This window comes from Dermacentor silvarum, chromosome 1, assembly GCF_013339745.2.
Source record: "Dermacentor silvarum isolate Dsil-2018 chromosome 1, BIME_Dsil_1.4, whole genome shotgun sequence".
In the NCBI taxonomy this organism is placed as follows: domain Eukaryota; kingdom Metazoa; phylum Arthropoda; class Arachnida; order Ixodida; family Ixodidae; genus Dermacentor; species Dermacentor silvarum.
Window position 1 is genome coordinate 404,007,940 of NC_051154.1, and position 144,179 is coordinate 404,152,118.

At 48.4% G+C, this 144,179-nt stretch overlaps 2 protein-coding genes across 2 annotated transcripts; both read left to right on the forward strand.

The window, feature by feature from the left end:
- The first annotated feature begins 4,430 nt into the window (after positions 1-4,430).
- Positions 4,431-9,696, forward strand: LOC125942518 (uncharacterized). The gene is given in 11 exon segments (XM_049660711.1): positions 4,431-4,621; positions 4,689-4,745; positions 4,804-4,887; positions 6,056-6,115; positions 6,351-6,410; positions 6,646-6,705; positions 6,941-7,000; positions 7,233-7,292; positions 7,386-7,445; positions 8,733-9,237; positions 9,240-9,696. Coding segments are annotated over 11 exon segments (1,446 nt in total). The 5' UTR covers positions 4,431-4,441; the 3' UTR covers positions 9,500-9,696.
- Positions 9,697-33,723: 24,027 nt separating this feature from the next.
- Positions 33,724-80,965, forward strand: LOC119437564 (protein obstructor-E). Its single transcript, XM_037704570.2, has 4 exons — positions 33,724-33,997; positions 72,131-72,340; positions 73,511-73,898; positions 79,764-80,965. The coding sequence occupies exons 1-4, from the start codon at positions 33,946-33,948 to the stop codon at positions 79,867-79,869; spliced, it is 756 nt and encodes a 251-aa protein (XP_037560498.1). The 5' UTR covers positions 33,724-33,945; the 3' UTR covers positions 79,870-80,965.
- Positions 80,966-144,179: the final 63,214 nt, after the last annotated feature.

Below are 144,179 nucleotides of genomic sequence, written 5' to 3' on the forward strand. Positions count from 1 at the left end.
TTTAGCTAATAGCATATTATGAAATATAGAGTCAAATGCCTTAGAGAGGTCAATCAACAGAGCTCCGGCAAAACAACAGGAGTCAACTGCCTGTATAATATAATCGGTAAAGGAGAGTAGTGCGAAATCTGTTGAATAGCCTGCACGAAAACCAAATTGTTGAGTGGATAAAATACAAAACTTAGTTAGATATTTAGACAATCGTTTTTCAATACACTTCTGTATGATTTTACTGTACGATGAAAGAATGGCAATAGGTCGGTAGTTACCAATAGAAGTTCTATCGCCTTTTTTAAAGACTGGAATTATCTTGGCCTTTGTAAGCTGCGATGGGAAGATGCTAGTTTTAAACATAAGGTTAATGATATAGGCTAATGGAGTCGAGATCACGTGAGAGATGCATTTCAGGTAAATAGGCTGAATGTTATCGAGACCAGCACTTGTTATTTTCATGTGATTAATTATTTCCACCACCTCATCTGGGCCTGTTGGAAAGAGGTAAAATGACTGAAGACATTCCCTAATTGTTGGCTGGTAATCATGAGGCAAGAGAGAAGTGTTAGCACAGAAGTACTTGTTGAAGGCGTTCGCAATGTCGTCTGCATTGCTAAGAACACCCTCTGATGAATGTAATTAAGTTATAGCTGGCTGACTTAATGATCTGTTTAGAAATGAATTAATGGTTTTCCATTGATTTTTTCTGTTATTACCAGCATTATGTATCCTGTTCGTATAATAATTTCTTTTAGCTTCTTCAAGGACTTTGTTAAGTAGGTTGCAGTACTTTTTATATCGCGATCGCAGGGCAGCATTGAAAGGCCGTTTGTTTAGCTTTTTATATGAATTGTCTTTCCTTCGCAAGCTCTTCAATAAGCCAGCTGTGAGCCATGGGTTGTGAGGGGCCGGAAAGTTCTTGCGACATTTGACAAAGCTGGTAGAATCGTCTAAGCAATTTTTGACGGCAGATGAAAAAGAATTAAAAGCAGCTTCAGGATCACTAAGCATCTCTAAAAAAGACCATTCTATGGCTTCTACACGCCTGACGAAATTTGTTTTATCAAATCTATTTTTTTGAAAAGAACTTAGCTGATTAGGTATGGCACATTCAAATCGGCAAAATACAAGGTAGTGGTCAGTTAAGCTAGCTTCGAGTACACCACAATCGTTTGAAGGAATGCAGTTTAATAAAATGTGATCGGTTAAAGAACCGGATGCACCAAGTACAGATCTAGTAGGAACCGAGATTAGAGATTCGTAACCAAATCCTAGAAAGCACGCAGTGTAATCAGAGTATGCTGAGCTGCTGACATCGAAATAGATGCTTATGTAACCTAGGATGACGACATTTTTATTTTCAAGTGATAACTTGTTGAAAATGGATTAAAGTGATGAACAGAAATCGGGAACAGAGTATGACGGTATAAGCAGGCTATGATTGTGTTATTACCGCTCGATGGCAAAGATGGGTTAGCAATTTCAATCCATACGGACTCGGTATTCTCAACGGAAAGGCTGAGATCATATCTTCTTTGATATGGAATTGATGCAGATACGACTATAGCTGCACCACCAAAACTACCAGACAATCAATGACAATACTGGGGAACGTATGATGGGAAACAGAACATATTCTTGTCGTGAGGCGATAGACATGTTTCAGTGACGCAAATGAAAGAAAATTTCAAGTGGTATGACGACAAAAATGCATGTATGCTATCGAAATTTTTAAAGACTACGTGCAATAAAGTGAACAACAGGCAAATATCGATCGCAGCAAAACTGCTGAAGTTGATCTGCGGGGAAATACACTGTGAAGAACCGGTAAAAGAGAAAGAAAAAGTCCCCAGCGGCTGCGGAGCACCTGACCAAGGCGGCGGGCAGACCTGCGATGCGGCAGAGGGTGCTAAGAATGGCTGGATCCGGACAGGCCGCCACTGGAAACTGAACCTGGTAACGTTCAACACGCGCACCCTGTCGAGTGAGGCTAGCTTTGCAGGGCTATTTCGGGAATTATCAGGCATTGCCTGGGATATTATTGGCCTTGGCGAGGTTAAAAGAACTGATGAGGCTTATACAGTGCTGACTAACTGCCACGTGCTCTGCTACAGAGGTCTGCCAGATAAGAGATAATTCCGAGGATTTCTAGTCCATAAGGACATAGCGATCAACATTGATGAATTTTCAGCGTTATGAGAGAGTATCAGTCGTCGTAATATGGCTTAGTAGGAGGTATAGAATGAAGGTAGTACAAGCCTACGTCCCAACCTCCAGTCACGATGATGAAGAAATATAATATTTTTACGAAGATGTTGAATTAGCAATGAAGAAGGTGCAAACTCAGACAACTGTAGTAATGGGCGACTTCAATGCAAAAGTGGGGAAAAAGCATGATGGTGAGGAAGCAGTTGGCAACTACGGCATCGATTCTAGGAACACTAGAGGAGAGATGTTGGTAGAATTCGCGGGAAGGAATAGGCTCCGAAATGAATACTTCTTTAAGAAGCGCAGCAAGAGGAAGTGGACCTGGAAAAGCGCTAATGAAGAAACAAGGAATGGAATAGATTTCATACCCTCTGCCGATCCCAGCATAGTGCAGGATGAAGAAGTGTTAGGTAAGGTAAAGTGCAGTGACCATAGGTTAGTGAGGTCTAGGATTTCTCTCAGCAATAAGATAGAACGAATAAAATTAGTCATGAAGAAACAGGCTAACATAGACGCAGTAAGGGTAAGAGCAGTCCAATTCAGGCTGGTGCTCGCAAACAAATATGCAGCTTTAGAGCACGAAGATGAAGAGAACATAGAGGTAATGAATGAAACCGTAACTAGGCAAGACGTACGCACTGAAAGATAAGCAGGGTAATATCAACAGCAATTTCGGTGACTTAGTAAAAGCAGCGGAAGAATTTTATACTTACCTGTACAGTACCCAGAGCAGCCAAGCTCCTTTTATTCGAAGTGGTGATGAACACGATACAGAGGCTCCTTCTATAACTAGCGATGAAGTTAGAAGGGCCTTGCAAGACATGTCCAGGGGAAAAGCTGCTGGAGAAGATGAAATAACAGACGATTTAATCAAAGATGGAGCAGATATCATGCTTGAAAAGCTTCCGGCCCTTTATACGGAATGCCTAACGACTTCAAGTGTACCAGAGAGCTGGAAGAACGCCAACATTATACTAATCCATAAGAGGGGAGACGTTAAAGAATTGAAGAATTATAGACCCATTAGCTTGCTTTCAGTAATAAATTACTTGTTCTGACTTAGTGACTGATTTCTTGTTGACGTTATGTTCTAGAGTATTCGCCTTTTCTTTTAAAAATATAATTGTACACTGTTTGACGTTAACTCAAATATTTTTCTAACTGTGTAATAATTATGCGAGTATTCACAACATGTTTTAATTGCATTTGAAGTTCCATGTATAATTGTTTAATGATCTACGCAACTCTTGTACTAACAATGTCCGAGAGGCTTCATTGCATTATACATATTGTACCCAGTTGTTGCTCCACTTTTTTTCTTTCTTCCTCCTGTCGCAACTGTCAATGTGTCAAATGGGTTCCAGAGCCTTGTTAAGCGGTCGTGTAGAGTGCTTTTTCTCTCAAACCCCCAGTTTGTACTGCACACTGTATTGCAAACTGAAATAAAGCTTTGATTGATTGATGATTGATGATATAAAATATTGACCAAGATAATTTACAATAGAATCAGTGCAACACTGGACTACAGTCAACCAAGAGAACAGGCTGGCTCCAGGAAGGTACGAGAGAGACATTCAGCCTGACGCAGACGACGAAGAAGAAGGCTCTCTCTGGTGGTGGTGGCTGTGCACCATCTTGGCTACTGTGTCTCTCACATACTGTAAATACAGTGTAAATAGCCCCGCCTTGTGTCGTTTTACGTAACATCTTTGCGGTGGAGGTGCTGGGTTGATCACGGAGCTCCGCAACGGCCGCCTCATCACGCTTGCGACCATGTCAGTCGGTGCAGGCATATCGTCTTCGCTCCCTGCCCCTCCCGTGGCTCCCACCTACATCGTTCTGCCTCCTGCTCGTGATCCTGGCGTATTTTCCGGCCAGGGTGGGGTTGACGTCGACAAATGACTCAACCTGTACGAAAGGATCAGTGCTGGCTATAGACGTTTTCACGAGGGCGCTTCCGACGGTCTGGCGTGGAGAGTATGTGTCAGTGTTGCCTGTTCGGTCTGGACTGTGCGCTTGCCTTGCGCTTGCATTGCGGAGTGGTAGCTTTCCTTCGATGTTTCCGTTTATTTTTGTCACGAATGACTTACGCTCGTAAATAATGGCATATACTCATGAAAAGTCTACAGGCCAGCACTGTGCAGTTTATGGGTGCACAAACAACCATCGGAAAAGAGCGATTTTGGGGACTATAGTGTGTCCACAACACAGCACTCCGCGACAGCATTGCCGATGTGGTATGTTCACGCTGCACCGGTTTCCTGCATCACCTGATTTGCGGCGTCAATGGATAGCTGCTGTGAACCGGAAAGATTTTACAGTGTCCTCGTGGTCGCGAGTTTGCTCACGACATTTCGTTGGCGGAAGAAAGACTGACGAGAACGCTGTGCCCGCGCTGCATTTGGGCTACGACAGAAAAGTGAGTTCCCGTTCTTTCTTTGAAAAGCGCACTTGATCATTTTGCTCAGCCTTCTCATTATCTCTAGGTGGTTTTGGGATGGCGTCGTCTGGTGAGGCACGAATACATCCCGCCAGCTAAGAAGGTACTCAAGCGCGACATTGCAGTGGTCGTTGTAATGACTTTTTCTACTTGCTTTTCAGGCGAAGTGCATGCCCAGCGACGAGAGCACAAGAACTTCTGACGATCGGCCCTTAGATTCTGGCTTCGAAGCCTGCGCACATAAGGTCAATATGGAGCCAACGTTTTCGGTACTTCAAAATATTGGACCCAGAAAAGTTGGTGTGTTAGCTGCAGATTGCGCAATCGTTCATTTACGGCGCGATGAAAGCCAGCCGAAAAACGAAAATCACAAGGAACAGGACGCTGTCCAGTGCTAGTTAGCAGCTTTTGCATCAATAGTTTCAATGAAGCAACACCCTGTCTCCTGTCGGCATACGCAAGCAGGAACTAGTGTTTTGTACAGTGGGAATGTCCAAGGAAATAATACATGACAGCTTTCATAAAAGCCTGCAGAATAGCAGATGAGATAACTTTCTCACCTCAATAAAAAATAATGAGTAAATTATTTTACCGTACTCCAAGAGGGCCATATCTTGAGGCTAAGGATTTCAAATTAGAATGCCAAATATTTCCAACCACTTTGTGGCAGAAGCAGGGACCCATCCAAGGCTTTATCAAAGTGAGCACTGGCATAACCTGACTCTTCACAAATGCTGTGAGGAAAGAAGTTTCTGAATACATTGGTGCTTGAAAAAATTGGCTATTGTTATTGTCACTTATGTGCTAACAATAATCTGGATGATAGAAGGCTAACAAATACTCGTGTGCATGTATTTACTTTGTTTCAAAATATTTTGTGAAGTGCTAGCAGGCAGCTTAGCTTCAACTTCCCCTGAACGGTGATAATCTAATTCCTGATCATTAGCAGTCTATGCATGGGAGCAAGCAGCGTAAGCGCAAAAGGCAACTAAAGAAAAGACATACAGTGCAGTTGTCAAGAGACAATTGAGTATGTTGGTTTTGTGCCATGGAATAAAAAGGCCACGAAAACAAAAAAGACTGCCACCACACAGTGCTGCGTGGCAGCTGGCTTTCTTTTTGGTTATGTGCTTTTGTGCTGCTTGTATGGTGTACACATTTGTGTCGGTTGTCTTGCGGTCTAGCACTGCTTTTTTAACATTGCAAGTCAACCAGCCCAAACGTGCAGGGAAGCATGTTTTTTAGGCATGTGGGAAAAGCACACTGATGTTTGATAGTTTGAAAGTTAAATGTAGTTTTGCCTCCGACAAAAGTGATGCCTACGATAGAGTGTAGAGCATTTTGAAAGCTGACCTTACAATTAATGAAGCTATACAGTATGGCGAGCTGATTGACGTGATATTTTTCATGCAGGAGCCATCTGAGGGAGCACAGGCAGACAGCGAATGCTTTGAGGACACAGACGCTTCCACTGTGAGTAGCCACAAAGCTTTCTATCTTCCAATGCTACAGGGGTCTGTACCACTGGTGCACACCATATCTGCTTGCTGACGAGAGCATGCTATGGCTTTTTTATTCTCAGTGACAGCAGTTTTGCCTATGATAAAAGTGATGCCTACCAAAGAGTAGAGCATTTTAAAAACACACCTCAGAATTAATGAAGCTGTAGCATGCCGAGCTGATTGACAACGTGATATTTTCCATGCAGGAGCCATCTGAGGGAGCACAAGCAGACAGCGAATGCTTTGAGGACACAGACGCTTCTACTGTGAGTAGCCACAAAGCTTTTTATCTTCTAATGCTACGGGGGTCTGTACCACTGGTGCACACCATATCTGCTTGCTGACGAGAGCATGCTATGGCTTTTTTATTCTCAGTGACAGCAGTTTTGCCTATGATAAAAGTGATGCCTACCAAAGAGTAGAGCATTTTGAAAACATACCTCAGAATTAATGAAGCTGTAGCATGCCGAGCTGATTGACAACGTGATATTTTTCATGCAGGAGCCATCTGAGGGAGCACAAGCAGACAGCGAATGTTTTGAGGACACAGACGCTTCTACTGTGAGTAGCCATAAAGCTTTTTATCTTCTAATGCTACAGGGGTCTGTACCACTGGTGCACACCATATCTGCTTGCTGACGAGAGCATGCTATGGCTTTTTTATTCTCAGTGACAGCAGTTTTGCCTATGATAAAAGTGATGCCTACCAAAGAGTAGAGCATTTTAAAAACACACCTCAGAATTAATGAAGCTGTAGCATGCCGAGCTGATTGACAACGTGATAATTTCCATGCAGGAGCCATCTGAGGGAGCACAAGCAGACAGCGAATGGTTTGAGGACACAGACGCTTCTACTGTGAGTAGCCACAAACCTTTTTATCTTCTAATGCTACAGGGGTCTGTACCACTGGTGCACACTATATCTTGCTGACGAGAGCATGCTATGGCTTTTTTATTCTCAGTGACAGCAGTTTTGCCTATGATAAAAGTGATGCCTACCAAAGAGCAGAGCATTTTGAAAACACACCTCAGAATTAATGAAGCTGTCGCATGCCGAGCTGATTGATAACGTGATATTTTTTATGCAGGAGCCATCTGAGGGAGCACCAGCAGACAGTGAACGCTTTGAGGACACACAAACTTCCATTGTAAGTAACCAGAGTATTTTGTCGACTCATATAACTGTAATATATGAAGCCCTGCTACCTCAGCTGGTTGGTTATATGGTGTATTTTACACAGGTGCTACCCGAGGGAGCACAAGAAGACTGTCAGCAGTTTCAAGATGCACACTTTTCCACAGTAAGTGTCATCAAAGCATTTTATTTGTTTTGCATTGGCTTCAGAGACCACTTTCACGGGTGAACACCTGTAACAGCTGTTACCAGCTGACATGACTAAAATGATAGCACGCTATGGGTTTCTTACTATCAGTGACAGCCCTCTTGCCTTTGATAGAAGTTGTGCCTGTCATAGAGTGTGAAACGTTTTGAGAACACTCCAGATTCCAGCTAGAGTTTGAATGAATAAATGCTTTGCAAGAGAGCACAAGTTAGACCATAAAATTACACACATCACTATTAGCAGCAGCATAACTGTGTCCACTGCAGGACAACGGCTTGAGTCGACCTCTAATTAACCTACCCTGTGCCAGCTGTGGTCACCTTATCTCCGCTAATTTTTTTGTCATCTGCCTATCTGTCTCTTTGCTACCCCTGTTACACTTGTATTCTCTTGGAATCCACTCCATTACATTGAAAGACCAGCGGTTACCTCTGATTTCCATTACTTGCTCTGTCCACACTCATTTCTTATTCTTGATTGCTGCTAGGATATCTTTAACTCATTTTTGTTCTCCTACTCACTGTATTTGAGGACACAGACGCTTCTACTGTGAGTAGCCACAAAGCTTTTTATCTTCTAATGCTACGGGGGTCTGTACCACTGGTGCACACCTACTCACTGTATTTTCTTGTCTCTTAATGCTATGCCTGTCATTTTCCATTCCATAGCTCACTGCTCTGTCCTCAATATAATTTCAAGCCTAAGTTTCTGCCCCACAGGGTGAGTATTGGCGAGATGCAATTATTACATACTTTCCTCGTGACAGATAGTGGTAGCCTACTAGGCATTCGTGCGTCAACTTTTATATTACAGTGTGAATAATACAGGTAGCCATCTGGCATGTTAGGGTAACTAAGAGCATTGCAAGGTATTTTTTATCTTAATCACAATTGCAAGCCATTACGCTGCGAGCACATAAGAGAGAGGACTACAAGGCACGCTGCCGGTATTAGTGAAGCCCAGAATGTGTGCAGTTACCACTGATTAAATGCCCATAATGTAATGCCTAAGTTGATGAAGTACAGCGTTTACTCACATTATGCAAACAATTCACCACTATGCACACTGGTTTCTGGCTGTAGGACATTTTGAGAAAAGTCACATTGCACAGTGAATAAACTTACTCGGCAGGTGTTTTTTGTGCTCATAGTCTCAAGGACACCTGTTTCCGAGCTAAGTGTAGACAGCAGTCCCTGTATTAAGGAATAGCTTAAGTGCAATAACTACAACAATTCCCGTCAACAGGTCTCGACAAAAGACAAGTCAACACAGTGGGAGCAAATTGGCCACAATGACCACACCTATTCCCAATCTGGGCTGCAATACAGTTTAGGAAAGCAGCAAGGCTTGTCATCAAGCTTGACAAAAGAAGACTGTGAATTCTATACAGGAATCTCAAAACCCGTCTTTGACAGCTTAGTCAAAGCTGTAAAAATTGAAAGCAGCAAGAAATTCCTAAGACTCTCAGTCGAGGACCAACTGCTACTGATCTTAATGAGAATGCGTCTTGGCCTGCTTTACGGACACTTGTCAAGAATATTTGGAATTTCCGTTTCATACGTGCACAAGCTGTTCATGCACACCCTGTCTGTGTTGCAGAAGGTTATGAAGACAGTTGTGGTGTGGCTGCCACGATCACTAATCAGAAATAGCATGCCAGAATCTTTTGCTGAGAATGGTTATGAGAAAACAACCTGCATCAAAGACTGCTCCGAGGTCTTCCTTCAGCGGCCTAAGAAGCTGCTTGCTAGAGTCAAACCTACAGCAGCTATAAAGCGCACAATACAGTGAAGTTCCTTACTGCCATTGCACCGAATGGCTATGTGATGTTTGTGTCTCGTGCATATGGTGGAAGAGCTTCGGACCAATATATAATGGGTCACTGTGGCGTGGAAGACTTCCTAGGCTCAGGTGATGAAGTGATGGCCGACCGAGGTTTTGTGCTGAGCCAATATCTTGACGTTCAAGGCGTCAAACTCAATGTGCCTTCTTTCGCAAGAGGTAAGCGTTAAACTTACCTCTCTTGTTTTCCAAACTTCACTAATCTGTTTGTTTTACCTGCTGTTTCTTTACAGGTAAATCCCAGCTCAGTGAAAGTGAAGTAACTCAAACAAGGAGAATTGCGTCTGTGCGCATACACGTTGAAAGGACCATAAACAGAATGAAGACATTTAGAATATTCAAGCAAGCCCTGCCAATACGATCAAAGAAAATCAAAAGTGACATGATATTTGTCTGTGCTGGCCTCTGCAATTTACAAGGCCCTTTAATTGCCAGATGTGTCGAAGGAAGGGATGAGTAGGCACTCAACCATGCAGTTCATCACAGTATCATTCTAGAAATAAATTTTATTGCACTGTGTGTTACATGGTTAGACATTTATTTACACAAATTGGGCTGGCATGCACTTTTCCAGTGCTGCAAAGTTCAATGCTGCTAGCAATCACAGTTCACATAGTTTCATATACTCCTTACAAATGAAAGTTTGCCTTGTGCATGCTGCTTTTCCATTTCCGGCAACAGCTCGCAGAAGTAAAACTTTTGTAGTCTTGGCACTTGAGCAACTACAAAAGAGCTTTCAAAGGGCACCGTTACTAGTGCATCACTTTTTACACTCCAAACGTAAAAGTAGCATAGCTTGCGGCCAGTACAATACATCTGGAATTGCACTTGGCCATAATACCCGTTAGGGCCATTCTCTGGCAGTATGTATTTATCTCCGACTTCCTTCACATCATACTTCCCTGCCCTTATTAGGTCTACTGCATCCATTACATATGGGCATTTCACTTCTAGGAGTGCGTCAGCTGCCTGCAAAACACCATCAGGTGAAGCAGACAGCCAAGGCATTGTCACATGTACAACTGTGCCACACCGTGTCACATTTAGCCCAGTTTTTTTTTAAACTGCTCACGCGCAACAGGCTCGTATTTATGGCCGTGTTTTGTAGCAGCATTCCCTGAAAATCTAGGTGACAACATGGCTACCACTGCAGCTTTACATGAAGTTGTGCTCTTTTTAGGCACTCTTTTAACATTTGATGCCGTTAGCCTCAAGCAGCGAGCAACTTTCCAAAGCGGGCTGTCCTGCTCTCTTGTGTTTTCCTCGAGGCATGCAGCAGCTCTTGGTGAAATATCTATAAACTTTGTGTAGAAACTGTTGCACCGGTCACAGCTCGTGGACAGTGTACTGATGTCGTCATGGGCACAGTGCTGCAAGTCATCATGGTCAGCTATTGGTGCAGCCAGGCGGGGTACTGCTGTACATCGTCTATACATCGCGAAGATGGCACAACGCGCTCAGTTACGCCCGCCTATATGGTGCGACGCAATCATTTAATTCTTCTCCACTACCTCGCGCTATCCGTCTCTGGAACAGCTTACCAGACAACATTGCTTCACTTAGAGACCATGACGCTTTTTGTGTTCAGTTGAACAAACATTTTTCCACGCACTGCGCTTAGTATTCTTAACGGCTCATAATATCCTTAATTTAGCTATTGCAAGGGTACTTTTCAAACTGATGGCGTCTGTCTTTTCATACCACTGTCGCACATTCTTTTTTTTTGTTTTTGACTACAAAATGTATAATGACGCAATTGTATGGTGACTGTGTTATATTGTGTATTGTGACTGTAATTCGTATTACTCCTGCACGAATAGTTTGCACGTAGTTATCTGTTAATATTCTACTGCCCTGTAATTTGTACTCTGTGAAAATCTTCATATAAAATGTATTGAATGGCACTGTATGCCCCCCCTCACCCTATGCCTCTTACGGGGCCTGTGAGGTATTATCAAATAAATAAATAAATAAATGTTGTGTGCAACAGTGTTCCTGGAAGTGAATGTAAGAAAGCATGTCAGTGGAGAGACTGTAGTGCAACTTATTGAATATGTAAAGCTAACAACGTCGCTATCACTGCAGCTCACAGCTTTAGAATAAATATGGCCTTTAGGAACTAAGAAGCTGATTTTAGCATCCAGCGTCATCACCAAATGTAAAGCTAGAGGGAAAATACTGCACTCCAACGAAAGATTCATTAAAGAACTGATGTTTCGATGCCAATTCGACACGTTCTTTAGGGTGGACAGGTTTTGGAGGCAAGTCTGCCGCAATGTTTACATTTCAAATGTAAAGCTGTCACTTTCAGAATACTGTCATTGATGTTTCACAGCAAAACATGCATTAATGGTGTTTTTAGCCAGTTAATCCAGTTACATCAAGAAGTCAAGCTATTTTTTTACTTTCTTAAGCTCTCACTTGTGGTTCTGTAATCACTGGTGGAGTTTCATAGGTGCTTCGAAGCATACCACGCCATTAACCAGAATGGATACCAGTCGAGGTCGGCAGAAAACCAGATGGGATGATGAAGTTAGGAAATTTGCAGGCGCAAGTTGGAATACGCTAGCGCAAGACAGGGGTAATTGGAGATCGCAGGCAGAGGCCTTTGTCCTGCAGTGGACATAAAATATAGGCTGATGATGATGATGAACTTGTTAAACAGCACGGCTCTGATTGCAACTGCCTCAAGGGGCGTTTGCAGCTGTAAATGCTGGCAGGCGACACCCTTATCTACTATTATAGCCACACCACCAGATGAGGTGAGGGCATCATTGCGGTCTCTGCGGTAAATGGCATACTGTCGGAGAAGGTTAGTGTGTGAAGGATTGAGGTGCGTCTCCTGAACACACAGCACCTTTGGATTTAGCTTATGGAAGAGTTCCTTAATGTCATCAAGATTGTGTAATAAACCTCTCACATTCCAATGTATGATCTGCGTAGCCATATTGCAAGTGTTTGTGCTGTGTGTCAAGGGAGATAAATTATCTCACGAGACCTTTTCAGGCCCCGTGATACGGGATTTTTCTTTTCTCCCGGCGCGCTTCGTGGAGGAGTAGAGCTGCTTGCATCCATCGCCTCGTCAGAGGCGCTGGATGATGCCCGTGGAGCGGGCATACTCAGGGGTTTTTGGGGCCGGTCTGCACGAGCAGTGGCCCTGGGACCGGCAGGCCTTGAGGTCTTCTGGCCCTGCGTGGTAGGTGGCGGAAGAGCCCTGGCTGCTCCTGCCAGGGGGGCTGGCAGGAGCAGCCATCACACTCTGTGTGACTCGGGCGGCCGCCGCAGGATGTGACGCTGCCCCCCGGCGCGCCACATCGGTGTAGGAAGGACTAGACTGATTGTGGGCAGAAAAACGCTTGCGTGCCTATGGAAAGGAAGTGTTTAGTTTGACTTTGAGTTCTATTATTTGCTTTTCTTTCTTCCATGATGGGCACGATCGCGAATAGGCGGGGTGGTCTCCGTCACAGTTGGCACAATGGGTTGTGGAGGTGCAGTTGTTTGAGACATGTTCTTTAGATGCACATTTTGCACAGGTAGTGCGCCCTCGGCAGCTTTGAGACCCATTCCCAAAACGCTGACACTTGAAGCATCGACGCGGATTGCGAATGTACGGCCGTACGCGTAGTTTACAATATCCGGTCTCTATTGAATCAGGGAGGTCACTTGTTCCAAAGGTAATTAGTACATGCTTGGTTGGAATTTTCTTGTCATCACGCCTTAACTTAATTCGTTGCACTTTTACCACGTTCTGGTCTTGCCATCCATCCAATAGCTCGCTTTCACTGAGTTCAAGGAGGTCGTCATCAGAAATGACACCGCGGACAGTGTTCATTGATCTGTGGGGGCCCACAGAGACAGGGATGTCCCCAAACGCAACAAGTTTTGACAGTTTGTTGTATTGAAGCTTGTCACGTACTTCCAGAAGAAGGTCGCCGCTTCCCATTTTAGTCACTTTGTAACCAGTGCCGATTGCCTCTGTCAGACTTTTTGCAACAACGAATGGTGATATCGTACGGACTTTCTTAGCTTCATTTTGACTATGTATCACGTGGTACTTGGGTAAGATTTCTTTCGGTTTCATAAAAAAGTTGAAACTTTCATCGGTGCGCCCCCTCTTCAGGGAGCGATCAAGTAACGGGGGAAAAAGCATTTGCCATATAAAAAATGGTAAATTCGGCAGCGATGGTAGCCACCCACCACCAATCCCAAGAAGGGGACGCTACAAGGATGGAATACTTGCAGACGCCAGCCATGCATCGCCGCTATAACCTAATATACAATACCCAAGTTGGATAAGTACAGCAGGTTAACCCTTGCCGTCCCGAAATTCGGAAGTGAGAAGTGACTAGAAGACAGGAAAGATGGAAAAGTGAGAGAGAAAGATGAAAGATTGAAGAGGGGGACAGGAAAAGGCGACTGCCGATTTCCTCCAGGTGGGTCAGTCTGGAGGTGCCGTCTATGTGAAGCAGAGGCCGAAGAGGTGTGTTGCTGCCGCCGGGGGGCCTTAAAGGTCCAAACACCCGGCATCGGCTCAACCCCCAGGATCCCCCTTTCCCCAGACAGGGCTAAGCCGCGCACGGGTACGAGTAGGAGGGTCCAACCCCCGTGTGCTCGGGTCCGTGGTGTCGCAACCCACCAAACGCCGGCTTGCGCAGACGCCCCTGCGGGCCTTATTCCTCTGGACCCGCTCGACGATCCTGCACCTCTCCCGTCTCCTTCCGCAATCCTGCGGAATGGAGAAAGCCCGACGATCAGCCCATCTGCTTCTCCTGTCATCAGGCCGGGCACATTGCTCGTTATTGCCGTCGCCGTTGGACCTACGCATCTCGCCAGACCTCCATGCACCCTACTCCGTTTAGACGTTCAGCCGCTGGTTCCCCTACTTACTACTCGTTGTCCTTCCACGAGCCTCTTCCCTCTGAGGCCACTGCTCCTGTTCGCCGCTTCTCCCTCTCGCCGTTGCCGCAACGCCGCCAATCCCGCTCCCCGCAGCCTCGCCGCTTTCCCTCACCGTCCTTCTCTGGACAATCGCCGCAGAAAAACTTGATAGTGCAGCTTATGGAGGTGAAGCTGCAATGCCATCGTCCCCTGCACTGGCGCACACTTGTCTATGATGAGCGCCCCAAGTGATCAAGTGATCAAGGTGCTGTTCAAGTTATCGAGCACCGCCCGTGTCAGCATTGCCGGTCGTCACATTGTTGTCCTTTTTGCCATCCTTGCCCACTGCACCCATGACCTTATTCTTGGCCTTGACTTTCTTTCGGCACACTCGGCCTTAATTGATTGTTCTTCTAAAACACTCTGCCTCGATCTTCCTCTTGTATCAGATGCCTGCAACACGCCTGTCAGCCGCTTAAGCCCCGCCGCTTTTGTTCGCCTACCGCCTCGAGCCGCCACGTACGTGTGTTTGTCATCGACCCCACCCGTTCCTGACGGCGACTATATTGTCTCTCCGATTACAGACGTACGCCTGACGCGCAATGTTACTGTGCCACATACCGTTGCCACATTAGCTGATAACTCTGTGTTCCTCCCGCTACTAAACTTTGGTCTGACCCCCCAAGTGTTGCCCCACAAGATGTCGCTTGCCCACCTCACCGCTATCACAGACCATGACGTCGAGGTTGTAGCCATAACTGCACCTGAAGAAGCTGAAGTTTCCCCGTCACCAAGTTCTGACGACAGCATTTTTCGCAATTTGATTGGATCAGACCTTTCGCTTGACCAGGTCAACGCTCTCTGCCGGGTTTTGGCCTCATACAGCGACATTTTCGACACTCGTGATCGACCCCTGGGCCAGACTAAGATTGTCGCCCGCCGAATCAACACTGGCGACTCTTTGCGCATTAGCCGTCGACTTTATCGTGCGTCCGCATCACAGCGCGAAGCGATTCAAAAAAATGTGGTTGATCCCTCTTATATAGGAATCGGTATAGAACACGAAAGTGAAACGTGTCTTCACAGAAGTAGTGTAATGTTTATTGCACATTGATATATAATGTCTATTGGTGTTTTGTGGCTAAAGCGCCCTTAGGCGTTGATGCACCCACGCTGACGCCTGGTGGCACGTCTCCTCCATCACGACTACCAACGTCGATGACCATGAGCAACCGTCGTGCATATGGAAGCTGCACTACGCTGCACACGCTAGCACAACGCGAAAGACGAAGCACGTAACTGACACACTAATACAACGCGCAAGACAAAGCACGTAATTGAATCGTCACCGAGTCAAATCAGCGCGTACAGCGCGTCGTAATTGCAGCCTCCGCGATCAACTTCAGAAACATTTTCAGAGCTAATTGCGGAGGCCACGCTCCGCTGTGCTGAGTACGGTGAACGCCACCTAGGTGGCGTTGGTAGTGCTTCTTGATGCCAGCGTCCCTTCGAATGCTGGCATCGAGGCGTCGTAGTGCTGAGACCACCGAAGCGTTCACTGTCGGTGCGCGTTAGTGTCATAATGCAGTACTTCTCTTTTCTGCTTGTAGGCGGCGGCACCGCCCCGAGCAAGAGCGCGGGTACACGGAGGAGTGTTAGATATATAAGGCGCGTCTGTGTAGCTCTCTGCAAATGCGTTTGTGGCGCAATGGGTTAAACGCTCGGCGATCTATCGTCGCGGACCGAGAGGTCGTGGGTTCGATTTCCAAATTTTGCATGTTTGTGGAACTTTTTCTTCTGGTTTCTTTCTTTGTATTATGTTCTATGGCGTATTTCCGTGACGGAAATACGTCAGTGAAGTCTTGGTGGACCCCGGCATAAAACACTTTCGTGTTAAAAGAAGTGGCTAAAATGCTTGCGAAGGACATCATCGAACCATCATCTAGTCCTTGGGCCTCTCCCGTCGTATTAGTAAAGAAGAAACACGGTTCCTCGTTTTTCTGCATTGATTATCGGCACCTCAACAAAATCACCAAGAAGGACGTGCACCCTCTTCCACGTATTGACGACGCCCTCGACTGCCTCCATGGTGCCACATTCTTTTCAACCCTGGACCTTCGATCTGACTACTGGCAAATCGCTCTGGACGACCTGAATCGCGAGAAGACCACCTTCGTGACCCCTGACGGCATTTACAAATTCAAAGTCATGCCTTTCGGCCTCTGCAACGCACCAGCCACCTTTGAGAGAATGATGGACGCACTGCTTCAAGGATTTGAATGGTCGACGTGTTTATGTTACCTGGACGACGTGATAATTTTCTCCCCCACTTTCGCAACACACGTTGAGGGGCTTTCGACCATTCAAGCAATTTTCCGACGAGCTGGCCTCCAGCTAAATTCCTCGAAGTGCCACTTCGCTCTTCGTCAAATTACTGTGCTGGGCCACCTCGTTGACGCTTCTGGTGTCCGACCAGACCCAGCGAAGGTACGCGCTGTCACGAACTTCCCCCTTCCACGGTCTGTCCATGACGTTCGTAGTTTCGTGGGGCTGTGTTCATACTTTCGCCGTTTCGTGAAAAACTGCGGCGCTCGCACGTCCACTCACCGACCTTCTCAAACAAGACGTCCCGTCCCGTTTTGTGGGGGTTCTCTACAAGCTGACGCCTTCTCTGAGCTCGCCGCAGGGGAGTCTGCACAAGCAGGCGTTTGGTGTGTTGCGACACCACGGACCCGAGCACACGAGGGTCGGACCCTCCCGCGTCTAACCGTGCGCGGCTTAGCCGTGTCCGGGGAAAAGAGGATCCTGGGGGTTGAGCCAATGCTGAGTGCTTGGACCTTTATGGGCCCTCGGCGGAGGCAACACATCCCTTTGGCCTCGGCATCACGTAGACGGCACCCCCGGACTGACCCACCCGGGGGAAATCGGTAGTTGCCTTTTCCTGTCCTCCTCTTCAATCTTCGTCTTTTTTCTTACTTTCAATCTTTCCTGTCTCCTTCTCACTTCTTATATTCTGATTTCCCAGGCAGCTAGGGTTAACCTTGTGTGAGATAGCCAACCTTGGTTATATCATATTTGGTTATAGTGGTTGTGTGCAGCTGGCGTTGGCAGGTCTTGTTCATAACAACCCTGTCGCATCCCCTTGTTGGGCTCCGCGGTGGGCGGCTGGCACTGCTGCCGAAATCAATTTAATTTGTATGGCATCCTCATACCCCAAACTGCCTGATCGCCCTCTCATAAAAAGAGGGCGCACCGATGAATCATTGAACTTCTTCGCAAAGACCACCGAAATTTTCCCACGTTTCCACGTGATTTACTGTGAAAGCACTGAAAAGAAAGCGACAAACATTTCACCCTTCTTGGTTTCAAAATGTCTCACGGAGGCCATTGGAATTGGCTACAAAGCCACCAAGATGGCAAGTGGTGACCTTCTGATTGAAGTAAAAGACAAAATGCAGTATGAGAAACTTACAAACCTGGTGGCTTTTGGCGATAAAACCATATCTGTGACTGCACACCGAACAATGAACACCGTCAAGGGTGTGGTTTCAGACGGCGACCTCATGGATTTGACTGATGAAGAACTCCTGAATGGATGGAAAGAAGAAAACGTTATAAATGTACAACGCATAAAAATCAGGCGTGACAACAAAGAACTACCAACCAAACACATAGTACTTACTTTTGGCTCTAGCACACTCTTGGATGCAATAGAAACAGGCTACCTTAAACTGCGTGTAAGACCTTACATTCCAAATCCACGACGCTGATACAAGTGTCAGAGGTTTGGCTATGCCTCTCAAACCTGCCGAGGACGACAAACTTGTGCGAAATGCGCTACAAAAGATCACTCTGCTGAAGAATGTACTGCTGAGGCCCATTGCGCGAACTGCGATGGCGACCACCCTGCATATTCCAGATCTTGCGCAGCGCGGAAGAAAGAGAAAGAGATAATTACAATCAAAGTCAAAGAGAATATCAGTTTCCGGGAAGCCCGACAGCGTTTGTCACCTTCACTTTCAATGAAAACTTCTTTTGCCGAAGTGGTGCAACAGGGGGCAGCATCACGACAGACCCCGGCGGTCGCCCAAAGCACGCGCAGCGTACTGAGGCGGCTGCCACCCGCCCCCATGGTGGGAGCAGCTAAGGCTGCCCTGCCCTTCTCGAAATCGGCCACACCAGAGGCTTCCACAAGCGCTGGCAGCAGCCATCGCAGCTCAGAGGCTAAGGAGGACCCATCGGCTTCCGGGCTGGTGAGGCCACAGGCTTCGTCCCTCGAGGCGAAGGCTACACGACGTACACATCGCTCGTTAGAGCGAGTGTCCAGCGCTTCGCAAGAGGCTATGGACACTACTCCAAGCAAGGTGGTGCAGCCATCACCTAAAGAGCGGCCAAATTCTTTGGACCGCTCTAGAAAAGACAAAACCAAAATTACAGGGCCGCAAACGGCTCTGTAATCTAAGGCAACACTTCCTTTTTGTACACACAGCACCAATTTACTTTCATTATGGATACACAAATCATTCAATGGAACGTCAGAGGCCTTATTAGGAACCTCGACGATGTCCAAGAACTTCTTTACCAACACAATCCAAAAGTGCTGTGTGTACAGGAAACGCACTTAAAATCGAAACATACAAATTTTCTCCGACAGTATGTTACGTTTCGTAAAGATCGCGATGATGCTCTCGCATCATCAGGCGGTGTTGCCATTGTAATTCACAAAAGCATAGCATGTCAACGTTTGCAGCTACAAACGCCCCTTGAAGCAGTGGCAGTTCGACTTGTCCTTCTGAACAAACTCATCACCATTTGCTCGCTTTACATACCCCCACATTACCACTTACACAAACATGAATTTCAGTCCTTTATAGACGAATTGCCAGAACCTTATCTTGTTCTTGGCGATTTCAATGCACACAGCAGTCTGTGGGGAGACTCTCGTATCGATGCGCGAGGCCGTCTTGTTGAACAATTTCTTTTTTCCTCTGGTGCGTGTATCCTGAATAAGGAACCTACATTTTACTGTATCGCAAATAGAACCTTTTCTTCTATTGATCCTAGCATAGCTTCCCCGTCTCTATTTTCAGAACTTGAATGGGAAGTTATAAAAACCCTTACGGGAGCGACCATTTCCCTGTACTGCTGAGAGCAACAAGACAATACGAGTCTCCACCACATGCCCCCCGGTGGAAGGTCGATGCAGCGGTCTGGGATAAATTCCAAACTCTTACCAGTAAACTCTCGTGGGCTGACATTTCATCGCTCGGAATTGATGGTGCCGTCGAGTATTTTACTAAATTCATAATTGATGCAGCCTCTAAGTGTATTCCCCAAACAAGTGGACTTTCTAGCAAACGTCGTGTTCCGTGGTGCAATGAACAATGCCGGAATGCACGTAGGCAGCAGAACAAAGCATGGAGGCAGCTTCGCGATTATCCTACTGCTGAAAACCTTGTAAATTTCAAGAAAATCAAGTCCCAAGGTAGGAGAACACGCAGACAAGCCAGGAGAGACAGCTGGAAAACATTTTTATCAAGTATCAACTCGTACACGGATGAGGCCAAGGTCTGGAGCAGGGTCAATAGAGTAAGAGGACGACAAACACATCCACCTCCCCTGGTACACACGCAGGGAGACAGCCTTGAGGACCAAGCGAACCATCTGGGTGCACATTTTGAACATGTGTCCAGTTCCTCACACTATTCACCAGCATTTATAAGATATAAATCAGCAATAGAAAAACAAAAAAATAGACCGAAAGAGCACTGGGAACGAGCCATATAACCTACCTTTCTCCCTAGCAGAGCTGCATGCATCACTCACCTGTTGCAAGCAATCTGCCCCAGGCCCTGACCGTATACTATATGACATGTTGAAAAACCTACCCTCTGAAACGAAGAAAACCCTTCTCTGTCTCTATAATTCTATATGGACCTCCGGCGAGATCCCCTCTGCCTGCAAAGAGGCCATAGTGATCCCCATCCTTAAGCAGGGCAAGGATCCATCGTCCGTATCGAGTTACAGGCCCATAGCTCTAACAAGCTGCCTCTGCAAAGTCTTCGAGAAGATGATCAACCGCCGTCTGATACATTTCCTAGAATCAAACAAGCTGCTTGACCCATACCAGTGCGGTTTTCGCGAGGGTCGATCCACCACTGACCATCTGATACGTATTGAGGCACAGATACGTGAAGCTTTTGTTCACAAACAATTCTTTTTATCTGTGTTCCTAGACATGGAAAAGGCCTACGACACTACATGGCGGTCTGGTATATTGAGAGACCTTTCCCACTTTGGTATACGTGGTAATATGTTCAATGTCATTGAAAGTTACCTGCTGAATCGCACATTCCGTGTTCGGGTTGGGAGCGCTTTATCACGGCCTTTTGTGCAGGAAACTGGAGTCCCACAGGGTGGGGTGCTCAGTGTCACTCTCTTCATTATAAAAATGAATTCCTTGCGTCTATACATCCCACGCAACATGTTTTATTCAACGTATGTCGATGATGTACAGATTGGATTTAAATCATGCAACCTTGCAATCTGTGAGAGGCAGGTTCAGCTTGGTCTGAACAGGGTGGCTAAATGGGCAGACGAGAATGGGTTCTGCCTAAATCCACAAAAGAGCACCTGCGTCCTTTTTTCTCGAAAGAGAGGACTGTACCCTGACCCCGACATTGACCTGCAAGGACAGAGTCTACCTGTAAAAACGGAACACAAATTCTTAGGCATAATTCTTGACACAAAGCTAACATTTATACCACACCTAAAACATCTAAAAAACAAATGCATGAAAACAATGAATATTTTAAAAGTGTTGTCACGCACTACATGGGGTAGTGACAAAAAGTGTCTGTTAAACTTGTATAAAAGCCTCATACGAACACGCCTAGACTACGGGGCCATAATTTATCAGTCAGCCACCCCAACCGCGTTGAAGATGCTGGACCCCGTCCACCATCTAGGTATTCGCTTGTCTATAGGTGCCTTTAGGACAAGCCCTGTAGAAAGCCTTTACGTGGAATCCAATGAGTGGTCACTCCACTTGCAGAGGACCTACACAGCTTTTATTTATTTCCTTAGAGTGAATGCAAACAGTGAACATCCCTCATATTCCAACGTAAATGATTTGTCCAGCTCCCACCTCTTTCATAACCGACCTGCAGTAAGACAGCCCTTCTCTTTGCGTGTGAGAAGTCTGGCTGAGGAAATGGATGTCCCACTCTTTGAACATCGTCTAATGACACCCACTATAGAGCTCTCACCGTGGCAGTGGCAGATTGTAGACTGATTTGTCTTTTTTACATGTTACGAAGCACGCCCCGGTTACACACATTCGAATGCACTTCCTTGAACTGCAGCATAAATACTCCTGTCCGGAATTCTACACCGATGCATCAAAGTCTCATGCTGGCGTCTCTTATGCAGCGGTTGGTCCATCATTTTCAGATGCCGACGCCCTGCACCCCCTAACGAGCATTTTCACAGCAGAGGCTTATGCAATACTGTCGGCTCTTAAATACATCAAAGAATCGAAAATACCAAAAGCAATCATCTACACAGACTCGCTGAGCGTAGTAAAAGCCTTAAAATCTCTTAAGAGGCACAAAAATCCTCTAATAGTATCGCTTTATTCATTCATATGCAGTATTTATGCGTCTGGGCAGCATGTTGTGGTGTGCTGGGTGCCAGGACACCGAGACATCGAGGGAAATGTACTGGCAGACCAGCTTGCCACATCCATCAAGGCAAAAGCTGGCAACACATCTATGCTCGTCCCTGTTCTCGATATGAAGCCATATCTACGCAAGAGACTTCGAGTCCACTGGCAACGTTTGTGGGACGGCCAGACTCATAACAAGCTTCATTTAATTAAGCCCTGTTTAGGGAACTGGCCATCGACCACGAAATCTAGAAGAAATGATGTCCTATTCTGTAGGCTCAGAATAGGACACACTTACGGAACACATAATTACCTTTTGTCTGGAGGCGAACCCCCGACCTGTACTAGATGTGGGGATGCACTTACTGTACTTCACATCCTAGTACAGTGTCCAATAATAGAACCTGAAAGAAAAAAGCACTTTGTTCAAGCCTATAAAGAGAATATACCCCTTCATCCAGCGATGTTTTTACATAACGACCCGATATTTCAGAACGATTCAGTTTTAGCCCTTTTAAACGACATCGACATTTTGCAAGTTCTTCGCCCGAGAGATTCGTAGCGGCATCCTCTTTCAGAGGATGCTGCTGCGACCGCATATTTGAAATGCACTCTCCTCCAGGCCCTTGCTCCTAAGGGTCTCTGTGAGGCAGTAGTGCCTTGTATCGCTTACAACTTTTTATGCTATATTCATTGTGCCCCTATCACGTCATTGTCATGATTTTATTAATTTTGTCTGTTTTACGCACCTTTAGTGCGCAGGATTTTAGGCCCCTTTACAGCCACCCTACACCTACCCACTTTCATTGATCATACCATTGCTCACTCAGTACAATACGTCTTGGCGCTCTTTGGCCATAGCTGGCCCTTGCGCCACAAAACAACATATATCATCATCATCCTTCTCTGAGCTCATCGCCGCCCTAACGACTCCACCTATTCTTGCCCAGTTTGACCCTGCTGCTCCCACGGAAGTACGCACAGACGCTAGTAGTCACCGCATCCGTGCAGTTTTAGCCCAAAACCAACGAGGCATTGATCATGTTATTGCGTACGCCAGTCGTCCCCTATCGAAATCTGAACGCAATTAGTCTATTACGGAACGGGAATGTTTTGCCCTTGTCTGGGCGGTTTCGAAATTCCGTCCTTCATTGTATGGCCGCCCTTTCCGTGTTGTCACTGATCATCACGCTCTCTGTTGGCTTTCTTCACTGAAGGACCCTACGGGACGACTTGGTCGTTGGGCGCTGCGCCTTCAGGAGTACTCTTACTCCGTTACCTACAAGTTTGGCCGCCTCCATCTGGACGCGGACAGCTTGTCCCGCTACTCTGTTGACCAACCAGACGAATCAGACATCGAACCTAACCCCTGCGTTATGTCTATGTCTCTCTCACTTTCTCCAGATTGGTGACGAACAACGTCGTGATGCTTCTTTGCAATCGCTCATTGACCGGCTGGAATCCGCACCTAAGGATGCCTCACTGCGCATGTTCACCCTCGTGAATGGCACCCTTTACCGCGTAACATCCAATCAGATGGCCCTGAGCTGCTTCTCGTTGTGCCTAAACATCTGCGTTCAACGGCCCTGCATGAGCTTCACGACGAACCAACTGCTGGTCACCTTGGCGTATCAAGCACGTGCGACCGTGTCCGGCGCCGCTTCTTTTGGCGCGGTCTCGCCCGGTTATGTGACCTCCTGCGACAAATGCCAACGTGGGAAACGTCCTGCCGCACCCTCGGCTGGACTGCTTCAGCCGCTCTCCATCCCGACCGAACCATTCTTCCGTGTTGGTTTAGGCCTTGTCATTCCTTTTCCTGAGTCACGATCAGGCAACAAGTGGGTCGCCGTTGCTATCGATTATGCGACCAGGTATGCAATCACTCGAGCGCTCCCCACCAGCACTGCTACTGACGTTGCCGATTTCTTGCTCGACCATGTTATTCTACACCATGGCGCCCCTAGCCAATTGCCCACAGATCGAGGCCGCGCATTTTTATCCCGAGTAATCTACTATCTTTTGAGCTCCTCCTCAACGCAGCACAAGTTGACCACTGCCTACCATCCCCAAACAAATTGCCTCACCGAGCGACTAAATCGCACCCTCACAGACATGCTCTCAATGTAAGTTTCATCTGACCACCTTGACTGGGACCTGGCGCTACCTCACGTGACCTTCGCCTACAATTCATCGCGTCACGATACCGCCGGTTATTCACCCTTTTATATGCTCTTTGGCCGTGAACCGACGTTACCAATGGACACCCTTCTTCCGGCTGCTGCCGCGCCGCGAAGCGAATATGCACGTGATGCCATCGTTCGTGCCGATAACGCGCGTCAGATCGCCCGCTCTAAGCTGTTGGCCTCGCAAGCATCCCAGAAGCGCCTCTATGGCAGCCGGCATCACGACGTTCGCTTCTCGCCGGGTGCCTTAGTTCTTCTGTGGTGTCCATTCCGTCGTGTTGGCTTGTCTGAAAAGTTCTTATCTCGGCGCCTTCCGAATCGTCCGCCAGGTCGCGGACGTCACCTACGAGATTGTTCCCGTCTCTCTGACTTTACCGCCTGCGATCGCTCCCAGTGACTTAGTTAATCTCAGCAGACTGAAATCCTACCGCCCTCATTCTAACGACAACGTGTGAAGTGCGCTGAGATGGCGCTTCCACCGCCAGGGGTAATGCTACGAGTGAGGCATTCAGCTTGAGGCAGACGACGAAGAAGACGGCTCTCTCTGGTGCTGGTGGCTGTCCACCATCTTGGCTACTGTGTCTCTCACATACTGCAAATACAGTGTAAATAGTCCCGCCTTGTGTCGTTTTACGTAAGAATATTCTACGATGGATCATATCCATGTCATCAATCAGGTAATCGAGAAATCTGCGGAGTACAATCAACCTCTATATATGTTTTTCATAGATTATGAAGAGCCGCTTGATTCAGTAGAGATACCTGCCGTCATAGAGGCATTGCGTAATCAAGGAGTACAGGAGGCATACGTGAATATCTTAGCAAATATCTACAAAGATACCACAGCTACCTTGGTGCTCTACAAGAAAAGTAGAAAGTTACCTATCAAGAAAGGGGTCAGGCAAGGAGACACAAGCTCTCCAATGCTCTTCACTGCATGCTTAGAAGTATTCAAGCTATTAGACTGCGAAGGCTTAGGAGTGAGGATCAACGGCGAATATCTCAGCAACCATCGCTTTGCAAATGACATTGTCCTGTTCAGCAACACTGTAGATGAATTAAAACAAATGATTGATGACCTTACCCGAGAAATTGTAAGAGTGGGGTAGAAGATTAATATGCAGAAGACAAAGATAATATTGAATAGCCTGGCAAGGGAACAAGAATTAAGGATCGCCAGTCAGCCTCTAGAGTCTGTAAAGGAGCATGTTTAACTAGGTCTATTACTCACAGGGGACACTGTTAATGAGAAGGAAATTTACAGAAGGATAAAATTTCGTTGGAGTGCATACGGCAGCCATTACAAAATCCTGAATGGGAGCTTATCACTGTCGTTGAAAAGAAAACTGTGCAATCATTGCATTCTATCGGTGCTGACATATGGCGCCGAAGCTTGGAGGGTAACAACGAAGCTCTAGAACAAATTAAGAACCGCACAAACAGCGATGGCACGAAAATTGTTAGGTCTCACGTTAAGAGACAGGAAGAGAGCGATGTGGATCAGAGAGCAGACGGGGATAGCCGATGCTCTAGTTGACATTAAGAGGAAGAAGTGGAGCAGGGCAGGCCATGTAATACGTAGGATGGATAAGCAGTGCATCATTGGAGTTACAGAATGGATACCAAGAGGAAGGAAGCGCAGTCGAGGACTGCAGAAAACTATGCGGGGTGATGAAGTTAGGAAATTTGCAGGTGCAAGTTGGAATCAGCTAGCGCAAGATTGGAGTAACTGGAGATCGCAGGGAGAGGCTTTCGGCCTGCAGTGGACATAAATATAGGCTGTTGCTGATGAATTACTTTATGGCCCATATTGCAACCTACGAATTGTAACCGGTGAGTTTGCACGACGTATCCACATGAAGTGAACCACCAGGATGACACTAGTTCCGAGATATTATTTCCCGAAGTGTGGGACGAAATACATGAGCGTTCCAGTTACTTTTGTGCTTAAATTATGGAAGCGCGCTTTGTTAAAAAATTAACTCGAACTACGGTGCATTTTAGAGAGCAGCTCTTAGGCGCCTGTTCCTGGGGCGAGCGTCGGCATTCTTCCTCGTAACCGAGCGGACGAGCACAGCGAAGGATGAAAGCGAACGCGGAGCGCAGCGGGAGATCAAAGACGGCGATAACGAAGCGAGCGCGAGGAGGAAGGCGGAGGAGGAAGGCGCCACGGAACCATGAGGCGGAAAGCGGATATGGCGAAAGGTGTGAGGCGACGATGGTTACGAGATGGCGCCAGGGTCGTCTACATGGAAATGAAGCGCTGCATGAGCGGAGGTCTGTCTGCGGTGGCTACTATGAATCGCGCCCACTCATCACCCCCGCACTGCCTTTCACTATCTCCCGATTAGCGAGGCAGTCGCGCCACACTTCGCTCCGTTCGCAACGTGCCGCACGAGACAGATTGTCCACGCCAGCCAATATACCGCCAAATGAAAATGCCTATAGAGCTGCGCGCAAATTTCGCATTAGGCAGTATCCTAATCGTCGGTGAATTTTTAATGGAGACTTTGAGGGTGCATATCTGCAAATTGGTGTCATTACTGCAATTCATTGCAAGTGAACGTGCCTTGCAAGCTCACGGGCTACATTTCCAAAATTGCAATATGTGCCGTAAAGTAATTGATTAAAACGTAATTATTGAATTTTTGTAATAAGTTGAATATGTGTTTTGATTTCTCGTGCAAGTTCTATCTGACTTTAAATAACCTAGCTCAAGGGCTAGAATTGTGTTGTCTGCTACAGGCAATTCTTAAAAATTCCGGAAAGCTTAAAAATGATCGCCCTCTATCTAGATGTTGTCCCAACCATCATGCACCAAGATTTAAAAATATGCAAATGCGATGTTACTCGACAGCACCAAGATAAGGTTGTTTGCAGTCGCTTGAAAATATTCAGATTATTTGTTTGCATTCCGCCTAATTAGATAATTAGGCGGAATGTAGTATTTTTCCGAGCGTGACAGAATTCCGCGAAAAGACACATAGTGCCTCGAGCGGCCAGTCACGCCGCAATTTTGCGCGCATTCGCGGTCTTCTTCCACGCTCAGAAAAAACTTTTATGCACCACGTATTGAGCAACAGAAACCTGTATCGGACGTTTTTCATGTTGCTCTACAATTTTACCATTGACACTTTTAATATAATAGAATATTTGAGAAGTTAACTGATTAAGACTTATGTAACTAGGCGGAATGAAAGAAATAATTTGAGTATGTCCAAGCGACGGCAAACAACATTACCTTAGTTCTGTATAGCTACATATCATTTGCATATTTTAAAATCTCGGCGCATGATAGTTGGGACACCTTGTATATGCCTAATTACAGTGATGTAATGAAGTCATGTCTGCTGAGCAGAAATCCTAATATTGAAATCCCGTTCAAGATATTCGCCCCCATAGGCACAAATCATGCATTGTCGTTATTCTTAACTTCAGTGCGAACGGCTTGATGCAAGCCTTCGGAAAAGTGCTAATAGTTACGCCGATGTATTTTCTAGCTCATTTTATGGGCGTATATGTTCAAAAGGGTGCTAGTCACGATTTCTGCTAAGTAAGCATGATTGACTACTCCAGGCTTCAATGTCACCACTTTAAAGGCGCCCTCAAGTACATAATTAAATAGGTAATTACTGAATATCTCCTTTAGAAACTCAAACGTTGAGATTTGTCATTCAGATAAGCTTTTGTATTGTGGAGTCTTCCAAAAATGCACCTTGAAAGGTAAAACAGTGCTGTCCCAGGCGAATTTCTTAAGTGAACACTGCGTTTCAAAATTCGTTAAGAATTACGCACTTTCGGAAGGAGTCCACTGTCGTCCGCTCAGGTGCCGCGCCGCCCGCCCATGTAAGAACAAAACTCGGGCCACACTGCTTACGGGCGTCGTAGCGGTTGATTCTCGCTAATTTCGATTAGTATTGAACACTCAGCTAGCTTCCAAACACGCGAAACATAAGGCAAAACCACACTTATGCTACACCTGCCGCGCATCACGAGCAATGGCGGTCACCTTCTAAGAGGGACGCGCGCTCACCTCCCGCCGCTCCTGGCTAGACATGCTTTGCATTGAGCTATTGATGGCTTTTCAAAATTGCGCAATGTGGATTTGCCTACCATCCGTGCCGGGCAATGGGTGTTCGGACCAGGTAGCAAGGCCAAAATAATGAAGCCCTGTCGTGCAGTACAGCTGCGTGTGGCAGCGTACGCTCCGTAACATAATTTCCTCGGCCGCCGTGGGGTGGCGCGACGAGCCCGCTCGGCGTAGGCGATACACCGCCACCGGTGCTTCCTCGCTCCTTCAGAACTGAGGACGTTGAGAAACAATTATGTGAGCTCATACTACGTATTTCTGGAAAATTATTTCTCGTACCAAGGGCTTTTATTGCGATAAATGTTATACTGTGAGGCGTCGACCGATGCGATGCCTTTATTTCCGAGCAGACGCCCGAGACAGAGTCGAAGCACCACACGAGCCAAATGATGATGATGAGTTGTATGTACAAATGACGACGACGATATGCACAAATAGCGCTCACACAAGGTGATGAGTCGTATGTACAGATGACGACGACGGTATGCCCAAATAGCGCTCACAATGTGGGCACTACAGGCGCATTTTCGACGTTGTCTTCGCCGTCGGCGTTGCTGTTATGTTCCGTATGAAGTCCGGGAGCGATAACACCGTCGCAGCGTCGTATGCTGTACTTGCGATTGAAATCGTGCAATGGGAGCCGACGATCGCGGGTCAATCTCGCACGCGACAGGTAGGAAAGCAGGTAGGAAGCGCGCCGTCTTCAGTCGCGCGCGAGACACCTGGGGGAGGGGTGGGACCGGTGCGGGGCGTTCTACCCCGGCGGCTGCTGCGTACGGCGCGGCTGAGTGGGCGCCATATCTTGAGAGCGATCTTTGATGTGGACAAATTGCGCCGATTACTGGTAGCGTCGTATGCGCGTTTTAGTTCGACGTTTCCGGCGCGCGGGTGAGCGTCGCTTGCCGGAAGTCACGCTACGCCGTCTGCGCTGCCCCAGCTGAAAGGCCATCCCCTCTATTCTCCGACGAGCGTGCGGTCAGCCGCTTTCTTCGAAGCATGCGCAGAACGATCCCCAACCCACGCGCTGCTTTAAACCGCTGTTTGGCATCGTCGGCGAAGCGGCGTGGGCGATTTTCTTAAAGCGATATCGCTAGGCGACACGAAAAAGCATCTGGCCGTCGCCTGTCCACAGAAAACTATCATCATCAGCATTGGTTCGAGCGTCGTCGTCGTCTTCCGCAGCTGGCTTGTTGGCGCCCCTCAAGGCTGAGTGCTTGTGCTCGGCCCGCGCTCGTGCCACTGCTCCGGCCGTTCGTCGTCGTCGTCTTCTTCCACAGCTGGCTGCCTGGCCACACATCATTCCAGCGTAGAATTTCACTTCGCTTCTGCCGTCGTATTACAATGGGGAGGCCGTGTTTACGGGGGCCATGAGCCATTGCGGGAACTATGAGCCATTGCTTAAGGGTGTATGAGCCATTCATTGTGTTACGTGAAGGACAGATTTAATTTTGAAGCAGTTTAACTTTGAAGAATCGCTAGCGGGAATTCCGGGCGAATGCTGCTAACCGCGCCGCTACTTGCTGCTTTCTGGGGTTTTACGTGCCAAAAGCAGTTCTGATTATGAGGCACGCCGTAGTGGAGGGCTCCGGATTAACTTTGACCACCTGGAGTTCTTTAACGTGCATTACAACGCAAGCACACGGGCGTTTTTGCGTTTCGCCTCCATCGAAATGCGGCCGCCGCGGCCGGGATTCGATCCCGCGATCTCGTGTCAGCAGCGCAACGCCGCTAACCACGCCGCCGAGCAAACTCGAGATATCGAACGCAAGAGACAACGGCGGACTGCAGGTATACTGTCAGTGACGTCGTTCTCTCCGTCGCAGCCGAACGTGTGTGCAAGCTCATAATTGTCAAATACTTTAATGAACCGTCGGGATTAACCCAGTGATAAACACCGGGGCCGCACGTTTCAGCTTCGCTGGCTAACCGTCTGCACGGAGTGCTTGGGCGGTGATTTTTTTTCTTCGTGCAATGCATTGTGGGTCGGCACAGTGGCTGCGACCAGCGCGTGGATGAAGTAAGAGCTACCTCGACGTCAGGCCCGTCGGGGCGCAGTGGCCACGTGCGATTACGTTGGCTGCGCCAATGCGTCGAACTATAGACGTTGTTGTCGCCAACGTGGCGTAGCGTGTGCGCGTGCTCACGCAACGTCGGACTATATCTGTACCTTAGTTCGCGTTGAAGCGAAAGGTAGCACGAATGTTAATTCCGTCGCTGCTGCCGTCCCGCTTCCTCACCCCAGCGTTTTGACAGCGACTCTCCGCGGTCATCGAGTGAGGTACGTTCATGTTAACTTATGCGCGTGTGACACCGTGCTTGTTCATTGAGTTAGTGTGCCTATTTTTACATTCATACGTCCGATAAAACTAATATCCTAACTTCGTATAGCTCTCTACTAATTTGCTATCGGAATCGATGCTTCGCCTTTCAGGAAAAACTGCGCCTTTGAAAGAAAGGCGGTCCAGGGCCCCTTTTAGTTAGGGCGTTAAAAAATTGTTACCTGTGCGAGATAACATTAGAAAGGAACGGGTGCGATTTGAGGGCCCACAGCGTGCAGGCGCACGGAACCGGATACATCATATCTGCTCGTGAATGCGCTAGAACTGTAGTTCTACTTCAAGCGGGAAGTTGACATCTTCCTTCAATTGACTTGAAAACAAAAACAGCCGGCGAGGGAAGGTTTAGGTGCTGCCCTCATCCTCCGTGCTGCTGGGTACGACGCACTTAAAGCGTTAAATTATGAACGCCGTAAAATACAGAATGACTGCCACATGTTGGACCTGGCTTACGAATAAGTGACCAATGAAGAAAGCAAGTGCAGGTGGTCAAAAGATTCAAGAACTTGTCTGTGAACTGAAGAAGAAGGCTTTGCAGTGTGACGGCTCGGCTAGTTGCATTGTCGGATATCACGGTGCGCATAGCGGCGGCAATTACGCCTTGGAGTTTGTTTTAATGTGATTAGCTTGCAGTTTGTGCCGTGTTTCTAGCCTCTTTACTCCGGCGGTCTTTTAATAAAAAGAAACACTCGAAAAACTTTGCTACTTGCCTGTATCGAACCACGGCACAGCAGCCGGATGCTGCATCCGCTCAGCAAGAATCGCGGGCTGTGCAACGAAGGATTAATTTCCATGGTTAGTACGCACCAGCACGCCGGCGGTGCAATCTCGCGGGGGGACGTCGCGCGCATGCCACTAGATGGATCAGCTTTTCCAGAGGAAAGCACGAGAGACGAGTCTGGCTGCAGTGCATGGCTCGTACATGATGCCTTTCGGCGGTGCGTCTTTCATTTCTTGGCCTTTACAAGCACCACGCGATAAACAAACAATGGGGATACGTTACCAAGTGCCATTTAAGAACACGCGCCCGCCCGCGCACCACCACTTGAATGCCAATCGCATTAATGACGTCAAACATCCACTTTTAAACATCCAACACTTTGATTGTTATTTCTTCATTTTGTCGTCATTTGTATTTTGTAAATTTAGATTTTACGCCTATCATGACCAGAACGTGCCTTTTCAAATAAAACTTCCCCGAATGCTTCTTTCCCTTTTTTTTGCCACGGTACTGTCTCCTAACGCGTAAAGAAAAAAATATTACATCACAGAACTTGTATTCCGCTGCTTAGGTTCGCATGTATGCAGTGTTAAGTTACCGAAATACTAGGAATGTGGGAGAAAATAAAGCATATTCCGAGATAATTTGAGAAATTTCGGTCGCTCTGGAAGAAAAAGGAGTGAAGGACATTGTGTCATTTTCTTCCTTGCGATGGTCTTTGTTATATTCAAAGCATATTATCTCGTGCAGCTGTCTGATACATTCTTCTATATGCCATCACTATAATCATCACGGATGATAGACTACTAAATGTTACCAGTGAAAGCTAAATGACCTGAACCGGCAAAGTATGAGGGTTGGTTTGAAGTATAATATGCAGAAAAGAAGGGTAATGATGCCTTACAAGGGAGCACCAGTCCGTGATTGGTTCTAGGTTTCTTGAAGTTGTCATTGAGTACATGTATCTAGGTTGAGTAATAAAAGGTGCCTGCATCTTCGGGCAGCAATGTCTAAACGAATAAAAATTGGATAGAAAGCCCATGGCAAGCAATTCATCGTAAACGGCACCATATCGGCATTTTTGTAATGCAAACAAAATAACATATTGATTACATTCAGTCACCTCAAAACTATAAGGCTAAAACATAGAAGATGACAATGGAAAGTGCGATAAAACGACTATGACGCAACAAGCTACGCAAAGGAATGTGATTAGCGTAACGCGCCGAGATATAAAAGTCGCAGCATGTTGACGAGAAAGCACGTAAATGTAGCTGATATGCTGGCTGAGTTTGAGAGGAACATGTGGAATAGAGAAAATAACGTAGCGCATTAACCGCACAATCAGTGATTTATTAGAACAGTAGAATCGACGCCAATTGAAGTCAAACACAGGGGCACATGGAAAACGGGCGTATTGAAAAAGAGGCAATTTCCAAGCAGATGTTGGAGTAGTTGGATTTCGTCTAGATTGTTCAGGCGCACGATGCAGCTCCGCCCTTCCATGCGCACTTAATCAGGATCGCTCGCTGACGGAGCACGCATCATTCCGGATGACGCATAATAAGTGTGCGTTCACGAGTTGGCAACGCTCACTAACGGGATATCGTAACCGGTCGCGGCCGAAAACTCTCCCAAGTGAAAAGCCAGTTTCCCGTTTAGCGATGAGGCGCGTGTCTCCGACGCGCAAGCCACGAATAGCGAGCCCGGCCGAGTGGCGAAGCACAGGAAAGCCGACTGCCGTGCGGATTCCCGGTTACGCACGAGAAACTGGCACTGTCGCCTTTCCCAATAACAGTGCGCGGCAAATTGACATGCGCTACACAATCTGTCGTTCTTGGAAGTACAGGTAAAGGCCTCTGGCGCTCGTCCATACGCAACTCGTGAGGCTGCAGCAGCCACAAAGTCACTGCCACGGTGGCATCGCAAGTAGCGAGAGCTTAACTTTCGTATGACTGCGAGCAGGTACTCGAGGAAACATGTCAGTGACGGCAAGTGCCTCACCTGCTCTCCTCCCGATACTCCTGAGCCAACAAACACATATGACGCCCTGCAACGGGCACGTTCCGGTGAGAACCAAATTGGCCAAACATAGGAGATTTCGGAATTATCATAGATGGCGCGGTCATCTTGAGGTGCCTCATTTGTGTAACCATCAAGTCCTCCGTCATTGGTTTGGTTACTCCCGTTATCGCCGTGCACTGGTCGGTCGAAAGCGAGTGGAAAACGAAATCGGCTATCATTCCCCCAGCATGCCATTCGTGCTGAAAGCGAACAAGCGCAGAGCCCTGCTGGAGACGGAAGGCGTGTGTTCCGAGCTGTACGGGCGTCTCACTTCGTGATGCGTCACCGTCGCGGCGCGTTCAGACACCAGCGCTAAGCACCCCACGCGCCTGTTCCGGGCTAGCGCATCCCTCGCTGCGCGTGTCCCCAAGGTGGCATTTGAAGAAGCGTGCGTGTTCCGTTGCCCAAAGGCCGTAGGCGTCCGCCGACGCGCTATCGTGCTGCCTGATCGCAGCCCAAACGCTGGCTGCTGCTTTCGGCGGCCGCGACTCCGCCGGTGGTTTGGCATTCCTGGGGAGCGGGAAAAACGAGCGTGTGGGGGCGAACGTGACCGGCCCCTCGAGGCGGCGCTGTCCTGGTTTTGAGGCTAAGTCGGAAAGTGAACCGGTATGAAAAGGCGGCCAACGGCGCGGCGCCCGGTACACTTACGCTCAGACGCCCGGTGCCACTCGACCTGCCATGCCGATGCTCTTGCTGCTCTGCGCTCTGCTCGCCGCCTGTGCGCCCTACGGTGAGTGGCCGCCGCCGCCGCCGCCGTGCTGGCCCGCATGCCCACACACCCGGTGTCTCTAGCAAATGTTCACAGCGGACACTTTCTCGAGATTGGTCAGCGCTTGTTTTGTGTGGTTGCCACATCCGCGTGATGTTGCCTCTTGCGATACTGATCGGGTGGTGACATAATCTGGCGGTGCACCGACAAGTGGCTCTGGATACGCGTTCTTTTATGCTAGAAATGGCGGCTGTGCAGACATCGCGATGAATACCCATTCCGCGTGTAGTATGTGTGCGGTCTGACTTCGGGGATTCTCCAACTACCCGGTCCGTGGATGTTGTTTTTGCGAGCTGCCTTTTCAATTAAATTTTCAATTTCCCAATCGTAACTATGAGGAGGTCGTCGGTCTATGTGTCATTGAAATATTTCATAATATAAGAATCAGGCCAGTGGCATGGGCTAAACATTTGTGACGACGGTTTGATAGCAATGAGTTTTTACCTGTGCAAATTCCTGATAGCGGGTTAATTTCAACACTAAAAGGCAAGGAAACCAATACACGGTTCTGAGCCCTTCGCCTTCATTGAGGAACGCGCAGAGATGTGCTACCCAGTGATGATGAAAGTACCCGTGGGCAAAAAAAAAAGAAAAAAAAAGAAGCTCCTTTAGTAATTTAAGCCATTTGCCTAGTTGTGCCCGTGTGCTGGCTTTAATTCAAGCACTTGAACAGAACCTACCAAAAGCAAGTGTACGTTTACCCGCGCTACGCTTGTGATGCACTCTGTGAATCCATTGCACTTTAGTAGAGTGGTTGTGCACTGATGGCGGATGGCAAGCCAGGCGTCTCTGAGAAAGACAGGACTCTTACAGGAGACGCCTGGCAGCCTGCTTTACAGGCTAACCTCACTTTGCGCAACTATGTATTGCGTACGTGGTCATTCTATATACTTTACATATTTTGACGTGCTATAAAGAATGTTTTATTCGTGTGTAGTGTCGAGCATATTATTTCTGTGCGAGTACCACACAATGTAACTTCTAGGCGGGGTTATGTAGATTTCAATTAAAAGCCATTCTCTTCCGCGCTTCGGTAGTAGTCCGAACAGCTACCCGCCTATGCTATCATAGCCAGGATTGGCCGGGCGGGGGCGGTGGAAGATAAAGAAAGGAATAGTTTTAATTCTGAAATGAGCCAGGTTGACTGTGCTTCGCAATGACGGTGCATGTATCAGCTAACTCATAAGCACGAATGATACAGTCGCTTAGTACTGCTCAGATACAGGCGTAAGACAGCGGATCTCGATGAAGCTTTGCAAGATGTTCTGGAACGTACTCACTGTCTGTATGTTCAATGAGCTTTAGCGTTGGCGCTTGTGAAGTCATGGCTTGAGCAGTAGATCCGCTGGAAAGATTTTGTTCTGAACACAAAATACTTGTATTTCACTTCATGGATGAAGATCCTAAAAGTTCTACGGAGCACGTCAAAGCATACTTTCGCTCGACATGGGCAAAGGGTAGCTTTTTTCTGTATTATGAAGAAATTAGTTAAAAGGAGGGCCCAATGATCTAACCTGCTCTATCAAAAAGCAAATATTTCATACGTTGCTATCTAGAGCCTTTTGGCAAAACGGATCTTTTCTCACATTTCAAGCTTACAACTGCGAGATCCAACGTATCATAGTACAAATACTGATCAGTGGATAATCCCACTCTCTCGAACTAACTACGGCGTACAAATTCTCCGCAATTATTTGCCTAGTATTCTAAATCATTACCTGAAATCGGAAATTGATATTGCAAACATCAGTTTCACACAACTAGCCATGCCCTTTGCGAAACAAAACAAGTGACACGAGTGACATGTATCCTATTGCTTACATTTCCTATATTCTAATATATCTCGCCCATAACGTTTCTTTATGAGCTTACCGCATGTGTTCGTGGTTATGAATATTTTTTGTTTGATGTTACCTCATTGTATAGCGTGTTCCAGAAGAGCGTTTACCTGTTTTGTTATTTTTATTATTGGCGACATTGTTGCTGTGTTGCTGTGGCTGCTCACCCTTATCATCATCTAATCCCACCTGGATCCTTATGATCTTGGGTGGCCTCGTGACGTTAAACACGCTGACATTTCTCTGGAGCTGAACGCTCTGTTATCACTGCGGGTCATTCCATTTCAGTGCCCATTTCCGTAGAACACTACACATGCTTTAGCTTTGGTGACATGAAGAAGAAGCACCCTATAAGCACAAGAACCTTCGCAGCAAACTGTGCTGTTCACATGTACCCAAGCCTGTATGTCAGTCATTGTCTGCAGATGCGCTCCAGCTGATAACGGCTCACCAAATCTGAACCGGCGGCTAACGGATTTTCTCTTCGCTGCCACTCTCAGCTTTTGCAATGTCTCGCCTATTCCTTCTTAAACCGCTATATGCAAAAAAGCGCATTATGCACTCGGCTCTTGTATGCATAAATCTCCTACTTCAGGTCATTTCCTCTCGGAAGCGCCAAGAGCTAGCGCTCAAATCAACTTCGCTCCCACCCATGACAGCCGGCCATTACACGCGCTCTCGGCCATGTTGGAGCAATAGAGCCAACACCTTCACGCCAAGTGCCGACTGGAGATACCTCACTGCCCACACTTAAAGGGCGCTCCATTTGCAAGCACGACCCACATTGTAGCAGCATAGAAGCCCAAGGGGCCCGTATTGAGCCGTCGCTGCAGCTCTGGACCCTGAGAGAATGACGCATTACACACAACTCACACCTATAGCTGCCGCAACCAGCACAGCAGCCATGTGTGAGATTACACGAGGTCGTGCGCTGACTTCACCACTTCGTCCTTGTCTGAGAATGTACCCGCAGCCATTCGCGTGTTAGCGAAAATGTGTGAGATTACACGAGGTCGGGCGCTGACTTCACCACTTCGTCCTTGTCTGTAAATTCCCTCTCTACATGTCCTTGTCCGTTACTCATTGACCGTGGAAGACATCAATTTCGACGTGTCCGGTTCTCAGTTACGCGAAAACTCTCGAATGTGGTACTAATAACGAAAGAGGATGCTCGAGAATATCACCTCTAAACAAAGCTTACCTTTGCTACCCGCCGCGGTGGCTTAGCGGCAGTGGTGTTGCGCTGCTAAACACGAGGTCGTGGGATCAAATCCCGGCAGCTGCGGCCGCATTTCGATGGGGGCGAAATGCAAGAACGCCCGTAGCCCCTCACATTGCGGGCACGGTAAAGATCCCATGGTGGTCAAAATTAATCTAGCATCCCTCACTGCGGCGTGCCTCAGAATCAAGTTGTGCTTTAAGCACCTAGAACCCCAGAATTCCTTCAGCTTACCTTTGCTCTGCAACGTATGCCACCGTGACGGATGATCGTTGCCTGCCTTACCGAGCTGCGCCGATTTGTCGTAGCCGCTCATCAAAGCTTCGTTGCGTAGAACGGTTATGCGCATGCGCGTGCACCGGAGCAGATACGTCATCACACAGTAATCACATCATCCAGTAACGTGAATGATGTAGTTTGGGCAAGAGCGCTCGGTATGACCATGCACTGGCATTGCAATAATACAGAAACTAACACAGGTTTGAGCACTCATAATGCGTTTTAACAAAGCATTGCTCTATGTAGAATACAACGAGGTGCGTTAGATCTGCCACATTTTTTAAAGACAAGCTTATCTTTGCAAACCTCGCCGGGTTTTCGTGACCGTGGGTGCTGCATGGCTGTTTTTAGTTGAATAGGCCAACCAATCACAGCAGAAGACGCGCGCGACATCGCCGCTGGGTTCCTTGCACCGCCACAACGTGGCGCTCACCTCCGCTCACCCGCGGCGGTGGCATTGCATTAGCCTCTCTACAATGCCTTGATAAAGCCTACCGTGTCACTTTGTGCGGACATTCAATGAATACATACTTGGGTTTCGTTTCTTTATGCACTCACACAAAGCTTCGCTGTAGATATATTGCAACTCGTTGGATGTGTTCCATTGTTTTTCTCTGTAGAAACGTTCTTGCTCTTCTCCATTTGCACCCAGCACACAGGTTCATGGACTAACAAAATAACCGAGATTATCGCGTTTGCTCAAACATAACCCCTTCCCTGAACCATTGCTTTGGAATTGGACAAGCATGATCAGCCGATGGTTCCCAGTTAATTATCTCGTTTCACATTTCTTCCCGTGAGTTTCATTCACTGACCTTTAGTGGCCAATCTTGCGTTTGGTTTATCTTCTTTCACAATTTCCTCACAACCTTACCGGAATAATTGCCAACCAAGTTGTGTTTAAGCGAACGTAATAAAGCAGCCGTAGCGCTCATTCCGGAAAATTTTGCCGCACGCAATAGCATCGTTTGGAGCCTTCTTTCCCTATATATTTGAGCTACTTAGTATGCATGTCAAGAATTATGCTTGAAGCCTACGAAAACTTCACTAATTCAATACAACCGTACTTGAATCTGGTACAGTGAATCGCTAAATTCTATTAAATTTGCTATTACATCCACGCTGGACTAATAGAGTCATTTGCATATTAGGGCTCAAAGGCAACAGCGTGGAGCTTTTCTTTTAGAAAGAAGAATGGTCAAGTTCTTCCGGAAGAACCAAACAAGCGGCCAACCAGCATTTGTTTCCTTTATCCAGGGTGTGCATCTTCATTACTGAAGAGGGAAAGGAAAAAAAATGCGCCACACGTGCTACAAAATACGGTTCACTCAAGGTCAATCCGCGTCTTTCATGTCAAAACATAAACCTGATCGAACGGCGCTGTATGAACTTCAGCCAACGCTTGCACAAATTTATCTGACTGGTTGTTGCATCATCAGCCCATTTATGCGTTATATCGAAGCAGCCGAGACAGCTTTCTCCTCAAAAAGCGTCTGCGATGACTTCAGTGCATTTTATAGGGACATATTCGCGGGAAGCACAGCTATTGTGACGTCACAAAGCTGTTAAAACTATTTAAATTAAATTGTGGGTTTTTACGTCCCAAAACCACGATCTCATTATGAGGAACGCCGCAGTGGGGGCTCCGGAAATTTGGACCACCTGGGGTTCTTTAACGTGCACCTAAATCTAAGTACACGGCTGTATTCGCATTTCGCCCCCATCTAAATGCGGCCGCCGTGGCCGGGATTCGATCCCTCGACCTCGTGCTCAGCAGCCCAACACCATAGCCACTGAGCAACCACGGCGGGTTGTTAAAACTAGTAAATGAGTTATGGTATTGCGAAGCAGACCATATATGCGGAAGAACGATTTCCGAATTCCCGAAAGGTGGCTTAGGTTCCCTAGTCCCGTCAGAAATTATTTATTCCGTTTTGTATTCCGTAGCTACTTGATTTGCGTCATTTCTGTAATATTCATAAAGTTTCCTACAGATAAAACTATTTCTACATTCCTAAGTGATCGCACTTGAAAGTCCCGCCATATGCATACTGTTCTTTAAAAATATATGTTCACTCAATTTGAACATAAATGCTATCTGCTTGCTTAATACAGTTCTTTATTTGCCCTCCTCATAGATGGCTCCTCAAATCTGATAACTTTGACAACTGACAACTGTTAACAAGACTCCTAACATATGCGCCTACTAACAGATACCTCTAGTTGTAGGTTTTGTCAGCTGTTTGCACAACAGAAATGGCTTCGTGCAGAGGCAAACCTCTAGGATAAAATTCATTGTGTTTAGGTGCGAGAAGTTTAAAGGCCAGCATGTAAACGCGCCACTGCCGCGTTTTTTAGGAAGAGGCAGATTTTGAATATCTTCCACCTGACGCTGTTTATTCTAAGCAACATGTTAGTGGCGGTAGTAGTTATGTCATTTGGATCGGTTGTTGTTTTCAAGGTTCTCTGCTGAAATGCCAAACTAATTAGGCCTCTACGTTTTTCATGCCTGAAGTGGCGCCTTAATTAAAAAAAAGACGGAGTGATTAGAGCTAGTTGACAAGGTGCAATCATACGAAGACCTACTGAGTGGCGAGAGGGCATCAGCAAAATGAAAAAATGGATGAAATTTGTGAAAACTTACCGTATTTTATTGCAGCTTAGGAAAGACGGAGCAGCATCATATACTAATTCTCGAGCGCTAAGGGACATTAGGCCAGCCAGACCAGGAACTGGCCATCCCTTGTTCTGTAATTGTCCACTATAAGCCGCTGAACCAGGATGTCGCTATGCAGGGTTTATTGGAGATGACTGGTAGAGCTTTATGCTGCAGTTCAAATAATGTGGGCTTATGATCGTGGATGGTTGTGGTGTATGTAGCATGCGGCGTTAGACCTTGACAGGCTCATTTTTGCGTTATATCTGCTCGTATTAATTAGAAATGCCCAAAAAACCCTAGAGTGGAAGCCAAGCTCAGTCATTCGAAAAAAATGCACCCAGAACAAATTACAGCTACTGACCATTTTAGCTTTAAACGAGCAGAATGCGAACACAGCATAAATTAAGTTCATGGACATCTCTACAAAGAAAATTCAATAACATGCCTATGATAGGCAACTTATTCTTTACATGTAAGGTACATTGTATTCTAGACATGGGTAACACTGTGGGCAGTATTTTTTGGACTTTTCTAAAGCGTTTGACAAGGTATGCCACACGCTTTTATTACAGAAGCTCTTTCTACCTTATATTGAATCAAACCTCTTATAATGAGTCGAGTGTTTTTGAGTAATCGCGCACACTTCATTAGTGCTAAAGGTTACTCCCCGCTCAATGAGGGTCAATGCTCAGGGTTCAATGCTAGGTCTGCTTTTATTTTTCGTAAAAGTTAGCGAATACCTTCCAGCAATGTTTAATAACATTCACCTGTTTGCTGATTCTGTAATTTTAGGAAAGTAAACAATTATCAAGAATGAACCACCTACATACCTCTCTCACTACTATTTCTAGCAGGTGTAAAGTGTAGCTAATGGAACTAAACGTCTGCCACCTATAATTCTTCACCCATATATCGGTTCAATAAACGTACGTTACAATGCGACAGTTATTATAAATACCTTAGTGTTCATATTAGAAGTACTTTGACTTGGGCTTTGCGCACTGAATATGCGATTACAGTGACAGTAAGACTCTTGCTTACTTGCGCCATATTCTTTCTTCTGCACCTTTCAATTTAAAATTGTCGCTTTATGACATACTAAGCCAGAATATGCGCCAGCAGTGTGCGACTCGTGTCAGGACTCGTTGCAAATATCCATGTTCGCTTCATCTTTTTTAGCTATAATCAAACTACGAGCCTAACAATTAACTGTGTAAACTAATCTCGTTTTACGATAGTTAGCATATCACTGGATAATATCAAGTTTAGCTTTTTTTCATTATTTGCATCATCACCCTGTCAAACGTGAGGGATTAATTCCACGAACTTGGTATATGGCCGATCGCACTGACCATCGTCATAAGGTAGGCATCGAATCATGTCATACCAAAAATTATCTCTGCGCATCACAAGAGCTGAACAACCTTGTCGCAGTAGTTGTTGCTATTAATGATAACCCCACTTTACACAATGTACTGCTCACATTCTATAGCTAACATCTATTTTATAACCCTTGCATTTCTTCTTAGTTAGTAGCTTTTTTTATTTGGTACATACAATAATGGGGATTATTGTCCTCGAAACACTGTAGCTAACATTGCATAAGTAGCATCTACTTTAGCACTGTCACTTATGGCACTATTAAATTGTTATTGTTCTTTAGTAATCACTCCCGTCATTAAAGACTGTGGCCCTGAGACTACCATAAATAAAATATGAATAAATAAGTGAGTCACCTGACCGCATGGACAGCAATACGTGGTCATGAGCAGATGTGAAATTTATTCCTTGGATGATAGCCACCAGAAGTCATAAACGGCGGCTCCATGAACTAAAGAAAAAGCGGTTTATTACGCCATACAATAAAAAGTGTTTATTGCTTTTTGGGGGCATTCGAAGCTAGTGCGGCAATATTATCAACGGACAAAGCACTGTTGAAGATCATAATTGCAATCTTCTTCGATATTTATTGGGGCTGATTATAAATTATTTCATATTAAGAGTTGTTCTGCTCTAGCAATTGTGAGGGCGCTTCGCCATCTCTTAATGCGCCCGCTCGTTGCTCACCGTTTAGCTACATGAAATTTTAAAGTGCAGGGCGCAGCTTACAAAGCGCTTTATACAAGAGCGAGCACCGCCGCCTCCCCATCTATCGCCTTGAGTGACGAAGACGAAACTATTATTTATGAGAGCTACACAAGGAGCTCGCCACGTTCTCACCGAAAACGGGTCCCTGCTTATCCCATACAGCATTTACGAATTCGTGTTTTTGCTCTTTTAAATGGTGAATAGCAAATACCATTGCTGGTTCCACGCCCCTGGCCTGCGTTCTCATTATTTCTTCTCGCACAATGTTGCCCGCAAGAAGCAACGCAAAATTATCCACTGGTGTCTCCCAAGCTAACCAGCCAATAGTAAAACGCTTAGCGCTAATTACTGGCACCCCTAATTGTTTAAGGTGCAAGCGGACGCAATTTAAAAAAAGCGGCAGTTTTTTTATATGGTTACATCCGACGAAACGCCGCAGTCTTGCAGAGTGAATGAATGATTGCAGACCAAGGAAATGGCCGCACGACAACTGTTGTACGGTGAACGTGCACTTGTGCGTCCGTGATGCCGCCCTTAGTGTCTCTCAGCGATACCTGTGCTCGAACTGTGACACTACAGAAAGAAATGCGAACTACCATAGGCACCAACCGCTGCCTTCATCACCATATTAGGCATTGGAAAGAACGCTTTCATAGGACATGACGTGTCGGCGGTGCGGTATTCGAAATTATTCGAAAAAAAGAACTCAGCGCGTCTGGCCCTGCAGTGACCAGTCGAATCGAAAGGCGACACCGTTTTTCCTTTCGACGTTCGATTCTTTCGAATATTCGCACACGTCTACACTGACGATGCTCGGTGATGAAGCCCCGTGGCGATCGAGCGGGGCCCATCCAGGCCAGATAGTCAGTCGGCCACGTGGTGAGCGGCGAAATGAGACTAGTCTGCCTTGTGACAGTGGACGGCCTGCCCGGGGGGCGATCCGCTTTCTTTATTTTACTGGACGCTTTCTTTTCGCTCTTCTCGGGCGAGGTTGCCTGGGCGGCCGAGCGTGGATGGTTCAGCCTCACCTGCGAAGACGGCTGCGTGTCTTGTGAGCGCTCGGTTCGGGTGACCTGTGTTATGTGCGCATGCTTTTCAAGGACGGCTGCCATTTACAGAGTTGCGGCGCACTTTTTCAGACACGTAGACACGGTCTGGCCGAAATTTCAGTGCAATGTTGGAGAGTAACCACCACGATGTTTGCTCAACTATCGAGCAGCTGCTAGTTGAAAATGTTACTGTCTTTGCCTCTCTGATAATCACCTTACTTGGGCCAATTTTCAGTAGCCGCAACTCCCAATAGCGCAGTTCATAGGGTCGATCTATACGGAGGCTTTTCGTGCTTTCATGGCTTAGTGACGCAAAGTTAGTAATTTATTTATTAATTTATATATGCGGAGTATAATTCCCTTGATGTTAGAAATTATAGCAGTCGTAGACAACAATGTACAACCAATAACCAGACGTTTTTCTACGAGGGAATACGAGGCAAAATTCATCTGTATGACGCCTGACTAGGCCTCCCAACCAAACATAACACACTGCGCCGCAGACAGTTTACTCTCCAATTTGAAACATTTGAAACCAAACATAGGGATCAGGTAGTGTAACGAAGGTGCAGCAAGCCAAAGCGGTATCTGAAACTTTTATTTCGTCATAGGAGAAACATAGCGCGCATCACCGCCGTAGTAGTCAAACCCCAAACTGGCCTTTCATTGATCTGGCCGTACAGCCCATCCATCGTTAAACTGCGGTAGTATGTGCTTTGTCAGAGTGCGACGAGATATTTATTACGCCGCCTTAAGAACTGCTTCGAATGTACTTACGGATCATCAGTATGCCGCGAGATCTCCTTTGAATGGTACAGCGCAGCCGATAGAGCACTGCACGGGCCGATTTTTTCAGCCCGGGCCCGGCCCGGGCCCGGAAATAATCTACGTTACCCGCCCGGCCCGCACCCCTTTACCTTAGGCCCCAGCCCGGCCCGAGCCCGACTCGAAACCGGCCCGAACCCGGCCCGAGACCGAAAAATAATGTTTTTCAGAGTTGAGACGCCCGAGAATAACTCGCTGCACGTTACATGCACACCACCAGAAAGCCCGAGCCTGCCCGGGCCCGCGTCAAAATATCCGAGCCCGGCCCGGGCCCGGGTCAAAAAGCACACGCCGTGCCCGAGCCCGGCCCGAGCCCGTGAAAAAACTGTTCAACCCGGCCCGGCCCGTGGGCCGGGCCGGGCCGGGCCCGGGCTTTCGGGTAAGCCCGAGCCCGTGCAGTGCTCTAGCAGTCGAATGCCTGTATATAGTGTCGGGACACGAGAGGCTAGTAGTGGCGCTCACTACATCGCAGCTTGTCTTTTATAACGCCCTATGCAAACTGTGCGCTTCTGTGATGCATTACTCAAATCACAACTTTCTGCTAGAAACCTTATAATGTACGTGGTATATGTACTGAAAAAAGGAAAGCTGCAAAATGCATATTTAGATAAGTAGCCTAATGGGCTGAACAGGCCGTGAAGTTCATAGCCACGGTGTCAATCAGTCAGTGACAACAGCGGTGGAAGCAGTCAGAAATACAAAGTCGCATATCGCCGCATGCCCATAACTTCCGTTGGCCGTTCTCTCAGCACCGACTTGGGCTCCTCATGATTAATAACGATGCTAGTCCGGATTCTGCGCACTGGGAGGAAACTCTCTCTGCGCCCTGCAGTTTTGTATGCTGGTGCGTGCCCATTAGCGGCCGCCTATCGTATTAGGCGAGCACCTCGGCGAGTCCCTGCTACGAGACGAGGCACAACCGGTTAAGATCCCGGAAAACCGGAAAGTGTACCCTGGTGTTGATTTTTTATTTCCTTCAATTTATTCTCGCTATTATCTCTCCTAAGAGCTAGCCGTGGAGCAAGATACATCAACTCCGTGTACGGGCTACAGATTCAGGGAAAGAGTTGCTTCGCCCAATGTGGCGTTTTGTTAGTCGCGAATGCAATTGTTTAAGAATTGAAAAAGTGAAACCCGTGCGAGTTTTTCGATAGGATAAACTGGTACCTTAATACGAGGGGGCGTATTCGATTCTAGTGCCGAGTATTGATCTGGTTTCTTCAGTCGATGAGGACCCTCAGCTGCGTATATGCATTTGTCTACGCCACCCATGTGGTGTATTGTCGAACGAAAAAGGAACCTTGCAGGTTATGCAAGGGGGTACCTGTGTTTTAGTAATTAGTTGTGGAGTGTTCATCCTATTTTCCAGAATTTTTCAGAAAGCTAAAGCACGCAGGTTCTAACCTTCAGGCCCTCGTTATGTTAGGATCGCTAACACGTGTCGGTCCGATGATACTCGCACAGCAAAACGAAGCGATTTGCGAGAAGCAGTGCCATCCCGCTCGACAAGGTGGGCACTTGGGAAGCACAAATTGTTCTGTGGTTGCCATGAATGGCAACTAACTTGCAGCATTGCAAAGGAGAAAGCTGCGCATGGGCGCGGACACCGCGAGACCAGAGCGCTACCGGCGGGAGGAGCGAAACGACAGTGTGTAAGCTCAGTCGTCGGCGTCGCTGCGTTTAGTCCCACGAAGTACTGTACGTGTTTTATTGCAATAGCAATTTTATGGGAACATAGGGCGCATTTCGGTTTGGACGCTAACAACATTGATGGACTGGAATACGAACGGCTGGAGAAAAGGTGACACCGCCAAGCCTCGCCAGCCTCGTGTCAACGCCGTGAGGAGGAAACCAGTTCTTTGCCGCCGTTCTCATCGAGAAGGTGGAGAGTTGCTTTCTCCGACTGGCGGCATTCACGTCGAGGTCAGCGCCGCGTCCTGTCCGAGCACGCTAGCCGCTCCACTTGCGGCGTCGGCAAGCGCGGACCCACACCGAGGCGCGAGCCGAAACAGCCTCGCGACGGCGGCCGCTCCGAGCTGGGTCAGTAGTTCGCGCACCCACTTGGACATGCGATTCTCTGGACAGGCTGGGCCGAGGCTGCATTCAGAGCAGAAGGGGGCAACTACTTGGCGCCCTCTGGAAGCGACAAGAGCGCAAGTGTGGTGAGACTCCTGCGACTTCCCAGGAATCGCTACACACGCTCTCTGTAAGGCAATGATTGATACAGTGTTAAAAGTCGGTCGCAGAGAAGTACTTTCTCAAGGCATCACTTTATTAACGGTGTATGAGAGGCACCTGTTTTCGCACCTTTTATAGGACACGATATCGTGTCTAAAGCGGTAGCCGCCAGTGTGGTGTCGGTTTTGCCAGGTTGATAACGAATGATGGATTGAGTAGCCTACATGGGCTAGCAAAAACATCGTCCTTCTGTCTTCAAACAACATTGCAACTTTGCAAAGTGACCATTTTAACAAAACACTGCGTTACAAATTGCAATCATTATGCATGTGGGCGGAGACTCATGGCCGCGCTATCACACTATGAGGGGGGCGCTCGGAAATTTAGAAAGATAAGCGCCGTAAACAACGTCACATGAACGACTGAAGCCATTAGCACGAATAGGAGAGAAATCCACGTACTAACCATGTCTTCCTATGTAGCGGAGTGATCGCAGCGCCCTCTTTACTGATTTTTGTAGGCAACTCTATGGTCAGATGCAAGCAAACTGTTGTAAGTAAAGCCGTAGCGGACTAACTGGGGATTGTACTGACAAGTTTAATGCGTTAAGCAACTTGTGTTTTCTGGACTTGTGCGGCTGATGACAGCTAACAGAGGTACCGGTAGAGTTATTAGCGTGAGCTCAGTGAAACCACGAATGCAATCGACAAGTCGGTTCTAACAAGCACCTATTGCTAATGCAAGGAAGGATAATTGTTTAATGGCAGCACAGCGCATCAGAAGCCTTCCGGCGAAAGGGCTTGCCAGTACGAATTGTTATATGGCACATGTGTGAGTCCAATATAGCTATTAGTTGTTCACATGCGCACCGAACAGTTCGCTAACAGGACGGCTAAAGTCGACCAAGAGATCGTTACAGAGACCATTGAGAAAATAAAGTTTAAAAATGCACACACGGACCAATGTGCCCAGGAAGCCAACCATGCTTGAAGTATACGGATGATCGAACGGCTGTGGTCTGACCACTCGTTGAGACGCTCCTGCACGACCTTGGCTGATTCTCGCAGGCGCCTTGTTTAACGAAGCCTTCGCTCGGGCCTAGCGGCGCATGCACGTACAAGCGCATTTGCTTCGCTTAAGCACCATGCACATTTGGGCATAGAGCTGACGGCGCCCTGCCTGACCAAGCCTTGGGAACGCCCCGCTAACAAAAGGAACTGCCGCAACACAGTGCGTTTGCCTTGACGCCACTGCAGTTGTGAGGCGAGCCTTCTGTCATCGTGGGAACCCGCACAGCTGCTGGTGTTGCTGCAGTTGAGGCAAACATTCAACAGCCAGAAATTCACTTTCAAGGAGACCCGTACAGATTACTTTTTCAGGTAAAAAATAGGGGTGTGCGAATAGATACCAATTTGAATACGAGTCAACTAGCCCCAGAAGCGAATCGAATATCAAAGACTTTTCCAATAGTTTTTAAATACTGAACAGCAGTTTCCCCACCTATTAATACAGTGCTGACATAGTAGTCTTTAAAAAGTTAGCACCATTATGTCATCAAATGTGACGTCTGGAAGCCTTGCTCATTAAAAGCACAAATGCGACATTGGGAATGTATATATATATATATATATATATATATATATATATATACAGTGAAGTAGACGCGCGTATGAAGCGGTTAATTGACGTTTACAATACAGAATACAATGCATGACGTCAGTACAGTTTATATACATGTGCATATCAACCGAATGATGATATGTTTACATGAGAAACGATAAAAATGGGCGAGCAAAATGCATGTCAATCGTTCAAAGGACAGCTGATACGAGTATACACAGATGGCGTTTGCAAACATGAAAGGAACTGCCGCAACACAGTGCGTTTGCCTTGACGGCACTGCAGTTGTGAGGCCTCTTGGGCGAGCCTTCTGTCATCGTAGCAGTATTCCCTTTATCATTGAGAGACCATAAGTTCATCGCGTCTATACAAGTTGTGCGAACCAGATGAAAGTGTTTTTTTTTTCATATCGAAAATAATCTGGTAAACCAGCCGACAAGATAAACAATTGTTTCTCGTCACCAGAATGTATTTCTCTTTTTTTGCGCCAAGTAGTTATAACTACGAAATTGATCAAGTTGTTGGTTTTTTCACGCTTTGCGTCGTGGACGGGACGCCGTAGCAGAGGACATTTAAGCCACTAGGATCGAGCCAACTGCGTGGCGCTTTCAATTCTGGCCATGACAGAAGCGAAGAGACAACACTTCCGTTGTGCGCCGAGATACGGTTTTTCCGTCGTCCAGATAAAATGGCGTTGGCCGAGACGTGGTGCACTGCGGCGTGCCCGATTGTCGTATTGCTCTGCACATGCTGTCTACGGGATTCGGTTATTAACAAAATGAGCTGAAATAAAATGAAGAAGTGCGCCATTGAGGAAAGGTGAACTCGGTAAAAGCGGGCGAATGGAGTCCTCGTCAGCCGGGCGTGTTTTGCATGTCTGGCTTACTAACGGATGGCGCTGCGTACTAGGTGCATCTGCTGCTGTGCACCAGGATTCGAATGCTTCTTACCCATGTCCAGAAAGTTCTAGTTCTTCTGGTGGCACTGAGGTCCTTTAACTTTCTTTTTCAGGGATTATGGGGGTTCTTCTACAAGTCGTGTGCGAGTTTATGAACTTATGGAGGCGTCAAGAGCTTGTAAATACGGTTCGCAATAATCGAGAAGCAGCAGACAGACACCGACTTCTGGAGGGGGTTTTTTTTTTCGTTTTCATTTAATGGCGCAAAGGAAGCTTGAGAGCCATGGCTTTGATGCTCTTCGATTTTATGAGGCGGCATGGGATCGACTAGGAGGAATACCTGTGCCGACATTGGTTCCACCACTTCGTGCTTTGCAGCTATCGCACACGCCGATACGGGTCTACGCTCCATAGGAATTCAAGGCGCATCTATACATCCGCGAAAGATGGAGGCCCCGCGCTTAACCATTTTTATGAATAAATGGATTTACCTCCACGTAAAACTGCACACTGTTTATCAGGTCCCATTCGCATTAATCGTCAAAACGGCGCAGTAGCTTGCGAGATACGTACCCAAGTGCCGACACGAGCTTCGAGAGAGAGGTTTCTTTTTCGTGCTATGCTTTCGTGAGCCTCAAAAAACAGCTAAAATTTTTATGCACCATATTGCGCACGGGTGCTTGGATAGTCGTGTGCAGCGCCTTTAATTTCGGCAGTGTGCCCCATGTCGGTGGTGTCTCTTGCGTGGTACAGATGGATCGTTGCTAAGCTTTGCGCCGTCTGGGCCGTGATTTGTTGCGCGAGGCCCACTTGAGCGGCGGCCCAATCGAACGCCAATGGACGCGACTCTGTTCGAGCGGATCCCTGGCAAGTTTCGGCTCGCCCGCCGAGCGGCAAGCGCAGCTACACACCCGGACGGTGCACGTAACTACGCGCTGGTTGCGCTCCAGGCCGGGCGAAAGCGTCGCCGTCGGTGGTGGCCCAGTTCGAGTGGTGACCTCTCCCCCGTGACCCCGAACAGGGTGCCTCCGGGTGCGATGGTGCTGGGCCTGCGTCTATTTATGGACTCACCGGCGAGGCCGAATCTCCCCACTGAGCCGAGTGCGTTATGCTCGGGTAGCCTCGGCACGCGCGCGTAGCCACAGGTGGACTAGAGGGGACGGGCGAGCGGCGGCGCGCCATTTATGGGCAGGTCTATAGACTAAGGGACAGCTTCGGCGCGAGCTTATCGAAGTGAAGGGACAGAGGATGTTCGTTTAGTTATTAGCGTTACGCGCGAGTATATTTCAAGGCCTGGCGAGTTTTGTTTCTAGCAAGGACACGTAAGCGGGCCGCACTAGAAAGACGGTCGTTGCACTATTGAACGTCTCTCGCTCGCTCGCTCACATCTGCTCCAAAGTGAAACAATGGCGCAGTGTCATCATCGCTTAAGCGAAAGATTGCTTCGCGCCTGAGACTTTTTGACCGTCAAGACGTACAGTGCCACCGCAGGCGAAAGCTCACTGAAGTGTCACATTCCATAGATCACGTTGTCTAAATTGTGTGCGCGGCGCAATATTCTACCGAACCGAATGCTCATATTGGGATCCCTAAGCTAAATGCAGATAGAAAACGGTGAGTCAGATCGGTGAAAATGTTTCGGTTATTTTCAGCTCAAGTTATATCTGAAGAAGTGGAATTAAACTCTTCACGATCTGAGAACAACCAGACCCGAGCTTATTAAAAAGTTCCAACTGAACTCATGTCACGATTTATGTTGACGTGATTGCGATTAGCATTGAACTAATGTGCAGATATTTCCGCCGCAGAGACGCGTTATGTATGATGCGTGCATGCAGCACAGTGTGCGAGTTAGTTTGCCGAGCCGTAGTTTGATGTAATACATATTTGTTGGGTGTTGGATGGCTTCATGGGGTTTGACTTCACAATGCAACACAGGCTATGACACGCGCCATAGTCTAGGGCTCCAGTATGATTTTAACATCATCACCAAGGTGCATTTAAACACCAGGGCTTTTGAGATGCCATTGAAATACGGGAATCGCACTCGTAACCTCACAACGCCGCTGGTATTTTGACGCGAGCTACTTGGTAAAGAATAAGGCAAAGAACCGCTAATATCATCGTCAATTATAGTGAGGAATGCATTATTTTGGAAAATACCTCAGACCAAAATCACAATATCCAATTCAGACCAAATAACCGTCTAGTTCGGTAAAGAACGCCTCGTGGAACACGGCAGTCTGCTCGTGGTTAGACCGTATTTGGCGCAGACTGGTGTTTTCGGGAACGCCCCCTCTCAGTGATTGAATTTTGGAGGGAATAGTATGTATACTGCGGACGACTAAATACACGCGCTAAAGCGTGCTGGCACTACAGGGAAGATGGATCGCAGTGCACTCTTCGGTAACTTGTAGCACGCAAACAAGGAAAGGTGGTGGATATTTTTCAACCTGACAGCTTTCACGACGGTGACGCGTCGCATATATGGCTGTCGAACCCGATACGAACACCGTGGCGCGCCGCGAGCACTTGGGCTTCAAAACCGCGGCGGTATCTGGCCTGTGGTTGTGCCTAGCCCTTCCGCTTTCTGTGCGCTTTCCTTGATGCTTCACTGCTCGGCGATATGAAGTGTCGCGCTCCGTACCCGGTGCACCGATTGCGATCACCTGATTTGTTTTCTCGCCTTTATTCACGGACGCGCACGTGTGTGCCATGTAAGCTCGCATTGTTGCTGTCTTCCTCGCAGGCACTGCTGTTTATAGAGTGGCGCCATGGCCCGTTGAGGCTGCTTGGTGCTGTTCAAGGGAATCACACTGTCAAATAATTGACGCCCTCTTTCACTTGTAAGGGTGCACATTATTTTACGGTGACAAAGATCCACACACGGCAAGAGCTACTTATTAGCAGGAAGGAATACTAATTGAATGAAGTGAAGGCGCTCGTAGAAAAGCAAAAACAAACAGCTAATTTCGACGTTTCGGCCAGGGTCCGGCCTTAATCAAGAGTGTATATGTACATCTTGAAAGAAGTGTTCGGCTATACCCGAAGAAATAAACGTGAAAGAAATGTTCACACGTTCAACAACACCAAAAATCAATTATTTTACTAACGTTTCGGCTGGTGGGCAAAGCCAGTTATATGTCTTTCGTGAATATATATATATATATATATATATATATATATATATATATAATCATATCATAAGAAGCCAACAAATCGGGCCCCTCGGTTCCCTTTCTTCTGGTTCATATATATATATATATATATATATATATATATATATATATATATATACATACAGGGTTTCCCAGCTATCACGCAGCATGATTTGAAAAAAGAGGAGCGGCGTTACGCCATGCAAACCAAGTGCGTATTGTTTCCAGTGCAGTGGAGTAGCCGCCGGTAAGTTTTTTCGTTACTGAGATTTAATTAGGTAATTGAATTAATTATCTAACTCGTGAAGTACTGTCCTAATTATCAAAGTGTCAATGAGAACATTGTAGGGCAACATGAAAAACTCCCGATACAGCTTTCTGTGGCTCAATACGTCCTACATAAAATCGTTTTTCCGAGCATAAAAGAAGCCCACGAATACACGCAAAGTGCCTCGAGCGGCCAATCGCGCGGCAATTCTGCGTCTAAACTTATTCGTCCAAAAACGGCCTCTTGGCGCCTCCAGAGCGTCGTAGCGAGTCGCAAAAGGTACCAAAATGCCGGTCACCAAGAGGCAGAAGCGACAATTAGTCGCAGTATAGCTAAAATCAACTCTATGCTTGAATTTAGCACCAATATAGACGAACATTAACCTCGTTGCCCGATAGAGTGCATAACGTCCGGGGTGGGTCCACCTGGCCTCTTTGTCAAAAAAGAAAGGCATGTCAACCAACGTTGACGCACATGCGAGTAAAATTAGGGAGAGAAAAAAGCCCATAGTAAAACTCGACATTAAAAAAAAAAGAAATGAGAGGATCCGCAAGAAAAATGAAACCTCTGACAACGAAACGAAGAAAATAATGCAGACCATGGGAAAATATTGTGAAATTATGCAAAGTTGCATGAACTTCACTGCCCGGTATTTCAGTACATATAGACACGATATCCCACACTCTTTTTATCTTCTACATTCAATCACTTCCGGGTTTGCGCGGGTGCGCTTTACAACGCCCAAAGGTGAACCCAGGTACGGCCGCTCTTTGACTGCTTTTCCGCGACACCAATCTAACATCGTTATGTCCGAGTTACTTACTCTCTCTTGACGGTTATTATTTATGAGCAAGGAAGTAACTCTTTTTATACTCGTCAAAATCTCAACCCATTTCGAGTAAAAATAACCTCGTTAATATTATATCTATGAGTATCGGGTAGGTAGCGTCTGAAATCAACAAGGGCGTTTCCCAATGTTCCCGTCTAGTTTCGTATCACTCTATCAGGACTGTAGACCCAATCCGTCCAGTAGCGTTACGTCCTCAAGTGTGGGGGGCAATAAATGATTAGCCCACGCGCCTACCGACATCCAGACGCGGCACGTGATAATGCCTCCTTATTTATCTGATGTTGTCGGGTGACTCCGGTTTGGCACGTGGGAATGAGACCATAGGCTGATCGGGGAAAGAATTACTTCTGCCGGAGGGCTTTCGCCTTTCTTATATTTCTCTCGGTAGTAGTGCACGTGGCCCGCGTCTCTTGTCATTTCACACTATTTTCGAAAGAAAACTAAGGAGTTGTTCGCAGGCTAAAAGTGTGGAACAGCTTGACTTCGCCGCTCGAAGATTGGTCGGTGTCACAAACGTCGTATTTTATTTCACTTGTGCAGCAGATAGTACGCACAAACATGGTTGCCTGCAGAAATGCTGAAACGTAATTAAACAAACAGTTAGACTAACAGCGCGAACGTAAAACTTGGACACCTGAAGGCCCAAAACAGGGCGCTCTTTTTCAACTCAAGATTGTAGCGAAGCTTTTCGTTTTCATTATAACGTTTCACAAGGAGACCTCATTACACTTGTTAAAGGTCGGCCAAATATCTTCAGAAGACGTGCGCGTTAATTCTAACACAGGGAGAATGCTGCTTAGCCTGCTTGAAACCTGCTTAAGCAAACAAGTAATACTAGCATTCTCCAATAATTGTTCACACTAAGTCCCACTGTTCACATATGTCCCCATGGTAAAATAAAATAACTAATAATAATAAATAATATATAAAATATACAACATATAAATGGAAAGCGCATATGACATTTAAGTGCGATTTTTATAGGAACACATGGACACTTCTAGCACGTCCAGGGAAAACACGGGGAATGCGGGAGATGAAATTTCAGCATGAGCAAAACGATAAGAACGTAAAAGCAGGTTCTAGCGCGTGTAACACTTGTAAACCATGAGGTCAAAACATTTCGGTTCATAAGCAGTAATGACCCGTCGCAGCAGGAGTAGGTGATCTTTCCACATTTTCTGTTGATACGCGGATGACAAAGGGTGTCTATCAGATTGTTGCCTCGTGTATCTTCTAAGCTGAAAACGTCCCTGTGACAGGGCCCACTCAACACTGTCTCAACCCTGTGCGGCCACTTGTTGGCTGCTTCAGCGCTAGCTATTCCCACAACACGTTTTTACGCAAGGTGCAGGCAATAATTGGAATGACGTAGCAGCCGTGATGTTTCTGAAGGTTTCACATTCCCAGCGTCCACCTAGGGTCTAGACAGAGTGGATTCTATCTACTTAGGAGACTCGATGACAGTCGTAGCGAATCAAATTCTTAATTGTGTTTAACTGTAATTCTATATCAAGGGTGATGCGTGAACTGTTTTGGCAATAATCTTATAGGCACTTTCCAGAATTATTGCGTCCTAAAATTGCGGACAAAACTTCTGTTCTTTTTAATAATTACACCTTTGTGTACGACACCTTTGGTCGGCACGTAACGTGCCTCCAGCACTTGTACCAAGCACTCTTGTGTAGTTGTCAAAATATCGCCTACCCTTATTAATGGAGATATGAGGAGGAATGGCTTGTCAGTAAGTTGATTACTATTACAACGGAATGTCGACAAATAGAAATCGCTTAAACGGAACTGCCGCTCAAACAGAACACTGTCCTCATGGTTGGTTGGCTTTGTATTCACGCAATGCTAAAAAAAGCATTCGTTAAGCGGTATCAACTTTTTTGCGACATCCAGATAAACGGAATTATGAACACCAACGAAACTAAACAGGTCATTTGAGCCGCATCGTGAAATTCATCAGCAACATTGCGCTACGCAACGGTTCTACGATTTTTTTTTCGTTTCTTTGTGTTTCGTTTTTCTTTTTCGTCGACCGTGGTTGATTGTTTGTGCTGAAGTCCTGCTCTAAGTTGGCAGCCTCCACGTGTCTCTGGTCGGGGAACTTCCAGAGCGTTTCCGATGGCGGCACCGAAACGCCCGCACAATTAGCTGACGCTAGCGACCAAGTCGAAAGCCATAAATGAATTACAAAGTGGTGACATAGCGAAAGCTGCGAAGTATGGCGAGCAGCCTCACCACGATCCTTCAAGAAAAGAAAAAGCTGCAGGACGCTTCTCCAGTTCTGCGCCGCATGGGAGGAGACAGCGATAGGCGAACTATAAAATTTATTTCTTCTATGCAATAAAGTAGCTGCCTCTGCGAACAGAACACTGTGTTCCCTTCAGCTTTGTCTGTCAGTAAATGTAAGTCCTCATAAGCGGAACCAAGTTTCCTGGGTCCTTGAGGTTCCGTTTAAAGAAAGGCCACTGTTTTTACTTACACTAACTCATATCCAGTGCTGTTGTTTGTCATTCAGCCATACAAATCTTGGCACAAGCCCACTCGATAAAAGTGAAAAGCAAGCCGGCGAAGTGAGGACCGGGAATGCTTTCCACGCATGTGGGCACACTTCAGGGACAGCCTCCCGACTCAAATCGCCAGATCCGACAGAGAAACATATAATAGACACGTTTCCGCGAAAACTAGTACTTGTTATCGCAGCAGTTGCGCCAGGGCTATTACGTTTCCCGGAGCGCTCATTACTGACGATGTGGGGGGAGAGCACACCCAAGGACTTCTATATGCGAGCCCATGAAAAGCGTCCATGGGCACCACCGCACATAGTACAAAGCAACACCGGCCGCCGCGAACTTCGCCGAGGCAAATAAATGCTGAGATTTGACATGCTAAAACATCCATCTGATTATGAGGCACGCCGTTGTGGAGAATCCGCAATAACTCTGACCACCTGGGGTTCTTCAAGCAACGGTACGGTGTTCTTGCCTTTCGCCGCTAACAAAATGCGGCCGCCGCGACCCGGATTCGATCCCGCGACATCGCGCTTAGCTGGTGAACGCCATAGCCTCTAAGACACAACAGCGCGTGCACCGAGGCGATGGATGCCTCGCCTAATGGCCTTTGTGGTTTTGTCGCTGCAGCCACTGCCAAGGAATGTTCAAGAACATCTCAGCAGGCGGGAGAAGAAAGACTAAATCAGGGACTATACGGAACAGAAGGGGCTTGTCAGTGGTGATTGCGCACACTTGACGCAAGCAATGATAAAAAAAGAAAGAAACAAAGCGCAGTGACGTCACGGCAGGAACAGAAAGAAAGGGTTTCGACTCCAGCCATGTGCCCGTAGCAGACGTAGAAAACAAAAAAAGAGAATTGTCATTTTTGTGCAGTTTTCCTAATCTTGTTCACCAAACAGAGAAATTCAATGGCTCAAAAGCTGTGGAAAACATTTCTTTTCCACGAGTGCGCAGGCATTTGTAAGTCGTTTTTCGGAAGTACATGAAACGCAAAAAAAAAAAAATAGAGGACAGAAAAACGACAGCACGAAAGCCAGAGCACGAGCCTCATCTCTTCGTTCTTTGTGCTGTGTTGAAACCCGCAATGAACATAGTCATGCTAGTGCGCCAGGACAGCGAACTTAATGAGAGGATAGCGGATGTGAGCTGCTGCGCTGATGTTTTGAATATAAAGAGGCCGTAGTGACGCTTGACAAGGAATTTCTTCATGAACAGCGATAGAAAGAAGGTGGAGGGGGTGGTGGGTGAGCAACGATGCACATTTAGTAATCAGGGTCCTGTGTGCTTACGTTTGGTCACCAAAAGTATCAGTGTCTTCTTCGCTCAACTACGGCATTTCAGAGATGTGCAGCGTCGTTTTATGCGTGGCCAAGCGATGCCTTAAGTACAATGGTCCGAACAAATCGTTTATCTTACCCAGACCACTTGTAGGCGATGTTTCATTTCCACCCTTGTTAAGATGGTTTGAAGAAGTGTCGTTTAAACTCTAGACAGAATTGGACCTGCTCCACAGGTAAGCATGAGGTAGCGTGCGTAATCTGGCAGCACAATGCGCGCTCTAAATTAGAAGCACGCTTTCTGAATCGATCAAGAAAACTCTGAAACCTCCTGTAGTCGGTTCACGCACGATGAAACGACAAGTACGCTGCCTAAACAACTGGGCAGCGGGGGAATGAAGAACTGGGGCATTCCAGGTGTTTGCAGTGCGAGCGGAATTAAAACGGGACCCACATTTGTGGCCTGACGGTGGCAGTGGGCTCGCAGTGCTAGCAACACCCACTGCTCGAGCCTGGAGTTGGGAACGGAATAGCCGCCGTGGATTTTTTGTCTTGACTAAGGCTCTCGTGAATTCAGAAGCTATGAGAGCTGACATAGAGATTGGGATGCTTCACCTTGATGTTTGACCAGTCCTATGCTCCCTTTGCAGCCTGTTCGCAGCGTTCTTTACCGCGATCAGAGCCACACCCTCATTTTACCGCCTGCACCTAAGCGAAAAAAATGTCATTGACGCTGTTCGCTATGTCCAACACTTGTATTTCGAGGGGAGAAGCGATGCCCTACACTGTTCCTTTCTCCCATTCACCGAGACCACTAAAGGGGCTGGTTTGTTTTTGCGCACGCGCTGCCCCTGAGAGGTCCACGGTGCCCTAGAATTCTGATCGTTGTCCACTGCGGCGTAATAAGCAGCCACAACGGAGGCTCACCAGTGGCCTGTCCACACATTCGTGGTTTAGTGCCACGCATGCCGGGCGACGCACAGCAGTTACTGTCTCTGTTGAAGAATTGCAATTATAGGCGTACGTAGCTATGCGATATCCATTCGGCAGCGCATGCCCATACTGTGAAGAAAACTCTCGCATTAAATGAGCCTCCTGTTGTCGAATATTGGTGCTTCTTTAGAGTCACTACCACGCTCTCGACAAATACGGTGCGAACTCCACGCTGCTCTTTAAGTCTACGAAGCGGCGCTACAGACTCCGCTAATGATAGACTCGTACTTGATCATGCGTTCCGTCATCAAGTGACGTGTATGCACCCATAGTATATTTTGGCTTTGGTTTAATTTTACTTGGTTTGTTTCAAAATATCTCTGCAGAAATAAATGCACCCTACTGGTCAGGATAACGTCAAAAAGCAGTATTTAGCAGCTTGACTTGCCCCCCCGGCCATCGTATTTGCTTCATTCATCAAGGCAAAGCTTTTTATTCGAAACGGTTCCGTAAAAATATCCAGCTCCACTCCATCGTGTAGCAGCAAAAACTACTAGACTGCAACACGCCACAACCGATCGTGGTACCTCGCGTTTAGCCGCTGCCATCCCTGTTTTTCGACAAGTTCGTTAGCAACGTGCGCAACATCTTCGTATGCAAACGGGAAGTGGTCGCTTAGTGCAGCGGTCTCGCGAATGCTATACATAGCTAAGCCGACGCCATCGCGTAACAGCGGCTTCACATCAACTGTAACAGGTTCACGGCCCTCCGAGGGCGGTAACAAGGGCGTAGCCTCGGGAGACTCGAGCGAGACCACCATTCCCCGCTGAACCCAAACAACTCTCCTTGAACTGCGTGCAAACACACAGATGGCATATATGGGGGCGCCACTAACTACCACATTGTAGAGTGGCGACCTCTACAGAGATGATCTTGGACGTTACGCAAAGAGAGGGTGAAATGTGTACAGCCATCCTATACGGTGTAATGATGGCACAGTGTCCTTAGCGCCAAACAAGAACACAAGTGAAAAGGAGAGACTGCACTACTTGTTTCTGTGAAATTTCCATAAATAGGTGAATGAAAAACATCACCCAAATCCCTCATGTACATGCATCATATGTGTCAACTGGAACAACTTATTTCTCTAGTTTTTCATACCAACTAGGCCAAATGTTTTGTACTTTTTCGTGCAGTGATGCTATCTCACTGGCAGAAGCATTCGTCGGTTAAAGTTGCGGGCGAGCGATGATAATGACTTGATTTACCATCTTCAAAGTTGTCACAATAAGTCAAGCTTCGGACTTTTCTTCCTTCCTTGCATGCTTTTTTATAGAAATGCAGTCACATTCGTAAAGTACGCACAATCTGCTCTTTCTTCTACGAACATAGCTTTTCTCGCGGTTTCTCCGAAGTAGCGTTTGCTTTCTACGAATATAGGTCCACAATCGCCCTTTTCCATGCGTACGCTCGATCAAATAAATTGTGACGTCGTCGTAAGTGTCAGCACAATAGAGAGACTTGAGACGTATGCATCTCATTCATCACGGCCGCACACTGCCGCGCTGTGTCGACATAATGCCATAGTATCATATATGATCGTGAGAACAAAGGCGCTGCATTTGTGTTGTGCATTTTGTGACCTGGATGAATTTCTGCGTCGAGCCTATATGCAGCCCTTCCATATAGTAGCTGCGACAGGTACTCTGGGGTCATACACGGGTCCAGCCCGTGCTGGAAAGGCATGCGGTTCGAGTGGACTAGCGCTTTCACACTATCGGTCCATCCGAACACTTGCCTTTTAAATCGCATGATATATATATCTTGTGCGCAAGAATCTGTTGTATTTTCTTATTTCGGACAGCAGACGCAAGTTGCTGTAAACATGTTCAATTGCGGCACCGTTTAAAATATATGCAATTGAATACTTGGCCTCCACTAATTGCCAAAGTATGGCGTTTGGTGTGCGCGTTCTCTAGGCAACTAGCAAATGATCGGGAAACTGAAACCACGGGCTCCCGAGCTCTGCGCGAGTCGGCGCAGCAGCAACCGTGAGGTCGCTGTTGCGGTAATGGCGACTTCTCGAAAGCCATCCAAGAACATTCGTCGCAGAAAACGCTGGGAGCCGTTATGTGCCCCCCCACTCCACCGATAGTGTCCCGGATCGCTCTCTCACCGGAACTCGGCCGAAAGTGGTGCCGAGCCGAATCACTCGCCAGGAATTCCGGTACAACGGCGGCGCCACTTGTTCTCGCGCCGAACAAGACGAGGACCGCGCAAAATGCGGCTTCCCGATCGGAGCCAACAAGCAGGCCACGAGTATCTCAACGCCAGCACCAGTTTTCGCTTTTCTTTTTTTCTTCTCTCGTCCCTCGCTGCCCTCCCCCTGAGGGCAAAGCTAAGCGACGCAGCGGGAGAGGGTGGTGAGTTACCGGCGGTAGCTCGACGCGGGCGCGCAGGACCGGTCGTCAGCGACGTCGGTGACGGCGCGCGCGACACGGTCGTGCCGGCACCGCCGGCTGCGGGTCACACCGTGAGTCTCGTGTGCGAGAGACCGGTGGCCGACATTTTATTTCTTCGGTCTCCTACCCTGGGTGATGAATTATTCAGGGCAGCTAAGCCGGCGCGTGCCGGCACTCGAGGCGGAAGAAGCGCGCTGCGTGTCCACACGTGCCCGAGAGGAAACTGCATCCTGAGGATGTCGTGTTACAGCATCCCGCATTAATCGAGAATGCAGTGTTTTTCCTCTCGATGAGCAGCTTGCGAGTGCACCTCGCATCTACGTCGCGCGCGCTCTTGAGCACAGTCTGCATTTACATCGCGCTTTATGTAGAGGCAAAACCTGTGCTCTTTGACACTTCCGTGAGGAGACCAGCAAACGTGGCACTGTCATACAATTCACGCTTGTAAACACCTGTTCGCGGTAGTTAGCATCGGAAATGTGCAGTGAGTCGCGTATTCTTGAAAACCATTTGCGCGAGAAGCTGAGCGAAGTGCAGAAGCTTTTGAGAGACTGTACAGGAAATCCTCAAGCATCGCACTGGGCCGGTGTATTTGACGACGGTCGTGTGCACTTCGAACATCGCCCGCAAAGTTGTCGGGCCGTCCTCTTTGTGTACGCCTTGTAACTGTTTGCGATATAACCGCAGTCAGGCGAAGCTGTTTTCGGTTTTGTGACAGGCGCAGTTGTATACAGGTTACCACGTCGCCGCTTCCACAATTGCGCGCTTCTGTGCGTTTCTATACTCTTACCGTATATAAATGCAGTGATACTGAGGTTATAGTGACACATATAAAAAGTCTGGGGAATGAAAAACAAAAAAAAAAGAAGCGGTACTTTAGCTGCACTAAACACTCGCCAAATGCTGTCAGGTATGCTTCCTTAGTACCAGTAGCGCCTGCGATGCCTCTTGATTCCACTAGTTAGTGCTTTACCAGAAGAAATAGAAAAACAATATTAAAACAGCAGTGTTACATTAAAGAGAAGTGCATTAGGTAACAAATACATTCGACGGGGAACGAATACGGAGAAGTGCACGTGAGCCGGTTCATCGTAATTTGTTGCACGATGATGAAGTGGCCGTGTTACAATTACTGAAACGCGTGTATAATCGCACACACTCGGGCTCATTGTGGCAAACTTTCTATTGTATAAGAGGGGGTCCGTACGAGTGGACGCATGCAGTCTTGAAGGGTTATCGTTCACTCTTTATTGGCGGTCATTCCATGGCTGCTACGTGATGCGGGGATCGCGATAACGCTCGCATAGCAGCGAGATGTGAATAGCAACCGGTTGTGTGTTGAAGAGCAGAAGCCGACCGCGCACATGGTGAGTGCTGCCATGGAACTGGTATCGTGATACTGCCGGAAGAAAAAAAAATGGTAATAAAGAAAGAAAGGAAGGCGCAAGAACAAAAAAAGAGAGAGAGAAGAGGTTCTCCCAATAACATCACACAAAGCTGCAATGCCGAGGATGCCACATCCTGTACAATGCGTGGCACACACGTGGCGAGTGTTAACGCGTGCTGCAGCGGGAGCGAAAGCACTGAAATTAGACAGCGCGCAAAAGAAGGCTCCTCACATCGCCGAATGCGTACATGGCCGCGGCTATGGACACTCCGGCGTGGCGTAGCCTCGCGTGAGCTATTTCTGCAAAGCGATGTCATAGAAGGGCAGCAGGGAATAAAGCGCTGCTCCCGGAAATGGCCTCGCGCGGAAGCTTGCCTGCGCCCATGACAGCGCGCGGAGTATCTTTGAAAGGGAGACGCAAGCAAAACAAAAAAACGCAAGGCCTTGTTTGACGTGTAGCGCGTGACCATCGCTTCTGTGAGAACTGTTCGCCTCCCACGGGGACTGTTTTCTTGCGGGACCGACCCGTCTGACCGGGACGGGATGGCAGCTTCTCCGCTGCGGCCACCCGTGGTTGCCGGATGAATAGGCGATGCCACAACAGCCGGCATTTCCGCAAAACCAGCCGCCGCTAAAGCAATTCGCTGCTTGACGATAAGCATTACAAAATAACAGCCAAACATCGTTTACTACGGTTTGAGCGAGGGTGGCAATGTGGGGTGTTGGTAAATCTCATCAAACTGGTATAAAGCAACACGAATATGCAAGCACAAGAGGGAACGATGCCAGTAAAACGCTAACATTTTCAAAAATCCGGAATGGCCCAGTTAACAGCATATGCAGCTATTTTGAGCTGCATATGGTGGGTTCGTTACACTGGTCAATAATTGATACGTGTCTTCTGCTTCGCACTATTCGGGCTGAAAGCTTCTCGAGAGTCATTTGCGTAATTTGTTTTGCGATAGTTTTCTAGTAATTATTTAATGGAGATTAACGTCGCAAAGTTATATATAACGTCGCGCTGCGAGCGAGGCCGTGATGGGGACACCTACTTTTATTTTGACCGCGTGTTTGTTAGCGCCTGAATTCAACGGGACACAATAAACCTGCATTACTAAATTGCGTTTCTGTGACCACGAAACTTAACGTGAATCTCGGCAAACCAGAAGCCAGCTCGCGGATACATCGCAGTCCGATTGTCTGTCATTCATGTTCTAATCATGTTCAAGGGGCTAAACCAGAAAGGAGACGTCACTTTCCAGAGCTGTACAGAAATCAAATACCTCCGCACCCGTCCTTCTTTCTCGGCAACTACCGGATTTTTTCGCTAAAAAAAGTTTTTAGCGAGTGTCGGCTTCCTGCGTTCAATTTCGTATTTCCTTCGATCTGCGCCTTCTCTCACTCACGAGGCTGAGCTTTTTTATCTCACATGTCAGGCGCTCCATGCCCTGACAAGGACTGTTGCTGAGGCTGTGTGACCTTATAAAGGTCATATGCTTTGCCCATAATCATTAAATATAATCATTACTCAATTAATTTTAGGCCCTATACACCACTGTTTCTTATCCTTCTCTTTTACTGCTTACTAACCTGAGTCGACCACCAACCCTGTGTTTGGTGCTGTTTGGCCACAGTTGCCCTTGCGCCATAAAAATCTACAACTAACTAACTGCGATGTGGCGGCAAAGGCCTGGAATGGAAACTATACGGCCAGGTAGGAGGACCCCTGTGGTGAACCGCGACGACTGAATTACTTTAAGACAGATAATTTTTTGTCGTTGTTTGGACATATGAATCTGCTGAAAGACTGCTTCGGTGGGACGATGTCAGAGGAATAATTCATTTCAAATGTGATGATTGGTATGGACTAAAACAAACTATGGACGTGGGCTACAGCCCAGATAAGGTTGCCTAGAATGCATGAGAGCACAATTTCAATTTTAAGACAGTGAATAGTCGTAATTTAGTTACCAAAATGTGCTATCAAAACTGCATTTCAATCACTAACGAGGTATTCATAGATACTGCAATTTGGGCTATAAGTATAATTATAAACGCAAACGTATGCGACATCTATTGGTGCACACAAAATAAAGACACAAGAGCAGCTTGCGCTTGTTGGTAGATAACCTCGGAGCAATAGCGCAAACATGAGACAAGGACAGAGGCGGAAAGCGCTTGTGTTGTCTTGCGTCCTCTGTCCCTGTCTCAAGCTTGCGCAATTGCTCCGCCGGAAATAAAGACAATCGTATATATTTGTTGCAGAATGCCAGCACACGCACCACTAAGTCATTCGAGCAGCACGAAATGCTTAGAAGGGCGTGGACAGATGTGGTTGCGGTGGGAGGGATGTGGAAGGCGCCCGGCCCGATTGAAGCCCGCGAGGACAAATGCCTTCCTTGGGGACACAAGGCTTTTGTAGAGGGGCGGCGTGATGTGATAGGCGTGGCTGCCCGCGGGAAAAAGGAAATTAGAAGAACAAGCGCTCGTTTTTGGTTCTCGCTAAGTAGGGCGCTATAACGTAAAGCCAAACTATTTCTATTTTTCTAATCAGCCCTCCACGACTGGTAAAACATTTTTCGCCCCACCTACACTTCGCCTGTTTGTTAGGCCTCATTCACACAGCCGTCAAGCGCTCCGTCACGTCACCGTCACGGCATCCGTTTTCGTCAGGGGAGAGGGTTTCCGAGTCGTTTTCCCCTCAAAAACGGCTCGCCGGCGACGCAGAGCGGTGCTCTACGCTTCCGTCGCCAGCACGGTGACGGAAACCTCTCGGAAACCCTCTCCCCTGACGAAAACGGATGCCGTGACGGTGACGTGACGGAGCGTTTGACGGCTGTGTGAGGCCTTACGCGGCGACATGAAAACCGCGAAAACGCCCCATCTGATATTATTTGTACACGCTGATTATGCATGATGATACTAAACAAAAGTAGTTATTTCCAATTTTACAACTTTTTTTGCCATTAGCCCTCCACTGTTGGTCAAAAGGTTTCGGGCTGCGCCCACTTCGCTTGTCTGTCAAGCGACGTGAAACAACTGCGAAAACTCACCACGTCAAAGTGGCGTGTAGATATATATATGCATTATTACGGTGATCAAAACTGTAACAGCCGGAGACAGCCCCGCTCCGAAGTGAATAGAATATGTCTGCCTACCAATCACTCGGACTCTAGCTACTCAGAGCTGCCAGGGAGCATTATTTTATTTGCGTTTCATAAACATTTTTGCGTGGCAGTATACCGTTGTCGAGCCCTTTCGGCACGTTTCGCTCTGCCAACACTTCTTCGTTGAGGATTCGTTTTGGCGGCATTTTTACCCTCGTGTTGCACGCCGCCGCCATTTTGGACCAGCTTCCGCAAGCTAAGCAAGGGGAATCGGGTCAATCGCAGACACCGGCACCGCCCTCCTCATCCGGTTGTCTACTTTCGCTGCGCCACCTCGGCCCCACCGAAGCGCGCTGCACTCTTGCGTGTACCTCGCTTCTTGTAGGCCAATTCGATAATAAAACCTGTCACCATAGGCATTGCTATTCGTTTTGGAAGCATACAAAAGTGACCTCCTATAAACGAGGTGAGCGTTTGATTGGTTGCTTCAAACAACGCTCCGGGTAACCGCCCGATGCTTGCGTCGGCGGTTGCGTAAATTTGACGTCAGGAGAATGGAAGAGATACACATTGGAATACTGTAGCATTATATGACCCTTATTTACGGCTGTACGAGCTTTCTCCACCTTGGTGGACGTGACATTTTTCGATGACGGAGTTCTTGTTATGCGTACGATCAACTTAGAAAGCGTGAGTGGGTGAGGCATCGCTTGCTCGAGCGTAACTCCTTCTGAGAAGCAGAGCGGACTCCACATTGGTTCCGGTAGCTCAGTGCGCTGCCCAGCTGCATCTCGATGGGGGCGAAATGAAACAACGATCGATACTTCTGATTTGACCTCCTTCACTTCGGTCAGCATGGGGAGTCGCTTGCTAAAAGCGCATATAAAAGCGCCTTGCTTTAGTATCGTTGTGCAGAGAAAATAAGGCTATTAGTCGATAGTGCATATGTCGCGTGAGAAGACGTCGCTGTGGTTCTGCCAGGCATGCTGCAATCGGAGATAAATGTAGCCTTTTTTTTCTACGTTCAGAGAGGCATGGCTCGGCAATACGCTTGTTGATCAGAGAGGGAGTGGTCGCGATTGAGAGCTAATCCTGCCCTAGTTGGTATAATACATCGAACTCAATCCTGTGCTCATCAGGAGTTACTATAGGCTTACAAGTGTGCAAGTTGTTGCAGAAAATGTACGGTTGCTTCACTATAGCGCCCCTGCGTTCGACATGTAGAGTCAACAAATGTCGTCAACTGACTCGAGCGGCAGGACAAAAGGAAGCGAGTTCGCACCCATCACCTTTGTCAATGGCGGGCCCACTATGAATAGGGGGCAAACACGATTACCATTTCAAAGTTAGAACGTGGGACCCCCACTAACTACATCGTAAGTTGAGCATGTAAGCTTTGCATTGTGTGAATGCTCATCACTTTTATATTTGGTAGCGTCATTTGTGGACCCTAGTGCCCGTACATCTAGAGCAGCAAGCGCAATATGATTGACGTACCCCTGTGTGGCTACTTCACTGATATAGGTTAACCGATTTTTCGGTGAACGTCAAAGAAGACCAGCTGTTGAAAATTAATCCGGAGCACTCCCTACGGCGTCCGTCATAATCCACGCAGTAGATCGTCAAACAGCGCAATTCAAATTCTATATTGCCACGTTACTCTGGAATCACTAAGATGCACATTTTAATCCAGAGCTGTGTTTGTGGCCGGCAGCACTCTTAAATCGGCTTGGAACAGTCGCGTGTGCGGGCAGTGGCCAGCACACGTGTCAGGCTTGTCGGGCTGATATCGAAAGAGGCCGGTCGAAGTAAGCCGTCGCACCGGAGCTGCGTATGTTAAATAGTGGAGCGATCAGCCCGGAAAACTGCGGCGATTCAATCCCGCGGAGGAAACTAGGACAGATTGAAAACGAGTGTCTTACCCCTGAATATGCTCGTTTTAGCATCAACGGCGCCAGTAATTACACGCACTGGGAAATTCTTTGTCGCGTGCAACCTGAGATTGCCTTGTTTGCATCTTCAGCACCACGCGCGGTAAATGCTTCTGTTTTCTTGCTGTCTCCGTTTGAACGCTTTCTTGCTGGCGACGCCGGTTTTATTCGAAAGAGAACGCTCGTTTCCCCAAATTCTTGTGGACGATCTCATTGGTTGGCGTGATTCGCTAGGCACATGTCCACAGCCACAACATGGTACTCAAGCTGTCAGATTACATAGCGACTCTGGCACTCTGTGCCAAAGGAAAACAGTGGTATGTGTGGCGTGCAAGCGTGATCGTGAAGTAGTACAACTCGCACACGACTCAAAGTTTAGCCGGAGCGTGGCTAGCGCCTTGGCATGCAGGATATAGCCCACCTTTAACAGTCTCATTCTCACATTTTGGGCTTTAACGTCCTGCCCAGTGGTCTATAAGAAACGCCGTAGGGGAGGGCAATAGATTATTATTTACCACCTTCTTCAACGCGCACCCAATACAGAGCACGCTTTTATACGGCTCCGTCTACCGTTTAGTTCTTTTTTTTTCTTCATGTGGCCATGTGAATCAGTACTGATTTTTGTTTCCTTAGCCGATATATGGAGTATCAGGAAGCGCGTGCTTTCAACTTCTCTACCTGATGACCCAGCTAAATAGAAATGCGGCCACCGTGGCCGGGTTTGGACCCGCGCTTAGCAACGCCGCGCCTTAGCTATTACGACACCACGGTGGGTGCCAACATATGAAACGTGCTCACTGGTGCGAAAAAAACGCACGACTCGTAGTTGAACGTGCGTCTTGAATTCGCCTCAAGATGGGCGTGTTTCGCAACCCGGGAGCAGAGAAGCATATCCACGGTTCGATGCGCGCAGTTCCTTCACCCCGACTGCGCGTCATATACCGAACTGGCGAAGGCGGAAATGTATCGCCGAGGGAAACGTTTCCTATCTCAGGTAATGTACACAACGCCGCCGGTGCCTATTGCGCACGGCTTCCAGTGCGTCGGCTTGTGTCAGCAGGCGATTTGTCACACATATAGTTAGAATGAAGTTGTGTTCACGCTACGCTGCCTTCTGCATTTGGTAGCCGCCAATGCATTAGGTGCCCAATGGCGAAACGTGAATACGCTCCGCCCTACATTGTCTGGCGTAAGAAAAAACAGCGCGATTTACCGCCCTCTAGTGGCACGCTTTATACGCGCCAAAGTATTGTAACGAAACTAACAAGACGAGAATAAAGAACGTTTAGTTGCAATATAATTGGAAATGATGCGCCGTTTCCGAGAAAGTTAATCGGCGATGTCTGAAGAGTAAGTAAAGCTTCGAAGCGCCTAGCTGCACACGAAGTGACACAGGAGCAGTCGTGCATATAACGCGGATTGATTAGCATATTGTTCCTGAGAGGAAAACTGGAACGGAATTCACTAAGATGCGCCGTTCGTACGCAATTTCTTAGCCACAGAATTCTTACGCTTAGATAAGGGTGCAACTGAAGTGGCAGCACACTCACCTTATGGCGTCGCATTAGAGAAAGAAGGAAGCAAAGCTCGGATTAAACGACAAGAAAATAAAGAAGCGCTGTGAACACGATCGCACATCTTGCGTCTGTAGTTGAGGCTATATTCTCACGACAAATCGCTGCACACCCCTTTTCCACACCTTCATTTTCCGGGCACCTGCTACAGCGCCGACAAGCTCACCCGTTCACCGCACCACCGTTTAAAATATGACATTTGAACTGTCACGCATTGTTAGCAAATGTTTGCGATCGACAGTACTGATGGACACATGATGAAATATTTGACGCAGAAAGAGACGCTCAGGCGGAGATATTGCAGGCCCGCCTGTAGCAACATCGCCACCACCCTACCATATTACAAAGCCACTAAATATGTATTTCCGTTCTAATTGGGGAAATGCAAAAAAAAGAAATCTGCGCAATAAATATTTCATATGGCGACGTCCATCGTGAAGTTATGTGATCTCGCTGCACAGGGTTGCCAGTGCAGTTCGAATGCTGCCAATAGGCTTATTATTTGCTCCCTCGGCAGCCGATAGCGCTAAATGTGCTGCTCAACGATATCATCGAGCACCAACCGATGACGAAACACGCGCATCGTCCGCATAGGACCTCTGTCGAGAGAACGGAGACCTATGCAAGCACGCATGAAGGACAAGGCAGAACGAAGCCGTGGCTACCGACGCGACAAAATAATAGGGAGTTTTAGTATAGCGGCAAACGCCTACGTTAGCGTGCGACGCAACGCTAACGCAAAGAAAGTCTGCACTGCGCGGTACAAGGTAGTGTTTTAGTATAGCGGAAAGGAGCTAAACGCTAACGCAAATACACTCGGGCGCCATCTCGAGGCGGATACCGCAAACATGAGCAAACCCTCTCGTTAAGCCTACTCCGCCGCAAATCGAGAACGTATATCGAAAACAGCGCCCATTTGTCACCTGTACGCCGCTGTCGAAGTATCATCCCACAAATCTAAAGCAAACACGAGCATTAGTGGGGAACGAATGAGCCGAACAGGGCAGGTCAATGACTCGATAGATCCGAAGTGGACGGCTCTCGCTTCAACAGGCGCCGCCATCGTGCCCTACGGACGGAATATTTGCGTGCGTTAGCGTTGAACGCTATATTCGTGAAATAGCGTACGTACGTAAAAGTTCTGGCTACGTTTACATTCTGCGCATTCGCAGTTTGCAGCACGCAGCGCTAACGCTAAGGCTAAATCCTTGCGTTTGCTGTTTGCCGCTATACTAAAACTCCCTAATGACAGAAAACTTCGATACGTAACATCTGTATGTGCAAGTTTCGCTGCCTGCCAGATTTTGACCTTGTATCAGCCTGCTTTCCTTTTCCTTGCTCATCCTCAGCTAATAAAACACGATGATGCCTCGCACCAAGTCAAGAGTTTTGAAGGTTCCCGTGGCCACATTCCGACTAAGGCACGATGTACACTGCACTTTTGGAGCCCGGTAATAAAAAGTTGGTGACGTCAGCGCTTTGAGCCTCTAACTGCGGTGTCTGTCAAAGCACAAGCGGCTCCTCATGGACGTTAAGGCTAATCAGTCAACATCACCACAATGATCAGCGCCAGCGTTTCCAGCTTAAGTTTACCAGCTTCATAAGAACACACATTCAAGTGCTCTTCAGAATAATGCGCTGCACCACATGCAAATCCCATAACAGTTCAACATTCAAGCTGGTTTCGGATGAAATCGGTTCAAGTCGTTGATGTTGCTACACTGACGCACTTTGTTCAGAGCCGTAACTGCACATATATTACGAGGCCACGGTGGGGGGTTATGGTATCCAAGCGACGGCAGACGCGGTTCTGTAAACATGCGAATGCGGCCTCGCAGTACAAAGTGAACTGCGGCTCAAGAGCTTCAGTGCGCTCAAATTCCAGACATTTTTTTATATTGCAAAACGTCATCAGCATATTTTAATGCCCACTGCAGGACGAAGGCCTGTCCCAGCGACCTTCAGTTACCCGTGACCTGCCATAACTGATTCCAAATTATGCATAAAAGTTTCCTTGTTTCATCATCGCGCCTAACCTTGTGCCGTCCTCGACAGCGCTTCTTTCCCCCAAGCACGCACTCTGCATTCCTAATGAGCCACCGATTTTCTGCCCTATGAATTACGTGACCTGCTCAGCTCCAATTTTCCCTCCTAATGTGTACTACCGCTTACCCTGTTTGCCTTCTGATCCACACCGTTCTATTCCGGTCTCTTAACGTTACGCGTAACATATTCAGATCCATCGCTTGTTTCGGCGTTTTTTTTTTTTGGGGGGGGGGGGGGGACACACACAACACTTCTGTCTGCTACTACCGAATAGAGTGTCAAGACGAGTATTGAAAGTGGCGCTATTGCAGGCATAGAGAGACACAGTCTATCAGACGTTAAGAAGTTCACAGTGGGGCAATAATGTTTCTGCCTTCCACAGAAGCGCACGCCCAATACAACTATGCACTTAGTCTGCTCAATGGACTACCTAAGAGATATGTCAAATAAGAGCGTGTCACAAATATGAAAGTAGGCGCCATCCTCAGCTACCAGTTGTGGCCTTTGGCCAATGCCCGCAAAAGCAAGTTGTAACGCTTACCCGCGTCAGCTCGAGCGGCGCAGATTGAAATAATTTGCTCGTAAAATTGCTACCCCCTGTCGTATAAATTCCTTCTTACGTCGGCAGCTTCGACGGCTGTTTAAATTTTGTGAATCGATTTGCGCTTACTGTTGGTGCAAGTACTAAAGTAAGCACCTTTGTTACCAGTACACACAAGCCTTTTTTTTTCGACTACAGCACTCGTCTTTGCTCCGGCGGGCATCACAAGCTTGATGATCTTACGAATGGTTTTAACTTTGTGAATACGCTTTTCTCGTATGTTTTTCTTACGCCAAATTTCGTTCGTAAGTTCGCTTTGTGCATTCCGCCCCTGTTGTGTAATTAGACCTCTCACAACCAGAAAGGTCATGCTCATTGAAATACACTGAAGAATGAACGCGAACGCGAAATACATTGAAGCATGGCGAATCAGGCGGGAAAGTTGAAGCATGGTTGCGATTGCTTATAGCTGTTGCAGTTGAGTAAGGGAAGAGGTAATTCTGAAATATTGTAACCCTGTGAAAGACTATTTCTGACCCGGCCAGAAGTCTGAGGCAGTTCAAATATTAGGCTCTGCTGCGAAAAAAAAAACCGACGAAATAGCAAACGGGTGATTGTGCCAAGAGGGTCAGGACGCTCAGTTGTGTGTACGCACATTTTCTCGGGAAAAATATTTGCTTATGCCACACCTCCCCCCCCCCCTCCAGGACGCGCCAGCGACGCCCCAAAGTGGCAAGCATTTTCTCTTTTGTAATTGATCAAATAATAATTTGAATGCAGTGATAAGATGGCACAGTTAACATATTTTCGGGTGTGTTTCATCAAATGGTGAATACGTTGCTGTCTTCAGTGTTCTCGTGGTTTATCAGAGCAAGTAATCAGATCTGCTGCTTTAAAGCTAATTACCGGGAGAGCTTGCGTGATATCGGCATAAAAATATGACTTGGGTTTGTTGATTTGCATGAATATCGTGTGATCGAGACTGCAAAACAAAGCGGCACCATCCCAATTTCTTCCAACGTCAATTGAACGTACACAGGAAGAAGAACAAACAAACTTTAGGACAGCCTCTGTGGCTACCACAAGTGGCGGCCTTGCAATGTATAAAAAATGACTTATGGAGTAAGGCAAACTTCTAAAATGAGCAGAAAAATATCATTGCAGCAGCATCGTTAAGAAATTTGTGTTGCCACTTTTTCGTACAAGAGGGAGTTGTATATCAAGTCAAAACAACTTGTGCTGTTTAAGAGAGATTGCATCTGACGCTGGGAACCGCAGCTGACGCGTAAATATACCGCCACATTATAGAATGCGTGCACACGTGATTATGTTACTTGAGTGTTGCATTCAATGGGCTTTATATGCCGCGTATATCTTCTGCGCAGTGGCCGGCCAGAAATCTGATGACTTCCAGTGCCCGGACCAGTTCGGCTTCTACCCGCACCACAAGAGCTGCGACAAGTATTACGCCTGCAGTAACGGCACCGCGTCCCTCAAGACGTGCGGCAACGGGCTCGTGTTCGACGACGTCGACCCACTGAGGGAGAACTGCGCCTACCCATTCTCCGTCAACTGCGGCGAGCGGACGGACCTCGGTAAGAGTTCCTACTTGTTACACGACAAAAGGAAGTGGCCTTATTCTTACTGGTCATCTTCAGTATTAAACATGTTGGGTGCTCAAGAGACACCGCATAGAACAGGACAGACAACAACGGAGTACTTCAAGAATTTGTCTGCCTTCAATAATTTAAGCGCTCAGTTGTCTGTTTCTAACCCGCCGCGGTGGCTTAGTCAGCTAAGGCGTTGCGCTGCTGAGCACGAGATCGCGGGATCCCGGCCGCGGCGGCCGCATTTCGATGGAGGCTAAATGCAAAAACGCCTGTGTGCTTGCGTTGTAGTGCACGTTAAAGAACCACAGGTGGTCAAAATTAATCCGGAGCCCTCCACTACGGCGTGCCTCATAATCAAAACTGGTTTTGGCACGTAAAACCCCAGAAAGAAGAAGAGTTGTCTGTTTCTCTGTGATGCTTCTTCAGCGCCCAGCATGTACAATTCTTGTCTCAGGGTACGGCTCCCAGGTATTGCACAGTTATTGTTGTACATCTGCTACAAGCTTCATTGCCTAGAGGCGAGCACAATTTTTTTTTACTACATAATACACTGAATTTACTCCGGTTATTTGCGACAACCTTGCGATGGAAATAAGGTTATTTACTATTCTTCACCGGTGAAAAGTATACACCAGGAATCTCAAGGGCACACAGTGGCCACAAACTTATTCTGCAAAATTAATATTTACATTTAGTCATATGTGGCCCGAACCTAATTGCCCATCTATTTTCACTGATTCAAGAAAGGAGCCTTGTACCTAACATTCTACCCTTGTACAAAAAGATAGCACCATGCCAATCATACTAAAACAGTCTGAGACCCAACCTAAACATACCAATGAAGAGTGATACGCTATTCAAAACCGTGCCACGCGCTTTGTATCTGTTAAGTACTCATTAATCGATAGCAAGTAAATATTACTGAAAGAAAACGGCTTTTTATGTAAACCGAGCTTTCAGCACAGTGCGAACATTTTGCCTCGTATATATAAAATGTGGCTTTTTTAAGTGGTGTAGTCTTCGTCAAAAATGCGTACCTGCAGTCATCTACTTCGGTTGCAAAACGACGCGGTGAACCTTTAGAAATAACCGACAACGCTCAGTGGCTAAAACTGTTGACGATGTTTTTGCAATGCAAACAACGTTTGTGCGCAGAGCCACCGATCAGCACGCCCAACTGCCCACGCCTGTACGGCATCTTCCCGGACAGCCACAACTGCCGCGTGTTCTTCTCCTGCTGGAACGGCGAGAGCTCGCGCTACGAGTGCCCGCCGGGGCTGGCCTACGACAACGACCAGCGCGTGTGCGTGTGGGCCGACTTGGTGGACCGCTGCGACCAGCGCGAGGTTGCCGAAGGCTTCGTCTGCCCCGACCCAGCCGAAGTGGACCAGCCGGGCGTGTTCACTCGCCACGCGCACCCGACCGACTGCCGCAAGTTCTACGTGTGCATCGAGGGACAGGCGAGACCGTACGGGTGCAGCCTTGGCACCGTCTTCAACGTCGACTCGCTCCAGTGCGACGACCCCGAGAATGTCCAGGGATGGTGAGTGGGTCACCACGGGGGCGATTACCACCGCGGTAATGAACGGGCGAGGAGTACAGACATTTGCTAGTGCTCAATCATGTCATCCATTGGTCTTGCTGTACAGAAGCTCCGAAATAATACCGCGCTTTGCTTTCAACTCGTACAGGGATTTCTCAAAATCGATAGAAATCTACAACTGCTTGTGCACTGCAGATATATGAGAAACCGTCGCCTGCTTCGATTTAGGCACAGATTAAGGAGCGCCCTGGGATCAAAGCGAATCCTCTTGCGACTGCGTCTCTCGTGTAGTGCTACTTTGGGACCCCACCTAACACTGTTTATATCGTTATTACTATCCCGTGGTGCCACATATTTGAATATTTAGCACACATCATATCTGTGTAAACATGCTCTAAAATGCTGGACATATGTATTTGTCGCGGGAACTCTTTCGTTGAAGGCGTGCCGAAAGCGAGGCTGGACCGATTTCATGCTTCAAACATAGCCGATACGTAGCAGGGACCACAAGACAATGTCCACATACTGTTTTCTGAGGCTAAAAATCGGCAACTATATGGAGTGTGTGCGTGCGTATTTCTTTATTACTGCGAACGGTATTTTTTATAAGCCGGCAACGTTTCCTCAAATCACGTCACTGCAGGTGAATTATCTGCCCAGCAGGCATCAACATAAATATGTGCAATAGTCAATCTCAACACATTGATACACTTTATGGGTTTATGCTTGACGGCACATGTTTACATTGGAAAGTTGAAAAGTAAACAACAGTCAAGTTCCGTGTCCTCACATTTGAAAATGTAGAACTGTATGGTTGGCTTCAAATTATTCGCCCAATTTACCTGATTACGTACGCGGCACCGCGAAGAGTGGCTCATTGCGCAACCCACCTGTGAGGCAGAAATGTGCCGTAAAATAAAGCTTCGCCATAGTGGGTTATAAAGTGGTCTGGCCCGCCGCTGCTGCTGAAGTTTCCAAAGGCCAGTTTCGCAAAGCATGAGTCAGATTCAGCTCACTGGGAAAAGTGAGACAGCAGCTTCATTTTACGCCTCTCTTGTACCTCACCCATTTGTTGGAAGGATTGCCTTGACTCGGCTGTACCGCATTCGTAATCAAGTAACTTTAACGAATATTTTGGTGCCAACAATGTTCCTCGAAACATTCTTCGAGAAAGCGCATAAAAATTCCAAACTAGTTCTATCGTTCAGTATGCAACATAAGCATAAGCGTGTCCTGTTGGTTACTACATTCCGACCCTGAACATTGAGGCGTGTGCGGATGATATAAAGTCGAACTCGCCGCGAAGCCTTCGCTCGCATGCCTCCACGAGCCCACCATCATGCTGGATTAGCGAAAGGCCGCTTATGCGAGCAGATCGCGTCTGGGTGAAACCGGCTTGAAATGCGACCCGACATGTGCGTTCAGAAAAAAACTATGTTGGAAGAAGATCACGATGCTCGGCGTGTACGCGAGCGTCGAGAGCGTGGCCTTGTCGATTGAGCCCATCGTTTACGCAACGAGCGCCACTTCAGAAAAAAAAAAGGGCGGCAAAGAAGCAGCGATCGAGGGGAGAAAGCCAGGCGGAAGGCTCAGCGGCGGGGATCGGGTGGCTAATCTGTGGCACGCGCTGCAACACGGCGAATACATTTCTTGGGCGTGTTCCTGGAAAGGCGGCTTCTCTCGCTCCGTCGGGTTGGTCTCGTGCCAACGGCCACTGCCTCGGGCAGTCTATCGTGCGGCGTATACAAGAGACCGTTCCGAACCCGTTAGGCAGTTACGTCATGCTAGACACGCCGTAAGCTGCTAGGAACGAACAGCACTTGTCTGGCGGGTTGTTCCCCGTTTAGCTTTCGCTCTTTTTTCTGTCTCGCTTTTCTCGGTCACGTGGATGGCTTAATAGACGGGAAAGTGGGGACGTGGCGGCAACGCCGTAGGGTACCGGTTAGCTTCTTGTTGGCGATGCCGTTCAGGTGGCTGCGTTTTCAATGCCTACAAGAAAAAGATGCGCTCGCTTGCAGACATCTACTGCCCCATTTTTATGCGCGTAAATCAGGGACTCGTAAACGTTGCTTTGCTTCTAGCTGTCTGCTTGCACGCTGACTATTGTGCTTGCTGAGAGTACAAAGCACTAAACTTGGAAAGGGGCTGAGTATGTGTGCTCAATGTCTAGTTAATTTCAAGTTAATGAGAACATCGGCAAATCTACTCTAGCGAGTTTGTTGGCACAGGCCTGCAGTGTCTAATATCAATATTCAATGGCTTCAAAAAAGAAGGTAAGCTAAACTTCGGCATGTAATGCGACCTCACCGATACGTCCCAGGTCTGTTTACTGCTGATAAGAAAAGGCGTGACCAGTTCGTGATTAATTAGGGGTTTTGTAGGGGTCACGCACCGTTAATATGTTTCCTAGTGAGGGCACCTATTTAGCAGTTTACTGTTTCCTTTGGTCAGCCTCTTTCTGTGCTATATATTTTCATCTTGTGTCCTGCAAGATACATGGCCATGATATAGATATTTATCACTTGATACTTAAGCGGTGACCAACTCTATGAACACTTTTGCAGTTATGTCTCGGGCTATGCATGATGCACTTATTTAACTCCAACAAATTGGAGCGTCAGTTTGCAAGTCACACTTGAGGCAATAAGATAGCGAGAGAGAACAAAGGAAGAATGTTACACCTTTCAATGTGATGGCAGTGTCTCTCATTCATCTCACCGGAACTTCAATTCATCTTTCACATTCCTTGACGTCTGCCACATCCCGAAGTTGTGTTTGACAAACTGTACTTCTCCACACCAACGAGGAACTGCCATTCACAGCTGCACCTTATATCAGAATACCTCGAATTGGCTATTCCGAACCGCCTGCCTCGTGCAGTGTTGAACGCTTTGTAAGTAAATGCACAATATCTTCCTTTAGCTTGCAGATTTCATCGCCTGTCTCAGCTTTGTTCAGCCTTTAGGCTGACTTTCTACAACAGGTGAAAATTACCTCCATGCGAAATGGCAATGAAATGCAACATCGTCATCAACTGTAAAGTAATACGAAGATGTAAGGGAATCCTACCACGAGTTTCTCCGAAACAATGCTTCACAGTTAAAAAACAATTTTGTCCCGGCCGAAGATTCAAACGTGGGACCAACGTCTTTGCCGCGCCATCCCTACACGAATGGAGCTAACGAGGAGGCTAGCGCACCGCTAAATTACTTTTAATTACTCAATTTAGGGCACATCTTGCAACAGCCAAATCGAAGAGCAGTACTGGATAGAGTAGGACCACCTTCGAGAGATCCGCTCTTTAAATGTGCTGTGAAATGCAGCGAAATTGCAAATGTCAATGTGTATTGTCAAGCTAATAATAAAGACAATTCGTACATCTTTTTAATTATTAACTTTGGCATGGCAGTTTTGGATGTTTTGGATAAGTGGATGTAATCTTCACCTCTTCATGTAATCCACATGAACGCAGCAAGTTGGCCGATCTGATGCATGTGATCTTATGGCTATATATGTTCGAACTTATTACAGAACGGCATAAACACAGTGGTTATCGTTATAACGCAGAAGCATGGAACGAGCAACCCGTATACATTCTTTTTTATTTCAGCAGTTCTTCCAAATGCCTATCCAGCCTTGTCTAAGTTTTCAAGTGTATAGCTGATTGAGAAATATGGGCGAGTTGTAATTACTTTCTTGGGGCGAGCAGAGTGAAATAATGACGTCAATAGAATGCAAGTGAGACGGGCACAGCGCTGACTATGAACTGATGTTTTTTTTTTTTTTTACTGAAATCACACAAATATATATGTACATAATAATCACGTGGCAGAAAAAAAAGCACAAAAAGCAAAATGGAAAGGAAAAAGCAAGAGTCACGAAAACACCACTCAATCTCGATAATATATCTCTAAGAACTGCAACTCGAAGATGATCTAACGACACTCGTTCCACCGGAAACGTTGATAAACAATTCTTCAATCTCCTATCCCGCCTTCTCTCTGTACGTAGAACGCGCTCTTTTATCGGAAAAGATAGGGGCGCAGCCGCATTCTTTACAATGCAAAGATAGGTTAGAACACGGCTGGTTCATAGAGGTGCTTTATGATCCATTAATCTATTATTCAAACAGCGCCCGGTCTGTCCAACGAAGCATTTGCCGCATGATAGGGGAACGTCATCAATGACGCCTGTCTCACATGACACCATTCTTTCCCCGTGCTGGAGAGCGTGCTCACGCCGGCATTTAACATTACCCTCGACCCTTCTGTTCAGGACAGCTTCGCCAGATTGTGGTTTCCCGCAAAAAAAATATGACATTGAAACCATATTTTGCTCCCACTTTCTTAAGACGATGCGACGCAGCGTGCAGATGCGGAACGCTATAAAACGCCATTTTTTTACAATTTCGCACACACAAGAAGCGAATTTCTTCCGCTGTTACCCTTTGTAGAAGCCTTTAGCTCAGAAAGGCCAAGCTGTTCGTACGCTACCGCGATTGCTTAAGTCGCTCTAGTTGCCTGGTGAAGCTTTCCTTGATCCGGTGAGGGCACGGCTTCCTCAAGGCGGCATTCAGACTGGAGACCGCAGCAGCATTTTGTTCTCACAAAAGTCAGGAGTATCTATAGGTTCAAGGGTTGCACCGGTACATATCGAGATTTATTTGAGTGATCTGACCCGAGAACTTGAAACCGCCTTAGATGGTATTTGTCAAAACATTTAGGTAAGCTGATGACTATTTTTTATTCGTCGACGCTGATAGGTGTGGTAATTTCACTCCAAACATTCTAAAATATTTGAAGCAGGAAGGTTCAGGCCTGAAGCTCACGTTCGAGGTTCCGGGAAGGTTGCCCGCCTGCTGTGCGCTCCTCTATGACACGCGGCTACTCTCCCGGAACGGCTGCGTTCAGGAGCTCCCAAAAGACAGTACAGAGGTTTATTCTACTAGCGTCGCCTCCTCAGCAGCTAACTTCCATTTATTTCTTTAAACACCAGACTATCTACTGTGCCAAGTATTACATTGAACGGTAGACAATATAAAATGTGATCTTTCTGCAAATTTTTACTATAGAATGGAGCAGCGATCAGCGTAAAAAAATTTTTTTTACGATCTTAAGCAAGAAGCGCATCATCCCTATAATGTGGTACCCAATAGTTTTCTCATGTCAGATCAATGACTTTACAATAGCGAACTGTCAATCAATTCATGGTGTGTGTCATATACCAGTAGCACTAAAGCAATTATTTATGGCTCCCCTTATTGACTTCGCATATGTACGAAATTAACAGCATCCGCTCTTACAAACAACGTCAAGCAAAATATAAAAATGTTGGTTAAAATCTTCATCAAATTATGAGGCACACCCACAACGAGGATGATTTCAGAACAGCTTATACATTCTGGTTCAACGGTACATCTTCAAAATGGACTCGTCAGCAAAACGGCGAGTACTTCGTTGTCTGTCGTTATATCGGTTATAAAATCCAAAACAGAGATTGCCACAATTATCAGGCAGCGGGTTTAGTTTCACAAGCTTAAAAGCGGCATGTTTGTTTCATTAAGAGATTACAACGACATCTAGCAAGCGCCGCTTTGGTGAAATTTCGGCAAGTAAAGCTAGGATAAACGAAGTTCAAACCTTCATAGTGCGCTTGCGCACAATGATATTACGCAATCAAACAAAATAATGTACCAGCCAACTTTCACGGTTTCCTTTGGCTCGAGTTGTAGTACGGGTTGTAATGCGCAGTAGGCCTTGCATATTAATGAGTGCCTACCGCCGTGCGTGTTTTATTTTTCGTTCTGCATTCTTATCCTTCTTCTGGTAGTCATGGCTGACATAGTTTCATATCTTTCATGCGCAGTGAAAACTACTACGGCGACCTGGACGTGAAGACCCTGAAGAAGGCCCAGACGCACAAGAAGGGCAGCCGCCAATCGTCGTCGTCCGACGAGGCCTCGTCTTCGTAGTAAACGCATCTTCATCTCCGTCGGCGACACCACGAGTGTCTGCTGTGTGTACACAACGCGCCCACCCAGCTGCCGTGCCGTCCGCATTCTGCGCTAGAGGGCGTGCCTGCTGCTCCTCCCTTCGGGAATCCGATGGTCCCCCCCCCCCCACCCCCTCCGTCATGCACACACCAGGGCTCTCTGTTCCCGTCTACGCGAGCGTTTAGTCCAAGTAGCACGCTGACCCGTAATCACAAGTTATCGCTTCATTCGCGATATTTTCGCCAAGTCCTGTCGATGGCAGACGCCACACCGTAGCCTGGCGCAAGAAATCACCACAGTTTGTCGAGTGCCCAGGAGAGCCTGCTCGTTACATATGCGCAAGCATAAATTTGCTTTAGATGTTTGCACTCAACTGCGAATAAGGTGATAACTATGCCTGGCGTGTGGGTAAATGCTCCTCGTGATGTGCAGATGGCTTTATTGCGAGGAGCTTTGATGTGATTATTTTCTCAAGTACATAGAAACTCTCTAGCCATATAGAAATTTGTAGTGCGTAGCGAAATGCGATTACTGTAGAAATGTAGAAATGCTTAGTGACTAGGGAACACATGTGCGGGCCGCGAAGAGATAAGGAGATGAAGCGCGCATATCTTGTGTTTTTGTGGGGGTGGTGAGCACCTTTTGCTGTCCTCTAATGCCTGCACTGGAGGAGCTCCGGTCACGTCCCCTTTCTCAAAGTGCAATCACAGACGATGTCCTATTCAAATAAGAAAAAAAAGTAAAGCAAATGTGCCCAGAGGGCATCATGATTACTAGCCGAAGTATTGCAATACCGAGCGCACATGGACGCTCGATTTCGGCTGTATCTCACTCCCCTTTCCCCTTTCCTCAATAAAAAAATGTCTCCACACAACGACAATTGTTTATGCCCTGCTTTATTTTTTTATTTCTTTGATTGCTTTGATATCAGCGTTTGTGGTCCCAAATGCCCGATACCGCCTCTCGAGACCCACTGTTCATGACGTTCGAGGCGCGCACGCAGTAAGCGGCCAAGGACGATGTTAACACAAGTATGTGTACCAACCCAATGCCGCCTTCTACAGAAGTCATTTCATACCGACAAAATTACAAATGCGTAACTAGAAGTGTAAAACAGTGAGTCTGTCATGACAATAACGGCAATTTCACGTACGGAACGTTTCGACAACACACGTTTAAATTCTTAAAAAAAAGTGATTACCGAAGCTTCTGCGTATACGCTGTGGCGAAGCTTCTAGCTACGCTTCTCCAGACGAGGTGATTGACCGTTACCGTAAAGTAATGTAATAAGGTACGTTGGTTTAACACTTCCTTTAATGATTTGAAGAATGCATCTGGCAGTTTATAAATCGCAAATTCGAATAACTTGCCAAAAATAAACACAGGAAATTTATAAAATCGTGGGTGCTACTTTAAGTCGTTCACCACGTGGCGCAGAGCGCTCAATATTTTACTGCAAAGCCATTTATGGCCAGCAGGTATCTCATCATCATCATCAGCCCATATTTATGTCCACTGCAGGACGAAGGCCTCTCCCTGTGATCTCCAATGCAAAAATAAAGGCTTACTATGGACGCGTTAGGCGGCGTATCTTACCACAACCCAGCAGCACCTCCAACAGATGTCACGTTGTAGTGACGGTGAATCATGACGCAGTACCTAAACTGGGAGCAGTGTAATGGTATAACCGTGTAGTCTTTTCGGAGGGCTCTGGCAGGACCAAAAAAGTCAACCGCAACAAGCGTTACTGCTAGCATATAGGGACTCTACTGATGATAAGGAAGCATGTTCATCACTTTCGTACATGTTTGTAATGTCGCTTTAAAGCAGTTTTTCTACACCTTAGAAAGACGCACAGAGCGCTCTCAAACGGACACCTGAGTATGCCATATTTCTTGGCCAAATTTGCGCCCAGAAAAACAAAGTGACGCTGAAAGAACGACAATAGCGCAAGTACAGACGTCGGTCGCCGAAATCGGTCAAGTGTACAATCGGTCATAGCGTACATACCCGAGTACGCGTGTTCGTTTCAGAATGCACAGCTACCCTCATTTTATTGCCAATTATATGGACACTCGAGGCGCATCTTTGCTGTCGTCGTCGCCGCCGGCGTCACCGTGATGTTCCGTACAAAGTCCGAGGGCGATAACAGCGGCGAGCGATTGAAAGCGTGTGAGGGGAGCCGACAATTGCGGCTTAATCTCGTGCGCGCAAGGGGGGAAAGCGGCGAGGAACTGCACTGTCTTCCGTCGCGCGCGACGCACCGGGGGGAGGCCGTTCTACTCCGCCGGCTGCTGTGTACAAACGGAGGAGTAGAATTTGCGGATTGTGCAGCCACAATCGCACGCCGTACCTTAAGCGATCAGTGATGTGGAGAAGGTGCGCTGTCGGGCGGGCCTCATCTTCAAAGCGATCTGCGATTCGGCTAAAGTACGCCGAGTGCTGGTAGAATCGTATGCGCTGAACGGCAGAACGCAGGTGCTGTGCTGCCTAACTGCTGCTGCTGCTGCGCGTCCTCACTCCAGCATTTTGACAGCGAGTTTCTGCGGTCATCGGGTGAGATGTGCTCATGTTTACCTGTGCGCGCGTGCCACCGTGCTTGTTAATTTAATAAGCCAATGCTTGCAAGTTCATACGGCGATGAAACTAATATCCTTACTTCGTATTGCTGTCTACTAATTTGATATCGCAATCCACGCTTCTCCTTTGCGAAACTGCGCCTTCTTTAACTATATTACGCCAGCATCGACTGTACACAATGTCAGCGCCTTTCAACGGCGATAATCTGCCAGACCGGCAGAAGTACGCGTAGGCATACACACCACTCTCTAATGCAAGCGTCGCATGCTACACTGTGTTCGTCGGGTCGATACATTCCTTACCAAAACAGACATTTCGGGACTTTCGGGGAGTTCCTTCGGGAAGTCCGGGAATTTCGGGTATTTCGCAGAATTTTGGGAAGTCCCTTGCCAGCGCAAGGGACGGGTGGCGATGGATGAGACTGCTGGTCGGCGTCCGGCATGGTAGAGGGTAGCGTTCGAGAACGCAATTCCAGGATGGTAGAGTGACACGTTACCCCGTACGGCTCCACCACTCACAAAGGACATTTATTGAGGTTCATGGCGACAGCCGGTTGCAGGATGCACCGAGGACAGTCCCACAGCTCGAGCCTCTGCTGCACGCTTGATAAAGTCGATGCTGCTGACTCTGCGCCGACGTTCGTTATCTTCCTTACACTATATGTGACGACGCTAGCAATGGAGAGTGCACTGTTCTCTGGGGAGTTATGCTGCCAGTCTCGCAGATTATGGCCGTCGTAAGGCACTGCTCATTAAGTGACTGGTTGACGCTCGCGGTAAATAGTTAAAAATGTGGGTGGCTATACATCGCGTACGCAATCTGCTCTGACCAGATTCCTTCGCTATACAATGGAGGATAACATACAGGAAAGTTTCAATACACGTACATGCGTCTTGGCCAAGCGATAACATTGACACTGTTCTTTTAGGGTGTCAAAAACGCTCACCGGAACAAGATGAACAATGTGCGCGTGTCATTATAAAAACAGCAATGCATGCATGCGAGGTTCGGACTCGGACGAAGGGAACGTCCAATTTGGTGTGCCTCCTATCCAAGACAAGACAAAAACATTAAAAAGACTTGAAAATAGGGGCCCCTCGCTAAGCCTGTCTGCTTATGGAGACGGTTTAGGATTGGAGTTTCTCAGTCGTTCTCAATAAAGACCATAAGATTTGTTTCTGAAATAACCAGTTTAAAATTATCTTCATGCAGGTGCTTAACAGTAAACGTCGGACTGTCTGCACTCAAAGCTTACCATGTTGATTTCAATGCTCCAGTGTTTTGTGACGGTAAATTAGTTGAAGTGAGACAGACTAATGACAGACTCAAAAACGGACTGAAAAAATGGCACGCGCGTCATTATTTAATCTTTAATTCTGCACGAAAAACCTGCACCGCACCTCTAGAGTGTTCTAGAGCGCTTCCAAACGGTTTTAGATGCTGGGGTCCGAGGCGGAGGTGGTTGAACTGTGTAGAGTGCGAACTGTGCGCAGGAGCGGCACCGATTTGTTGCGAAAGGTATGGCGTCATCAGGCGGCGGAGTGGAGAAAGCCGGCCTAAATTTAACTGGGGAGGGCTGTTTCAAAGTGAGCCAAATCCATCACAAATGAAATTGAGAAAACTGCAATATTTCTAGGTTAATATTTCGTACCTTGTAACCTTTACATGAACTTAATAGACCTAATAAGCGGCTAATTGCCAATGGCAAATATTTCTTATGGGCTCATTCGCAGCAACAAAATCAGTAACTGGAACTTGTACAATAAGTGTACCTTACGCAGTTTTGGACCAATTTGCACCAAATCGCGAATTCCTCTCTTTTTGAGGTTCCGCAATGAATGGCTCCACCTTGAATGACAATCTTTATCTGAGGCGGCATGAGTTCAATAAATTTTTCGCTTTCGTTTCGCCTTTGTCGTGTCTGGGCTTGAAAAGTCTTCTAACATTACCATGGCTATCCCACAAGTTTTACAAGCCATTCACCTTTTGAATCACGGGTTCTTTCGGCGGTAACGCACCTGCAGCTTGTTTTTTTTTTCTGATGTTATAAACGAATACTAGGGCTTATTTTTGGTTGTGCCGGCATAAAAAATATGAGACGGATAATGGCAAATCTTCTCTCTGTGTGGTCTTCAAAATCCTATCTGAAAGAAGGAATGTTAAAAGGAGCATGGCGAGACAGACAGAAACGCGGAAAGTACCGGTACGTCAGTGACACTGACAGCGTTAAATAAAGGCCACCACTTTGATAAACCATTCTGTTTATAAAAATTTGATCTGAAGCTTCCCAATGACTTCTCTGGCACAAACTTGTACTTCAACGTTTTCTGTGTGGTACCTCTTGGACAGAGGTTCTTCTTGGTGGACGTCCACTCGCGTACAAAATGCACTGGGTCACGCAGCAACGTGCACCGAGGAATGCCAGAGCAGCCAAGCACACTTATGCACGGTAAGTGACGGCTACATGCGTGGCTTTGTGTCGTCTGCTATATTACGTCACCGTGGCGCACAGTTCAAATTTGATTTTAGATGCTCACGGCAGGCCTCTATTTCCGATGTTGGCACCTATGACGCGCCAAACGCGGTTGTCCTCAGCGAGCTGCAGTGCGCTCAGCCAGTTACGGTGTTCCAACGTTACTAGACTAGCTTCAGTTATAGAACTCTCCGCCCGTGCGCGTACAGCCGCTGTCGCCACACCTTGGACAGCCGCCAGATGGCGGCGCCGTTCCATCGCGCTCCACTGCAGACGCCTCGCCGCAGCCTTAAGCTCGTGCGGACGGGCAGCTTGCGCGTGCTTCACGCTCGATGGCGTTCTCCCTATAGTCCGAATTAGTGATACCATGCGAAATCGGTATCTACATACAGCGATAACATATATCGGGCTAGTTGGTTCATACTGAAAGAAGGGTAAACTGCACGATAGGAAGAAACGCACACGACGAAGCGCAGAAACTGCGTTTTTAAGTGTCGTGTGTTTCTTTCTGCTGCCTAAACCTTTCACGCAGTTTACTTTTCCCATACAGCAGCTTGGCACGTTTTCTCGCTGCTTTTACTTGCTTAACACCTTGGTCTGGGGCAGTTATACGCCAGGCTAGCGAGACCAAATGTGTTATCCGCAAAAATAACTGCAAACTTTCTTCTAAACCAATGAATGCTTTAATAAAGAAAAGGAAGCAAAAAAAAACAACTGTATGCCCCTATATATAGCTAAGACGTAAACTTCCAGAAGGGACATAATCTAGGCAAATGATTTGGGACTGCGTGGAAACCAACTCCACCTACAGTAGCTTGGAGCGTTTCATCGCTGTCTTTACTTCAAGACTAGATCCCTACCGCTGCTCCAGGAACCTTGCCTACGAATGCATTTTTATGCAAGGTATGCGTGTATGCATGCGCGTGACTAAATAAAAATTAGCGTAGGTTGCACCGAAATTTATTGATTAATGATCCATTATTGATTACCTATTGATTGTCTATCGCAAGGTATTGGCCATGTATTTGAGCTAGACTAAGCACTACCAAGTCATCTCTACCATTTCCTGGAATTTATTGTTATTGAGAGATTATCAATTAGCTATTGATTGGCTATCGCCAAGCGATGCGAGGCGCAGCTGTGCGCAGTGACGTCATCGCTAGACGAACTTTTGCAAACACTACGTGGGGAAGCAAAGAGCTTAAACAGTTCCGCTGTTAAAAGTTTAATGATGCGTGCACTCAGTTCCTGAAAGCGCAAGGGCCACCCAACACGACTCAGCGTATTGTCTGACACCTCTTCTAAGATGCCCCAGAACAGGCCACGAATTATCTCTTTTCGTTTGCGCTCTTTCCCCCGGTTGGTTCGACTGATACGAGGGAAGGTTCGTGAACACTTTCGGCACCGCACCCTCGGCAAGTGTCCACTTGTCTCGTGGCACCTCAACCGTCAGTCCATTGATAATATTGACACGTATACATGTTTATCTTTCACCGGTGGCCGCTTTCCACCGGCTAACAAATGTTAAACGTTATCGCTCGGCGCAGGACACGCCTGTATCGGAAGTTTCTAGAACGTTATCGATGCTTCTTTCCGTTGCCTGTTTTCACCAACGCTTATGTTATCTGATTGTATGACCGACGCGAATTGTCTAGAACTTTCTGGAAGACACGCGGGCATCAGGGATTAATCTGGAACCTTCGATGACTCAGGTATAAAAGCCGACGCGCTTCGCCGCTGATCAGATTTTCGACGATCGCCGACTGTGTTCGCCGCTATCGTTGTGCTTTGAGTGTACCTTGCTTTTGTTGGCACAGGTTCGCCCAATAAACAACCAGTTTCGTCGTACACAGTTTTACGACTGTTTTCTTCAGCGTCACTACTACGTGACATCTGGTGGAGGTGCTTTTGTGTCCATGCAGCGGACGCCCCCACAAAGCCGCGACCCAAGCCCGAAACCGGAGGACGAGACCAACGTCGCCAAGGACCAGCGAGCTAGCCGTAGGCAGCAAGGACTTTTGCCAGAATACGGACTTCTTCCCGAGAAGACCACAGCGATCAAGGCCAAGTCAACGACCACAATGGCAGCCCCAGCGTCCCCCATCCTGCTGCAGCAACCTCGGGAGCCACCGACCTTCCGTGGATTGTCAGCTGAAGACCCTGAAACATGGCTGGAGACGTACGAGAGGACCGCGACATTCAACAAATGGAGCGACGATGACAAGCTGCGCCATGTCTATTTTTCGTTGGATGACGCTGCTCGGACATGGTTTGAGAACAGAGAGACCACCCTGGTGACTTGGGACCTATTTCGCGAGAACTTCGTGAGGACCTTCACGAGTGTCGTACGAAAAGAAAGGGCTGAAGTTCTCCTGGAAACCAGAGTTAAATTGCCGAACGAGAGCATCGCGATATTCACGGAGGAGATGACTCGCCTCTTCCGCCACGCCGACCCTGACATGTCTGAAGAAAAGAAAGTTAGGTTCTTGATGCGGGGTGTCAAGGAGCATCTATTCACCGGATTGATGCGCAACCCGCCCAAGACTGTGGCAGAATTTGTTTCGGAGGCGACAACGATCGAGAAGACGCTTGAAATGCGAGCCAGGCAACAAACCGCCGTGCGCTGACAAACTACGCCGAAGCTCAAGCTCTAGGCGCCGACGACCTGCACGAGGCGATCAGAGCGGTTGTACGGGAAGAACTACAGAAATTATTCCCAAGATCGCAGCCTCAGGTGGCTTCAATCGCTGACATAGTTAAAGAAGAGGTTCAGCGATCACTGGAAGTGCCAGAAGTTCCGGCATCGCCTCAACCACAGCCGCAAGCGATGACCCTACGCCGCCGTCGCCCGTCGTGAAGGCCCCCCTCCGCGCTCGCGCCAGGGCCCCGTAACGCCGCAGTTCCGTCGTCCACCGCCGCCGCCACCAGCACGCCCGCCCGTCGCCCAGCGCAGCTACCAGCGGAAGACGTACATTTGGCGCGCCCCCGACCACCGCCCGCTCTGCTATCACTGCGGGGAAGCCGGCCATGTCTACCGCCGATGCCCATACCGCGAGATGGGCCTACGAGGGTTCGCCGTCAACGCGCCACGTCCACAGCTTGGCGAGCGACCATGTGACATCGCCGACTACCTTGCCGGAGCCCAGTGGCAACAACGACGACCCTCACGCTCGCCGTCACCAGGCCGCTACATCTCGCCGCATCGCCGCCTGTATGCCGGCCCAACCCGGGGCCGATCTCCCAGCCGATACCCGGGAAACTAAAAGCAGCAACCGATGGAGGTGCGGTTGCTGTACGACGCAATGCCGAAGATCCTCCGCCGCCGACGACGACGACGATTCACGAATCATCACGACGAGATATCAGCACGCCGCCTAGCAACAGCCTTGACAACACATCGCCGCCGAACGAAGACCTTCCGACGCGACGTAGCAGCAGCAGAGCAAGCCGACGCAGCCGTGATCCGACGCCACGAATTAACCGCAACGCCAGACGCCGGTCTACCGATCTAGACGTGCTCATCGATGGTCATAACGTCACCGCTCTCGTCGACACTGGCGCCGACTATTCAGTTTTCAGTGGCGCGTTTGCCGCCATGTTAAAGAAGGTGAAGACGGCCTGGCAAGGACCCGATATACGGACAGCGGGAGGTCACCTAATAACGCCGGCTGGAATCTGCACAGCGCGAGTCACGGTAAACAACCGCATTTTCCCGGCGAGCTTCGTAATCCTGCCGCACTGCTCCAGGGACTTCATCCTAGGCATGGACTTTCTAAACCAACATGGTGCAGTCATCGACTTAAGGTCAAAGTCGATAACGCTTTCAACACACAAAGCGATACCGCCGGATACAAGCATCAGTTACCATGCCTTGAATGTGCTTGAAGAACAAGTCACCGTTCCGCCTCGCTCAAGCGTAATGATTTCCGTCGGTACCGAAGTGTCTGCAGACATGGAGGGCGTCATCGAGGGCGATCATCACTTACTGCTCGACCGTGAAATTTGCGTCGCTAGAGGCATAGGTGAACTACGCGAAGGGAAAGCAAGAGTGATGCTCACGAACTTCAGCCCCGAATACAAGCACATTAACAAAGGCACCACGGTCGCCTACATCGACGAAACAGTACAAGCCAGCAGTGCTTTCGCCTTCACGGATTCCAGTGCACCTTCAACGACGACTGTAGTACCTGAACCAACTTTCGACGTCAATCAGAACCTTCCCAATCATAAGAAAGAACAGCTAAAAGCTCTGCTCCTCCAATACAAGAACTGCTTCTCGTCGTCGTCAAAAGTCCGACAAACCCCTGTCGCCAAGCACCGCATTATAACCGACGAATATGTCCGCCCACTCCGTCAGAGCCCGTACCGAGTTTCGGCGCGCGAACGCGAGGCCATAAGGCAACAAGTTGACGAAATGCTACGCGACGACATCATCCAGCCGTCCAAGAGTCCGTGGGCGTCCCCCGTGGTGTTAGTGAAGAAGAAGGATGGAACCCTACGTTTCTGCGTCGATTATCGTCGCCTCAACAAGATCACGAAGAAGGACGTATACCCCCTCCCACGGATTGACGACGCCTTGGATCGACTCTACAACGCAAAGTATTTTTCGTCGATGGACCTCAAAACCGGCTACTGGCAAATCGAAGTCGACGAGAGGGACCGGGAGAAGACTGCATTTATAACACCAGACGGACTGTTGGAGTTCAAGGTCATGCCGTTTGGTCTTTGCTCGGCACCTGCGACTTTCCAACGCGTCATGGATACAGTACTGGCAGGCTTGAAGTGGCAGACTTGCCTCGTCTTTTTGGACGACGTCGTTGTGTTTGCCTCAAGCTTCGAAGAACACATGCGGCGCCTTGAAACAGTTCTTCAAGCAATCAAAACCTCCGGACTCACGTTAAAGCCCGAAAAGTGCCGCTTCGCATATGAGGAGCTCTTGTTTTTGGGCCACGTCATCAACAAGTGTGGAGTGCGCCCCGACCCTCAGAAAACTGCGGCCATCTCCAACTTTCCTCCGCCCGCTGACAAGAAGGCAGTGCGTACATTTCTTGGACTGTGCGCCTATTACAGGCGCTTCGTCAAGAATGTTTCAGGGATCGCTGAGCCACTGACGTATCTCACGAAGGCCGACGTCGAGTTCAAGTGGGAGACGCCGCAAGTCGAAGCATTCGAAGAACTGAAGCGACGCCTGCAATCGCCGCCAATACTTGCGCATTTCGACGAAAACGCCGATACGGAAGTCCACACCGACGCAAGCAGCGTAGGACTCGGAGCCGTGCTTGTGCAGAGCACTGACGGACTAGAAAGGGTTGTAAGTTACGCTAGCCGGTCGCTATCGAAGGCAGAAGCAAATTATTCCGCAACAGAAAAGGAGTGTCTCGCCATCATCTGGGCTACATCAAAATTTCGCCCCTACCTCTATGGCAGGCCCTTTAAAGTTGTGAGCGACCACCACGCCTTGTGTTGGCTAGGTAACTTGAAGGATCCTTCAGGTCGCCTCGCACGCTGGAGCCTGAGACTTCAAGCATTCGACATCACTGTCTTTACAAGTCCGAGCGAAAGCACTCTGACGCCGATTGTTTGTCTCGCGCCCCCGTCGAACCGCCGCCACAAGACGACCAGGATGACGACACTTTCTTGGGACCCATCAGTGCCGACGAATTCGCCGAACAACAGCGAGCCGACCCGGAACTAAGGAGCCTTGTAGACTACCTGGAAGGCAAGACCGTCATTGTGCCGAAGGTGTTCAGGCGAGGATTGGCGTCGTTTTTCTTGCAAAACGACATTCTCCTAAAGAAGAACTTCTCGCCTCTCCGAGCCAACTACCTCCTTGTGGTACCCTCAGCATTGCGTCCAGAGGTTCTGCAAGCTCTCCATGACGACCCAACGGCTGGACATCTCGGTTTTTCACGCACTCTCGCGAGGATACAAGAAAAATACTACTGGCCTCGCCTCTCTGCCGACGTCGCCCATTACGTAAGGACATGCCGAGACTGTCAGCGACGCAAAACACCGCCGACAAGGCCAGCCGGACTTCTACAGCCGATCGAGCCACCTCGCCGACCGTTCCAGCAGATCGGGATGGACTTACTGGGGCCTTTTCCGACGTCGACGTCCGGGAATAAATGGATCGTCGTCGCTACGGACTACCTCACCCGCTACGCCGAAACAAAAGCCTTGCCCAAAGGCAGTGCCGCCGAGGTAGCCCGATTCTTCGTTGAGAACATCCTCCTGCGTCACGGCCCCAGAAGTCCTCATCACCGACAGAGGCACGGCCTTTACGGCAGAACTAACTCAAGCCATCCTGCGGTACAGCCAGACAAGCCATCGCCGCACCACCGCCTACCACCCGCAGACGAATGGCCTCACCGAGCGCCTAAATAAGACCATCGCCGACATGCTGGCAATGTACGTCGACGTCGAACACAAGACGTGGGATGCCATCCTTTCGTACGTGACCTTCGCATACAACACGGCCGTGCAAGAAACGACGCACATGGCGCCGTTCAACCTGGTCTACGGAAGGAACGCGGCAACGACGCTTGACGCCATGCTACCAGACGTCGCTGACGAAGAAAATGTCGACGTTGCCACTTATTTGCAGCGTGCCGAAGAAGGTCGACAGCTCGCCCGCCTGCGTATCAAGAACCAGCAGAGGACCGCCAGCCGACACTACAATCTTCGACGACGCTACGTTGAGTACCAGCCCGGCGACCGTGTTTGGGTCTGGACTCCGATTCGCCGACGAGGACTTAGCGAGAAACTGTTGCGTCGCTATTTCGGACCATATAAGATAATCCGACGTATTGGCGCACTAGACTATGAGGTCGTGCCAGACGGCATTTCGCAATCACAGCGGCGCCGGGCACGACCTGAAGTCATCCATGTGGTGCGTCTTAAACCTTTCTACGCCCGCTGACGACGACCTTAGGTACTTCGTGACTTTGTTATTGTTTTTTTTTTTTGTTTATTACGCATGGTTTTGTTTTCGCTTTCGTGTTTGTAGCATCGGGACGATGCTTTTTAAGGGGAGGGTATTGACACGTATACATGTTTATCTTTCACCGGTGGCCGCTTTCCACCGGCTAACAAATGTTAAACGTTATCGCTCGGCGCAGGACACGCCTGTATCGGAAGTTTCTAGAACGTTATCGATGCTTCTTTCCGTTGCCTGTTTTCAACAACGCTTATGTTATCTGATTGTATGACCGACGCGAATTGTCTAGAACTTTCTGGAAGACACGCGGGCATCAGGGATTAATCTGGAACCTTCGATGACTCAGGTATAAAAGCCGACGCGCTTCGCCGTTGATCAGATTTTCGACGATCGCCGACTGTGTTCGCCGCTGTCGTTGTGCTTTGAGTGTACCTTGCTTTTGTGGGCACAGGTTCGCCCAATAAACAACCAGTTTCGTCGTACAGTTTTACGACTGTTTTCTTCAGCGTCACTACTACGTGACAATATGCACAAACACTTTAAGATGTCCTGCTCATGAAAGTGCAAATCACACATCATGGATTTCGCAGCGAGTTCCCGGTCGGCACGAGGAATCACTCTGTTCAACGCCGAGCGAAGTGTCGCATTGCTGGGAGCACACAAGAAGTGGCGCGCCGAGCTGTCGAGATCGTTCGATAGCCGCTTGTTGCAGTAAGGAACGCAGCACGTCGGCATCGTCAAGTAATATCCTTAACAAACGCGGCGAAGGCTGCAGTTTCGCGGATGGCATGCTTCCTGAAATCCGCCGTCAACAACCAACCACAGAATACACCAACGCTGCACCGCGTGTTTTGTCCTGCCAGTTGGCGTAGCCAGCTAGTGGGGAAGTGAAGCTGGGTGCGATGGTAGCGCCATTAAGACGCTGACGGGTGGCGGTGCTGCGCAACGCCGCCGAGTTTTACAACTCACGCTAGTCTAGTAACGTTGCGATGTCCCGATGTCGGACGAGGAGGACTTCGAGTAGAGTGTACTAGACAATGGCCGAGTGGGCCGAATGGCGCTCTCCCGCTGAGGCGCCGCGTGTAGAAAAATTGGGCGACGGCGCTACGAGCGAACTGGATTGCGGCGGAGACACGCACCGCGGCATATTCAACGTACTTTCGCTGAGGGCGCCGAGGCCGATTGCGCATAGTACGCTCTTAAAATAGGGCTTTATTTCAACTGCAAAACTATGTCTGCACAATTTTGCCAAAGATATATATTTGAGGCACGGATTACACAATGCGATGTCTTCAATTCTGTGGCGCTATAACGTAAAATGATTCCAATTTCTGCAATCAGCCTCCACGATTGGTCAAAATATTTTCGGACCACTCCCAACTTCGCCTGTCTGTCACGCAACGTCACGAAAACCGCGATAGCTCCCTATCTGATATAACGTGTACACACTGATTATGCATGATTAAACCGCACAAAAGAAAAATAATCATTCCTGATTCAACGCCTTTTCACCATTAGCCCTCTGCTATTGGTCAAATGTTTTCTGGCTACGCCCACTTCGCCTGTCTGTCACGCGACCTCACAAATCCGCGAAAACTCACCACGTCAAAGTGACGTGTACGCGAAAAAAAATGCAATAATATGCCGAACAAAACTGAAAAATTTTCTGAATAGCCACAGACTGCCTCGTTCCGAAAGGAATAGAAAATGGCTGCCCGCCGATTGCTCAGGCCCTCGCTACTCGCACCTGCCGGTGAGCATGTATTTATTTGCGCATGATAAACCTTTTGCGTGGCAGTAAAACGTTATCGAGCCCTTTCGGCATGCATACGACATCGCTCAGCCAACTCTTCCTTGCTAAGGATCCGTTTTAGCGGCATTATTATCCTTCCGGTGCACGCCGCCGCGATTTTCGACCAGCCACCTCAAGCTAAGTAAGGCGAAGCGGACCAATCGGAGAAGCCGGCACCATCCTCTTCACGCGGTTATCAATTTTCACTGTGCTGGCTCGGCCCCATCGAAACCCTCTCCACTAGAACGTGCTCCTCGCCTCATGTGCGCCAATTAGATAAGAAAAACCGCTGAGTGTAGATAATGTTATTGGTTTTGAAAGCGAACAAAGGTGACCTCCTATAAACGAGGAGAGTGTTTGATGGGTTGTTCAGACAACGCTGCGGGTCACCGCCCGGTGCTTGCGTCGCTGGTTACGTAAATTTGACGTCAGGAGCTTGGAATCAAAATAGCTTCGCATCATTTTACGCTATAGCGCCCCTGCTGTCGTTGTCTAGCGCGTCGTCTGCTAGCGAGCGTGCGTTCGCTACTCGGACACTGGCGGACGCCCAGTTTTTCTCGCAGAACATCTGTGCAGTACATTTTTTTATGTTTTAGTTGCTTTGGTGCACCCATGACTCTTGACGTCCGGTACCAAATGTAGTTTTAGCCAAGTGAACTGATGTTTTTACCAATGTCTTCTAAAAGTAACTGGTATCTCTGCAACATGAAGCTACGTCAGAAAATTTTATTATTGATATCGTGTCATTTTACGCGCGCTTCTTGGTGGATATTGAACATGGACAATGATCGAAGAAAACAATATTAGAGTGAAGTAAACTAGGTTTATTAACTGCGTGGCGCGAAGAATGGCGAATGTATCTCCAGGCAATTAAATCAGAGGGAACATAGTCTTATATATTCACGATATATGTGTTAGGAAAAAATAAGAAATATGCTATATGCACTAATGGAAAAAGTGAGAACTCCCGACCGGAATAAGTGCACGTGCTTGCAGTAACAAACACACTTATTAGTGAATACTGCACATAAAACTCTCATTTGCAGAAATAATATCCATAGCAGGCAAACCCATCCTATATATATATATATATATATATATATATATATATTACGCAAGTGTTATTGATATACTCTACGACGCCGAATAGTCGTTTCGTTCGAATGTAACGCATAACAGCACCATTGAAGTCTGAAAGGTGAGTGACCGATGCAAGTGAGGACTGTTATTCCGAATGATTGTGCTAAGGGGAGTCGTGGCTGTTGCGCAGAGGCGCAGTTCCTGAGAGAATTAACGCACGGGTGTTAATAAGTCCTGCTTAACAAGTTCCTAGCTGTCATTCAATATAAACGCCCCCGTTTGGGGGCAGCCTGTAAATCTGCTAACTTGATTCAGGCAAGGAAAACTTTTTTTGACAGTCTCACCATGTTTGCAACCCATTAAAACTGGGTGCCCGTGTGGTACCACACGTATCTTCAATGAACGCAACAGATCTACACATATCTCTACGTGTATGTGAGGTATGCCATTCCTTTAATTGTTTCATTATGGTCGTTATGATAGTGCAGCGGATAACTGAAAGCAGCCGTTTATAATAAATAAGCTGCTGAGTTGAGCGGTCATACATTTGGGAACGGCATTACATTTAGGTATGAAATATAGGATAAGCGTAACATGTTTTTCTCGAAAATCAGACTCGAGAATAATTTACAACTATTTTGTTGTAAAATATCCGAAGAACGCAGCCACATGCTTTTCTCTCTCTTTTTTAATTTAAATAAGTTATTGGATCTAAGTGGCAAAACCACGATATGATTATCAGGTTCAGCTTTCACCACCTGGGTTTCTTTATGACGCACCTAAATAGAAGTACACAATTGTTTTTCCATTTCGCTCCCGTCGCATTCCGCGACCTGGATTGAACCCGCGAGTTCCATGGAGTTTAGCAGCCGAACGCCGTAACCACTGTATAGCCACTAATTAGGCTACCGCGCGAGCTTTCTTTCCTTCCTTCTTTTTTTTTCTTTTTTTTAAGTATTGTCAGGGACAAAAATTTCCACGTACGGCTTATACGGCCAAAGATGAGCATATGGAATTACTCACTAAACCTGTTTTCGGCGCGCGAGGTCCTACCCCAATAAATGACCCCTTACCAATTACTCCGCATTCTGTTACGCGAGGCAGGCGGAAACTTGAAGGGAATATTGCGCTGCAGTTTACTATTTTTTTATCTATAACAATGCTTTCCATAAATCTGAGTACAAGGCGCAGGATGGGGCAGATATGCTGTATACTTGTTTGAAGCGGTAAGCAGGAAAGTTACATGTGTTTCTCCGTCTGCGTTTCGCAAGACCTATTGATTGAAAACTATATGCGCCACAATACACACGAGAGATACATGCTGCTTGGAGAACGAGAAAAATATTTGTTCTCCAAAGGGAACCGTACAATAACATAGTAGAATGAAAGCCGACAATGCGGCCGCAATCCACGCGCATCACCGAGCGGCATTAAAAAATAAAATAAAATGAAGAAGAGAAAGAAAGGAATTTATTGTTAAGGCATAAATACATGTCATATGCAATTATGAACACCATTTGAGCGGTCTGAACGCAAGTATCAGCGCGCGAAGTAGCACAAATGACCCTGCCGAGCTGTATCGCCAGCAGTTTCCAACGGCGCGACGTTGATGCGGCCCAATCCACTTCGATCGCAGCGCCGCCACAGTATTTTAGGGGCGAAGCTCCTTAGGGCGTGGGGCTGTCCTTCCTCCGATGTAGTATGTAGCCACGTGTAGTTTTATGAAGTGTTCACTAGATGGCGTTCCGGTTCCGGTTCCACTTCCGGTTCCACTTTGCGTGCGTTCGGTGCGAACGCGGGCAAAACGCCGACGGCGTCGACAACAGTTCTGCGCGTTGCTGGTGCTTGTGCATGTCAAAGTTTATACAGCTGATAAAACTACCTTGAGTCGACCCCATGGCTGCTTCGCATACTACTCAGGGTTCCCCTACGGGAAGATGGTGTAATTTTCTCTCTCGTTCCCGACGCGCGCTCTCTTTATCTCTCGTCCGTAGCTGTGGTTTACCCGAATGATCCCCCGGTGCTTCGCCCACTCATCATCATTCACTTCGTGGATATGCTGCGATTTTTTTCCACATCGGGCGCCTCACTGCAAAGCATGCGCCGCCCCAGCCGCTCGTCTCACTGGACCGCATTCTAATACGCTCTAACTTCAAGGCACCCTGATCCAGTGCACTCGTCGCGGCATCCCGCGGCGGCCGCGGTATCTATGCTACGTAGCAGACCGCAGCTACATGCAAGCGCAGCGCTTGCTGTGTGCACGACTTGGCTTGGGTGCACGCTCCCGCACATATGCTCCTGTCTTCCCGCAGGGGCGTCTGCATCAGCAGGCGTTTGGTGAGTTGCGACACCACGTACCCGAGCACATGAGGGTTGGAGCCTCCCGCGTGTAACCGTGCGCGGCTTAGCCGTGTCCGGGGAAAAGGGGATCCTGGGAGTTGAGCCGAAGCCGGGCGTTTGGACCTTTACGGCCCCTCGGCAGAGGCAACACACCTCTTCGGCCTCTGCTTCACGTAGACGGCCCCCCTGGGCTGAGCCACCCAGGGGAAACCGGCTGGTCGACTTTTCCTATCCTCCTCTCTGCCCTTTTTTCTTTCCTATCTCCTTTCTTTACTGTCCTGTCTCCTATTCTCTTCTGTTACTTCCACGTTTTCATAGGCGGCTCGGGTTAACCTTGTGTATGTGCCCTCTCTTGGGTATCTTATATTGGGTTATAGCAGCAATGCACGGCTGGCGTCTGCAGCCTTACACCTTAAGTGCTGCAGCGTCCCCAAGTTTGGCTCCGTGGTGGGTGGCCGCCATTGCCGCCGAAATAAACCGAACTAATATGGGAACACCTGCATTTCCACGTCTACTTGATCGTCACCCTCACAAGAGGGGGCGCACCGATGAAATAATAAAACTATTCAGACCGAAAGAAATTTTTCCCCGATTCCAAGTTGTGCACAGTGAGAAAACTGAAAAACCAGCTCGAACCGTATCCCCTTTTCTTGTTGTGAAAGACTTGACTGACGCCCTTGGCCCAGGTTACAAGGTCACCAAAATGGCGAGCGGGGACCTCCTGCTTGAGATCCGTGACAAAGCGCAGCACAATAAATTGAACAAGCTTGTGGCATTTGGAGACATGCCTGTTACCGTCTCACCTCATCGGTCTATGAACACAGCACGTGGAGTAGTGTCTGATGCAGATCTAATCGACTTGTCCGAAACCGAACTATTGGAAGGCTGGAAGGAACAAAACGTAACAAACGTACAGCGCATCATTATCAGAAGATAAAATAAGGAAATTCCCACTAAACACCTGATCCTGACTTTTGCCACTTGCGATCTGCCACAAACCATAGAAACCGGATACGCAAAGTTAGCTGTCAGGCCATACGTCCCCAATCCCAGAAGATGCTTCCAATGTCAAAGATTTGGCCACGGCTCGCAGAGCTGCCGTGGTAGACTCACATGTGCGAAATGTGGAACGCAAGGTCATTCCTCAGACAACTGTGAAGCGACACCTCACTGTGTAAACTGTGATGGTGAGCATCCAGCTTACTCCCGGTCTTGTCCGAACTGGAAAAAAGAAAAAGAAATTATCACTCTCAAAGTTCGTGAGAACATCTCCTTCAAGGAAGCACGTAAAAGGTGCTTGCCATTCCACAGCACAACATATGCCGAGGCGACGCGTCAGGGGGCAACGTCGCACCGGCTTCCGCCACCTGCCCGGCCCGCGCACAGAGAGCCGCCGGCTGTGGCAGCCGCCCCTATGGTGGGAGCAGCCAAGGCTGCTTTGCCATCACCGAACTTGGCCACACCAGTGGCCCCTGCTAGCTCTGGCAGCAGCCAGGATAGCACGGAGGCTAAGGAGGTACCGTCAACCTCCGCACTGGTGGGGACAAAGGCTTCGTCTTCCGAGGCGAAGCCAAACCGACGTACACATCGCTCGTTAGAGCGAGTGTCCAACGCCTCGCAAGAGGCAATGGACACAACTTCTCACACGGCACACGGAGTGCCTAGGAAGAGGCGACTCTCCCAAGAACGCTCCAAAAAAGACAAGACACCAGTTACAGCGCCTGTAAAAGGCTCTGTAAAATAGGCTGTACACACCCCTTGAAACACACAGCACCTTTTATTTTCCTCCAACATGAATAAAATAATGCAGTGCAATGTTAGGGGACTAATCCACAACCTAGACGATATCCAAGAACTTCTCAGTAAATTTAATCCAAAGGTGCTGTGTGTTTAAGAAACACATCGACTTTCCTACACGGGGACACACGGGTGGCAGCGGCGGTGGTGAAAGGACGCTTCGCTTATCTGTTCTTTTTTGCCTATCCAGGTTGGTTCTGACTTCTGGGCAGGCGGTGCTTCACTGTTCGTGCATTGCTGGAATCGTCGCGTCTGCTGCTGCTGCTTTCCTAAGCGACGTTTTTTTTTTCAACGTGTTCCTCAATGTTAAATTTCCTCCACCCACCAGACGTCCGGAAAGCTGCTGCCGTGGCTGCGGAACTCCGTGCTGATTGACGTCACTGACCTCGTGCAAGTGTTGTCGCACTTCCGGTGCCGAAACTGCGACTGGACACACGGGTGGCAGCGGCGGTGGTCAAAGGACGCTTCGCTTATCTGTTCTTTTTTGCCTATCCAGGTTGGTTCTGACTTCTGGGCAGGCGGTGCTTCACTGTTCGTGCATTGCTGGAATCGTCGCGTCTGCTGCTGCTGCTTTCCTAAGCGACGTTTTTTTTCAACGTGTTCCTCAACGTTAAATTTCCTCCACCCACCAGAGGTCCGGAAAGCTGCTGCCGTGGCTGCGGAACTGCGTGCTGATTGACGTCACTGACCTCGTGCAAGTGTTGTCGCACTTCCGGTGCCGAAACTGCGACTGGACACACGGGTGGCAGCGGCGGTGGTGAAAGGACGCTTCGCTTATCTGTTCTTTTTTGCCTATCCAGGTTGGTTCTGACTTCTGGGCAGGCGGTGCTTCACTGTTCGTGCATTGCTGGAATCGTCGCGTCTGCTGCTGCTGCTTTCCTAAGCGACGTTTTTTTTTCAACGTGTTCCTCAACGTTAAATTTCCTCCACCCACCAGACGTCCGGAAAGCTGCTGCCGTGGCTGCGGAACTGCGTGCTGATTGACGTCACTGACCTCGTGCAAGTGTTGTCGCACTTCCGGTGCCGAAACTGCGACTAGACACACGGGTGGCAGCGGCGGTGGTGAAAGGACGCTTCGCTTATCTGTTCTTTTTTGCCTATCCAGGTTGGTTCTGACTTCTGGGCAGGCGGTGCTTCACTGTTCGTGCATTGCTGGAATCGTCGCGTCTGCTGCTGCTGCTTTCCTAAGCGACGTTTTTTTTTCAACGTGTTCCTCAACGTTAAATTTCCTCCACCCACCAGACGTCCGTAAAGCTGCTGCCGTGGCTGCGGAACTGCGTGCTGATTGACGTCACTGACCTCGTGCAAGTGTTGTCGCACTTCCGGTGCCGAAACTGCGACTAGACACACGTGTGGCAGCGGCGGTGGTGAAAGGACGCTTCGCTTATCTGTTCTTTTTTGCCTATCCAGGTTGGTAAATTCGCTTATTTTTTCTGTTTAACGCTACGTTACCGCTACCGCCGTTGCCACCGTGTTCTCTGCTTTGCTCAGTGCTGTGTGCTATATGTGCCTTTTGGCAAAGTGAGTGCTGCCGTGTATTTCTGGACCACGGAACATGGCCAACAGATGTCAGTCCTGCGATGAGCCCCTCCCACTTGACGGCCGCATCCTGAAATGCAGCGAATGTGAATCCTCTTATCATATCGGTAATTGTTCTGGCTGGTTGGAGTCAACATTCAAGAGCAAAGGCGAGAGCGGCCGCAAGGCATGGCGATGCATTACTTGCCGTCCATCAAAAGCCAACGGTGGGGACAAAACAAACGTTAATGCTGAGCTAACTATCTGTCTGGTAGATATAACTAGGAGGCTTGATGCTCTGGCTGGGTTGCCAGCTCAATTTGGGGGGATTAAGGACTCAATTGAGCTATTGTCACAGAAGTACGATGACATCCTGAACCGACAGGTTAAACAGGAGCAGGACATTAGCAGCTTGAGCAGGCGTGTAGGCAGATTAGAAGCGGTTTCCACTTCAAATGACATTCAGCAACTGAAAGCGACTGTAAATGATCTTTAGTTTCGCAGTAGGAAACTAAACATAGAAGTACATGGCATTCGAGCTGCGCCAAACGAGGATTTGCTGTGTAGGTTGAATGATCTGGCTAAGACTGTTAACCTACCAGAGCTTACGGGGAATGACATAGGCGCTATTCACAGACTACCATCAAAGCCAAACAAAACGCCTGGTATTATTGTCCGATTTGCCCAGCAGTCAACCCGCGATAAGTGGCTGGAAAAGCAGAAAGCCCTAAGGAATGATTCATCGGGTGTTTCGATCACTGAGAACATGACCCAACATAACAGAGAGCTGCTCCGCTGCGCAAAGGATTGGGCAGAGCGTAATGGCTACCGTTTTTCATGGCATTGTAACGGCAAGATTCTTGTAAGGAAAAGAGAGGGTGATAGCGCCGTTGTCATTCGTTGCGCGGCTGACCTTGATAAACTGTGATATGCTTTTTTTACCGGGCACTGTATTCTGATATTTCTTTTAGTAGCCCTCTCACCATGCTTCCTTCCTCAACTGCGCAGGTAGACGTTATAAACCTTAAAAACTTCTATGATACTGGTTGCCAAAAATGCCTCAATTGTGTTCATTTTAACCTTTGATCTGGTAGAAATAAGCAGGATCAACTCGATTATTTTTTTAGTGAAGCGAAAGTACGCTTTGATGTTGTGATGTATTCAGAAACCTGGTTTGCCTCGGAAGAGGACGTGTTTACATTTCCAACATATAAATCCTATTACATGAACCGCAAAGGCAAAAGGGGTGGTGGCGTAGCAATGCTAATCTCCAACTTAATTGATTCTGAGCTAATCTCAGAATTCTGCTGTATTACTCCTTTTTATGAAACGCTTGCTATTAGATGTGGTACTTCAGTTTTTTGTGTTTGTTACCGCCCTCCCTCAAATAATGTCCGTTTGTTTTTCTCCTTTTTGAACTCTCTGTTAGAATTCATCCGTGAAAGAAAATACGCTCTAATTCTAGGTGGTGACTTCAACATCAACATGTTAGCTGATAGCAGTGCTAAATTAGAACTCGAATCGTTGTTAAACTCTCGTTCTTGTAAAAATTTTATAACATCCCCCACGCGAATCACTCCACAATCAACAACACTTTTAGATCTGTTCATAACCAATTTTGATCCCTCGTTTGTTAAGGCTGGCACTTTAGTTCATAATATTAGCGACCACTTGCCTATATTTATGTTTGTCAGTCAATTCACTAACACACCTAAACCACTGCATTCGGAATTTTCATACAGACTAATTACCCCAGAAACACTATCCGCTTTTAGAGACCGCTTAGGCAGAACAAACTAGAACGAAGTATTCGCAACGAGCGACCCCAACTTGGCATACGATTTGTTTATGAAGAAGTTTTCTGAATTATACTTCGCATGTTTTCCCGTCAAGACTTTTAAAACCTGCAAAAAAAAGTCGAAAACCTTGGGTAAATAAAGAATCCCTCAAGCTTATAAGAAAGCGGGACCATTTGTTTAAGGCATTTATAGTGAGTAAATCCCCTGAAGCCCTCAAAGCTTTCAAGAAATACAGAAATTTTGTTACTAAACACCTTCGGAATGCAAAAAATCAATATTATTCTAACCTGTTCAACTCGACACAAGGACGCACAGAAAATGTTTGGAAGGCATTGAACACTGTAATTGGTAGTGCATCTGAGGCAGTAACTAAAATTGTAAAAGACGGAATAGAAGTTCAAGGCTCTGAGCTAGCTAATGCATTTAACGATTTCTTCCTATCAGTTGGTGACGCTACCACCAGCAGCGCTGACCTAAGATATATGAATGACCGAACTAACCAAACCATATTTTTAAAGCCAGTTTCAGATGGTGAGCTTGTAGCCACATTTCTAACCCTCAGCAATAGCAAAGCCACTGACGCGGACAATATTCAAATAAAACCTGTAAAATATGTCATTGATATACTAGCACCATGCCTTACCTACATATTTAATATGTGTTTGTCTACAGGAATTTTCCCTCGAAATATGCAGATAGCAAAAGTTACAGTTGTATATAAAAAGGGTAATAGAAATGATATGTCCAACTACCGTCCTATCTCAGTTCTGCCTGTATTTTCCAAAGGTTTGGAGAAAATAATTTTGAAACGCCTGACCTCTTTCACCGACCGCTTCAACTTGATAAGCTCTGCACAGTATGGCTTTCGCAGAAACAAGTCTACAGAGCTCGCACTACTGGCCCAAAAGGAATTCATTCTAGAAAATTTCGAGTGTAGAAATATGGTGCTTGGGCTTTTTTTAGACTTTACAAAAGCCTTCGACCTCATTAATCATGATATTCTGCTTCAAGAAATGGATCACTATGGCATAAGAGGTGTCACGCACAAACTAATCAAGTCGTATTTACTATACCGTACTCAATTTGTTGCCATCGAAGGAAATCATTCTTCAATAAAATGCATTAAAACAGGCGCCCCTCAGGGAAGCATCCTGGGACCGTTTCTGTTCATACTTTATATTAATGAGATTGTCCACAATGATAAAACAGCCCATTATATAATCTATGCTGATGACACGAGTTTATTCTTTTCGGGCAAAACAAGTGCCGATTTGGGTAGTCGAGTAAATAGCGCACTGTCTGAAATTAATGCATGGGCCCAAATGAACTCCCTAAAACTAAACATTAATAAAACGAAGGCTGTTTTATTTCACCCCCGCCACACATATGTCCAGTTACCCACCATTTTGTTAAACAACTCTAAAATTGAAGTGGTCAAAAACTTCAAATCATTGGGCGTGTATTTTTCACAAAACATGGCATGGGATGATCACGTGAACTACATTACTAATAAACTATCTAGGAGAACAGGCATTATGCGCCGCCACTGCTACAATTTTCCTACCTCTGTTAACATACTCATATATAACTCTTTATTTTTGTCTCTATTAAATTACGCGTTTCTTGTATGGTCAACAACAACAGCTGGAAACATTAGCAAACTTACCGTCCTGCAAAAAAGTGCTCTACGCCTAGCCTGTAAAGTTCCATATCGCTACCACACTGCAGACTTGTTTAAGAAGTACCACATCATTCAGGTTACATCAATGTATGATTACAAGCTATGCCGTTTATATAAACTCGGTTTGCTGAAAAATAATGATGACATAACAAGCCTAGCAAGGCTAGAGAAAACCATTCATGCTTATAATGTACGCCATCCTGAAGTGTGGTATGTCGCGAAATGTAGAACTAATTACGGAAATCAAATGTTAAAATTTCAATTGCCTACACTTCTAAACCACATAATAAAAGAAAATAACATTGACATATCTAGTACATCACCAAAACAACTGCGTTTAATGTTTGTATAATGATGTGATACGACGATTTCCTTGTTCTTTATGACTGCTTCGTAATCCCCTTTTCAAGTGACGTTTTATATCTTTTGTGTTTCCTTAGTAGGTTGTACTTCCTTAGCCGCACGCTTTTATGCTTTCCCGTGTGCTAGGGGGGTCAGGGCACCTCAAGCTGTTCTTACATCTTTTACCTGCCCTCCTCGTAACTTTTTCTTGTTGCGGAATAAAAATTCAATTCAATTCAATCTAAACTCCAGAAACACCAACTTCCTACGTCAGAATATTGTTTTCCGAAAAGATCGCGAGGATTCTGCCGCATCATCTGGTGGTGTGGCCATCATACTCGACAGAAGTGTAGCCTGTCAGCAACTTCCACTTAATACGGCACTTGCGGCGGTAGCCATTCGTGCTGTACTTCAGGGTAAACTCGTTACCATTTGCTCGCTCTACATACCCCCACATTATCCTTTACGCAAGCATGAATTTCAGTCATTTATAGATGAATTACCAGAACCTTACCTCGTTCTTGGTGATTTCAATGCACACAGCAGCTTGTGGGGCGACACGCGTATCGATGCGCGAGGACGCCTAATCGAACAATTTCTTTTCTCCTCTGGTGCGTGTCTCCTGAATAAGAAAGAACCCACCTACTACAATCTCGCAAACAAAACGTTTTCTTCCATAGACCTCAGTGTAGCTTCCCCGTCTATATTTGCTGAACTTAAATGGGAAGTTATAAAAAACCCTTACGGGAGTGACCACTTTCCCATACTGCTGAGATCACCACTACAAAACGAACCTCCACCACAGGCTTCCCGGTGGAAGTTCGATAAGGCAGATTGGGAGAAATTCCAAAGTCTTACAAGTAGTATCTTGTGGTCTGAAATATCTTCGTTGGGAATTGATGCTGCTGTCGAGTATTTTACATGTTTTATAATTGATGCCGCTTCTGAATGTATACCTGAAATAAGTGGTGCGACCTGCAAACGCCGTGTCCCATGGTGGAACGAGGAATGTCGGAACGCTCGTAGGAAACAGAACAAAGCGTGGGGGTTGCTATGTGACTCCCCAACTGCGAAGAATCTTGTCAATATTAAGAAGATAAAATCACGGGGGGGAAAAACACGTCGACAGGCTAGGAGAGAGAGTTGGGAGAAGTTTTTATCAGGCATCAACTCGTATACAGACGAGGGCAGAGTCTGGAAGAAAGTTAATAAGATAAAAGGGCTACAAACTTATTCACTCCCGTTGGTAAACACACAAGGCGACAGTCTGGAAGGCCAAGCTAACTGCCTGGGAGCACATTTTGAACATGTGGCAAGCTCATCCCATTATTCGCCAACATTTAAAAGACACAAGGCTACCATAGAAAAACAGAAAATAGAAAGAAAATGCACCGGAGACGAGGCATACAACCAGCCATTTTGCATCGCTGAGCTCTATGCGTCGCTTAGTTGTTGCAACAAGTCTGCCCCAGGCTCTGACCGCATAGTTTATCAAATGCTAAAACACCTTCCCCATGAAACAAACAAAACTCTCCTCTGCCTTTACAATGCAATATGGTCCTCCGGCAAGATTCCCTCCCCCTGGAAAGAGGCTATTGTGGCCTTCACCCGTCGAGTGCTCGGTCTGCTGAGGTGACTACACCTCCCCGTAAGTCAATAACAGCGCCGTATTCTTGGAGAAAATCAACCCCGAGAATGACGTCACGGGAGCATACGCGTAGGAGAAGGCAGCTCGCCACGAATGTCGATCCTCGAATCCGAACTCTTGTCGTGCAGGTTCCCAGTGGAGTAACGACGTGACCGCCAGCCGTACGAATCTGCGAGCCATTCCAAGGGGTAATTACTTTCTTCAGCAACGTCGCCAGCTTCCCGCTTAAGATGGAATAGTCCGCACCGGTATCTACTAAAGCGCTAACCGCGTAACCGTCGATCACCACCGGTATGTCGAGCGAAAGCCGGTCATTCCGTTCATCTGCAGTTGATGTCGGATCGGTGTCCTCGCTCGTTCGCGTCGATCGGAGGTCTTCAGCGTGTCGACTGTCAGCGGCCTCGCCCCCAAAGGTCGCTGTGGTTAGTTTTCCCGGCGGGGACTTGGTGATCGTGTGCCGAAATATCGCTGGGGCGGTGGTGAAAATCGCCGTGGTGACGGCGAGCGTGACTGTCGCCTGGTAGACGGTGGCATGCGTTGTTGAGCAAGGTAATCTTCTATCTCCCGAGGTCTTTGGCCAAGTCGGGGTGCCGGTGAGTAGGTGGGAAAGCCCCGCAACCCGAGACGTCGGTATGGGCACTGGCGGTACAAATGATCTGCCTCAGCGCAGTGGAAGCACAGAGGCCGACGGTCCGGTGTGCGCCAAACATCCGACTTCCGAGGGGTCATGCGTCGATCGTCGGCGTAATATACCGGTTGCTCCTGCGGAACCACAGCGGGAGGAGCGGCGGAGGGAAACGCTGGAGGCGCGCGTCGTTCTGCGATGTATGGTACCGGTTGTGCAGATGAAAGCGTAACCGGATGAGGCGCGTGAACTAACAGTGGGGTTGGTGCTGGGAGTCTCAGGGCTTCCGCGTAGGTCACACGGCGGTGTTCAGTAGGTGCAGGCGCGGTGTAAGGCAGAGGACAGGTCGACCGGAGCGCTTGGTGATCTTTGACGGCACTCTCAATAGAGCTCACCACCGCTTGTGACGTGCCGAAAGCCTTCTGTATTTCTTCGCGCACGACAGTGCGGATTAGTTGGCGAAGGTGGTCATCGTTGCTTCGGGTGGCCGTGAAAATATCGGTGGTGGATGTCACGTTCACTTGCTGCTCATAGAAATTCGATCGTTGCTGCAGCATCTTCTCCATACTTACAGCTTCAGATAAAAATTCGGCGACAGTCTTCGGAGGGCTCCGCACAAGACCAGCGAAGAGCTGCTCCTTCACTGCTCGCATCAGGTGACGCAACTTCTTGTCCTCGGTCATTCCCGAGTCTGCTCGTCTGAAGAGGCGCGTCATATCTTCGACGAACGTGGTAACACTTTCGTTGGGAAGCTGAACGCGGACCTGGATTGCTCGTTCGCCTCGTTCGCGGCGATCAGCACTGGCGTAGGCGTCTGGTAACTGACGGCGGAACTCAGGCCACGACGTCAGTTGCTGCTCACGGTTTTGGAACCATGTGAGCGTGCCGTCTTCCAGGCAAAAGTAGCCACTTCGAAATTTATTTGTGTCGTCCCATTCATTGTATTCGGCCACGCGCTCGAAGTCGGCCATCCAGTCTTCGACGTCTTCGAAGACCTTGCCACGGAACGACTTTGGAACCCGTGGATTTTGAAGCGTGTACCTGTTCGTCACTGCGGCGCCTTCCATACCGGTTGAGATGGTCTGAAGCGGTGCGGGGTCTTCAGGAGGCAGTCCCCGGATCCTGCGGCTGGCCCGGTGGACCGGCGTATCGATTGGCACTGGGGTAGTGGTTCCACTGCCAGAAGGGGTCTGCGACATGGATGAGGAATACCCCGCACCTCCACCACTTTGTCACGTGCCTTGTGAGAGAACGGGCGACGCGACGTTTATTGAGGGTAGCGGCTCCTGAAAAGCACGGCGCTGGGGGCTGGCTATCGAGCGGGCGGAGAAGCACGCGCACTTCTTCCTTCTTGTCCGTGCCTGCCTCTTAGCACTGTACCCACTACAGCTGGTGGCATTATGAAATAAATGCATTTAGTACAATAATATGGGTCACATTAACGTGGGCTATAATCATTTTAAAGTTTACGCGATGTACACTGAATGTGTATTAGAATAATTCGTAGTTTAATACGTTTCGCATTATACCACGAAGGGACGCTGGCCCTCCTTTTTTTTCTTCTGGATTGGATTGGCGCGGCTCGCTACGCGCTTGCGCTAACATTTCCGAGCACAGATTCGTGTGCGCTTGGTTTTCGCCACTAGGCTTTCAACAAATCACTCGTTGCTCGCGCTAAAGTAAGGCTGCGAGGCAAAGTGAGCGTCGACTAGCGCAGACGGGGTTGGCCGCGAGCTTAGCGAGTAAGCACGCAGTAATGACGGAAATCAATTGGTCAGGAAACTACGCTTTATTTTCTTTTATTACGTGATGCACCTTTATACTGGCTAGTGCCGTGCGATGGCTTCCAACAACCGCAAGAAGGAGTCTTCATCGTGGGCAGCCCAAGCGATCCCTGGCTTCTAACAAACGCAAAAAAGGGTCCTTGCAGCGCACGTGGACGTTGACTTCCATCTCATCCATCCCAGGTGGGACTCCAGCATCGGGGCAGTTACCCTGTACCCACCGCTGACGAGGTGGCGCTTCACTTTTTGACAGTAACTTTCTATTTTTTGCGTGTGAACCCCCGTGATGGGGTCCACAAAGTTCACGCTGTGGTTGACTGTCTCGCAGTGCAGATTAAGGCATAGCGCCGTTAGCATCTACTTAATTTGGGATACAGTTGCATGCGGCCAATTCGTCACTATGAATAATGATGTCCGGTTGAACATTGGCTGCATAATGGCGCCTAGCGTCGCCGCCTTTCGTCGGTCGACCTTGAAAAGTCGCAGCACCTCTCTGGTCGCGCAGACCATGCGGAAGACCCAAGGGCCACCATCTTTAATACCACCGTTATTTTGGCCGCTCAGTGAAACGTTGTCGCCCATCATAAGCCGGCCTCGATTGTACTTTTGCTCGCCGCGAACAAGTGCAGCGGTACCGTGTAACTGCGAAAACTGCTTTCGGCACATGTTACACCGGAAGGCAGCCCGGCGTCCATTCTGAGTCTTACTATATAATGTGACCACTTCGCCTTCGCATGTAGGTTGGTCCGGGTTGAACCCCAGGTACTCGCAGCTGCCCGAGTACTCCGATGACGACCCCGGACCTGGCCTGGGGCTGGGGTGCGGTGAACGAACAGTTCTTGAAGGCGGAGAGAGCCGAAGCGATAGCACGAACTTTTCCTCCGCAGCCTAGTCACACGAGTCTGTGCTCGGAAAGTATAATTTGCCAGCCACGCTGTCTTCACAGAGGAGGGCCTTCGCCTAACTCGCCACACAGCCAGCACACTCACGTTTTGGAAAGGCAAAAATGACGCTGAAACTCTACGTCGGTCATGTAGGTGAACGGGTCCAGAGGGTCATATTGAAGCTTGCTGCCGCTGGATACGATGAGACAGGCTGCTGCTGCCGCCGCCGTGTTCGCGAGTTCAACTCAAGGGGGGCTCGCAATGTACGAGTTTGGCACGAGTTCGCCTGTCAATCAAAACCATAGGCCACGCCCCGTGCGAGGCATGTAACTCTTGCGCGCGCCCACCACGATTCGGACGCGCCCAACTTATTTTCCGGCAACAGCGAGGTGGTACGGAGCTGAGGGGCGTCAACAATCTTGACCGCCGACAGAAAACACGCACAGCGCACTGTCATCGGTGATTTACTGTACACCGCTATCAAAAACAAAACGGCGACTTTCGCTGGCTTATGCATTTATCTTTTTAGGCTGTGATGGCCCCTCAACACGGTTCATTATCGGCATTGTAGCGACGTAGCGCACAGCAAATAATTATCGGCACGATACAGTAGCTGCTTGCAAGACGTCAATGCGCCGTGGTGGACTACGAGCCTGAGCAGTGCGTATATAGTGTTTTCCTACGACAACGTATCGCAGCTGTCGTTTGAGATGGCTGCTCTCTCATCGGTGATGTATCAGAGCCGCAGTGTCGCAAGCACGGTCAGCGTCGAGGAACGCTGGCTTTTTTAGACCCAGTGCGATGGCATTTCTTCATCACAAGCACTGCACACTAAACAGTTGCAAGACCTTCCGGCGTTCGAAGTCTAATTTCTTCACTGCACACAAGAGCCCTCACCCGCGAAAACGCGATTGCTGCGCTGGCGTTACTATATCCATCTGCGATCGCTGTTAGCTCAGCAGCAGAGGCAATCGGCAAGCACATTGGAGTGAACAACACAAATTCTGCGTACATGCCCACGGAGGCACCTTCACTGGGAAGGCAATGACAAGCGATGAATTGTGTTTCTGGGCAGCACGCTCTTCGCAATGCATCGCGGAGGCTTCGCGCACGCAGAAAAACTCGCACATTTTCACGGTGCTGCTTCACTACGGACCGAAGAATACCGCACAGCCATTTCAAAGTGACAGCCGTTGCTCCCGTCTCTATGGCTAGAGTGTCGTCTCCGTTAGTAAAGCGGCGGCCTTAATAGCCGCCTCAGTAAAGCACCCGCGGTGAACAGCCATGCCGCAGCGCTGCGTTGCCATTCCCCTAATAGACAGGGAATGAACAGATCATTGTGATGACTCACTTTATCGAACGTAGCATTGCAGCACCCCTGGCGACTGCTCACCGTATGAACTCCCTCGTGCGTACGACCCTCTAGAATGTATCTGCTTATGAGCTTTCGCCTCACTGTCGCCACTCGCGGGAAAAAAGAGCAAAATTTAATAAGTCGCTCGATCTCCGTTTGTCACCACCAATTTATAGCATTCAAAACGAAAAAGAGATACCTCAAGAAATAAAGTGTTCGTTCTTTTATTTGATCTAATGTAAAGTATTCGATTGAGGGAAAGTGTTGGTGCAAGAATGCACCGCATGCACCTTGTTCGCATTCGACGTAGGAATGAAAGATAATGCCAGAAAGAGGAGGCACGCCCTTGACGCGCCCGAGAAAGGCGAGGCAAGCGGCTCACGGAAAGTGTCCAGATAGACATCGGGATACCGACGGTGTTGCTAAATTGTGATAATACGTTGATAACAATACGCGGCGCTGGCGCGTTTTGTTACACAGTCTTCTGTGCTTGAAGCGCGGAAGCACTGTGCCGCGCAGGGTGCCCTCGTGTTGTCATCGGTACGCGGCTTTTATTGCGATAGCAATTATATGGACACTTCAACCGGCTTTCTGCCGTCGCCGTCGCCGTGAGGTTCCCTATAGAAAAAATCGTCGCCGCGCGCCGTATGCCCGAGCGGAAGCGTGCGGGGACGCGCGCTAACACGGAGAGCGAATGCACTCAATCTCCCACGCGCAAGCAAGAAAGCGGGCAGCCAGCGCTGGAGGAAGCGGGGGGGGGGGGGGGGCACTTCTACTCTGCCAACAACCGCGCTCGTCGCTCGCTCGCACCGTCGCTTATCTCCACACGGCTCTGACCTTTATGCGCCGTGCATTCGCCGCTCAGTTTCCGTTGAAGCGATAGACCGCACGTACCTTCGCCCGTTGCTGCGGCGTATGCGCTTGCTGCCAGCGTTTTGACAGTCGTTGTCTGCAGTCATTCAGTGTGCTCTATTCATGTTTGTTTGTGCGCGCTCACACCACGCTTGTTCAATCAGTTAGTAATAGTCGAGCCACATTTTCCAACGCACGCTACACATGCAATTCTGCCCGGATCGGCAGTGCAGCGCTACAGGTGTGCCCCTTCGCACGCGCTGCCCACGGGAAGCGCTTCTCATCAACACCACCGTTTCACACGCGCCTTCTCGTGGTCATCGAGTCTCTCTTCATGTCAGTCTACTTACGCCGCAGCACACCTGCTTACTTAATCAGCTCATGTTTACTACAATTCATATTGCTACCAAAGCCGCTCACCTTACTTCGTATGACATTGCTGTGTTGCTATCGCATTCATTGCTTTGCCCATAGGGCGAAACTGTGACATTTTTCTCGACATTTCTTTTTTCCTGCTGTTCTTGCACGTTCCTTGCTATCTCCGTTCACTGACTGCCATCGAGCAAACTCGGGTGAAACTCGTGCGAACGAGAAACTCAGCGCATCCTGCATAGCACCCCAGGACACGTGTTATAAGAGTAGTACACAAATACAGCTTCGCTCTCCTCGTCGGCGTTTTCCGACTTGCTGGCTGACATTATTCGCCACGATCTGCCTGGTAGGGTGCGCTTGCGTATCTTCCTCCCCGGATCTGCAGCCTCATGTCCAAAACTGTCGCACATAATCTGTTGGAGCGATACCAATGGAAATGTGCGCTTGCTACATGAGATACGACATCACCTATCCATTTGACTGTTAGGACGGAATTTAGCAAGGTTAAGCTTCTTTGCCATTATGACGAGCAAAGTATATTTCATCCTCAATGACTTTGTAGGCAGCTGCACCAATCCTGAGGCATATAATATACAACTGCGATATTAGGTATATTCGATGTCAGTATACAGGAACACGAGCTAGAACAGCCGTGGCACTTGATGTCATGGACGCGAGCCGCTGCAATGTCATCTCCTTATTGTTTCTCCAGCCACCACAAATGCCTGAATGTAGAAAAAAAAGAGAAGTTAAGTATCGAGAAAGAACTGAAAATTTCTATTTTTACTGCAGAAAAACATTTTGTAGAACAAAGAGAATATTTAATTTAAAAATGCTGTTCTCCGTTTATGGTCAAGAACATAACTTGTAGACTCATTACTGTGAACGAACTGAGATTTGTTCGTGCGTGACTTGTTCGTCAGGCTTTCATCATATATATATATATATATATATATATATATATATATATTGCCGGTGTCAGGCAACACTCCATGCCCGAAAATGTAGTGGACTGGAGGAGGAATCGAACTTCCAACCTTCAGATCAGATACCGGTGTTCTACCTGTGCACCACGCTATAGTATATGTGTCCGCGTATTCCAATATTTGCAGCTTTCTTTATTAGGAATTCTGTCATATGTTTGCTTTGCCGGTTACAGATAAATATTTCATTTAAAGGGGGACATCCACACCGCGCGAGCCCCCAGCTACGGATTCTGGCCATTTCGTATGCTACAACAGCCGCCACCGGAAGTTTACGTTGCTGATGACGTACCACCTCCAGAATCTCAGCCCTTTGGTGCTCGTCGCTCGCCTTACCCTCGCCGCCGCTCCCTCTCACCTATGCGTCGTCGGCTCAGTGCCAGTACTACTGTGGCGGAAAACTGAATTCCGCAGTTCCTGAGGCACGAACTGCGTAGTTGTCGGAACATCGAAGACCTCGCTTCGCCACCGCTAACGCTATTGAAGTGTCAGTGGATGGCATCAAATGTTATGCGCTCTTCGATACAGGATCTGCTATATCCGTGATTAGAGAAAAGCTTTGTCGTTCATTACGAAAAGTGACCATGACGCCTTCGGCAATATTGCTTAGAACAGCCACTGTTCATCAAGTTTAGCCAGTCGCTATGTGCACTGCCAGGGCGCCTATTCGAGACATTTTGTACTCTATTGCATTCCTTGTGCTAACCTGTTGCTCTCACGATGTGATTCTCGGCCGGGATTTTCTGTCGCGCCATCATGCCGTCATTGACTGCGCACGTGCTGAGGATCAGTTCTGCGTTCTGTGCGATTTGCCATCTCACGACGTTCAAGTTCCAGATGTTAGCAGGACCTGTGTAGTTTCACATACTGACCTTCCTCCTCACAGTTCTGTAATTGTCCCTCTTTTGTGCACATCGCTTGCCTACGCGACCGTCTTGTTCGCACCCGCTGCCGTCTTCAGTCGCCGTCACCCAATATGGTTGCCTTTCGCCCTCCTCAGGGTTCACCATGGTGCTGCATAAATACTGGTTTCTAACCCAAATTCGAACAATTTTGCTTTGCGCCGTGGCGAGACTATTGTAACCATCCAGACTGTGGACGCTGACGTTATTGTTTCTTTGCCTGCTGCAGACGACCAGTCTACAGCTAACGTCACAGCACTGACGCTCCATCTGCCACCTGCCTGGAACTCACCGGATGTTTTTTGTCGCTCTATTGCCGATGACCTCGACCCGACACAACGTGAGCGACTACCTACCCTTTTAACTGACTTTCACGCATCTTTTTACTTGAGCCAAGTGTCACTAGGCCGCAGAAGTACCATTTCTCACCACATTGATACGGGACGTCACGCACATTCTGCCAGCGACCATACCGCGTCTCATCCATAGAGCGTCGTGATATCACTGAGCAAGTTGCGGACACGCTTGAACGTGGTGTTATCAGACCTTCATGTAGTCCTTGGTCTTCTCTCGTGGTACTAGTTAAGAAAAAAAAAAGATGGCTCGATTCGTTTTTGATGTGGACTATCGTCGCCTCAACAAGATTACACAAAAAGCGGTCGACCATATACCACAAATATATGACGCCCTGGATTGTCTACATGGTGCCGAATTCTTTTCTTCTTTGGACTTGCGATCGGGCTATTGGCAAGTCTCGATGGATGAGTCCGACCGCTCGAAGGCAGCTTTCATTATGCCTGACGGCGTGTATGAATTTACGGTGATGCCATTCGGTTTATGCAAGGCGCCCGCGACATCCGGAAGAATGATGGACAATCTTTTGCGTGACCTGAAATGGAAGACGTGTTTATGTTACTTAGACGATGTGGTAGTTTTCTCTCCTGATTTCACCACTCACCTCACTCGTCTAGGCGAAGTTCTTACTTGCCTTACCACCGCCGGCCTTCAACTTACCTTGAAAAAGCGCCGCTACGCAGCCCGCCAGCTGACCATACTTGGTCACGTCGTTTCCAAAGGCAGCGTCCTTCGCGACTCTGACAAGCTTCGTGCTTTCGCAGAATTTCCGCGGCCGACTACAGTGAAGAGCTCCGAAGTTTAATCGGTCTCCACTCTTATTTTCGTCCCTTTGTGCGCAATTTTGCCTGCATCGTCGCACCCCTTTCGAAGCTCCTGGCCGGGCCTGGTGACCTTCGTGATTGGGCTCCGGCATGTGAACAAGCCTTCATCACTCTGCGTCGTCTACTTACCTCACCGCCCATTCTCCGTCACTACGACGCAAGTTCTCCGACCGGAGGTTACAAGGACGCCAGCGGCGTTGGTCTTGGAGTCGTTCTTGCGCAACGCAAGCTTGGCTTCCCGGAACATGTGGTTGCCTACGTGAGTCGTGCCCTCACAAAGGCAGAAACCAATTAATCTGTCACAGAAAAAGAGTGTTTGGCTATAGTTTGGGCTTTAAGCAAGTTTCGCCCTTACATGCATGGCCATCCCTTGACGTTGTGACCGACCACCACGCGTTGTGGTGGCTTGCGTCACTGAAAGACCCGGCGGGGCGTCTTGGACGTTGGGCTCTTCGACTCCAGGAATTTGACACTCGCGTCGTCTATCGCTCCGGGCGTCAACATTCTGAGGCGGATGCGCTCTCCCAGTCACCCATGCAATCCGACGACACGCCACCCTCATTCAGGGAGTGCCCGGTTGCTGCGCTAACGGTTTCTGACATGCCTGCTGAACAGAGAAAAGATCCGTCGATTGCGTCTCCGATTGACATTCTAATTACTTCGTCAACGGCTACATGCCCCCGAGCCCTTCGTTGCCAAACCACCTATTTTGTGATAAGGAACGCCATCTTATACCGCCGAAACTATCAGCCAGACGGTCGCAAAGGGTTGCTCGTCATCCCTCGGCATTTGCGTTCCGACATATGCACGTATTTCCACGCCGACCCACAATAACCTGATGCTCGCGTCCTGAAAACGTACGAGCGGCTCCGCCAGCGGTACTCCTGGCGCGGCATGTATTCTTAGGTGCACAAATACATTCGGTCATGTGCAGCCTGTCAGCGACGCAAGACAACTCCTCGTGCGACAGGCCCACTGCAACCTTTACCGTGTCCTGCAAGTCCTTTTGGCCCAGTTGCGATCTACCTTTATCCGCCCCTTCCATGCACCGCTAACGGAAATCGTTGGATCAATGTCGCAGTAGACCAACTCACGCGATACGCCGAAACTGCTGCGCTTGCTTCGGCTGCTGCTCCCGATCTGGCAGCGTTTATCTTGCGGCATTTGATCTTACGGCATCGTGCACCGCGAGAGCTGCTCAGCGACCGAGGCGGTGTCTTCTTGTCGGACGTTATTAACGAGCAACTCCAGCGTGCCGCACTATTCGTCGCACCACTAAGATGTATCACTCACAGACTAACGGTCTAAAGGAACGGTTCAATTGCACTCTTCGAGACATGCTCACAATGTACGTTGCGTCGGATCATTCCAATTGCGAAGACGTCCTACCTTTGGTGACTTACGCGTACAATACCGCCACTTAGGCTACCGCAGGCTTCTCACCATTTTTTCTTCTTCATGGACGTGAACCATCCTCTACCCTTGAAACCGTACTTCCGTATAACCCGGACGCCTCTGAATTCACCCCGCTTTCAGAAGTTTCTCGACATGCTGAATAGTGCCTTCAACTGCCTCGCTGCTTCACGTCGGACCCAAGGCATCCAAAAAGATCGCCGCGACCACGATCAGTCAACACAGTCCTTCGCCGTGTAATCACGTCTGGCTTCGGCTGCCATTCCAATCTCCTGGCCTTAGCCCAAAGCTTGCTCCAAAATATCAGGGTCCGTACCGGATCGTTGAATGTACATTGCCTGTGAACTATGTGGTCTAAGAGGTGACACCATCTTCTAACAAGCGCCGCCGTGGCCGCGCGAGAGTGTTCACATCAGCCGCCTGAATCTGTACCACGACCACCTCGTCGTGTCATCACCTTAGGTCGCTAGGATCGCTCACCTTTGCCACGGGGGCAATTGTTGTGGGGAATATGCATGTAGCGCTGTGGGCACTGCCATCGCTCCGGCGCGAGACCCAAGCTCGACCTGCTGATGCAGAGCGTGAGTGAGTGAAAGAACTTTTATTTGAGTTCCGGCGAGGACGCGCACTCGTCGCACACCTGGATAGTCCTAAGTCGAGACCGGCAGGTCTAACCCACCGGCGCGGTCGCGGGCACGCCGCACAGCCAGGATTCGCTTGTCTACAGCGGGGCTGCGCAGAAGCAAGTCCCACTCCGCTTTGATGAACTTGGGGTATCTCGACCCGCAGTGCCAGAGCGTGTGTGCTAGAGTCGTCGCGATATACGTCAGCGTTAACTTCGTGCAGAACGCCCAGAGACGGATATGTTCCGCTCTGTGAAAGTCTAACAGAAAAAGCTTACGCCCCATTCAATTTGGGGTGAGGAGGTGGAAAGACCCTTCTAGACATGGAGATGAATTTCGTAACCTCTTTGTGTGTAGCGGGGGCATCCCCGTGGCCGTAGGGGGGAGGGGTGTCGGCTCTCCTTACCGAGGAAGCACGGTCGGTCAGGCCGCGCGCAGCCTCGTGAGCAGACTCATTGATGTTCGGGGGAGCACCCTCGACGGACCCTACGTGAGCGGGAAACCAGTGAATCGAATAACGCATGAGATCATCCGGATTGGAGACGCTAAGGAGACGAGCAGCTTGCGCGGCGATGCGACCCTTCTGAAAAGCCCTAACTGCCGTCTAGTAATCGCTATAGATCTCAGTCAAGAGCTAGTACTGTGCATACAAAGCGACTTGGTATCTCCCGGACAAGCTTCAATAATCCCCCCTTTCAATGTATATATATATATATATATATATATATATATATATATATATATATATATATATTGTTACCAAGCAATGCTCGAGACAACGCTGAGGACAACACAGAAGACGACAACGCTCTCTGCTGTCGTGTGGACTGGTTTTGCATCTTGTATGTCTTGTATGCCAGTGGGCGCTTTGTAAATATTCTGTAACTATGACTTAAACCTCTATTTCCCCGTGACATTTTCTGGAAGTTGCGGGGTGTCCCAGGCGCATAACGTATTTACGCAGTGGGCGCTCCTTGGCGGCATCGGTCATGCCAGCTCATGGCGAGAATGCTTCGGGCTCGTCGCTAGCCGCGCCCTCCGTTATCCTGGCACAACCGCGAGACCTGATCCTACACGCAGTCGACTCTGTTCCACCGATTACGTTCGCCTACCTCGCCGAGGCGTGACCTATATTGCCATTTCACCCGACCCACCTGATGCCGACGGCGATTACGTCATAGCGCGCAAAGCCACCGTACACTTGTCGCAGAACGTCGCATTTCCCCACACGGTCGCACGCATAAAAGACGATGCCACCTGTCTTCCTGTAGTGAATGTCGGGCTCTGACCTCAAGTGCTACCTCAGGGCACATCTCTTGCAACCTTGGCCCCGGCTTCCGACTACCATATTTCTGTTTTATCTGGTGATACTGCGTCATCTACCTCTGCTGGTTCGGTCCCTACAACACGCGTTTTAAAACCTTTCGCGACAATGATAGCTCCGGACCTTCCGGCCCACCATGCCAACGCACTTCGATGCCTTCTCGCCTGGTACCGCGACATTTTCGATCTCCATGACTGGCCAATTGGTCAGACGTTCGTCGCGAAACATCGTATACACACTGGCGACGCTAGCCCTATACACCGACGGCCATACCGCGTCTCTCCTTCTGAGCGCCAAGTGATACAGAAGGAAGTAGAGAAGATACTTGCCCGAGATATCATTGAGTCTTCTAGCAGCCTTTGGGCCCCTCCGGTCGGGCTCGTGCGAATAAAGGATGACAGCTGGATCTTCTGCGTCGACTATTGCCATCTCAACAAAGTAACAAAAAAGGACGTGTATACCCTGCTTGGATAGATGATGCCCTCGATTGTTTACATGGTAAAAAATATTTTTATTCGATATACCTTCGCTACGGGTACTCGCAGATTGCAGTTGACAACATGGATCGTGAAAAGTCTACTTTTATTACACCTGATGGTCTTTATCAGTTCAAAGTGATGCCTTTCAGGTTATACTTATGCTCCGGCTACATTTGAAGGTATGATGGATGCTCCCCTTCACGGTATTAAGTGGTCAATCTGCCTGTGCCACCTGGATGACGTTATTGTTTTCACCAACTTTTGCGACGCTCCTCGACCGTCTTTGGCAATCATTTCCGTTTTCTGCAAGGCTAGGCTTTAGCTTAATTCATCAAAATGCCACTTCGGCCGCCGGCAACTAACTCTGCTCAGGAACCTCGTCGATCCGGAGAAAGTTCGCGCCGTCAAGAATTTTGCCGTGGCGACTTGTGCCAACGACGTTCGAAGCTTTATCGGCCTCTGCTCATACTTCCGCAGGATCGTACGCAATTTCGCCTAACGTTCCACGCGTTCTCACAGAACTTCTCAAGAAAGACTCAGTGTTTGTCTGGGGCTCGGAACGAGCTACAGCGTTCGCTGAGCTTACCGTGCGGCTCACTTCACCGCCAGTTCTACCCCATTTTGACGTAACCGTTCCAACGGAAGTTCGAAGCGATGCCAGAGGTCATGCAATCGCCGCTGTTTTCGCTCAGCTCCAGTAAGGTTGCGACCGTGTTGCGAACGCAAGCTGTCTTCTGTCCCAAGCGGAGCGTAATTATTCCATTACTGAGCGCGAGTGCCTTGCCCTCCTTTGGGCAGTGGGTAAATTTTGCCCTTACTTGTCCGGCCGGCCGTTCACAGTTATCGCCGACCATCATGCCTTATGCTGGCTTTCATCCCTAAAGGATCCTACTGGCCGTCTCGATCGGTGGGCTCTACGACTGCAACAGTAGTCATACACAGTTGTGCATAAGAGCCGCCGATTGCATGAAGATGCCGATTACTCGTCGCGCCATCCAGTAGACGCACCGGAGCTTCCCGACAGTTGCGAGTATACCTTCGTGCTGTCGTTCACGGCATTTCAGAACATCGAATATGAGCAACGCCGTGACCCCTTCTTGCGAGACGTCATTCTCCAGTTGAGTTCTGAGACGCCTTCCGCTTTTGTGCGTACGTTTGTGCTGCAAGATGGCGTCGTGTACCATTACAACATGCACCCTGATGGTCCTGAACTGCTCTTGGCTATTCCTGCACACATGCGTCAAACTGTCCTCACTCAGCTACATGACACTCCTACCGCGGGTCATCTCGCAGTCACTAGGACCTATGACCGTGTTCATCATCGCTTCTTTTGGCCGGAATTTACCGTTCCTTTTGCCGTTACGACGCGTCCTGTCAAAAATGCCAGCGCCACAAGAAACCAGCAGTACTCCCAGCAGGACGCCTTCAACCCCTCGACATACCATCGGAGCTATTCTTTAGGGTTGGTCTCGACCTTCTTGGCCCATTTTCGCTCTCTGCCAGCGGCAATGAGTGGATAACAGTCGCTACCGACTACACGACCCGGTACGCGATCAGTCGGGCGCTGCCAACCAGCTGTACAACCGACGTTATCGAATTCCTGCTCGAAGGCGTTATACTTCACCACGGCGCTCCTCCACAGCTGCTCACAGACCGGGGCCGCAATTTCATATCGAAGGTTGTCCAGAACCTCTTGCACTCCTGCTCTACAAAACAGAAGTTGACAACGGCGTGCCACCCTCAGACCAACAGCCTCACAGAGTGTCATAACAGAACTATCGTAGAAATACTTGCTATGTATGTCTCCGCCGACCAATATGAGTGGGACGGCGCTCAGCCCTTCGTCACATTTGCCTATAATGTGACTTGACTGTGTGAGTTATTCTCCGTTTTATCAGTTGTACGGAAGAAATCCCACTCTGCCGGTTGACACACTGGTTCCCGTCGCTCTTGACTCGTCGTCAGAATACGGCCGTGCCGCGATCTTCCTAGCTGTTGAGGCCCGCCAGATTACACGCCTGCGCCTTAAAACTTCGCAGGAAAAGCAACGACGCTTCTATGATGCCCACTACCGCGATGCCCACTTCAACCCTGGTGATATGGTCCTTCTTTGGACACCGTCACGGCGAGTTCGCCTCTGCGAAAAGTTGATTTCGCCTTACTCTGGCACGTACCGGGTCTTACGCCAAGTGACCGACGTCACATAAGAAATCACGCCCCTCGATTCAACCACGTCTCGACCTTCAACCGATGTCGTCCACGCCACACGCCTTAAGCGATACCACTCGGACAATCTAGCAAGCACCGGGACGGCGATTTCACCGACGGGGGTCATGCTACCAAGTAATGCTCGAGACAATGCTGCGGACAATATAGGACACGATGACGCTCTCTGATGTCACGCGGCCTGGTATTGAACCTTGTGTGCCATTGCGCGCTTTGTAAATATTCCGTAGAAATCATTTAAACCTCTATTTCCCCGTAACAAGAGAGGTGTTTATATACATATTGTAGTGAAGAAGAGGGACGAAGCAGTTGGGCATGCTTACCAGCGCTGTCTTGTGGGTCAGTCTGCCCAGCGCATCGCTGGGATTACGCCGCTCGCGCTCTCGGTTCCCTGCACTGATCCAATGGTCGGCTCTAACGCGGACGCGCAATAAACACCTTTAGAAGTGGTGGAGGTGCTGGGCACAGGATCGAAGCTCCTGGATGCGTTCGGGCGTAGCACTCTGCGAGCGTGGACATTATCAAGGGTACTCGCACAATTTTCGTTTGCTACCCGTGGCCATACCCTGTCATGCTGCTCCTAGGAAAATGTGTTGGTACCGTGGAAGCCATCGACGACATGCTATTTATTGACGTGCCCGACTCTCCGAATTGCGCAACCTACCGTACGCTCAGTGCTGTTTCTACATCTGACGGATTTCCCAGAGATGTATTTGGTACCTCCATCGCTGGAACCCTTCCAGCGGCCCAGCGTTCCCAGCTGCTGTCCCTCTTGGAAGAATTCCGTTCGCCTTTCGACGTGGGGAAAGTTTCCTTGGATCGGACTTCAACTGTAAGGCACCCCATCGACAATGGCTGTCACCCAGCATTGCGACAACGCCCGTATCGCGTTTCTGCCAGCGAAAATCCTGTGATTAACGAGCAATCGACGACATGCTTCGGCGCGAAGTAATTCGACCCTCGAAAAGTCCATGGGCTTCTCCTGTCGTCCTTGTTACAAAGAAGGACGGCTCGGTAAGGTTTTGCGTCGCTTTTCGCCGGCTCAACAAGATCGCTCGCAAGGACGTCTATCCCCCACCACGCATACATGACGCAACTGACTGCCTGCAAGAGCCGAGTTCGTTTCATCTCTGGGTTTGCGCTCCGGGTATTGGCAAGTGCCTATGGAAGAAGTTGGTCGGCCGAAAGAAGTTGGTCGGCCGAAAACAGCCTTTATCACGCCCGACGGTTGTACGAGTTCAACGTCATGCCTTTTGAACTCCGTAATGCGCACGGGACATTCGAGCGCATGATGGACACAGTTCTGCGAGGCTTAAAGTGGCACACATGTTTGCGTATCTTGACGACATTGTAGTTTTCGCGCCCGACTTCACCACGCACCTCGAACGCCTCCGGCCTGTTTTGACGTGTTTATCGAACGCCAGCCTACAATTAAGCATAGAGAAGAGCCAATTTGCTGCACGGCAACACACAATAGTTGGCTATGTCTTATCCAAGGACGGAATTCTCCCCGACCCCGACAAACTTCGGGCCGTTGCCGAATTCCCCAAGCCAACGTCCATCAAAGAATTGCGCAGTTTCATCGGTCTATGCTCTTACTTCAGACGCTTCATTCGGCATTTCGCCGCCATCGTATCGCCCATGACGAAGCTGCTAGGGAGCAACGGGCTCCTCCCCTCGTGGTCATCAGTGTGCGACGAGGCATTCACGAGTCTTCGTCGTTTGCTGTCTTCGCACCCAATTTTGCGCCACTACGACCCGACGGCCCCTACAGGTGTACACACAGATGCCAGCGGTGTTGGCCTTGGCGCTGTCCTCGCACAACGTAAGCAAGGGTTCCCTGAGTATGTCGTTGCTTGTGGCAGTCGAACGCTTACGAAAGCCGAGAATAACTACACCTTGACAGAAAAAGAATGTCTCGCGATCATCTGGGCTCTTAATAAGTTCCGCCCATATTTTGTATGGCCGCCGATTTGATGTCATCACGGACCACCACGCACTATGTTGGCTGGCGTTATTGAAAGATTCATCCGGCCGTCTTGCACGTTGGGCACTTTGCCTGCAAGACTACGACATCCGCGTACTCTACCCCAGCGTACGGCACCACTCAGACGCCGATGCCCTCTCACGCGCTTCGTTGGCTGACAACAATATATCTCGGTTGACTGTGTCTTCCATTTACCTTCGCACCATCGTTTCTGAGCAGCGCAAGGACCCCTGGATTGCGTCGATTATAGGCTGGTTCTCTGATCCACCGACCAGGTCAACAACCCGCGCGTTGCGCCGTCAAGCTCACCATTTCGCCATTCGCGACGACCTGCTTCACCGGCGCAATTACAGCTCAGACAGCAGCCAGTGGTTGTCGGTAGTGCCTCGCAGCCTGCGTTCCGAAATATGCGCAGCTTTCACGCCGATCCCCAGTGTGCCCACGCTGGCGTTTTAAAGATTAACCGGTGCCTTCAACAGCTGTATGTACTAGTGGCGAGGGATGTACAGCTACGTTCAAAAGTACGTACGCTGTTATCCCGATCTCCAGCGCCGGTAAACTTCACCCTGCCTCTCGCCAGCTGGGCTGCAACCTTTACCTTGCCCCTTTGGGCGCATCGGTATAGATTTGTACGGGCCCCTTCCCATGACTTCGGCTGGAAACCACTGGGCCATTGTGGCAGTTGACCAGCTTACGCGATACGCTAAAACTCCGGCGCTTCAGGCAGCTAGAGCGCGCAACGTTGCCTCCTTCCTACTTCGTCAATTCATCCTACGTCATGGGCCACCCCAGGAGCTGCTCAGTGACCGCGGACGTATCTTCCCCTGTGAAGTAGTTGAAGCTGTTCTCAAAGAGTTCCACGTTGTTCATCGCACAACAACGGCCTACCATCCCCAAACCAAAGGACTCACGGAACGATTCAACCGTACGCTCGACGACATGCTCTCAATGTACGTCTCCTCCGACCACACAAACTGGGACGCCATTCTGCCCTTCGTCACCTACAGGTACAATACCGCTACGCAGAGCGCTACTGGTTTTTCACCATATTTCTTATTGTACGGCCGGTACCCATTGCACACAATCGACACAATGCTACCATACCGGCCCAATTCATCTGAATGTGCGCCCATTTCTGATATGGTGAGACATGCCGAAGTGTGAGGCGACCTCTCCCGGGCCTTTACCTCCAATGACCAAGAGCGTCAGAAGAACACTCACGTTGACACCACCTCTGCGCCCACCTTTCTTCCTGGAGCGCTTGTGTGGCTCTCAGTTCCTTCCGCTTCACCTGGTCTGTCTTTCAAGTTAATGCCCAAGTGTGAAGCTCCCTACCGCATCGTCGAGCGTGCATCACCCGTCAACTATGTGATTGATCCCGTTGATCACGCGACATTGGCAACATCGAACGCCACAAGCCGTATTATGATCCACTAATAGTGAAGAACTGTTAGGTCGCCGGACGGCTGCCTTTTTCGTACCTGGGGTAATTGTAGCGAAGAAGAGGGCCGAAGCAGTGGGGCATCCGTACCAGCGCTGTCTAGTAGGTCAGTCCACGTAGTTCCCTGAACTGATCCAACGGTCGGCTCTAACGCTTGCGTGCAGTAAACGCCTTCACACTATATAAATATAAATATATATGGACGTGAAAAAAGGGAACCGAGGGGCCCGATTATGATTAATCTTATGATAAGAAGCCAACAAACAATGACACCAAGGACAACCTAGGGGAAATTACTTGTACTTACTAATTGAATTAAAGAAATGCTAAATTATAGGAAATGAATATGGACGAAGAAACTACTGTGCGCAGGTGGGGAAGGATCCCCCTCCTGGGTTATATATATATATATATATATATATATATATACATTGTACTGAATTCACCGACCACGGTGTTGGTGAAGGTGGAAGAAGAAGACAAGCAACGCTTGCTCGCCCGCTTCGCCATTGCTCCCATTGAATTGTTTCGTTCTACCGCTGAAACACTAGATTGAGTGCTGCTAGGCAATCATCCGCATTGCAATATATATATATATATATATATATATATATATATATATTGCCGAGTGCTAGTGGGGCGATTCCTGTCCAGGTGCAGCCAAATTAGGAAGGCCCAGTAAGGTTCAACAGCGTCACTCCCTCACCAGAACAGGAATTGGCCTCCCTGGTGCAGTATTCGGCCACTACCTCCCTCATCATTCCTGCAATTAACTCATGGCCCTCAGTCCCCAGTGTCTGCGGAGCACCTGAACAAGGCGGTGGTCAGACTAGCGACTCGGCAGAGGGTGCTAAGTATCTCTGGGTTCGGACAGGCCGCCACTGTTAACTGAACCTGGTAACGTTCAACACGCGCACCCTCTCGAGTGAGACTAGCTTAGCAGGGCTATTTGAGGTATTATCGTGCATTGCCTGCGATATTATTGTCCTGAGTGAGGTTAGAAGAACTGGTGAGGCTTATATTGTACTTCCTAACGGCCACGTCCTCTGCTATAGAAAAGTTAATTGTTGGGCTACTTGGTTCTGCATAACTGAACAAGTAACTCAGGGCAATATAAAAGACAGAAACAAGAAAGGGACAAACAAGGACAAGCGCTACCGTCTCGCTACATTTCTCGTACATTGTACATTTCTCGTACATTGGGCCCTTCCTTTTGTGTGTATCCTCAGCAGTCTTCGGTAGCGCTTGTCCTTGTTTGTCCCTTTCTTGTTTCTGTCTTTTATATTGCGCTGAGTTAGTTGTTCAGCTTTGCTATAGAGGTCTTCCAAATGAGATAGAATTCCGGGTAGGATTTGTAGCCCATAAGCACATAGCAGGCAATATTGATGAATTCTACAACATTAATGAGACGGTAACAGTCGTCGTACTAAACCTGAAAGGAGGTGTAGAATGGAGGTAGTACAAGCCTACGCTCCAAACTCCAGTCACGATGACGAAGAAAGAGAACAGTTTTATAAAGATGTAGAATTAGCGATGAGAAAGGCTGCAAACTCAGTATAGTGTAGTCATGGGCGACTTCAGTGCAAAAGTGGGGGAAAAGCAGACTGGTGAGCAAGCATTAAGCAACTACGGCATCGATGGTCGGAACACTGCAGGAGAGATTTTAGATAGCGAAAGCGTGAGAAAAGCGTAGTGCAGTGACGATGGCTACGAGATGAAACTAGAGCAGTGCGCGTGGACTGTTACACTTGTCGACGGCGGCTGCTGGGAATCGCACCCACTCGCCACCCACGCGTTGCCTCTCGCGAACTCCAGATTAGCGAGGCAATTGCAATGTGCCGCACCAGGAGATTGTCCGCGCCAGCCAATATATCGCGGAATGAAAACTCGTATAAAGCAGCGCTCAAATTTCGCGTTAGGGAGTATCGTATTGTCACGTAGTAGTGACGGTAAAGAAAACAGTCGTAAAACTGTGTATGACGAAACTGGTGTTTTATTGGGCGAACCTGTGCCCACAAAAGCAAGCTACACCCGAAGTACAACGAAAGCGGCGAACAAAGTCGGCGGTCGTCGAAATCTGATCAGCGGGAAAACGCGTCGGCTTTTATACCTGAGTCATCGAAGGTTCCAGAATAATCCCTGGTACGCGCGTGTCTTCCAGAAAGTTCTAGACAATTCGCGTCGCACATACAATCAGATAACATAAGCGTCCGTGAAAACAGGCAACGGAAAGAAGCATCGATAACGTTCTAGAAACTTCCGATACAGGCGCGTCCTGCGCCGAGCGATAACGTTTAACATTTGTTAGCCGGTGGAAAGCGGCCATCGGCGAAAGATAAACATGTATACGTGTCAATACCCTCCCCTTAAAAAGCATCGTCCCGATGCTACAAACAAACGCGAAAGCGAAAACAAAACGACGCGTAATAAAGAAAAAAAAATAACAAGGTAACAAAGTACCTATAAGCTCGTCAGCGGGCGTAGAAAGGCTTAAGACGCACCACGTGGATGACTTCAGGTCGTGCCCGGCGCCGCTGTAATTGCGAAATGCCGTCTGGCACGACCTCATAGTCCAGTGCGCCAATACGTCGGATTATCTTATATGGTCCGAAATAGCGGCGCAACAGTTTCTCGCTAAGTCCTCGTCGGCGTATCGGAGTCGAGACCCAAACACGGTCGCCGGGCTTGTACTCGACGTAGCGTCGTCGTAGATTGTAGTGTCGGCTGTCGGTCCTCTGCTGGTTCTTGATGCGCAGGCGGGCGAGCTGTCGACCTTCTTCGGCACGCTGCAAATAAGAGGCAACGTCGAGATTTTCTTCGTCAGCGACGTCTCGTAGCATGGCGTCTAGCATCGTTGCCGGGTTCCTTCCGTAGACCAGGTTGAACGGCGCCATGTGCGTAGTTTCTTGCACGGCCGTGTTGTATGCGAAGGTCACGTACGGTAGGATGGCATCCCACGTCTTGTGTTCGACGTCGACGTACATTGCCAGCATGTCGGCGATGGTCTTATTTAGGCGCTCGGTGAGGCCATTCGTCTGCGGGTGGTAGGCGGTGGTGCGGCGATGGCTTGTCTGGCTGTACCGCAGGATGGCTTGAGTTAGTTCTGCCGTAAAGGCCGTGCCTCTGTCGGTGATGCGGACTTCTGGGGCACCGTGACGCAGGAGGATGTTCTCAACGAAGAATCGGGCTACCTCGGCGGCACTGCCTTTGGGCAAGGCTTTTGTTTCGGCGTAGCGGGTGAGGTAGTCCGTAGCGACGACGATCCATTTATTCCCGGACGTCGACGTCGGAAAAGGCCCCAGTAAGTCCACCCCGATCTGCTGGAACGGTCGGCGAGGTGGCTCGATTGGCTGTATAAGTCCGGCTGGCCTTGTCGGCGGTTTTTTGCGTCGCTGACAGTCTCGGCATGTCCTTACGTAATGGGCGACGTCGGCAGGGAGGCGAGGCCAGTAGTATTTTTCTTGTATCCTCGCGAGAGTGCGTGAAAAACCGAGATGTCCAGCCGTTGGGTCGTCGTGGAGAGCTTGCAGAACCTCTGGACGCAATGCTGAGGGTACCACGAGGAGGTAGTTGGCTCGGAGAGGCGAGAAGTTCTTCTTTAGGAGAATGTCGTTTTGCAAGAAAAACGACGCCAATCCTCGCCTGAACACCTTCGGCACAATGACGGTCTTGCCTTCCAGGTAGTCTACAAGGCGCCTTAGTTCCGGGTCGGCTCACTGTTGTTCGGCGAATTCGTCGGCACTGATTGGTCCCAAGAAAGTATCGTGATCCTGGTCGTCCTGTGGCGGCGGTTCGACGGGGGCGCGAGACAAGCAGTCGGCGTCAGAGTGCTTTCGCCCGGACTTGTAAACGACGGTGATGTCGAATTCTTGAAGTCTCAGACTCCATCGTGCGAGGCGACCTGAAGGATCCTTCAAGTTAGCTAGCCAACACAAGGCGTGGTGGTCGATCACAACTTTAAAGGGCCTGCCATAGAGGTAGGGGCGAAACTTTGATGTAGCCCAGATGATGGCGAGGCACTCCTTTTCTGTTGTGGAATAATTTGCTTCCGCCTTCGATAGCGACCGGCTAGCGTAACTTACAACCCTTTCTAGTCCATCAGTCCTCTGCACAAGCACGGCGCCGAGTCCTACGCTGCTTGCGTCGGTGTGGACTTCGGTATCGGCGTTTTCGTCGAAATGCGCAAGTATTGGCGGCGATTGCAGGCGTCGCTTCAGTTCTTAAAATGCTTCGAGTTGCGGCATCTCCCACTTGAACTCGACGTCGGCCTTCGTGAGATACGTCAGTGGCTCTGCGATCCGTGAAAAATCCTTCACGAAGCGTCTGTATAGGCGCACAGTCCAAGAAATCTACGCACTGCCTTCTTATCAGCGGGCAGAGGAAAGTTGGAGATGGCCGCAGTTTTCTGAGGGTCGGGGAGCACTCCAGACTTGTTGATGACGTGGCCCAAAAAACAAGAGCTCCTCATATGCGAAGCGGTACTTTTCTGGCTTTAACGTGAGTCCGGAGGTTTTGATTGCCTGAAGAACTGTTTCAAGGCGCCGCAGGTCTTCTTTGAAGCTTGAGGCAAACACAACGACGTCGTCCAAATAGACGAGGCAAGTCTGCCACTTCAAGCATGCAAGTACTGTATCCATGACGCGTTGGAAAGTCGCAGGTGCCGAGCAAAGACCAAACGGCATGACCTTGAACTCGAACAGTCCGTCTGGTGTTATAAAGGCCGTCTTCTCCTGGTCCCTCTCGCCGACTTCGATTTCCCAGTCGCCGGTTTTGAGGTCCATCGACGAAAAATACTTTGCGTTGTATAGTCGATCCAAGGCGTCGTCTATCCGTGGGAGGGGGTATACGTCCTTCTTCGTGATCTTGTTGAGGCGACGATAATCGACGCAGAAACGTAGGGTTCCATCCTTCTTCTTCACTAACACCACGGGGGACGCCCACGGACTCTTGCACGGCTGGATGATGTCGTCGCGTAGCATTTCGTCGACTTGTTGCCTTATGGCATCGCGTTCGCGTGCCGAAACTCGGTACGGGCTCTGACGCAGTGGGCGGACATTTTCGTCGGTTATGATGCGGTGCTTGGCGACAGGGGTTTGTCGAACCTTTGACGACGACGAGAAGCAATCCTTGTATTGCAGGAGCAGAGCTTTTAGTTGTTCTTTCTTATGCCTGGGAAGGTTCGGATTGACGTCGAAAGTTGGTTGAGGTATTATATTCGTCGTTGCGGGTGCACTGGAATCCGTGAATGCGAAAGCACTGCTGGCTTGTACTATTTCGTCGATGTAGGCGACCGTGGTGCCTTTGTTAATGTGCTTGTATTCGGGGCTGAAGTTCGTGAGCATCACCGTTGCTTTCCCTGCACGTAGCTCAGCTATGCCTCTAGCGACGCAAATTTCACGGTAGAGCAGTAAGTGATGATCGCCCTCGATGACGCCCTCCATGTCTGCAGGCACTTCGGTACCAACGGAAATCATTACGCTGGAGCGAGGCGGCACGGTGACTTGTTCTTCAAGCACATTCAAGGCATGGTAACTTATGCTTGTAGCCGGTGGTATCGCGTTGTGCGTTGAAAGCGTTATTGACTTGGACCTTAAGTCGATGACTGCACCGTGTTGATTTAGAAAGTCCATGCCTAGGATGACATCCCTGGAGCAGTGCTGCAGGATTACGAAGCTCGCCGGGTAAGTGCGGTTGTTTACCGTGACTCGCGCTGTGCAGATTCCAGTCGGCGTTATTAGGTGGCCTCCCGCTGTCCGGATATCGGGTCCTTGCCAGGCTGTTTTCACCTTCTTCAAGTTGGCGGCGAACGCGCCACTGAAGACGGAATAGTCGGCGCCAGTGTCGACGAGAGCGGTGACGTTATGACCATCGATGAGCACGTCTAGATCGGTAGACTGGCTTCTGGCGTTGCTGTTAATTCGTGGCGTCGGATCACGGCTGCGTCGGCTTGCTCTGCTGCTGCTACGTTGCGTCGGAAGGTCTTCTTTCTGCGGCGAAGTGCTGTCAAGGCTGTTGCTAGGCGGCATGCTGATATCTCGTCGTGATGATTCGCGAATCGTCGTCGTCGGCGGCGGCGGCGGAGGATCTTCGGTATTGCGTCGTATAGCAACCGCACCTCCATCGGTTGCTGCCTTTAGTTTCCCGGGTAAGGACTGGGAGATCGGCCCCGAGTGGGATCGTTGTACTGACGGCGATGCGGCGAGATGTAGCGGCCCGGTGACGGCGAGCGTGAGGGTCGTCGTGGTTGCCACTGGGCTCCGGCGAGGTAGTCGGCGATGTCACGTGGTCGCTCGCCAAGCTGTGGACGCGGCGCGTTGACGGCGAACCCTCGTAGGCCCATCTCGCGGTATGGGCATCGGCGGTAGACATGGCCGGCTTCCCCGCAGTGATAGCAGAGCGGGCGGTGGTCGGGGGCGCGCCAAATGTCCGTCTTCCTTTGGTGACTGCGCTGGGCGACGGGCGGGCGTGCTGGTGGCGGCGGCGGTGGACGACGGAACTGTGGCGTTACGGGACCCTGGCGCGAGCGCAGAGGGGGGCCGTGACGCGGGCGACGGCGGCGTAGGTCATCGCTTCCGGCTCGGGATGCGGCGATTCGGGAAGTCCTAACGATTGCTGGATTTCCTCCCGCACGATATCGGCGATGGAAGCAACTTGAGGCTGCGACGACGGTAGCAACTTCTGCAGCTCTTCGCGTACTATCGCCCTGATGGTGTCTCGTAGGTCGTGGGAGAGTCCTTGGCCTTCGGCGTACTGTGGCGTCGAACGGCGATTGTATTGCCGGTTGCGCATGCTCTTATTCGGGAGCTGTACACGGTTTTCCAACAAGGCTGCAGCTCTTTCTTTACGGACGACGCTCGTGAAGGTGTCCAGGAATGCGGCTCGGAACAGGTCCCAGGTTGTTAGTGCACGCTCCCTATTCTCGAACCAGGTTCTGGCGCCGTCTTCAAGCGAGAGGTAAACATGGCGCAGCTTGTCGTCGCAGTCCCACTTGTTGAACGTAGCGACCCGGTCGTATGCCTCAAGCCAGCTTTCGGGGTCTTCACATGGCGATCCACGGAAAGTCGGGGGCTCCCTGGGTTGTTGCATCACGATTACAGATGTTGGAGCAGGGGCTGTCATGGTAGTTGCTGCCGAGGTCGTGACTTTTGTCCTCTTGGTCGCTGTGGTCTTCTCGGGAAGAACCCCGCAGGGGCGTCTGCGCAGCAGGCGTTTCGTGAGTTGCGCCACCACGTACCCGAGCACACGAGGGTTGGACCCTCCCGCGTCTAACCGTGCGCGGCCTAGCCGTGTCCGGGGAAAAGGGGATCCTGGGGGTTGAGCCGACGCTGAGTGTTTGGACCTTTAAGGCCCCTCGGCAGAGGCAACACACCCCTTTGGCCTCGGCTTCACGTAGACGGCACCCCCGGACTGACCCACCCGGGGGAAATCGGTGGTCGCCTTTTCCTATCCCCCTCTCCAACCTTTTGCTTTCCTGTCTCCTTTCTTTTACTATCCTATCATCTCCTCTCTTCTGTTACTTCTACATTTTCATAGGTGGCTTGGGTTAACCCTGTGTATGTGCCCTCTCTTGGGTATTTTATATTGGGTTATAGCAGCAATGCACGGCTGGCGTCTGCAGCCTTACACGTTAAGTGCTGCAGCGTCCCCTAGTTGGGCTCCGTGGTGGGTGGCCGCCATTGCCGCCGAAATAAACGAAAATAATATGGGAACGCCTGCATTTCCCCGTTTACTTGATCGTCACCCTCACAAGAGGGGACGCACCGAAGAACTAATAAGCCTATTCAAACCGAGAGAAATCTTTCCCCGTTTCCAAGTTGTTCACAGCGAAAAAACAGAAAAACCAGCTAGAACCGTATCACCTTTTCTAGTCGCAAAAGGCCTGACTGAAGCCCTTGGCCCTGGTTATAAGGTTACCAAAATGGCGAGCGGGGACCTCCTCCTTGAGATCCGTGATAAAGAACAGCACAGTAAAATAAACAAGCTTGTGGCATTTGGAGACATTCCTGTTACCGTTTCACCTCACCGTTCTATGAATACAGCACGCGGAGTAGTTTCTGATGCAGATCTCATTGACTTGTCCGAAACCGAACTATTGGAAGGCTGGAAAGAACAAAACGTAACAAACGTACAGCGCATCGTTATCAGAAGAGATAATAAAGAAATTCCCACAAAACACCTCATCCTGACCTTTGCCACTTGCGATCTGCCACAAACCATAGAAACCGGATATACGAAGATATAGCTGTCAGGCCATACATTCCTAATCCCAGAAGATGCTTCCAATGTCAAAGATTTGGCCACGGCTCGCAGAGCTGCCGTGGCAGATTGACATGTGCGAAATGTGGAACCCAAGGTCATGCCTCAGACAACTGTGAAGCGACACCTCACTGTGTAAACTGTGATGGTGAGCATCCAGCTTACTCCCGGTCTTGTCCGAACTGGAAAAAAGAAAAAGAAATCATCACTCTCAAAGTCCGTGAAAACATATCGTTTAAGGAAGCACGCAAAAGGTGCTCACCATTCCACACGACCACTTACGCTGATGCGGCGCGTCAAGGGGCAGCGTCGCAGCGGCTATTGCCACTTGCCCAGCCCGCGCGCAGCGAGCTGTCGCTTGTGGCTCCTGCCCCTAGGGTGGAAGTAGCGAAGTCTACTCCACCCAACCAGCAAACAGGCCCGGTTACCCTAGGGTTGCCGGCACCACAACAGCCCTCGGTAGCAGCCTGCGCTACGCGTAACGAACCTGCAGGCTCGCCAGCAGCTCCCACGGTGGGTGCAGTCAAGGCTGCCTCACCCTCACGGGCCCCTGCTGGCGCTGGCAACAGCCGGCGCAGCTCAGGCCCAAAGGCAACCCCATCGACCTCCGGGATGATGGGCGCAAATGTCTCGTCCTTCGCGGCGAGACTTTCTCGTGAAACTTCTCGCTCGCAAGAGCGCGTGTCCGGCGCCTCACAAGAGGCAATGGACACCACACCCATCCTGACGGCGCACCAAGCGCCTAAGGAGCGGCGAGGTTCGCTCGACCGCTTCAGAAAGGACAAATCCCGCGTTACAGGGCCTGGAAAGGGCTCTGTAATCTAAGGCAACACTTCCTTTTTTAGTACACACAGCACCCATTTACATTCAGTATGGATACACAAATCATACAATGGAACATCAGAGGCCTTCTTAGGAACCTCGATGATGTACAAGAACTTCTCCACGAACATAATCCAAAAGTGCTGTGTGTACAGGAAACTCACTTAAAATCGGAACATGCGAACTTTCTCCGACAGTATGTTACGTTTCGTAAAGACCGCGATGATGCTCGTGCATCCTCAGGCGGTGTTGCCGTTATAATTCACAAAAGCATAGCGTGTCATCGTTTGAAGCTGCAAACGCCACTTGAAGCAGTGGCAGTCCGACTTGTTCTCCTAAACAAACTCGTCACAATTTGCTCGCTTTACATACCCCCACATTACCGCTTACACAAACACGAATTTCAGTCCTTGATAGACGAATTGCCAGAGCCCTATCTTGTTGTGGGCGATCTCAATGCACACAACAATATGTGGGGCGACGCTCGCATCGATGCGCGAGGCCGTCTAATTCAAGATTTTCTGCTCTCATCCGGTGCTTGTCTGCTTAACAAAAAAGAACCTACATATTATTGTCTTGCAAACAAAACATTTTCCTCTATAGACCTCAGCATAGCTTCTCCATCCATATTGCCTGAACTTGAATGGGAAGTTATAAAAAACCCTTACGGGAGCGACCATTTCCCAATACTGCTGAGAGCACCAAGACAATACGAATCTCCACCACATGCTCCTCGGTGGAAGGTCAATGCAGCGGACTGGGATAAATTCCAAGCACTTACCAGTAAGCTCTCGTGGGCTGACATTTCATCGCTCGGAATTGACGGTGCCATCGAGTATTTGACTAATTTCATAATTGACGCAGCTTCTAAGTGTATTCCCCAAACAAGTGGACTTTCTAGCAAACGCCGTGTTCCTTGGTGGAATGAACAATGCCGGGACGCACGTAGGCAGCAGAACAAAGCATGGAGGCAGCTTCGCGATTATCCTACTGCTGAAAACCTTGTCAGTTTCAAGAAAATCAAGTCCCAAGGTAGGAGAACACGCAGACAAGCCAGGAGAGACAGCTGGCAAACATTTTTATCAAGTATCCACTCGTACACGGATGAGGCCAAGGTTTGGAACAGGGTGAATAGAGTAAGAGGACGACAAACACATCCACCTCCCCTGGTACACACGCAGGGAGACAGCCTGGAGGACCAGGCGAACCATCTGGGTGCACATTTTGAACATGTGTCCAGTTCATCACACTATACTCCAGCGTTTAAAAGATACAAATCAGTAATAGAAAAACAAAAACTGGACCGAAAGAGCACCGGAAACGAGCCATATAACCTACCTTTCTCCCTAGCAGAGCTGCATGCATCACTCACCTGTTGCAACCAATCTGCCCCAGGCCCTGACCGTATACTATATGACATGTTGAAAAACCTACCCTCTGAAACGAAGAAAACCCTTCTCTGTCTCTATAACTCTATATGGACCTCCGGCGAGATCCCCTCTGCCTGGAAAGAGGCCATAGTGATCCCTATCCTGAAGCAGGGCAAGGATCCATCGTCCGTATCGAGTTACCGGCCCATAGCTCTAACAAGCTGCCTCTGCAAAGCTTTCGAGAAAATGATAAACCGTCGTCTGATACATTTCCTAGAATCAAACAAGCTGCTTGACCCATACCAGTGTGGTTTTCGCGAGGGTCGATCCACCATTGACCATTTGATACGTATTGAGGCACAGATACGTGAAGCTTTTGTTCACAAACAATTCTTTTTATCTGTATTCCTAGACATGGAAAAGGCCTACGACACCACATGGCGGTTTGGAATACTGAGAGACCTCTCCCACTTTGGTCTACGTGGTAATATGTTAAATGTCATTGAAAGTTATCTGCTGAATCGCACATTCCGTGTTCGAGTTGGCAATGCATTATCACGACCTTTTGTGCAGGAAACCGGAGTGCCACAGGGTGGGGTGCTCAGTTGCACTCTCTTCATTATAAAAATGAATTCCTTGCGTCTATACATCCCAGGGAACATGTTTTATTCAACGTATGTCGATGATGTACAGATTGGATTTAAATCATGCAACCTTGCAATCTGTGAGCGGCAGGTTCAGCTTGGTCTGAACAGGGTGGCTCAATGGGCACACGAGAATGGGTTCTGCCTAAATCCACAAAAGAGCACCTGCGTCCTTTTTTCTCGAAAGAGAGGACTGTACCCTGACCCCGACATTGACCTGCAAGGACAGAGTCCACCTGTAAAAACGGAACACAAATTCTTAGGCATAATTCTTGACACAAAGCTAACATTCATACCACACCTAAAACATCTAAAAAACAAATGCATGAAAACAATGAATATTTTAAAAGTGTTGTCATGCACTACATGGGGTAGTGACAAAAAGTGTCTGTTAAACTTGTATAAGAGCCTCATACGAACACGCCTAGAGTACGGGGCCATAATTTATCAGTCAGCCACCCCAACCGCGTTGAAGATGCTGGACCCTGTCCACCATCTAGGTATTCGCTTGTCTACAGGTGCCTTTAGGACAAGCCCTGTAGAAAGCCTTTACGTGGAATCCAATGAGTGGACACTCCACTTGCAGAGGACCTACACAGCTTTTATGTATTTCCTTAGAGTGAATGCAAACAGTGAACATCCCTCATATTCCACCGTAAATGATTTGTCCAGCTCCTACCTCTTTCATAACCGACCTGCAGTAAGAGAACCCTTCTCGTTGCGTGTGAGAAGTCTGGCTGAGGAAATGGATGTCCCACTCTTTGAACATCGTCTAATGCCACCCACTATAGAGGTCTCACCGTGGCAGTGGCAGATTGTAGACTGTGATTTGTCTTTTTTACATGTTACGAAGCACGCCCCGGTTACACACATTCGAATGCACTTCCTTGTACTGCAGCATAAATACTCCTGTCCGGAATTCTACACCGATGCATCAAAGTCTCATGCTGGCGTCTCTTATGCAGCGGTTGGTCCATCATTTTCAGATGCCGACGCCCTGCACCCCCTAACGAGCATTTTCACAGCAGAGGCTTATGCAATACTGTCGGCTCTTAAATACATCAAAGAATCGAAAATACCAAAAGCAATCATCTACACAGACTCACTGAGCGTAGTAAAAGCCTTAAAATCTCTTAAGAGGCACAAAAATCCTGTAATAGTATCGCTTTATTCATTCATATGTAGTATTTATGCGTCTGGGCAGCATGTTGTGGTGTGCTGGGTGCCAGGACACCGAGACATCGAGGGAAATGTACTGGCAGACCAGCTTGCCACATCCATCAAGGCAAAAGCTGGCAACACATCTATGCTCGTCCCTGTTCTCGATATGAAGCCATATCTACGCAAGAGACTTGGAGTCCACTGGCAACGCTTGTGGGACGGCCAGACTCATAACAAGCTTCATTTAATTAAGCCCCGTTTAGGGAACTGGCCATCGACCACGAAATCTAGAAGAAATGATTTCCTATTCTGTAGGCTCAGAATAGGACACACTTACGGCACACATAATTACCTGTTGTCTGGAGGCGAACCCCCAACCTGTACTAGATGTGGGGAAGCACTTACTGTACTTCACATCCTAGTACAGTGTCCAATAATAGAACCTGAAAGAAAAAAGCACTTTGTTCAAGCCTATAAAGAGAATATACCCCTTCATCCAGCGATGTTTTTACATAACAACCCGATATTTCAGAACGATTCAGTTTTAGCCTTTTTAAACGACATCGACATTTTGCAAGTTCTTCGCCGGAGAGATTCGTAGCGGCGTCCTCTTTCAGAGGACGCTGCTGCGACCGCATATTTGAAATGCACTCTCCTCCAGGCCCTTGCTCCTAAGGGTCTCTGTGAGGCAGTAGTGCCTTGTATCGCTTACACCTTTTTTTACACTATATTCATTGTGCCCCTACCACGTCATTGTCATGATTTTATTAATTTTGTCTGTTTTACGCACCTTTAGTGCGCAGGATTTTAGGCCCCTTTACAGCCACCCTACACCTACCCACTGTCATTGATCATACCATTGCTCACTCAGTACAATACGTCTTGGCGCTCTTTGGCCATAGCTGGCCCTTGCGCCACAAAACAACATATATCATCATCATCATCTCGGGAAGAAGTCCGTACTCCGGCAGAAGTCCTTGCGGCCTACGGCTAGCTCGCTGGTCCTTGGCGACGTTGGCTTTGTCCTCCGGTTTCGGGCTTGGATCACGGCTTTGCGGGGGCGTTCGCTGCATGAACGCACTAGCACCTCCACCAAATGTCACGTAGTAGTGACGGTAAAAAAACTGTCGTAAAACTGTGTATGACGAAACTGGACTGGTGTTTTATTGGGCGAACCTGTGCCCACAAAAGCAAGCTACACTCGAAGTACAACGAAAGCGGCGAACACAGTCGGCGGTCGTCGAAATCTGATCAGCGGCAAAACGCGTCGGCTTTTATACCTGAGTCATCGAAGGTTCCAGAATAATCCCTGGTACGCGCGTGTCTTCCAGAAAGTTCTAGACAATTCGCGTCGCTCATACAATCAGATAACATAAGCGTCGGTGAAAACAGGCAACGGAAAGAAGCATCGATAACGTTCTAGAAACTTCCGATACAGGCGCGTCCTGCGCCGAGCGATAACGTTTAACATTTGTTAGTCGGTGGAAAGCGGCCATCGGCGAAAGATAAACATGTATACGTGTCAGTATTTATCAGTGAATTTTTTTTTAATTTCTCATTTCATCGTTAGCTCTGTGTTTTGAAGAAATGCAAACGCTACATGTGACTACATGTTGGCGGTTTTGCTGCGCGCGGTTTTGCAGCACTTGCATTGGACGACGCAAACCTGTAATTCTTTTCTCGCCCAAGCGGTAGGGAGGCCCAACCTCTAATCTAAACCTCTATAGTAGAGACCAACTAATAAATAGCTTTAAAGAAACTCTCCAACAGTTGACTAACGGGTCACGCCACTCAGTCGCGCGAGAACACGCTCCTTTAGCATTGGCGCCTTTGTATCGGCGGTGAAAGTCGGACCACCATCTTCCACTAGGAAGAAAAAAAGTCCTTCCCAGAGGAACGCCAGTCTGAACAACTGACACATCAGATGCAGCGAAGCTGTGGAATCAACGTCTCACACTCTTAGGAAGTACCCTACCTAGCTTCTTGTCGGTGGTTCCCATGATAATTCATCATCGACACTAAAGTCATGCGGCCACTGCTCGGCTTCCACTTATGCGGCGTTGCTAGGCAACGCCATCAGCCTTTTACCGCGGCAGCCGTACAAACCTCTAGCTGACTTGAAACGCGGAACCGGTACAAGGTGACGTGCGAAACAGAAATAACTGGAAGTCGGCGAATATACGAACATTTGAAAACTAATCGTAGACTACCTCGTACTTGAAGTGGAACTATGCTGCGTTTAGGAATATTCACAATAACCGAATCTTGAAGCCTGATATCTATTCTCCATCTTCTACGCAAAGTATCAGAAATTACCAGAAGTGAGACAACGAAGAAGTTTCCAAACCAATGCAGGTCGCAAATGCCAACTTGAGATTTTTTTTCTTATAGCCTGTCCCTCGCTGTTTAGGGCAGTCTAATCACGAAGCAATTTTATTTTTTTTATGCTACACTGTGGGAGGTTTTCGTTGCAAAGCGCTCGTGTAAATGCGTATACAGAACACATGCAAGTCCTTCAGTGCCTTTTTATTTACCACAACTTCTGATCTTGTTTTGGGCAACCATTCATTTACCGTTTTATAAAAGCTAGACATATAGCAGCCATTCTTCGTTGGGAGCTTAGCTTGTAACCAGGCTCTGAAGTTGAGAGGCATTCGTGTATTTTTGAACTTATGAAGAATCACTTGACGCATATATGCGACAAATGTTTGCCAGTTGCGCTGTAGCTCGTTTATATAGCGCATGAGGAGGGCGGAACTTCGGACGATGTGGCCTACTTGCCCAGAGGACCCAAGACCACAAATTATCGTATGGTCACGTGACAAATTCTAAAGGACCGGCTAGAATATACAGATTAGCTATTTTCAAACTCCTAATATAGCCTATCACTTCACACTCCTCAAAAGCCCAAGAAATTCAGCTTTATTTTAAATTACATTATTTACGATCGCTGATTTCCTCGTGATATTTCAGTATCGCATGGCATTATTAGGTCTAGGTTAAGATTTTAGCATATTTGTACAGCTTTATTCAGTACAGAGTAGGGAGTCGGTGTCATCCAGGCCGAGAGTCTTGACCTCTGCCACTTAAATCATGGGCGTGGTTCGTGTAGAATGGGCTAGAGAGTGGGGGAAAAAGCGAAAGAGGCGTCAAAGTACAGCAGTGAGCTTTTTGTTCCTGCGGTCAGCAGACCCCGGAACTGCATTGCTATTTAATTGTATGCACTATCCCCGATGAGCGGGTAAGGTTTATCATGGGGACAGTAGTTAGTGGCTGTTCTGTCAGACATGTAACTTGCAAACCATATGCAGCATCAGTTGGTATATCCACAGCAAGGTGCAACGGTGGCCAAATGGCTTTGTTAGGAATGACATCTATTTTAGCTTTGTGCTAAAAGGAGCAGTAATATGCTGGGTGTCTTTTTAACCTAAATTGAAATTCTAAAACAATCGCCTATAGCGTATCGAAGGAATATGCTTACTGAGCTGGATTACTCAAAGAGGCGGACATTGCTTACACTGTAAATATAATTCATAATTGACAATTATCAAAATTGTACTAATAAACTTTTATTTAAATATTTTGTCCGCATATTTCAATTCGCGAATTGAAGCCAGTGATCTCACTAGCCACATTTACTCGGACCAAATTTTTGAAACGAACAACACTTTTAAGATAGGCGTTATCATATACTCGCAGGAAATATGAACTTTTCTTCCACTTTTCAATGACATGCCTTTTTATACATAAAGCTAAAAAAATACTGAAACACCACTGCATTTCACCACCTTCAGCTTGGGAAGGCGTATCTTGAAATTAATCTAATCCTCAGAGTTCGTTTTATGTGGATATGGCTTTCGGTGTCCATATTACAATTCGTAAATTGCAATATGTACATGAAGTCTTTAGTTTAACAGGTAATTAGCGAACATTGACAAATTATTCAAATGGTCGTTTTCATTTCTCGCTAAAATAATCTACGCCCCCGAGAGTAATCTAACCCAAGAAGTATAATTGTGCTACATGCAACGCGTGATTTTTAAAAGCTCTCTAAACGATGGTGTTTACTTGGCGCGTACTTGTCTTCGTTATTTTGCAGCTAAGCTGACTGCGTGTCGCTCACGCTTCTGGGAAACGCGCTCTTGAATACGCAAAACTGAGGCATTCCTCTGCGATGCCCGAGAGAGTGAAAAGAAACCGCAGGGGACTGTAAGTGACGTTAAGCTAACATGTGCTAACACACGCCTTTATAAAAGGCGTCACGGAAAAGCAAGAACAAAAGCGTGATTTTTCATCATTGCGTGCAGACCTTAGAGATGTCGGCCACTTTTATTGCGATAGCAAATAAATGGACCCTCCATGCAGATTTCTGCACTCGGATTTCTGCCGTCGCCGTGACGTTCCGTATAAAGAGCAAGCGCGATAATCTCGTCGCCGCCTGCCGTATGATGTATGTGTGAGTGAAAGCGTGCAAGTGACGTGCGCTTTCACGGAGAGCGAACGAACGGCGGAGAGCGAACGCGACAATCGCGCGAAAGGCCGTGGGGGGATGGGAGGGAGGGAGGGGGGCGACGTGGTGCTGCGACATCAACGGCGGAAGGGGAATTAGGGACTCAGTCTGGCAGTGCGGGGGGTAGGGGGTGCGGCTTCTTCTCGGCCCGCAACTGCGTACTTGTACTTTGCGCGGCTGCGGGCGGTTGCCCGCACCGTATCTTGAAAGCGATCTGTAGACGGCTCATAACTTTCTATGCGCTGTGCTTTCGCCACTCACTTTCCGTTGAAGCGATAGACCGTACGAACCTTCGCTCGCTGCTGTTTCTGGGTTTGCTCACGCTATCGTTTTGACAGCGGTTGTCTGCGGTCGTCGAGTGGGATCTATTGATGTTCTTGTGAACGCTGGTATCATGCTTGTTAATTCAGTGAGTAAGCGAATGTGTCCAAATTTATACAGCAGATAAAACTACAATCCTTAGTCCGTATAGCTCTCTACTAATTTGCTATCGCAATTGATGCTTCGCGTTCAGGGCGAAACTGCGAGTTTTGTTGTGGTGAACCCGCTTCTCCTGAGCCTCCAACGTCTTTCTCCGGCCCAGATCTCGCAGCAAGCAAAACACTCCGAGACCTTTCAGCTCGACCCGACGCACAGAGGGGACGCAGCAGACAGCCAATTTCTTGCGCTTGAAAGACCACGTGCCCCAAAGACACTCTTTGAGGCGTTCATGTGATTGAGACCAGTTAACCCGCATAACAATTGAGTCGTAAAGCAACCGCCGTGACCGTGTACTACCAGCGTTGTGCGTCACAGTGAAAACCGAGCGGTGCGGGGCTGCTCAAAGGCTGTTACCACCCTCAACGGCAGCGCTGCTGTCCATGCACTCAGACTAGGGCGCGAAGTGATGCCCTCTTTAGGACCACGGTCAGTGAAAGAAGTTTAGTAAAAAACTGTACTGATACTCCAAGTGCGAAAATTATGCTGTGAAAGAAAAAAAAAACATTACAATAACAGGGCAGAAGCGTGACATTGTCCATAAATTACGTAAACGTGCAAAATGACAAGGACATAAACCGTCAGACATGGAAGAACAACTATTGACCCTTTTCGCGGCGATCCCTTGGGCGCGCCATGTTCGATCACGTGGTGACGCGTCCATTCCATGCCTCCTTGTTTACAATGGAAGTGTATGACGCCGGCGCGGCTTAGAAAACCTCTGTTTTCGGAGATATTGTAGACGGTGACCAGGTGGACGACACGAAGCTTTGATCACAGCTTCAGAGGACATGCAAAAGCGCTTTCGGAGCTGATTAAGCTATGTCCAAACGGCGCAAGCAGCATATATGGTGCTTGTTTTTAAATCGGGGATAAATATCTATTCCAAGCTATCCAAGCTTTCAGATTATGAATTCAGACACGATTAGTGTGTTTTCCTTTTTGTTCTTTATTCGGGAAATATTTTGAAGCAGTGGCTTGTCAGTTTCTTACTCAGTGAAGTTCCTCGGTGCGGCTACTATATGATTATTTTCTGCCTAATCGCTCGCGGGTGTGCTCAGTTCCGATATATTTGTTCCTGCTGCGCAAAAGGCTTGAAACGTAGCTGTTTTGTACATTGTAATACCTTGTAGCAAATACATATTACAGCCAGTAACTCGCTTACTCTTGTGGACCGTCGCGAAACATTTGGCTTCGGCCATTCGTGCGCCATAGGTGCATGTAGTTTGTCATTTATTGTGTCTATACAGTGCGCAGATACTCAAGTGTGCGCCCATTCTCTTATTCTTGATACGTCGGCGATAGAGTGGGCGTAAGGTTTCCTGCCATTTGGGATAGATGTGTATAGATAACGTGCGCGAAACTTACTATGACAGGAAGCGGAGCTACGCCCTTTGTCATTGTTTAACGAATGGTACTCCCTCTTGCCGACGTTCTGGGGATGAAGCCCTTTCTTTGAAGGTTAGCGATACAAGGCTGGCGGACGAGCAAATTTCTGTATCCTCGAGGAAAGCCGTACATCACGAAGTGCCGGTAACACGTTCGGACAGTTGCAGCAGCGGTCCGCGAACTTGGCCACATAGATTCATTCTATTCCTTAACATGCCAGTCAATATTTTTGCAGCCTACTACGGCACACGTCTTCAATCCTCATGATTCAATGTAGCATGATTTGAGCACAATGTGTTAGCGAAAACGCAGTTGCATTTCCGACACCTGATTGCTCAGAAGCAAGGTAGAAGCGGTAATGGTTTCGTTTTCGTGCGCGGTCGCTGAGGAGAGGTATGGTGCGCCGCCGTGCGCGCCATCTCGTTTCTCTAAAACAAACTGCTCCGCGAAAAGGATCAATATGAGGCACAGGTAAGTGCTTATGCTGTTACGAAATCACACCACAGAAATCTGCAGGCGCGACGAGTCACTGAATACTAAACATGGGATGGCTGTAATGGTCAAGCTAAAGCGAGAAAAAGAGAGAGGCAAGGCATACCGCTGCACACTGAATTAAGTTGGCCTTTCATGGCGAGTCCACTGGTGAAGTAGTTTGGCCAAAGAGTGCCATCTGCCTAGAGACGGTCAGAATCTACTCTGGGTAAGTCCTTTAAAAAAACCTGAAAATCTGATATCGGGAAACGAGTAGAATACTCCAAGAACTGTGTCTTACCTTAGATGAAACGCTTGATTGTATTGTTGAGCGGGCACGCTTACATGTGCTGTATTAAATCACTGCCCGGCACAATATGGTCAGCTGAGAATGGGCACTAGCTCATGCACCGCTGCGGGAAAGCCTGTGGAACAGATAAAAATCGCTGCAGCAATGCAGGCCCAGAAGAGACTTACTCAACAATTTTTTGGTTTTATCCGGTGTTTATCTCGTGTTTAGCAATCCATCATCCGTTTTGACACCTGTGCTAAAGTACAACTGGTGGCAAACCGCCACGCACATGGATCCAAAGCATTTGCTGATGATAGTTATACAAGCGATTTTAACGAATTTCAGTTAAATTATGCGCTTAATGCTTGATTATTCCTGTCTTTTAAATTATTCTGAATCATTTTGGTTTACTTTAAATCGGTTTTGATCAATTCTGCGCTTGTTTTGACCCTATTTTGAGCACTTGTTCTTGAGCGTGATGAC

Coding starts and splice junctions, on each gene's coding strand:
- LOC119437564 (XM_037704570.2), top strand. CDS start 33,946: ATGCCGATGCTCTTGCTGCTCTGCGCTCTGCTCGCCGCCTGTGCGCCC. Junction 33,998..72,130: donor CGCCGCCTGTGCGCCCTACG/GTGAGTGGCCGC, acceptor TCTTCTGCGCAG/TGGCCGGCCAGAAATCTGAT. Junction 72,341..73,510: donor CGGCGAGCGGACGGACCTCG/GTAAGAGTTCCT, acceptor GTTTGTGCGCAG/AGCCACCGATCAGCACGCCC.